This window comes from Pistacia vera, unplaced genomic scaffold (assembly GCF_008641045.1).
Source record: "Pistacia vera cultivar Batoury unplaced genomic scaffold, PisVer_v2 Contig179, whole genome shotgun sequence".
Classification (NCBI taxonomy): Eukaryota; Viridiplantae; Streptophyta; class Magnoliopsida; order Sapindales; family Anacardiaceae; genus Pistacia; species Pistacia vera.
Window position 1 is genome coordinate 541,021 of NW_022195887.1, and position 115,945 is coordinate 656,965.

General features: G+C 37.7%; 18 protein-coding genes, 2 non-coding genes and 3 pseudogenes across 25 annotated transcripts; 8 read left to right on the top strand and 15 right to left on the bottom strand.

Annotated features, from left to right (window-relative positions):
• Positions 1–2,301: 2,301 nt before the first annotated feature.
• Positions 2,302–3,797, bottom strand: LOC116126319 (exopolygalacturonase-like). The gene is made up of 4 exons (XM_031412014.1): positions 3,678–3,797; positions 3,252–3,563; positions 2,634–3,149; positions 2,302–2,535 (listed from the first exon to the last, which is right to left on the bottom strand). The coding sequence occupies exons 1-4, from the start codon at positions 3,795–3,797 to the stop codon at positions 2,302–2,304; spliced, it is 1,182 nt and encodes a 393-aa protein (XP_031267874.1).
• A 622-nt stretch (positions 3,798–4,419) lies between these two features.
• Positions 4,420–5,206, bottom strand: LOC116126357 (threonine--tRNA ligase, chloroplastic/mitochondrial 2-like). The gene is made up of 2 exons (XM_031412052.1): positions 4,974–5,206; positions 4,420–4,830 (listed from the first exon to the last, which is right to left on the bottom strand). Exons 1-2 carry the CDS (start codon positions 5,178–5,180, stop codon positions 4,570–4,572), a joined length of 468 nt encoding a protein of 155 aa, XP_031267912.1. The 5' UTR covers positions 5,181–5,206; the 3' UTR covers positions 4,420–4,569.
• Positions 5,207–6,043: 837 nt separating this feature from the next.
• On the bottom strand, positions 6,044–9,789 carry LOC116126358 (threonine--tRNA ligase, chloroplastic/mitochondrial 2-like). Its single transcript, XM_031412054.1, has 8 exons — positions 9,473–9,789; positions 9,071–9,217; positions 8,794–8,941; positions 8,178–8,431; positions 7,663–8,040; positions 7,071–7,379; positions 6,598–6,798; positions 6,044–6,454 (listed from the first exon to the last, which is right to left on the bottom strand). The coding sequence occupies exons 1-8, from the start codon at positions 9,770–9,772 to the stop codon at positions 6,194–6,196; spliced, it is 1,998 nt and encodes a 665-aa protein (XP_031267914.1). The 5' UTR covers positions 9,773–9,789; the 3' UTR covers positions 6,044–6,193.
• Positions 9,790–10,467: 678 nt separating this feature from the next.
• Positions 10,468–15,059, top strand: LOC116126405 (annotated as a pseudogene).
• A 3,085-nt stretch (positions 15,060–18,144) lies between these two features.
• Positions 18,145–20,035, bottom strand: LOC116126379 (cytochrome b561 and DOMON domain-containing protein At5g35735-like). Its single transcript, XM_031412085.1, is given in 4 exon segments — positions 18,145–18,488; positions 18,490–18,642; positions 18,883–19,137; positions 19,259–20,035. Coding segments are annotated over 4 exon segments (1,206 nt in total). The 5' UTR covers positions 19,886–20,035; the 3' UTR covers positions 18,145–18,317.
• Positions 20,036–22,876: 2,841 nt separating this feature from the next.
• On the bottom strand, positions 22,877–26,556 carry LOC116126320 (annotated as a pseudogene).
• A 1,268-nt stretch (positions 26,557–27,824) lies between these two features.
• On the top strand, positions 27,825–34,782 carry LOC116126321 (annotated as a pseudogene).
• On the bottom strand, positions 28,026–31,565 carry LOC116126385 (N-acetyltransferase 9-like protein). 4 transcript variants are annotated; one of them, XR_004127472.1, is made up of 7 exons: positions 31,295–31,565; positions 31,056–31,127; positions 30,474–30,561; positions 29,974–30,106; positions 29,847–29,885; positions 28,976–29,192; positions 28,026–28,373 (listed from the first exon to the last, which is right to left on the bottom strand). XR_004127472.1 is itself a non-coding variant. In XM_031412091.1 (7 exons), exons 1-6 carry the CDS (start codon positions 31,467–31,469, stop codon positions 29,112–29,114), a joined length of 588 nt encoding a protein of 195 aa, XP_031267951.1. In that variant the 5' UTR covers positions 31,470–31,565; the 3' UTR covers positions 28,026–28,373; positions 29,081–29,111. The 4 variants fall into 4 exon arrangements, 2 of the variants coding, with proteins under 2 accessions (XP_031267951.1, XP_031267950.1); XM_031412091.1 differs by having other exon boundaries at positions 29,081–29,192; XR_004127471.1 differs by having other exon boundaries at positions 28,368–28,616.
• Positions 34,783–35,053: 271 nt separating the features above from the next.
• On the bottom strand, positions 35,054–35,134 carry TRNAL-CAG. The gene has a single exon. It is a non-coding gene; the product is annotated as a tRNA-Leu (tRNA).
• Positions 35,135–36,717: 1,583 nt separating this feature from the next.
• Positions 36,718–38,200, top strand: LOC116126395 (cytochrome b561 and DOMON domain-containing protein At2g04850). The gene has a single exon (XM_031412099.1). The coding sequence runs from the start codon at positions 36,820–36,822 to the stop codon at positions 38,020–38,022; it is 1,203 nt and encodes a 400-aa protein (XP_031267959.1). The 5' UTR covers positions 36,718–36,819; the 3' UTR covers positions 38,023–38,200.
• Positions 38,201–38,296: 96 nt separating this feature from the next.
• On the bottom strand, positions 38,297–38,377 carry TRNAL-CAG. The gene has a single exon. It is a non-coding gene; the product is annotated as a tRNA-Leu (tRNA).
• A 1,292-nt stretch (positions 38,378–39,669) lies between these two features.
• On the bottom strand, positions 39,670–45,278 carry LOC116126296 (heterogeneous nuclear ribonucleoprotein 1). Its single transcript, XM_031411992.1, has 5 exons — positions 44,983–45,278; positions 44,728–44,845; positions 44,271–44,497; positions 42,722–43,922; positions 39,670–40,256 (listed from the first exon to the last, which is right to left on the bottom strand). Exons 3-5 carry the CDS (start codon positions 44,490–44,492, stop codon positions 40,243–40,245), a joined length of 1,437 nt encoding a protein of 478 aa, XP_031267852.1. The 5' UTR covers positions 44,493–44,497; positions 44,728–44,845; positions 44,983–45,278; the 3' UTR covers positions 39,670–40,242.
• A 3,370-nt stretch (positions 45,279–48,648) lies between these two features.
• On the top strand, positions 48,649–50,407 carry LOC116126297 (thymidine kinase-like). The gene is made up of 4 exons (XM_031411993.1): positions 48,649–48,884; positions 48,978–49,122; positions 49,667–49,788; positions 49,952–50,407. The coding sequence occupies exons 1-4, from the start codon at positions 48,724–48,726 to the stop codon at positions 50,235–50,237; spliced, it is 714 nt and encodes a 237-aa protein (XP_031267853.1). The 5' UTR covers positions 48,649–48,723; the 3' UTR covers positions 50,238–50,407.
• Positions 50,408–70,520: 20,113 nt separating this feature from the next.
• Positions 70,521–72,170, top strand: LOC116126298 (thymidine kinase-like). Its single transcript, XM_031411994.1, has 4 exons — positions 70,521–70,700; positions 70,794–70,938; positions 71,481–71,602; positions 71,766–72,170. Exons 1-4 carry the CDS (start codon positions 70,540–70,542, stop codon positions 72,049–72,051), a joined length of 714 nt encoding a protein of 237 aa, XP_031267854.1. The 5' UTR covers positions 70,521–70,539; the 3' UTR covers positions 72,052–72,170.
• Positions 72,171–74,075: 1,905 nt separating this feature from the next.
• LOC116126294 (protein MAIN-LIKE 2) lies at positions 74,076–77,615 on the top strand. Of its 2 annotated transcripts, XM_031411990.1 has the most exons (6): positions 74,076–74,226; positions 74,546–74,659; positions 74,754–75,398; positions 75,499–75,666; positions 75,752–76,141; positions 76,228–77,615. In XM_031411990.1, exons 2-6 carry the CDS (start codon positions 74,564–74,566, stop codon positions 77,164–77,166), a joined length of 2,238 nt encoding a protein of 745 aa, XP_031267850.1. In that variant the 5' UTR covers positions 74,076–74,226; positions 74,546–74,563; the 3' UTR covers positions 77,167–77,615. The 2 variants fall into 2 exon arrangements, with proteins under 2 accessions (XP_031267850.1, XP_031267851.1); XM_031411991.1 differs by lacking the exon at positions 74,076–74,226 and having other exon boundaries at positions 74,739–75,398.
• Positions 77,616–78,077: 462 nt separating this feature from the next.
• LOC116126299 (BTB/POZ domain-containing protein At5g48130) lies at positions 78,078–80,909 on the bottom strand. Its single transcript, XM_031411996.1, has 4 exons — positions 80,596–80,909; positions 80,429–80,498; positions 79,171–80,325; positions 78,078–78,943 (listed from the first exon to the last, which is right to left on the bottom strand). Exons 1-4 carry the CDS (start codon positions 80,691–80,693, stop codon positions 78,233–78,235), a joined length of 2,034 nt encoding a protein of 677 aa, XP_031267856.1. The 5' UTR covers positions 80,694–80,909; the 3' UTR covers positions 78,078–78,232.
• A 965-nt stretch (positions 80,910–81,874) lies between these two features.
• Positions 81,875–84,917, bottom strand: LOC116126300 (probable serine/threonine-protein kinase WNK11). The gene is made up of 3 exons (XM_031411997.1): positions 84,780–84,917; positions 83,435–83,938; positions 81,875–82,844 (listed from the first exon to the last, which is right to left on the bottom strand). Exons 2-3 carry the CDS (start codon positions 83,936–83,938, stop codon positions 82,452–82,454), a joined length of 897 nt encoding a protein of 298 aa, XP_031267857.1. The 5' UTR covers positions 84,780–84,917; the 3' UTR covers positions 81,875–82,451.
• Positions 84,918–86,596: 1,679 nt separating this feature from the next.
• LOC116126377 (splicing factor ESS-2 homolog) lies at positions 86,597–88,506 on the bottom strand. The gene has a single exon (XM_031412083.1). It carries the CDS (start codon positions 88,394–88,396, stop codon positions 86,867–86,869), a length of 1,530 nt encoding a protein of 509 aa, XP_031267943.1. The 5' UTR covers positions 88,397–88,506; the 3' UTR covers positions 86,597–86,866.
• A 279-nt stretch (positions 88,507–88,785) lies between these two features.
• Positions 88,786–92,327, top strand: LOC116126361 (WRKY transcription factor 1). 2 transcript variants are annotated; one of them, XM_031412059.1, is made up of 5 exons: positions 88,786–89,093; positions 90,139–90,824; positions 90,905–91,070; positions 91,159–91,314; positions 91,519–92,327. In XM_031412059.1, exons 2-5 carry the CDS (start codon positions 90,248–90,250, stop codon positions 92,129–92,131), a joined length of 1,512 nt encoding a protein of 503 aa, XP_031267919.1. In that variant the 5' UTR covers positions 88,786–89,093; positions 90,139–90,247; the 3' UTR covers positions 92,132–92,327. The 2 variants fall into 2 exon arrangements, with proteins under 2 accessions (XP_031267919.1, XP_031267920.1); XM_031412060.1 differs by having other exon boundaries at positions 88,786–89,057.
• A 442-nt stretch (positions 92,328–92,769) lies between these two features.
• Positions 92,770–96,546, bottom strand: LOC116126362 (scarecrow-like transcription factor PAT1). Its single transcript, XM_031412061.1, has 3 exons — positions 96,251–96,546; positions 96,043–96,120; positions 92,770–94,647 (listed from the first exon to the last, which is right to left on the bottom strand). Exon 3 carries the CDS (start codon positions 94,511–94,513, stop codon positions 92,912–92,914), a length of 1,602 nt encoding a protein of 533 aa, XP_031267921.1. The 5' UTR covers positions 94,514–94,647; positions 96,043–96,120; positions 96,251–96,546; the 3' UTR covers positions 92,770–92,911.
• A 4,372-nt stretch (positions 96,547–100,918) lies between these two features.
• On the top strand, positions 100,919–103,335 carry LOC116126286 (transmembrane protein 256 homolog). The gene is made up of 5 exons (XM_031411979.1): positions 100,919–101,051; positions 101,137–101,207; positions 101,313–101,393; positions 101,893–101,936; positions 102,990–103,335. The coding sequence occupies exons 1-5, from the start codon at positions 101,012–101,014 to the stop codon at positions 103,087–103,089; spliced, it is 336 nt and encodes a 111-aa protein (XP_031267839.1). The 5' UTR covers positions 100,919–101,011; the 3' UTR covers positions 103,090–103,335.
• A 142-nt stretch (positions 103,336–103,477) lies between these two features.
• Positions 103,478–104,974, bottom strand: LOC116126285 (glucan endo-1,3-beta-glucosidase 4-like). Its single transcript, XM_031411978.1, has 3 exons — positions 104,889–104,974; positions 104,454–104,705; positions 103,478–103,675 (listed from the first exon to the last, which is right to left on the bottom strand). The coding sequence occupies exons 1-3, from the start codon at positions 104,953–104,955 to the stop codon at positions 103,635–103,637; spliced, it is 360 nt and encodes a 119-aa protein (XP_031267838.1). The 5' UTR covers positions 104,956–104,974; the 3' UTR covers positions 103,478–103,634.
• Positions 104,975–105,530: 556 nt separating this feature from the next.
• On the bottom strand, positions 105,531–114,708 carry LOC116126284 (histidine kinase 2). The gene is made up of 14 exons (XM_031411977.1): positions 113,516–114,708; positions 112,704–112,973; positions 111,794–112,255; positions 111,244–111,519; positions 110,852–111,021; positions 110,508–110,720; positions 110,229–110,415; positions 109,953–110,004; positions 109,635–109,864; positions 109,417–109,515; positions 108,131–108,795; positions 107,170–107,673; positions 106,649–107,058; positions 105,531–106,230 (listed from the first exon to the last, which is right to left on the bottom strand). Exons 1-13 carry the CDS (start codon positions 113,900–113,902, stop codon positions 106,818–106,820), a joined length of 3,756 nt encoding a protein of 1,251 aa, XP_031267837.1. The 5' UTR covers positions 113,903–114,708; the 3' UTR covers positions 105,531–106,230; positions 106,649–106,817.
• Positions 114,709–115,945: the final 1,237 nt, after the last annotated feature.

Genomic DNA, 115,945 nt, shown 5'->3' on the forward strand with positions numbered 1-115,945 from the left:
AAAGGAGATACAATCACACCTGTTCCGATTGTTGAATCGCAAACCTGAGTTTAGTTGATGGCCAATGTGTATTCCATCTGTATTTGGGCTATCGGCTGGCGCAGTTATCCTTAGGCGGTTGAAATCTACATTATTGCAGCCTACGACGGCCATTGAAATTGTTTAGCGTTTATAGAAATATATCTTCGATAGTCCCGTCGGTAATGAAGTTGAACTTTACACTCTATTCGAATTTTAAGACAAAAAAAAAAAAAAAAAAAACATAGATTAGTACCATATTGATATGATCATAATCATTAATTAAAAACATTTCCTTACAGTGCAAGCCTAATTAATAAACTTACCATGGGAAGCTTCTCCAAGCCACCACCTTTACATTTTTCCCAAACTTTGGCTCCTTCGCCATCAAAAGTTCCACCACCAAATAGTTTAAACCGTGTTTTATTAAACTGAATCCAGAATCATCTTTGTTTGATCTTCTGTGGGCTTTAAGGTGCTTTAAATTCAACCTCAATAGAAGCTTTGCACGGACCTTCGAGAAGCACTTTTCGCTCTGTAGATCCTGTGGAATCAATACTCTGCTTGGAGTAGGTGATTGACACGCTTGTTCCATGCCTTAGTCAGAGCCTAATTAAGAAATACATGAAATCAAAGTTAAGTAAAATTAATTTTAACGACAATATAATTGCAGCAGACATGAGGCTTAATTATTACCTCAGTGATACAGCCACCGTTCTTTCCACCAATTACTTATATCAACAATTGCACCCTATGAGCTTTAGCTGTTGATACCAACGATAACAAAAGTAAATGATAAAATGGCTATATTTATCAATTTCCCATCTCTTGAATTTGGTTTTGTGTTTCTTGTAATAATTGTTTGAATGAAATAGAAAGCTTAACCCCGTTTATAGTAGAGGGAAGAGTGAAGAAAGATGATGGCCAATAATTCATGAGCCAACCGTTGTAATTTTATGCTACGTTTGAAGAATGTAATGGTTATATTATTTACTATTATTAGCTTTTCCATTTTAACAAACTCAATCAGCTTGGAAACTAAAGTAAGGCGACTTTAACAGTTGTTTTGTGGATATTAATTAAATCCTCTTTTAATTATTGTTTGATTATGTACATCTAATTATTAATAAGGTATTGATGACAAAGACAATTTGATAAAAGCAAAGCATTTATTTTATATTAAACTAGAGTTTATAATAGTATATGCATGTTCAACATTTAAGCAATTACAGATACATACAACAATTAAAAACAAATCTCCTAAATCAGAATTTTCATAATCATTATAGGCACGAATTGTTTGAAAAGTTATATTTACAGTTGCAAGTATTAAGCATGCCTTATCCTCCGGATCTTGACCTGCAACACCAAATAATAATAATTTATTAAGTATAGTGTAATTATCATGGCAGGAGTAAAAAACTTTTCCAACCCAAGGTTTGCCTTAATGACACTTTTCTACCCAAAAGTTTAAAATACCGGTTTCCCACCCAATGTTATATTTTGTTAATACCCAAAATATACTTCACTTTTTCAACCAAGTTCGGCGAGTTACCAGAGACAGGTAAGAGGGTTTTGTTGAGTGAAGGTCATGGATTGAATATGTGGTGATCGATTGAATATTAGCCTTCAGAATCAGTCAAAAATAAGCTAAAAACACGAAACTCTAAATACGGTGACCAACATCGACGAGAAATCAAGTGTCAAATAAGAAGGTTTAACTTTGGGTAGGAAAGTGGTATTTTAAACTTTTGGTATTGTCCTGGAAACCTTGTGTTGAAAGTCGTTTACTCTCATGGCATGCTCATTTAATTCCTGTAAAGAGAGTTATAGCGTTTGAAAGTAATTTTATTGATAGTAATTAGCTCATATATTAGAATCATACCTAAAGGATGAGAATTTTGTCTTAATGCATCACGATTATTCATATTTTTTATGGATGAAAAATGATGATATGGTACCAAATACCAATTGTTGAGAATTCGGATTTCTGAGTGATTTATTATCCAAAATGTATACATTAATACAAAAGGAAAAGATGAACCACCGTACGTTCGCACAATAATCAGTTATACGATAATTTATCTAACAACAATTTGTAAATTTATTCATGAGTAGCAGCTGAATTCACTGCAGATTCTGAACACAACAAAGGCCAATGGAAATATACAACATTTCATCACCGCTCTCATGCATGCATGCATGCAAATGCAAGCATGAGGGGATGCTCATGTAATTAGCTATTGATATATCTTAAATTTATTGGTCCATCTATCAGCATCTTTAAGTAGTCCTGGTACACACAGGTGGAAACTGTTTCCCAGAAATTGTAGGCTTCACGTTAGCACATTCTGATGTTGCTGCGCCGTTCCCGTTGTAAGTCAAGTTAACGTCACAAATGTCCACCTTCTGACATGGTAAACCTCTGCTGCAAACAAACTTCACCGCAAGCTCAGTCGCGGAAGTGCCCCTAATGTTCTTGAAGCTAACATCACTAATCCTAATACGCGATGGAACCTAAACAAGGAAGAAATCATGCAACTCTATGATTAATAGACTTTCAAAATTTAGCGTAAAACACGAGTTTAATTTGTATATATATATATATGTAGTACCTTAGTTTGACATTGACCATAAGGGCAGTATTCTTGATCAATTAAAATAGGATTGCTAACATTGTTCATGATGATATCCTCAAAATGCATATTGGAGGCAACGCCACTAGGAGAAGCTGGCCATGTCTTAACCCTGACGCCATTCATTGTGTTTGTGAGAGTGCAATTTCTCACTGTTACACCTACAACAGGTTGCTCGTTGCGGTATTTGCCGAGGCTACCAATACTAATGCCATGGCCAGGTCCACAGGTAACCTTTTCAACGTTTACTTGTTGGCTGCCATCGCCAAGAGAGACACAATCATCCCCGGTTTGAATGTTTGTGTCGGTTATATTGATCCCACTTGATCGACCTATGTGAATTCCATCAGTGTTTAAGCTGTTTTCTGGTGCAGTTATGGTAATATGTTGAAGAGTCAAGTTCTTGCAGCCCAAGATGTTCATGTGAAAGAGCTTGCTATTAAGCGAAGTTATATCTTGAATCTTCGAATTGGTAACTTTAGTGATTCGTAAATTCTGTTGTAAAATCAAAATCCTAGTATTAGGCGGCCTTATCATAAGAAAGAAAAACCTGATATGTCATGAATTTAATATATAATTACATAACAGAGAACTTACTGCGGGTAGAGAATTGCATTTTCCAGTTTTGGCACAATTATTAGAGGCCCAAGCAGCTGATCCTTGACCGTCAAAAGTTCCACCTCCGAGGACTGTCAAGCCATCAATGTCAAGGAAAGCAAGCCAACCATCCTGAGACTTCATCTTGTTCATGACTGTTGGGGCCTTGAGAGTTCCTTGAAGCTGAAAAGTTACAGGGGCCTTGCAGGGTCCCTGGAACATTAATTGAGCAACCATGTATTCTCCTTTCGGAATCACCAGAGTGCTTGGTGTCATGCACGAGCATGCCGCTTTCCAGGCACTTGCAAAAGCCTAATTAAACATAAACAAAATCTTTTAAAACGAAACAGAAACTTTGCATATGTCCTTTAACATGAACTTCATCATGAATCCTTGACATAACTCGAATAATATTGCGTGTTATACCTTGCAATCGTCTGATTTTCCGTCGGCCTTTGCTCCGAATTTCTTGACATCAAAAATTGTTCCCTGCACTTCTGTGAGTAAGGATAACCAGAACACAAGGCATGCAGCTCCTGCATTCATTTTGAAGTACATTTTTTTTTTTTTTTTTTTTAAATTTCTTTAGCTTTAATTATCTTTAAGTTTAAGACACGATTAATGTCCAAATGGGCTTCATTGATTTATAGTGTGAAAAGAGAGATTAACACCACAAATATTGACCTAATTTTTAGGTGGGTCTTGGTAACATGTTTGAGCTGAGGCCCCTAAAACTTTGGTGAGTAATTCAGGTTCTCTGGAGTACATTAAATCAAACATTGTGGGGTTAATAGTGATTTGCCTTACGTATCTGGTCATTGGGCATTTTTAGCTCAGGCATTCACAGTCTCACATGTATCATAGCTAATATTTTGTCACTGATAAGTAAACATAAATGACAATGAATTATATAACTCTAAAATTCATGTTACATTTAAATAAATGCTGCATTACATAATATTATGTCAAGACAAAAATCCCCTTGCATCATCCTAACAAATAGAGCAGAAGAAGTCTCTCACAATTACCAAAATATTTGAGACAAAGCCATAGACACAGAATTCTTCTATTGTTTCAAAATATTAATCTTGCAAGAAAGAATTCAGAACGTGAATATAAGAATTCATAGCATCATTTCTAATTTTCAAACCCAACAAAGAACAGGTTATGATGTTTCTAAGATGGACATTATCTGAAGAAATACAAGTGCTCAAGTACAAACATTTACAAATCCAAAAATTTTCCGCCTGTCGTAAATTTTATGAATTCAAATCCTCATAGAAAACCAATAGCACGTTGAATTCCAAGACCAGGAGTTTTACACTGAAGTTCTGTTTTCTATGGCATACTTGATTCTGCTGATAAAATCATCAATTTTCATTGTCCCAAGCTCCCCACCAAACCGAGATCTAACTGTAATAGTTTGGGTATCGACTTCCTTGGGTCCCACAACGGCCATCAATGGGATTTTCTGCTTCTCTGCATTTCTAATGAGCTTAGGCAGGCGCTCACCATGGAAAATTTCAGCTCGAATACCATTACTTTTCAGTTTTCTGGTCACCTCATTGCAGTATTCAACCTGTATAAAGATGTAGTTAGTTATTCGATGTGAAGATCAATAATCTCAAGTCTTAACAAATTTGTTGATATATTTTCAATGCTATATATTCATATCAAAGGCAATAAAGATGATAATAGAACTACAGAAGTAACCATGAATACCTGTGTGTCTGTAACAGGTAAAACTCGAGCTTGGATTGGAGAAAGCCACAACGGAAAATCCCCAGCATAATGCTCTATGAGAACTCCAAAAAAACGCTCCAAGGATCCAAGCACTGCTCTGTGGATCATGATGGGACGCTTCTTTTCAGAGTACGAGTCAACATAAGTAATGTCAAAACGCTCTGGTAAATTAAAGTCAACCTGCATATATTAAGTGAAAAAGAAACGGAAAGAAAAGACATTATCAGTCAATTGAACAGTCACTTTTGCAATAATAAGTGAAATCAAATAATGTTATTTTCATATNGAATAATATTGCGTGTTATACCTTGCAATCGTCTGATTTTCCGTCGGCCTTTGCTCCGAATTTCTTGACATCAAAAATTGTTCCCTGCACTTCTGTGAGTAAGGATAACCAGAACACAAGGCATGCAGCTCCTGCATTCATTTTGAAGTACATTTTTTTTTTTTTTTTTTTTAAATTTCTTTAGCTTTAATTATCTTTAAGTTTAAGACACGATTAATGTCCAAATGGGCTTCATTGATTTATAGTGTGAAAAGAGAGATTAACACCACAAATATTGACCTAATTTTTAGGTGGGTCTTGGTAACATGTTTGAGCTGAGGCCCCTAAAACTTTGGTGAGTAATTCAGGTTCTCTGGAGTACATTAAATCAAACATTGTGGGGTTAATAGTGATTTGCCTTACGTATCTGGTCATTGGGCATTTTTAGCTCAGGCATTCACAGTCTCACATGTATCATAGCTAATATTTTGTCACTGATAAGTAAACATAAATGACAATGAATTATATAACTCTAAAATTCATGTTACATTTAAATAAATGCTGCATTACATAATATTATGTCAAGACAAAAATCCCCTTGCATCATCCTAACAAATAGAGCAGAAGAAGTCTCTCACAATTACCAAAATATTTGAGACAAAGCCATAGACACAGAATTCTTCTATTGTTTCAAAATATTAATCTTGCAAGAAAGAATTCAGAACGTGAATATAAGAATTCATAGCATCATTTCTAATTTTCAAACCCAACAAAGAACAGGTTATGATGTTTCTAAGATGGACATTATCTGAAGAAATACAAGTGCTCAAGTACAAACATTTACAAATCCAAAAATTTTCCGCCTGTCGTAAATTTTATGAATTCAAATCCTCATAGAAAACCAATAGCACGTTGAATTCCAAGACCAGGAGTTTTACACTGAAGTTCTGTTTTCTATGGCATACTTGATTCTGCTGATAAAATCATCAATTTTCATTGTCCCAAGCTCCCCACCAAACCGAGATCTAACTGTAATAGTTTGGGTATCGACTTCCTTGGGTCCCACAACGGCCATCAATGGGATTTTCTGCTTCTCTGCATTTCTAATGAGCTTAGGCAGGCGCTCACCATGGAAAATTTCAGCTCGAATACCATTACTTTTCAGTTTTCTGGTCACCTCATTGCAGTATTCAACCTGTATAAAGATGTAATTAGTTATTTGATGTGAAGATCAATAATCTCAAGTCTTAACAAATTTGTTGAAATATTTTCAATGCTATATATTCATATCAAAGGCAATAAAGATGATAATAGAACTACAGAAGTAACCATGAATACCTGTGTATCTGTAACAGGTAAAACTCGAGCTTGGATTGGAGAAAGCCACAACGGAAAATCCCCAGCATAATGCTCTATGAGAACTCCAAAAAAACGCTCCAAGGATCCAAGCACTGCTCTGTGGATCATGATGGGACGCTTCTTTTCAGAGTACGAGTCAACATAAGTAATGTCAAAACGCTCTGGTAAATTAAAGTCAACCTGCATATATTAAGTGAAAAAGAAACGGAAAGAAAAGACATTATCAGTCAATTGAACAGTCACTTTTGCAATAATAAGTGAAATCAAATAATGTTATTTTCATAAGAAATTTTCCAGAAGAGAAGGGTAGTGTGTGTCAGAAAAAGAAAGAGTGGGGAGTAAGGAGAATAGAAAGTAAGGTATTATGCAGACATTACAACTGACGACTCTAACTTATGCTGTGCTAACCCATATTGAAACTTTGGATAGATATCAAATTCATTAATTCTTGCCTGTATGGTTGAGCATTGCCATTTCCTTCCAAGAGCATCCTCAATTTTAAGATCAATCTTTGGACCGTAAAAGGCACCACCACCACCATCAATTTGGTAACTCCACCCCTTATCATCCAAAGCATCTCTGAGGGCAGTTGTTGCCTTTTCCCAAATATCATCACCCCCCACAGCATTCTCAGGTCTAGTTGAAAGATTCACTTCATACTTGTTGAAACCAAATCGCAGCAATATCTCTTCTGTAAGATCTAAAACACCCCTAATTTCATCCTTAATTTGATCTTCTAAACAAAATATATGTGCATCATCCTGCAAAAGCAAAAGGAGTAAATTTTATTAATCTATGCTTAATCTAAAAAGACACAGTGAATATTTGATATATTGAAACATAAGAAAGCAAGATATGGTCCTGCTTGTTGCATAACAAGTTCCAAAAGATTATTCACTTCCAAGTATACAGTTTTAGTCCCTAGATATAATTAGTTCCACTTTGTTAACACAAATTGTCACAGAAAATTCAGTCTGACAACAACACCGAGCCAGAAACAGACAGTTTCAGAAAAAGATTAACCTGAGAGATTTACAAGTTTACCTGGGTGAAACCTCTAACACGGAAAAGGCCATGTAAGCTCCCAGACAACTCATATCTATATACTGTTCCCAGCTCAGCAACCCTGATTGGAAAATTACGGTAGGACTGAAGCTTTCTCTGGTAAACCAAAATATGATAGGGACAATTCATTGGTCGAAGTTGATAAAGTTCATCTTCAATGTTCATCTGATCATACATATTCTCTCTGTAGAAGTCTAGATGACCACTAATCTTCCACAGGTCTGCCTTTGCCACATGGGGAGTATAGAGCAGATCATAACCATGTTCTATATGTGTTTTCTTCCAAAAATCTTCTATGATGTGTCGAACGATGGAACCCTTTGGATGCCAAAAAACTAAACCTCCACCAGCTTCATCCTGCATGATTTCCTCATTGTTAATATGTAGCAATACTACCAAAGTATTGGGATACACATAAAACTGAAAAAAAAAAAAAAAATTGAGTTATCAATTGCTATTACAAAATAGCTCGCATCAGTTTCGCAAGAGAGAACCTGTACAGAGAACAGATCAAGATCTTGGCCAATGAGTCTATGATCACGGCGTTTAGCTTCCTCTTTAAAGTGAAGGTATGCTTTCAATTGTTCTTCACTCTCCCAAGCTGTTCCATATATCCTCTGGAGCATTGGTTTCTTTTCATCTCCTCTCCAGTATGCTCCCGCAACAGACTCAAGTTCAACAGCTTTCTTGTTAATTTGACCAGTAGTTTCAACATGAGGGCCGGCACAAAGGTCCCACCATTCATCACCTTAGGAAAAAGAACAAAATTAAAATATATGAGCACTAAATTTTCCATAAATTTGAATATCAACTGCACGCTACTCCACTTTGTAATCTAGATAATGCACAAGCAAGCCCTATTTAAAACCCATCACACAGGGAAAGCTAATGAGCCTTGTATATAGCAGGCAACATAAGTAAGACGACATGAAATTACAAAAGAGTTAAGAACTCAGCAAAGATGACACTTGAACTTGTCCTACATAAACCACACTTCCTCATGCTAGAATAGACAGTGTAGGGTACACAGAAGAAATTTTGAAAATGTGGAACCAAAGAACGGCTGCTTTCAACAACACAAAAGAATAGTAAAAAACAACTGAGAAGTACCAATATGGTAGATAGTGATAGGATCCTCTTTGATACTCTCCAAAATTTCCATCTTGTACGGTTCATTAATAGCCAATATCCTTCTTTGAGCTTCATCACGGGTAATTTCTTCTCTTACAAGCGGTAAGTTTCGACCAATGATGCGATCCTACAGATGATGTAAGAAATAAATTCTGTACCCTGAAATCATAGGCCAATGAATATTTTCCAATCTCATGACCTTCCCCCGCAACAACAATTACAATAACATTAGCACTCAAGGACCAAGTGTACTCACCATCTCTTTCTTAATCCTCTTCAGGTCTTTATCAGTCAAAGGCTCCATATCAAAATCATAATAGAACCCATTCTCTATCCACGGTCCTATGGTCACTTTTGCTTCTGGATAGAGCTTTTGAACAGCCATAGCCATCACATGTGCACACTGAAAGAATAACATAAAATTACTTACTCAACAAATCTGCATGCTTTGAGTATGAAAATGAAAACTTGTACAAAAAATTTATTCATTTCACACCATAAAAAAAATGAGAAATATATGACATGATGCGAACATCCACTTAAGACTTTCTCGATCACTCAAAAGTTATGAAAAACATATAATCAGAGGATAATTAATTTTTATCAGGAACCAAATGAAAGAAATTAAAAAGAAATAAACAAAGGTGAATTATGTTACCGTGTGACGAATTCTCAAGAGGAGCTGAGAGGACTCATTAGTGGGAAGGACGACTTTTTCAGACTCAACTTGGTTCTGGGTGAGCTCAACGTTGTCGTTTTGAGTAAGTGCGGGAGTGTCCACTGCAGAAGCTGAAGTGGCAGAGACCAACCCATATCTCTGCCTGAGTTGGGTTGGGAGTGAAACGAATCGTTTTAAAGGCAAGTGAAGAAAGAGTGAGGATGGTGAAGTGGGTTTGGAGAGGAAGAGAGAAGAAGAGATGAAAGAAGCCATAGCCATTTTGTGAACAATGAACATCATGGCTCCTCTCTTCTCTCTGCGTCTAAATCGAGATTTGTCCTGTGTTTTGTGTGGTGGAGGTTTTTGTTTCATTGGATTTGGGCCTTCCATTTTTATGGGCTAACCCCTATGGCCCAATCCAATAACTATGTCTCCACTCTATTTGCTAATTCCTAATCCAAGTTTAATTAAACCGCAATAATAGTTCTCCAACTGTCATCACTCATCAACAAATTTTTTTCAACCTTATCACGCTCGTCTTATGCTGTCACACCCGTACGTTTCTTGATTAAGTCAACGTGTTCGAATCAGAGAAGCAGTGCACACGACACATCAAACGCGAGTGGCTGAGCAACCCGGCCTAGTAACTGAATATCGCCCGATCATGCCAACAAGGCTGACGGCCCAAAACTGAAAATCTTGCATGAGCGCGTGCATACTACGCGAAATAAGTACATACCAAGGAAACATTTTTTTGTAACGTTATTTCATTGTTGTGCATGTAACGTAACTGCATTATTTCTCTCATCTTCATCCTCTCTTCTAAAACCCTAACCTGCTTTCAATCTTTGAAAGCTTGAATTAGAAGAAAAAGAAAAAGAAAGAAGAGAAGAGATGAAGAAGAGAAAATTAAAAAAAATATAGGTTTATAGATATAGAATTTTATATATGTTTATATAGACAGAAAATGAGGTTTGTAATTATTAAAGAAGAAGATGAAATTAGGGTTATTCAAATCGAAGCCAAAGACACCGGCTGAGCTGGTGAAACAGACTCGTGAGCTTCTCATATAAGCTCACAAAAAACCAGAGACGAGTGAGCGTGAGCGCCAAGAAAAGGTTATTTCATCTCTTTCTAATTTTTTTTTTTTATTATTATTATTATTCTGATCAGATGATTAAAAAATAGATGATCAGAATTTTGGTTTAAATAAAAATTTGATTGGTTTTGGATCCAAATGTAAGCATTTTCACAAAATGAGTCCTATTTTCGTAATGTTTATGTAAAATATTGTCCAATTTGTATCCGAAATTTTTTAATTTTATGTCTTTATTAACGTTTTCGGATTGCAAACAAAACTGCGAGAAGTTGTGATTTAGCCTTTTTTTAATATTTTTTTTTTTTTATATATACAAATTTAGAACAGAAGATAATGGAAATCGTTTTTGTAGGTATTAATTTTCAATTAATGTTGGTGATTGATTAATGAATGTATGAGAAACTCATTTTGTTAAATTTTGTCTATACCATCTTAATTTGTAACCTGAAATCTTGAAATAAAAGTGTTTATCCCAATAATGACAAAAACAAAGCTTACCTTTTTCTAAAGCTCTATGTATAATTGCATATTTGCAATCACTTGATCTGTATAAATAATTTACATTACGTATCATAAACAAATTGAATTGCGAATTTACTATCAGTTTCTTTTACTGTAGATGTTTGAGCTTTGTAAATTAATCCTGGAGATCAGGATAGTTCTTTACGGCAATGATCAATCAAAGCCAAGTGCCGATCAGGGCCGGCTTAAGGTCACCTGCCTGCCCCAAAAAAATGGGGACCCAAATTTTTTATAAACTTTTTTTTTTTTTTTTTTTGAATATCTTACAAAAATGAAAATGGTTTATAATTTTTTATCTAAGCCAAGGGGCCCCCAAAAAAAATCTAAAAAAGTCCAAATTTATTATAAACTTTTTACATATATTCCCACCCAAAGTTTAACAAAATAGCAAGTTTGTACCTCTAGTTTTATATATTCTTGTTTATACCTCTAAATTAACACATTGTTAAAAGAGAAGACTAAAATAGTCATTTACATATTTCAAATTACTCACCCCCAATTAAATCCCAAAATTTGACATTCACATAAATCATCTTCAGCCCTCTTCTGCCGCTAGTGGTTTGGAGTTGATTTTGGTCAATTTTGGTTCCGGTCGATTTTCTCACCAAAATTGACTGAAATAATCATTTTATCATTTCCCAACCTTGATGGCCCTCGATTTGACTAATTTTTTATGAATCTCGGAACCCAACTCCACCACACGACAACCATTTTCAACCTTTTTGGCATGTACCGACATTGTTGGCCTTCCCCGACACCACCATCTTCCTCCCCTCAGCCCTCTCACCAAAACCCCTATCATACCTTATCTGTTTACTCTACCAATCGCCGGCCATCAATACCTTTTGGGCCGTGACTTCTCAAGTTTTTTTCTTATCAATCTTGGCATTGGAAATCACCCATTTCACCACTCATCACTTCTCCAACATCTCTACTCTCCAAAACCCCCCACCAACCTAACCTTGTTAGCCTACTGATTGTTGTCTACCTCTCCTAGTGATTTTTTATCTCAAAAGACCAAAAAAAAAAAAAATGAAATAATTTTTTTAATATATGCTTATATTATTAGAGGGCCCCAAAGTAACTCCTGCCTAGGGTCACAAATGTTCTAGAGACGGCCCTGGTGCCGATGCTTGTGAACACTTGACCGGGAGTTCTTCAGAGGGGACACATTCCGTCTTCTAATTGTATGTCTTCCAAAATTAGGCACGGGGGTAAGCATTAAACCAACTTCAATTATAATCCCCAAATTAGGATTTGTTATGCCTCAAAAGTCAAGTCTATGTTAGCACAATTAATGTCTCTTTGTACCAGCTGCCAAGCCCATATCTCCAAAGATATTCTCACCAACTTTATCTCATTTCAAAGAGATGAATGGACGAGAGCCTTCCATGTGTCAAGGCAGTTTGCAAAAGCTCTCATGGCATTGAGTGCAAATGTGAATAAATGGGCACTCCTCTTCCCGAAGGAAGGAAGGTTGGGCTGAGATTTAGCTTCAATTCTTTCTCTCTATAAAAACACTGTATTTCTTCATCTTTGTATGCCTTACGGGCAAATTCATAGAAGTATGGAGAGATCAAATAAAATAACAGTGGATGTAGGAGTCGCTTGTTGCTTCCGAACCACTATAAAAACCTCATCTTGCCAATCTTTTATTCATTTTTCTGTAAAATATATAATCTCAGCTCCATATTCAAATCCCATGTATCCATCACGTGTATCTCCTGAGTTAGCTCAACGTTTCCCACGTGCGAGGCGTTGGCGTCCAAAATCAAGCGCCAACAGGATTAATTTTTTGCTATCTCTATATATACACCACATCATTTATCTTGTAGTTTGATATGTCAATTTCGGTGAGCATTTTTGCTTGCAGGCGCGAATTGATGCCACTCATGTGGTGGCAAATTTGCAGAGGCAAAGGGTTGACTCAAAGTATATTGCCGCAAATTATTTGGAGAACAACTTTGATCTTATAGATATTTTGATTCTGGGGTAAGCTTTTTCTTTTAACATAGTGAATGAATATTGTAATATTTTTCATGTTGCATAAAATTTTCAGATGGCTGAGTTAAAGTTGGCTTTTTCAGTTATGACGATGGTGATATTGCTCTGACTTATGGTGCAATTGCAAGGGAGTGCATTCGTCATCAGAGTGTAGCAAAGTGAGCAAAATGATTGAGTTTTTAAATGATTTTTCTTCAACTGTTGATGAAATTTCTTCGAACCAAAAAATGAATCTTTCACCAATCCAATTTGTACACAAAAAGGAAATAGGAATTTAAATATCACAGGATGGGGATGTTATTTAAAGGTTTATACAGCAATTAAGTTGACTAAAGCTTCCTTATGTCTGCCATTAGCTCAAAGCTAGTGTAACGGAAGGCTTGCTCGCAAGAAACTTTATAATCAGGGGTGAAATGGCTAGTTTGGTTTTCTTCTTTCTGCCTTGAAAGATCTCGCCCAACTCACATATTGAGTAGGTCCCCCTCCATTAAAGAATTGGATACCAGAAATGGTATTTGATATTCATAGTGAAGTTGCCCCTGTTCAGTTTTAAAGGATAAAGCTAATTACAGTGAACTGTTCCTTATTTTTTTCTGTTTCTTAAATCCTCTGTCCTCTTCATTTCAAACGCTTTCTGTCCAAACTCTTGCAAGTTCATGTTTATGCTCTTTTGCTGAGCTACCGAAGATTAAATGAAGGCTGGATAGATATTGATCTGTGGAGTTTGGCTTTGCCATATAAGCTGAATTTTCCACTGCAATCCTTATATCGTCTATAACTTTGAATTTGGTGAATTTTGCTGTTAATGACTTTGCATGATTTGTCAGGTACGTGCTGGAATCACCGCACGTGAAGAAGTTCTTCAATTACCTACAAATTCCAAATTTCAATGTAGCTTCTGATGCTCAAGCAACTTTTAAAGTGAGTGGCACTGACTGAAATCATTTTTTATAACATTCTTTCTCTAAGTTGATTAATTCTTATGATCGCCTTAATTGGTTTTAATCGCTATTAGGAAACCATTAAATTGTGCTTAGATTAAGTTTCTATCCTTTCTTTAAGCTGCAAGTATCATAATCAATTCTGACAAATAATAAACATTTACCCAGGAGCTTTTGACGAGGCATAAATCTACTGTAGCTGAGTTTCTTTCTGTAAATTACGATTGGGTAAGAGTAAGACTCAATATTTGTATCTATTTGTTTGGTCTGTGGTGGTTACATCACCAGTTTTTTCAAGAATACAATTCAAAATTGCTGGAATCTCCTAGTTACATCACCAGACGGCACGCTCTCAAGGTATACTTGGCCCATATAGATCATGAACAAATAAATAAAAAAACCCTCTTAGTATCATTTCACTTACAATTTACCCTATGTCAGTTGCTGGGAGACATGTTGCTAGATCGCTCAAATTCTGCTGTTATGGTACGTTATTTTAGCTCATTACAAAACATGAGGATCAGTATGAATCTTCTTAGGGTATTCTCTCTCCCTATCTATCTATCAATTTATCTTTAATGTATATGCATATGTTCATCGGTTTAAACCATGTGCAGGATTCTAACAAAAACATACAATCCGAAAGCTTTCATGTGTTCAAGGTAAATGCAATTGTAAAACGGAGCCTTGGCGGTTGTACTTATTCATTTGTTAGAATTTTAACAAGTCCATTCCATTACTGTTGATAGTTGTTTGTTGCAAATCAAAACAAACCTCATGAGATCCTCAGCATCCTCATCTCAAATAGGAGCAAATTTCTTCGAATCTTTGGTGACTTCAAGACTGATAAAGGTAGATTACATTCGTTTACTTTCATAAACCTTATACCATGAAACTAAATTAATATTGGTTTGTGATGACAGTGAATGAAGAATTTGAAGCAGACAAATCTCTAGTTATGAGAGAGATTGCTAGTTTGGAATTAGGCGACCAGCGTTCACACACAGACTCGGATGATTAATTGTGAGACTCAAACAGTTAGGGCTGGTTAACGAACCGAGCCGCTCGCGAGTCGGCTCGGCTCGGTCTTGGCTCGTTAACGGCTCGACCCGGATGGATTCGAGCTGGCTCGGCTCGGTTCGTAAGAGAGAACGAGCCAAATTTGAGCCTGTATCTGCTCGACTCGTTAGGCGCCTGGCTTGAATAAGTAGGGGATTTTTGGGGGTTTTCTGAAACATGGGGGATTAACCAAAAATTTTCAAAACAAAAAATTTTAAAAAATAAAAAAGACCCCAACGATTTTAAAATCCCTAAAAATGTCGACTCCGACTCTTTGCCGTAAAACCAAACCAAACCCAAAAATTTCATATCAGCCGCCGCAGGATAGTCCTCCCACATCTTGGCTTTTCCAGCGTTCGGTGCCTAATTGGCTGGTGGGTCGAGTTGATTATGCTCCCTCTTCATGATGGAAATAAAAACAAAACGAAAATGAAGATTTCTACTTAGGTTGTTCTGAGAGTGAAGAAAAAAAATCTGGGCATTGGGGGGCGTGCTAGTTTTGAGTGAATGGAGATGAAAGAAAAGCTAAAAGTGAAGAAAGAGTGGATTTGAGTTGAGATGAAGAGGCTCGTGATGGGGACGCAAGCTTCAATGAGAGAGAGAGAGAGAGAGAGAGAGAGAGAGAGAAAGAGAGAGAGGGGACTGGATTTTGAGAAATGAGAACAACTACTACTCAGTTCAGCCGGAACAGATAAAGATGCAAAAATTATCATAAATGATTTTTTGTTTATTTTTTTATTTATTTTTGGTTCAAGGCTACAAAATCAGACCTTCCAAAATCCAAATTCGTTTACTGCTCTACTTTTTGTGGTAATTTACTTTTCTTTTTAATTACTTTAATTTGATTTCTTTCCAATTTCCATAGATTACTTTCACTATTTGTCTCCCTGATTATGTTGATGTGATTTCTGCCTTCTTTTTTTTTCTCATTTTTTATATAATTTTATTTTATCAGTATGCTGTATGTGTGTCTGTGACCTGTCCAATCACTGAATATGCATTTAATTCTTCAGTCCTTTAAAGAATAAATGGGACGTAAAAAATTGGAATCTGCACTCAATTTTTTTCTAAAAAAATTGCTCTTTTTCGAGCTGGCTCGCGAGCCGGGTAGAAATCCCCTCTATCCTTCACGAACCGAGTCGAGTCAGAAAATCATAAAATCATAAGCTTGACTCGAACTCGATTATCCTTCCCCCTTTCACGAGCCGAGCTCGTTAAACCAGAGACTCGGCTCGTGAACAGCCCTAGACTCAAACTTCACAGATTTTGTATTTTTGTTTCGTAATTTGTATACAAATACTTCAATGTATATGTCTATAATCTTTAGCATCTAGCTTTTGTTATATCCATCACTCAATTTTAGGAGACCATATAATTATATCTATATAAAGTTTTTTTTATTAATCATAGATTGACAAACATAACATTTTTGTTACTGCATTACATTTTTTAACATACATAGATATATAAATTATCGTACGTTGTCTTTTTAATCGTGAAAAATTTTGGTTGTATGATAAGAGTTTCGAAGAAATTATTTGTTTTGTATATTTGTAAGTAAATACTAGATTAAAAGTTACTCGATAGGAATCTCTTTTACAAGTATTTCGTACAAAATTTCATAAAGTAATTTCTTAAGTGATTAAGGTTGAATTGAATAGTTATTAGAATAAAATTATATGGATTGAAGAGAAGTAAAGGATATATTTAAGATGGGCTCAATTAAAATTAAGCTAAGCTTCCACCCAACCTTGATAATAGGGCCCTAAAACATTAGCCCAAAATCCTTCAGATGTTATACCTAGTTTTTTAAACAAACACAAATCCTGTATTGGCTTTTGGCTGCATACTGTTACTACCTTACTGGTCAACGTTTTTTTTTTTTTTTTTTTTGGCATTTTGACTGATTCTAGAAGGGATTGCATAATGGAGTAATACCGAGTCAAAATTCCAATAAGTTTAGGTTAATGTAGGTGCCACCCCAACTCAAATTCAGGTTTTAGGGTCATCAGAACTGAAGCGAAGCAAGTCTAGCTCAAATAAATAATCCTGGGAAATAAATGGAGGGGAAAAGATAATTCAGAAAGAAAATACAATGGAATCTATCTGTGTATATGGTAAAAAATTACAACCTAGCTGAACAAGTAGCACTTTCCTCACAAATCACAACTAAGAGTAACATAACAAAAAAGAATAAGCTCTCGGATTAAATGTAAATCATCCAAAATATCCTCACAGATGGTGTAAAGTAATAATGGACTGTAAGAATAATATGATGGTAGGTTACAAGAGAAAAAGCACAGATAGTACTGATTCTGCTATACATAAAAACTACACCTCCTGTCGTGTCTAGGCACCATGCTGAGGTCCATGGCCATTCACTCCATTTGTTCCATTCATGCTGTGATGGTTCTTATCTGAATTCTTCTGTTTCCTCCTTATAACTATTACCCAAGTTATGGCTTCCAATATCACAGCAACTGCACCCAAGAATATCAGGATACCTATATATATCTTCTTCCACTTCTTGGCTGGGTCCAAGATGTCAAGACCCTCAAAGATGTTATAGATGCTCAAAATAATCACTGTGTACCCAACACAGNGCTAAGCTTCCACCCAACCTTGATAATAGGGCCCTAAAACATTAGCCCAAAATCCTTCAGATGTTATATCTAGTTTTTTAAACAAACACAAATCCTGTATTGGCTTTTGGCTGCATACTGTTACTACCTTACTGGTCAACGTTTTTTTTTTTTTTTTTTTTGGCATTTTGACTGATTCTAGAAGGGATTGCATAATGGAGTAATACCGAGTCAAAATTCCAATAAGTTTAGGTTAATGTAGGTGCCACCCCAACTCAAATTCAGGTTTTAGGGTCATCAGAACTGAAGCGAAGCAAGTCTAGCTCAAATAAATAATCCTGGGAAATAAATGGAGGGGAAAAGATAATTCAGAAAGAAAATACAATGGAATCTATCTGTGTATATGGTAAAAAATTACAACCTAGCTGAACAAGTAGCACTCCTCTCACAAATCACAACTAAGAGTAACATAACAAAAAAGAATAAGCTCTCGGATTAAATGTAAATCATCCAAAATATCCTCACAGATGGTGTAAAGTAATAATGGACTGTAAGAATAATATGATGGTAGGTTACAAGAGAAAAAGCACAGATAGTACTGATTCTGCTATACATAAAAACTACACCTCCTGTCGTGTCTAGGCACCATGCTGAGGTCCATGGCCATTCACTCCATTTGTTCCATTCATGCTGTGATGGTTCTTATCTGAATTCTTCTGTTTCCTCCTTATAACTATTACCCAAGTTATGGCTTCCAATATCACAGCAACTGCACCCAAGAATATCAGGATACCTATATATATATATCTTCTTCCACTTCTTGGCTGGGTCCAAGATGTCAAGACCCTCAAAGATGTTATAGATGCTCAAAATAATCACTGTGTACCCAACACAGTGATGGTAGATGTTCCAGTATAGTCTGTATTTGTGATCAGGCTTTGGCCTCAAAAGCAATGCAAACATCTGCATATCAATCACCCAAATCAAAATCTCTAATTAGATTACTATGCACATGAGTTAACATCTGCAAGTTCACTAGTCTTCTATAGCAAAAACGTGACATAGCCCGAGAAACAGAGTTGGTTAAAAATATAAATTAATTCAAGTTTGGGAATAATTATGGTTGTGCTTTGTCAGTGTATAAACGGTCAGTTCAAATGCAGGTAACAATTAAGTTAAGATTGGAGAGAAAAGAGTAATTACCTGAAGTGTTCCAAGGGCAAAGAGGGTTATGCCAATGTTCCTGTGTGTATCATATTGAATGCCAGGGTTATCGTTACCAAGCTTGAGACCAGTTGCCCACCCAGCAACACCCACAATATAGGCCGAAGCTTGGCAGGCAATATGAAGGTAAAACCATGCCGGATTTGCAGTCTTGAACACTTTAAGGTACCTAGCCATCATGGCCCCGATTGGCATAAGAGTTCCCCAACTCACAGCGTTTAGTACTCCATGAATCTGAAAAAATTAATTCACTAACCTTTAATATTCTCTCTTATTAATCATCATCTTCAAATAATTAGATACTGCTCTAAATTATAATTATGACATGAAAAAATAAATTCATTCAATCACTTACATTCCTCTTTCTCATTCTGGAGTTGATACTGCCTGCACCGGTTGCAGTCTCACCAGTCCTGAAATTAATAGTCGCTACTGATCTCATATTATCTCCACTTGTAACATGCGCAGAAGGGCTATCTCCATTCATTGGACCTACTTGCCAGAGCTGGTTGGTTGATAACAATTCACTAGTAAGTTGCAGTTTGGCAAAAATAATCATCACACCACTCTCCAAATTAGCTGAAAGGTTTGATACTCCAAAGCTCAAATTAGCCTCTTGCAACGATGGCATCGATTCGGAAGCACCGATTGGTGCGGTGTAAGCACGAATGCCAGTGGAAGTTTGCAACGCCACAAGGCACTGAGAACCTCCCATTCCTTGTCCAGAAGGGTTCAGGGCCCAAGCTACCCATTGTGATGAGGTGGTTCCAGCGTGACGAAATGCAATATCAACTGTATTAGCTGCAGAATCATAATTCCAGTGGAGAAATGAATTCAATACAGGAAGATCTAAGCACGTGCTAAATTGTTGATTGCTTGAGAAACTATAGCTACTGCACGTCTGGCCATAGGATGAAACAAAAACAGCAAACAAAACAAAAGAGAACAAGGCAGATTTTAAAGATTTATCCATACTGATCATTTATATATCAAGTTCTAAAAGAATTCCGAGATGCCAATATATAGATCAAAGCACCTTAAGGAAAACAAGTTTTCAGTATCTGGGTATCTCTCCCAGAAAGTACTGAAATTGTAAAATGAAGGTTGGAGTTGGAGTTCAGATTCAAAGAACTTAAATTTATAGAACTATGAATAATGGCAGAAGGAGTCATAAGACAAAAAAGTGGGACAGGGATTTGAAGACTTTTCTAAAGAGTTTGGTTTTGTTGACGAATTCTGATGAAAATTTATTAGTATAATTAAAATATATATTAATTGTTGCGGAAGCATGCAAGAAAGTCTAGATGCGTAATATTTTTCGCAGTTTCGAAATTTCTTAGTTTTGAAAAGTTGGGTTTGGTGTCTGCATGTTCAACCACTCCACTCGGTTCACATTTGATTTTGATTTGCTTTTGGTGTAGGCTGCAACTTTCCGGGAATGAAGAGAATAGTTTATTCCAACTCCAAGCCCTGGCCTACACGCCATAAGAATAACAAGTCTTTGTTATTTGTAAGTCAAGCTATATTTTTAAAAAAAAAAAATTACTCCCAATGACACCGCCGTTAAATGTGATTTGCTCTGTTAACATGTATTTTTATTTATTTAATCTCCTCACATCACTCGATTATATCAATGTTCAATTACACATTTATTATTATATGTGTAATTGTACGATTCGGTCAATAAATCTTTACTCTTTTTTCTATTTTTAATCTTAAGGATTTACATTGACCCGATATTTATGTAGACCACGGCAGGCTGCATTATTTTTTCTGGGAAAGTTTCAAGGTGATGCCAGATGGGGATTCTCTGTTTGATGAGGTTATTAAAAATCATGGAATGGGTACCATTATCTCTGACCAAGTTGAATAGTTTGCTAACGTCAAAAAGTACTACAATAAGGAAACGTACAAGAACATGTCCTTTGTTTAAAAGGACTGTGAAAGAAAATAAAAAATGTTTAGAGTATGTTGCCTCAACCAGGTCAATATATTATAGGCCACATCGCACAATTAAATCAAGCTTCTTCTTTTCTTAAATAATTTTTTTTTTTTTTTTTTTTTTTTTTTAACGTGGAAGGTCCTTTATGTACACACATGAAAGATGGCTTCCTTAATTTGACCAGCTTTGCAATTTGAACCATTACAGTAGTACCCAGTCAAGCATACTAATAGTAAACGAATCGAGATTTTAATGGAGGACCACCAATTAACTTTAGGAATCATTTTACAAATAATATTAAACCTAAATTCATCCATAATTATATTTTTAAAATGCTCCAATGACCCGGCTACCAGCCATTGTTTGTTTCTATTATCTTTTTTCCTTTTTTTTTTTTTTCTTTTTTCTTTTTTTTATGATCAAAGATGTTTGAGTCAATAACTCAACCAATCTCTTGAGATTCTAAAATTAAAGATCGAATAAACATTTAATTATCACTCCTATTAATAATCAAGGTAGATCCAACACAAAAAGTTCTACTCATTTTTCCAAATCCTAAAGTAAAACATTATCATCTAATACTTGGGTTGATATGTATGAACTTTACTGGTTTCCTCTGTTGCAAGTCAGAACTAGCACACAAATAATTGCAGGCTCTACTGAGTACCGACGAATTCTTTCCCCGTTGTTAATTGTTGGGATGTCTGTGACTCAATTTCCCATTTCTTCCCATGTGAAATTATATATCTTTAAGAAAATTATTTGATAAATAATACAATTATAAATAAGAATAGAATTTAAGAGTCCTAATAAGAATTAAAGTATAATTCTTATTAGAAAAAGAATATCTCATATACTACCTATAAATATAAGGGTAAGAACGAATTCAAAGTTACGAGAGAATGTGAAAACACATAATAGTTGATGTATGAGTTATTAAACACCATGGGAATAGTATCTTAGAAACTAGGATTGTTTCCACTCTAAGTAATGGGTTGAGCGTGGTTAAAAACTAAGACATTTCGGCTTTGTTTTATGTACCAAGTTTATAGTGTTTTGTACTCTTGTATATCGTGTTCATGAAACTATAATAGATTTCTCTCATCCGTAAATGTAGGCGACGGGTTAGCCGAACCACGTAAATATTGTGTCTCTTTATGTGGTATGATTTATTCCTATGTTATTCATCCCTAATGTATATTTTCCGCTATCCGATCTCCTAACAAGTGGTATCAGAGCTCCAAGTTATGATCTAGGAGATGAATTCTTTTGAGATGGTGGATGCATGTAGGAGACGAACTACAACAAATTTACGTTGTAGGTGGAGTAGTTCTCAAATCTTGGCGGGAAAATTTGGTATGGTTACTGTGCGACCTGGATGCTAGCAGAATTTGACATGCTTACTCCATGACATGGATGTTGTGATGGTGGAGTGTTCTCTTCATCATGTTCATCGTTGTAAGAGAATGAGAGAATGTGAGAACATATGATATTTGATTAAGGGTTATTAAACACCGTGGGAAGAGTGTCTTGGAAGCTAAGATTATTTCCACTCTAATATTGGGTTGAGCGTGGTTAGAAACTATGATGTTTATGTTATGTTTTATATACCGAGTTTATGGTGTTTTTACTCTTATAGATCGTATTCATAAAACTATAATAGATTTCTCTTATCCGTAGATGTAGGCGGTTTACATCGAATCACGTAAATATCGTGTCTCTTTGTGTAGTATGACTTATTCCTATGTTATTCATCTCAAATATATATTTTCCGCTACGCGATCTCTTAACATTAATGTGTATCTATATCTCTAAATTCCTCAGCATTTTGTTCGACGTCGGATGAACGTATACTGTGTTAATGAAGTAATTAATTACATGTCGACGTTTGAGTTTATAACAAGTTTTTTTCTTTTTTAGTAATATTTTTTGAACATTTATTATAGAAAATGTAACTTGTCATGCGCATTAAACTTCTCATAGCTCTTAACTGAAAACAGAGAGAAAGATTGAAAAAGAAAAACAGTCTGAATCCATGTATACAGTGAAAAAATATTACACTGTATGATCAATGTTAATGGCACTCTTCTCACAATGACAACGGTGAAACTCTTAACATTACAAAAGAATAGTAAGCTCTCAGTCTATATAAATAATCTAGAACGCCCTCAATACAGGTGTAATGAATTGCAAAAATAATATGGTGGGGATTAATTGCTAGAGTAAAGCTAGCACAAAAATCGTAAATAATACTACGATACTTATAAACTACACCTCCTGCTCTGTCCTCACACAATAACCATTAGCTCCATTGGCTCCATTAGCCCCCTTCACTCCGTTTGCATTGTGAGAGTTCTTCTGATTGTTCTTCCTTTTCCTCTGTATCACTATGTACCAAGTTATGGCTTCTAAAAATGCTGCAGTGACGCCCAAAACCACAAGAATGGCAAGATAGAGGTTCCACCATTTTCTCTCCGGGTCCAAAATGCTTAAGCCACTCAAAACATTATAGATGCTCATGCCAATCACAGCATACCCAATGGAATGGTGGTAGATGTTCCAGTAAAATCTGTATTTATGATCAGGCTTTGGCCTCAGAAGCAATGCAAATTCTGCACATCAAGTAAGCAAATGCGTATATAAGAAGACTATATAAACAGAAGCATATATATCTTCAACCAAAATTCAAGAGGGAAATCAAATAGAATTACTACCTGAAGTGTTGCAAGGGCGAAAAGGGCTATGCCAATATTTCTGTGTATTTGATTGTCATTGATAATATTTTCGTTGCCGAGCTTGATACCAGTTGCCCACCCAGCAACACCAACAATATAAACCGAAGCCTGGCAGACAATATGAAGGTAAAACCATGCTGGATTTGCAGACTTGAACACCTTAAGTTACCTTGCCATCATAGCCCCCATTGGCATAAGAGTCCCCCAACTCACAGCATTTAGTACTCCATGAACCTGAAAAAGCAAATGAATTCTATCAACTTTGAAATCCCATCTAGAATTCTGTTTACCATGATGTAAATTTTTTGAAAAATCACTCACATTCCTCTTCCCTTGTCTGGCATCGAAATTAACACTGGTAGATATAGTCTGTCCAGTTGTAAAATCAATGGTAGCTGTTGATCTCATATTATCTCCAGTGGTTACATGAACACCAGGACTATTCCCATTCATGGGACCCACTTGCCAAAGTTGATTAGTCAATAACAAATAACTAGTAAGCTGCAGTTTGGCAAAAATAATCATCTCGTCACCTTCCAATGTAGCTGTAAGGTTGGATACTCCGAACCTCAAACTAGCCTCTTGCAATGACGGCGTGCTTTCGTCAGCACCAATTGGTGCCGAACTCCACTGGAAGTTTGCAATGCCACCAGGCATTGAGACCCTCCCATTCGGTGTCCTGAAGGGTTGAGAGCCCAAGCCTCCCATTGGGATGAGGTGGTTCCAGTGCGACGGACTGCAAGATGAACAGTGTTAGTTGATGAATCATAAGTCCAGTGGAGGAAAGAAGTCAACACAGGAAGATCATTGCATGTGGAATAGCGTTGATTGTTTGTGAAAGTATACGTGTCGCAAGTCTGAGCATAGGATGATGAAACAAAAAGAGCAGCCAAAACAAAAGAGAACAAGACAAAGGCTACAAATTTATCAATGTTTAAATTGGATTTATTTATTAGAAGAAGAGATAATTTGGGATTGTGCGTACTATTTACATATATGTGTAGGATTTTCATTGTATTTTGAATATTTGGTCGTGGAGGAAGCATAAAAGAAACTAAGAAAGTCCATGTGGGTGTGCTTTAGTATAGTTTACTAATTCCCTGGGTTAAGTCCATATGTGCAACTCACACGCTTTTATGTCTACCAAATATGGTCGACAAGCCTTTAGAAAAAATGAGGGTACATAAAAATTTAACAAAGAATAGATAATTACAAAATAACAAAGAATCTATTCAGCTGGTTGAATTGGTAACTTCACTGCATGGTTACCTAATTGTATGACCGTGTCGCATTATTTATGACCAAGTTGAAATATGAGAAGAAGCAGAAGAAGGACAGAAATGTGTATTGTAATTTTGTGTGTGTTTTGACGTCAGGAAAACAAAAGAAGCATCCACCGGGCGTGTCAAAGTGAAATACTAATTATTTATTATTTTGGTTTCATATTCATGTTTCAATTGCAATTGGACAGTGTGGGAAAAAGATGGCCAATTTTGCATACGACACCGAAACAGATTTGTGGGCCATCCATTTGCCGTGTCTGTTCAGTTAGGTCAACTACATGTCTTTTCAACACCCTCCTCCGGGGCAAAGTTCCCATTCCATAACAAGGAGACAATTACAAGAACAACGGTCCAAAAGACTTTTTTCTTTTTAAACGCATAAGATTCAAAAATCTTGAATCATAATATGTTTTTTTTTTTTTTCTTTTATAGTCTATGGTCTATACCTGAATGATTTATAATGTGAAACATTATATTTATGATAATAAATAGAATTATTATTTAAAACATTAAATTTGCTGCAGATTAAGAGTCGTATGTAAATCCAATTTTGGAGTATTATAATATGATTCTTGATTTGCGTATTTAATAAAACATTATTGTATGGTATACTCAGGTCAAACTAATTTTATTTTGCCAGCATTGAAATTTCTATACTGGCAGATTTATCATCAAGTAATAATGATGTAAAGCCTACATAACGTATCCCTAAAGTTAACAGGTTTACCATCTGGCGATACATTAGAGATTACTGCTAAAACAAATAGAGTTAATTAGCTCTTTTGATTTAAATTTATCTGAATCTGTAAACATCTTGTTGAACCTCTTTTTATTTTATTAATGTTCTTATATTTATTTAAATAAAAATTCATATCACCATCTTCTTTTGATCTTGAGAAAGCAGGTGTGTTTATGTATAAATAATATAATTATAATTGACATGGGTTCCAGCCTAAACCAAGAATATATATCTGTTATACTTAAACTACTCCAATAGTCTATTGTGTTCATATATCTTTACCCACTTGCTTTGTGTCCCTCAAATCTGTGTTTGATTAGGATCAGCTCCACCTAAGGAAATGAATATAAAAGCAAGAAATGAAGTCATGATATCATCATGTCAATGTAGAACTGGTCTGATTTCATCTTATTCAGGATTTGACTCACTGTAGCTGAAGGGAATCCGTTATGTCATTAAGATTTTGAATTATGTCAGGAATGCATAATCAATGCAAAAAAAAAACTCATCTATGGACAAGAAATAATCATCTGCTTTGATTTCTTATTAAATATTAATAGACTCCGGTTATTATTGTAAATGAATGGCTTTGCTCTTGTTTCATGACCCTTTTACACAGTGCTTTCCCATGCTTATTTACAAATGAAGTCCAAGTGACCAAAACTGATAAAGGGCAGAGATTACTTAGATTAGAATGTCTGAAACTGAAAGTATGTTGACAACTTGAAGATTATCACTTGATATCTGCCTTTTTAAGTTCCAAATATTATTAGTTGAGCAATATCAACTAAATTCTCACTAACCCACCTGATAACCCCTTTTATGGTTTTGCCAACCTCCGTTGGGCTAAATGATAGTTGCCAAAGTCCACTTTAGTAAAGTTTTCATTTTGAAAATGGAGGAGGTCTTATTTATGAAACCAAATCTCAGGACATGTGAATAAAATTTACCCATATCTGCAAATTTACCTCCTCCCTGTCAGTTTAGACGAACAACCAGTTGTCCATATGTTCAAATCTGAATTTCTTTCGTGACCAGCAAGGTGAATAATGAAAAGCAGTCTTTGTAGACTTCTATCTATTTATTGTCCACACCAACCATGAAAACTTTATAAAACATTCCCTGGAATTCTTCACCAGTCACTGTCACACCGCATGTAAGATTCAATTACACCTACCTAATCTTTCCAAGTCAACTCATCTATTATCATCTTCTTGAAAGTGAAAACATTTATTTTGACTTGTTCTTTTCATATGCTAGAGTATTGGAAACGCACAACTCTTCAGAATATGCCACCTACATGTCTGTATTCTCCAGTTTTTTCTACCCTTTTACACATATGCCTAATTTGTGTCATTGTGTGGCCTAAAATAATTAATCCTGTTATGTCATTTGAAGACCTTGTGTAACGCCTTAATCCCAAATTTTGTTTTAGGTGAGCTAAGACGCGCTAAATCATGTCATTCATTTAACTAAATTGCAACAGAAGAAAACTACCAGTCTGAGAAGTATAAGGATATTCGTAGCTAATCTAGAAGGTTTCTATTTCTTCTTTTTCTGGGTTCAACTCTTATTGTTTCTTTAAAAGTAGTATCATCATTCAGAATAGCCTGGAATAGTTGAACGACAGCCTTCATATTCTTTAAGTATCTCCACAATTTCTTCTTTAATGAAGACAAGACAAGTAAACTAAAAGTTTTCCCCATATTTGTGTGAAGAAATGTTAGAAGTTTTCTTTTCTTTGGGATGCATATAATGTTTTAGTTTCTTTAAATTGGTGACTTTGATGTAGAAATTAGAATTGTTCTAGGTTGGAATTTAAACTTTAACTAGCAGGTGAGAAGCTGAAAGTCTGAAACAAGAAAACCATCATGCAGAAAAGGAGAAATATTTCCTGACTAATGTAACCTCGATTTCTTTAGACAACTCCATGATCGTAGAAACAATATTGTTAGATGCACAAACAAATCTTACAAATATTTGTGTACAAACAGATATGACACAAAATGAATGAAATAATGAATACAAAAAATCAAGCTCATCATATTCACTCTTCCACTCATATTCTGGCACATCAGTTTGTACACAAATCTTTGTAAGATTTGTTTTTACATTTAACATTACTCAAAATCTGAAGAAACACTTGTATTAAAACAGTCAACAACTCTTGACTGATTAAATGTCTCAACCATCACTTGTGTATAAAAAGCTCTGTACCTCTAACAATTCCAGACACTTCCCCAGACTCAGATTTCATACAATCAAACTACAAATTGTTCACTTCATGCAACTCTATACCTTTTAGCACCCTTTCTCCCCGTAAATATCTCAGCATTACAAAATCAGTAAACTCCCTGTTTACTGAAATTACTCTTAATATAAGGAAATGGAAATAAGCCCTAGGTTCACCTTTGCAATCCGCATTATCCAATCTTTATTCCTCATTTCTTCAGCTCAAACCTGCAAAAACTATACCTTTCCAAGTAACCAAGTTTTCAGCTCTTGCAGTGACCTTCCGGTGCTGCAGGCCTACCTCCACTGGAATTACATTCCATCCACCAAGAGTGCTCATATTGCATACAGAGCCAGCCAATCTTCAACAAGATGGATTGCATGGGCAATCAACCCAACTGGGTCCGGCATGGCTGGATCGCAGGCTATAGTTGCTTTTAGACATGCCAATGGGAGTATGGCTGTTTACCCAACACCAATAGACAGTTACAACCCTTCAATGCAACCTGGAACTCTCAGCTTTCCAGTTTCCAACATTTCTGCAATATATGCCGACAATGAGACGACTATCTTTGCTGTTATAGGCCCATTAGCTAATGGAACCACTTTTAATCATGTGTGGCAAGAGGGGCCAGTTTCAAACACCAACCCTGCTATACATTCAACTACAGGACCAAATGTTCAATCAATGGCAAAACTGGATTTTCTGTCATAGAAGTGAAGACTGGGAGGAAGAAACTTTACAGGCGTATCACGTGTGGCTTCCTGCTCAAGATTGCCTCCTGTGTTACACTAGTTAACTATGTCCGAGAAGTCTTTACATTCATAAATAAGTTTAGTTGTTGCTATCATTATTATTATATTTATCATAGTAGAAAACTTCATATGGTCCCCAGCAAACCCAGCAGATTTTGAAACAGCTAGTAATACCTTGTATTACAAAGTTTTTCCAAATACTAAAGATATCTACCCTCGTCTCCATAGCCAAGGGAAAAATAAGTATAGGCATGCCTTGTCCAAAGAAAAGAAAATGCATGAGAGAAAAATTGGGAAAAAATAATTAAGCGCCAGACTATTTTTTCTTCATGGGCTATTCAATCAACTTGTGAATTATATTCCTTAAAATGAAGGGCTATCTTACCAGCTGAAAGACTAAAACAGAGGATTTAAAAGGGACAGTGTCAAGTCTAAACATCCTCAGCTTATCATCATAAACGCAGAGCAACTTTGGAGGAGATTCTTTTACCCGTATAGTAAATCCAATAGGTCCTACAGGGTTATGTATGTCGAACCACGTGACCAATCGACTGTTGAAGCTCCTCCAGCTTTGGCTTGGTCACCGGCAACTCCAACGTCATCTATCAAAAATGTTCCAGAAAAGTTATATTAACTAGAAATTTAAATAAATATGCAACAGAAATATGAGCTACCCAACACTGAGATAAAGGATTTCCTTCAATATGAAAATATTTTTTTCTTGTATAGTTAGGAGACATAAGATAAGGCACATCATACGGAAAAAATTAACCTAGCAGTTCATCCAAATCCATGCATATATAAGGTTTTCCTCACAAGTTAGCATGAATAAAAAAGAAAAAACTAAAAAAAAAAAATTAAAGATCTAATCATCCAGATTAGAATATTTGATAGGCTTAAACATTTAACAGTTGTTTATTATAGAAATTATTTGCCAGTTATCCACAGCCTGTAGTGTTTTCACTCTTAGTCTCTCCTTGGCTGGGGCTTGTACAACATAATAAATTTGATTGACAGTAAAATATTTGATAACATCATCAGATTAAAGCAATTCAATATTTCAATGTACAGTCAGATTTCAGAAGACTTGATAAACATGATCTATAAGATGAAACCTACGAAAATCAACTTTTGGTTTACAGCATATGTAATCAAGAAGTAAAGAATGCCCATCATTCAAATGTGCTTATAATATCCTTTTACTCTTGATGATGTTAATTAAATATTTTAATAGCCAGATGACAATATGCTCACACCTCTTTGAAGATTTCACTGTAGGAAATGTCCTCAAAGCCCTACACCAACCATCAAAAGACTTTAGTCAATAATACCTTAATATACAGATAGAAAGAGAATGCGATACACACAGATAGACAGACAGACCAGTTTCCGGAACAAACTTAGAGATGGTCCATTTGATTTTCCAATCTTAGCACGGAAGATATTGATACCATAATTCTCAACTGCATGGGACATCATCATCAAGACAGATTCCTTTGCAAGTCCTTTACCACGACTAAGCTAGCAAGAACAAAATGAAATGAAATACTATTGAAAAAGAATATCAAACGATAGTACATGTCATGTCCAAAGCTATTCATTAAAGGAATTAAAGGAAATAGTCATTTAACAAAGAATCGATTACAATCACAATATATTATTACATGGAGCTCAATAATGAGTATATTTCATTGACCCATGGATGGATTAACAGAATATACTTAAGATGCCACCATCCATCAACTCATGTAGAGTAAATTCAAATCTTCCATGATCACATGGCTTTTCATTAAAAAGACAGAGAATTTTATTGGCAATGTTTCAAAAACCTTAAATTTTTTATTAAACTGTTCACTATATAAAAGATTTAAAAAAAAAAATACCTTTTGAGTTCAGCTATCATTATCTCCACCTCCGCCAATTGAGGATTATCCAAGTCATTCATGTAAATATTCACATCACCAACCATGGCTGGACAAGAGCACACAATTACTAACTAATGGACAGCAAACACGGTGTACAACATGTATAAACAATGTTTAAAGCAGTCCAGTGTTTTCTATACAAGTCAAACATGCAAATATCGGCTAAAACCCCCAATATAATGATCATAACTTTGAATGCATCAAAACTCAAACAAGCAATGAATTTCTTAAACCTCTAGCAGAAGAGTTGCATCGGAGAACTGAAAAATTTTCAGTTCCAATTGCTGGACATATAGCGGGTGAAAGGGGAAAAATAACTTTTTGTAACTATCTGAGACCCAAAAATATACTCATAAATTCGAAAACAATATTGAAAAATTATGAACTCCTGAATTCGAAATTACAGAGAAACGCAAGCTAGCGATTTCAAAACACATAAAATTGTAAATTGTTTTGAGTCTTTCAATCCCACCTGAATTTTTAAATTGAACAAACTGAGGAAAATAAATAAAACAAAAAAAAAAATTAGCTTTATCTTACCTTCCACATAGGGATCTCCATGAACAAACTTTCCCTCTACCAAATCCTTATCCAAAAGAATGAAAGTTTTCTCTGCAAACAAAAATCCATCATCAAAACTATGAAAACAAAAGATACCCAGTTCACTAAACGTGATCTAAGGACAAAAAATTAACAAATAACAAAGAAAGGTGAAAACTTTTCAATAATAATAAAAGCAAAAGCAATGATATCCAGATGTAAGTGCGTAGAGAGAGAACTGTGGGGGTCTTGGGTCCAGGAGAGGTGCATTTGATACTCTTGGTCAAGGGTTAGAGGCTCGGACGCCGTGGCTTCAAGAAGAACTGGGTCCTCCATCCACTGGTGGTACTTTGGTACGTGTTCTTTCATGTAAGGTACAAGTATCACCTTGTCTCCTTCCAAACTCACAGCCATTTTGCTTCTGATCTTCTCTATGAACAACGATCCATAGAAGACAAGTAGCTGCCCACTGAAGCAAATTAGAAAAATTAAACGACACTGTCGTTTCAAAAAAGGAGTTACGGAATTAATTTTTTTTTTTTTTTTTAATTAGAATATATTACGAGCGTAATATTGTAAACAGGAATTATTTTTTTTTTTTTTTTTTTTAATTAGAATATATTACGAGCGTAATATTGTAAACAGGAATTATGGAATTTACGGGGCCATATCTTTTATTTTATTTTATAACAGTTAATTATACATTATAGCATATAAAGTCAATATATTACATTTATAATATTTTAATATTATATATTGTTGATTTCCTTTCGTTTTCTTACTATGTAAATTTGTGAACTTGATCAAAACGATCAACCTCCTCATCCGTCTATTATCTTATTCTAATGGAGATTTGTATATTGCAAAACAGTAAACGACATGTTCCCACCCAAAGATTAGTGAACTTTCTAGTTTCTACCCTTAGTTTCATTTATTCTACATTTTCATACTTAAATTTACAGAAAATCATTTGAATTGCATTAAATCTTAAATAAAAATAAAAATTTCAACATAACCCTTTACATCTCAAATTTCTCTCACAAACACCCCTCATCACTCCCCTCCCTCGCAACTACTAGAAAAATCCAGATCTGGCAGGATTTTGACGCCGTTTGACATCACCGTCACCACCAGTAGCTTCCCGCACTCATCCCCAACAAAACACATCTATCCACCAACCTCGTCCGCCTTCATTTTGGTCGGATCTAGGCCTTTTCTCCCCGATTTTCCCTTCCCTGGCGGTTGCCGGAAAAATCAAGAACTAGCCGGATTCTGGCTTCGTTTGACATCACCGCAACCACCACTAACTTCCCCCACTCATCCCCGACAAAACCTATCCATACCCCAGCCTCGTTCACCTCCATTTTGGCCAAATCTGAGCCTTTTATCCGCAATTTTCCTCTCCCTCGTGACTGCTAGAAAAATCCAGATCTAGCCGGATTCCGACGCCGTTTGACATCACCATCACTGCCTCTAGCTTCCCCCACTCATCCCTGACAAAACCCATCCATCCCCTAGCCTCATTCACCTCCAATTTGGCTAGATCTGAGCCTTTTTTCCCGATTTTCCCCTCTCTTGTGTCTGCCAGAAAAATCCAAATCTATTTGGGTTAAAAGGTAATTTATTGGTAAGGGCAGCTTGGTAATAAAATTCTTCATATTGGATCAGAACCCAAAAATCATTAATAGTGTTAATTTAAGAGTGGATATTTGGAATAAATGAAAGCAGGGATGAGAACTGCGATTTTCACTAATCTTTAGGTGGAAACATGTCGTTTACTCATTGCAAAATGATTAAAGTTGGACACTTATCAATTCTATAGTTGGTGAATGTGGGATAAATAGTTTGTCTCTAAGATGTTAATAGCATCAAGATATGAACTATCTTTAGGTGTCGAATGGTTCAGTAAAACTCTTAAATGTATTACTGAAAAGTTTTGAGTTCGGTCCCTTTCGGGTGCTAATGGGGTAGCTACCGGAGCTGTTATCGGTCATAGTTCTAGGATTCTAAGATTAATTGAGTGCATGTAAGCTAGTCCAAACCATCTCGTCATGAAAAAAAAAAATATGGACTTCGTTTCTTGTATCATCAAAATTGAACTTGTAAATGATTGCCTGTAGGGCATGGGAATGGGCATCGATTACTTTTGAAAGTTTAGAAATAAGCCTAACCCTCCCCACATTACAAATGATCAAGAAAATCACTTTTGCAACTTTGCTTCAAAGCCACGCCCACGCCAACACCACCACAATTCTGATTCCCACTCAAACAATAATCTTCCATTTTCTAATACAAAAACAACAACAAAATGATGTGATTAGAATATATATACTCCATCTACTATCCACTATGCAGCCACTCCACATCTCACCAAACCAACCAGTATTCTCTGTCTTACCTTCAAAGCAAAGCACAACACAAATTTCTCTACTATGTCCAACAACCATCTGACTCATCATCATCCTCATTTCTTATTATCAAACACATGATGTTAACAAAAGCTTGTTTATCTCTTTAGCTATTCCCTTCCTCTCTTCTTCTTCCACCACCATGCTTCTCCTCTTCCTATTCTTTCTTTTCTCCTCCCATCTACACACTGCCTTCCCGCACATTGCACCACCACCACTGCCACAAAACCTTCAAAAATGCATGAACTTCCGACCCAGCAAGCATCAATTGCATGGACCTTCCAGGCCCACAATGCAACATTAGACCTTTGTTTCTTTGGCACCTTTATTTCACCCTCAGGTTGGGTGGGATGGGGCGTAAACCCGAGTTCAGCTGAAATGACTGGTACCCTGCTCTATTAGCCTTTCCTGACCCTAACTCTGGCCAGTTAGTTTTACTTCCTTACATTTTAGACCCTACTGTTAGCTACAAAAATCCCCTCTTCTTTCTAGACCTCTTGACATCACCTCATATCTTCCTCGCCACTCTTTATGGGCAAAATGGCAACATTCACAATGGTGCCACAATTCAAATTTTTGCTACCCTAAAACTTGTACCCAACAAAAACAAAATACACATGTATGGAACCGTGGCCTCTATGTTCAAGGCTACTCTCCAACTATCCACCCCACACCTTCCATATCTTTCATCTATGCAACTATTGATATAAAGTCTGGCTCCACAGCTATCCAACACAGCAATGTTAAAACATTGAGAACTGTGCATGGGATCATAAACGCAATTTCGTGGGGTGTTTTGCTTCCTGTTGGAGCAGTCACAGCAAGGTACTTGCGCCACATACAAGCACTGGGGCCTTCTTGGTTTTATGCTCATCAGGGATCCAACTTGGTGCATTTTTTCTGGGGACAGTTGGGTTTGCCATTGGAATAGGCTGGGAGAATTGTCACCAGAGTGATGTATGGGCTTCATCGCAAACTTGGGTTTGCAGCATTTTGCATGGGGGCTTTACAGACACTTGCACTTCTGTTTAGGCCCAAGACTACAAACAAATTTAGGAAGTATTGGAAATCGTATCACCATTTTGTTGTTATGCTGTGTTGTGCTAGGAGTTGTGAATGTTTTCCAAGGATTTGAAGTGATGGGAGAAGGCAGTTCTTATGCTAAGTTGGCTTATTGTTTGTGTTTATCTTCATTGATTGGTGTTTGTATAGCTTTAGAGGTGAACTCTTGGATCATTTTTTTAGAAAAGCTAAGGAAGATAAGCTAAGAAGAGAAATTAATTGGTGGGTCTGATAAAGGAAGTGGAATCCACAGCTAGTGGGGGGAATTTTGAGTCTATGCTGTAACAATTTTGCGTCAAATTTTTAAGGCTAACATCACAATTCCCTAGTGTGATGTTTTAAGTAACCTGTTTCATTTTTCTGATTTCTGTTTCTTAAAAAATTTACATATTTGTATTTGTTGTTTAAGTGGAATGTTATATTGTTATGTAACATATGTACATGCTTCAATTTTGTACAAAATGAAAAAAAAAAAAAAAAAAAAGCAATAGCGGGAAATAAATTTTAAAAGTCAAAAGTACGTTTTTCTGTCAAGAATGGGATTCGAACCCATGCCCTTTCGGACCAGTACCTGAAACTGGCGCCTTAGACCAACTCGGCCATCTTGACGTTATTTGATAAAGGCTGAACAAAAGGTTTATTAATATATATTCTATAGGGGAGCCAATTTTATACACGGCTACAATTTTGATAAAGTATAAGATATCTCTTGATGTTAAAATGATCAACAGGCAATGGGGAGTATATTAATTGAAAAAAAACCGAATGTTAATGTTGGCTTAAAAATTCTGAATCTCTTAGATAACAAGCTCATGTAACGGTGAGAATTAAACATCCATAACAAGCTATTCAAAAGAATTAATAAAGGGTAAAAAAGGTTCAAACTCATGGAACTACTTTTTTGGATGAATAATGTGCTTTTGTGTAGCGTTGAATATATATTTACACAGGCTGTAAAGGTTGAAGTTGACTGATAACAGCCTTATGGAGAGGTTTCAAAATCTTGTCAAAACTTTTGTGGTATTTGATATTCCAGTTTCTTCCCACTACTCAAACTCAATCCCCATCAGGATTATGAATGAATATTTTAACATAAAGTGCTGCAAATGAGTATAACAAACAAAATGGTCTCACTTTAAGGTGTCTCTATCATCTACATAATCGAGGATTCTTTAACCAATTCCTTAATGCCATACTTCAACACATGCATGCCTACGCATGGTTTTCCCAATCAGGCCCTAGTTTGGAGTGGAGAGAAACAAATCCACACTAGACCCTGAAAAAGAGAGAGATCTCATCCCATTGCACAGCCTAAGTGGTGGGAGTCATTGTCACTTACCCATATTAGCTTGTAAATTACAAAGCAAGTCCTGACATAGTAAACTCAAAACTTCTAAACTAGGTAAACAGCTTAGATTTACAACAAATTCAATATTTCTACATAAAAATGATTATTTCGACAGATTCAAACTGATTATATTGATTAACAACCACATACTTGATGGAAAACTTAAATGAGACTTGAAAGCCTAGATGCCAATTAATGGGATCCTTACATGTAACAGACAGAATTCAAATGCTGATAGAAGAATAAATTACATAATAATTGTCCATAGCAGATATGATTCAGCAAATAGTCGTGTATGGAGATTATACTGCAAAGTGAAATCCATAGCCTGCTGGGTTCCACTCGGTTTACCAAACAGATTGTTATATAGAACCTAATAGTAAACTTTGTTAAACACAATTTAAAGAATACTAAAGTCCATCGCAACTTTCAATCTGAAACTACTTCAAGCATTATTAGATCCAGAATCAATTCAAAGAGTATTTCACAACAAATGAATTTTCAACTTGTTGCATAAAATATTTCAATTGAAAAAGTTCCTACATTACAAATGATCAAGAAAATCACTTTTGCAACTTTGCTTCAAAGCCACGCCCACGCCAACACCACCACAATTCTGATTCCCCACTCAAACAATAATCTTCCATTTTCTAATACAAAAACAACAACAAAATGATGTGATTAAGAATATATAATACTCCATCTACTGTCACTATGCAGATAGACAATATGCTCATATAAACCCACATCTCCACATCTCACCAAACCAACATACAGTATTCTCTGCTTACCTTCAAAGCAAAGCACAACACAAATTTCTCTACATATGTCCAACAACCATCATGACTCATCATCATCCTCATTTCTTATTATCAAACACATAGATGTTAACAAAAGCTTGTTTATCTCTTTAGCTATTCCCTTCCTCTCTTCTTCTTCCACCACCATGCTTCTCCTCTTCCTATTCTTTCTTTTCTCCTCCCATCTACACACTGCCTTCCCGGCACATTGCACCACCACCACTGCCACAAAAACCTTTCAAAAATGCATGATACTTCCGACCCAGCAAGCATCAATTGCATGGACCTTCCATGCCCACAATGCAACATTAGACCTTTGTTTCTTTGGCACCTTTATTTCACCCTCAGGTTGGGTTGGATGGGGCGTAAACCCGAGTTCAGCTGAAATGACTGGTACCCGTGCTCTAGTAGCCTTTCCTGACCCTAACTCTGGCCAGTTAGTTTTACTTCCTTACATTTTAGACCCTACTGTTAAGCTACAAAAATCCCCTCTTCTTTCTAGACCTCTTGACATCAACCTCATATCTTCCTCGGCCACTCTTTATGGAGGCAAAATGGCAACTATTCACAATGGTGCCACAATTCAAATTTTTGCTACCCTAAAACTTGTACCCAACAAAACAAAAATACACTATGTATGGAACCGTGGCCTCTATGTTCAAGGCTACTCTCCAACTATCCACCCCACAACTTCCAATGATCTTTCATCTATTGCAACTATTGATATAAAGTCTGGCTCCACAGCTATCCAACACAGCAATGTTAAAACATTGAGAACTGTGCATGGGATCATAAACGCAATTTCGTGGGGTGTTTTGCTTCCTGTTGGAGCAGTCACAGCAAGGTACTTGCGCCACATACAAGCACTGGGGCCTTCTTGGTTTTATGCTCATTCAGGGATCCAACTTGGTGCATTTTTTCTAGGGACAGTTGGGTTTGCCATTGGAATCAGGCTGGGAGAATTGTCACCAGGAGTGATGTATGGGCTGCATCGCAAACTTGGGTTTGCAGCATTTTGCATGGGGGCTTTACAGACACTTGCACTTCTGTTTAGGCCCAAGACTACAAACAAATTTAGGAAGTATTGGAAATCGTATCACCATTTTGTTGGGTATGCTTGTGTTGTGCTAGGAGTTGTGAATGTTTTCCAAGGATTTGAAGTGATGGGAGAAGGCAGGTCTTATGCTAAGTTGGCTTATTGTTTGTGTTTATCTTCATTGATTGGTGTTTGTATAGCTTTAGAGGTGAACTCTTGGATCATTTTTTGTAGAAAAGCTAAGGAAGATAAGCTAAGAAGAGAAGGATTAATTGGTGGGTCTGACGATAAAGGAAGTGGAATCCATAGCTGAGTGGGGGGAATTTTGAAGTCTATGCTGTAACAATTTTGCGTCAAATTTTTAAGGCTAACATCACAATTCCCTAGTGTGATGTTTTAAGTAACCTGTTTCATTTTTCTGATTTCTGATTTCTTAAAAGAAATTTACATATTTGTATTTGTTGTTTAAGTGGAATGTTATATTGTTATGTAACATATGTATCATGCTTCAATTTTGTACAAAATGAAAAATAAAAAATAAAAATGCAATAGAGGGAAATAAATTTTAAAAGAAAAGCATATTTTTCTGTCAAGAATGGGATTCGAACCCATGCCCTTTCGGACCAGTACCTGAAACTGGCGCCTTAGACCAACTCGGCCATCTTGACGTTATTTGATAAAGGCTGAACAAAAGGTTTATTAATATATATTCTATAGGGGAGCCAATTTTATACACGGCTACAATTTTGATAAAGTATAAGATATCTCTTGATGTTAAAATGATCAACAGGCAATGGGGAGTATATTAATTGAAAAAAAACCGAATGTTAATGTTGGCTTAAAAATTCTGAATCTCTTAGATAACAAGCTCATGTAACGGTGAGAATTAAACATCCATAACAAGCTATTCAAAAGAATTAATAAAGGGTAAAAAAGGTTCAAACTCATGGAACAACTTTTTTGGATGAATAATGTGCTTTTGTGTAGCGTTGAATATATATTTACACAGGCTGTAAAGGTTGAAGTTGACTGATAACAGCCTTATGGAGAGGTTTCAAAATCTTGTCAAAACTTTTGTGGTATTTGATATTCCAGTTTCTTCCCACTACTCAAACTCAATCCCCATCAGGATTATGAATGAATATTTTAACATAAAGTGCTGCAAATGAGTATAACAAACAAAATGGTCTCACTTTAAGGTGTCTCTATCATCTACATAATCGAGGATTCTTTAACCAATTCCTTAATGCCATACTTCAACACATGCATGCCTACGCATGGTTTTCCCAATCAGGCCCTAGTTTGGAGTGGAGAGAAACAAATCCACACTAGACCCTGAAAAAGAGAGAGATCTCATCCCATTGCACAGCCTAAGTGGTGGGAGTCATTGTCACTTACCCATATTAGCTTGTAAATTACAAAGCAAGTTCTGAAATAGTAAACTCAAAACTCCTAAACTAGGTAAACAGCTTAGATTTACAGCAAATTCAATATTTCTACATAAAAATGATTATTTCGACAGACTCAAACTGATTATATTGATTAACGACCACATACTTGATGGAAAACTTAAATGAGACTTGAAAGCCTAGATGCCGATTAATGGGATCCTTACATGTAACAGACAGAATTCAAATGCTGATAGAAGAATAAATTACATAATAATTGTCCATAGCAGATATGATTCAGCAAATAGTCGTGTATGGAGATTATACTGCAAAGTGAAATCCATAGCCTGCTGGGTTCCACTCGGTTTACCAAACAGATTGTTATATAGAACCTAATAGTAAACTTTGTTAAACACAATTTAAAGAATACTAAAGTCCATCGCAACTTTCAATCTGATACTACTTCAAGCATTATTAGATCCAGAATCAATTCAAAGAGTATTTCACAACAAATGAATTTTCAACTTGTTGCATAAAATATTTCAATTGAAAAAGAATAAAAATATGGGAAATTATTCAGATGGACCCTAGATGGGTATCCCTTTAATGTTTCACACTAGTCAATCAACAAGAACCTCAGGTACAATCTACTGAGAAACAAACCCAAATAATGGGACAATGTAAAAAAAAAAAAAAAGCATATCTGACAAAAATCCACAACTTTGCCAGAGCCAATACAGAGCATAAGAATCTAAGGAAAAAAAAAAAAAAAAATAGTCTATATCGTTACGTATTGCTGCCTCACCGGAGATGCATAATACATTTCTGACTATATGCCGCAATCTGATTTTACATCTCACTCAAATACCAAAAACTAAAAACCTAAAATGGTAACTCAATGCTCAAGCCTTAACACAAAATCCCTTGTAACTTCTATAATTCAAAACTCAAGCCTTAACACAAAATCCCTTGTAACTTCTATCTCTAAATTTAATTCTTCAAAACAGACACACCAGTTAGCTCTAGATGACCAATTTTCTTCTAACTGAAACATATTAACGAAGAGGATGTGGGAAATTCACAATTCACCTGCTTCACAGCAATATCTTTCACCTATAGTGTCGTGATGACCAAATTGTTCCTCCCTAGGTAGCAATTCCTGTAGCAAGGATAAAAACAAAAGTCAGCATCAGAACTAGATCCACAATTAGCTGAATTAACTGCCAAGTTTGAGAAACATAAAATATAAGTAATTTGCAACCACAAGTAACAAAAATAACGGCTACAAATAGCACAAGCAAGAGCATTTCAAATCAATAGGGAAAAACATAACTAGCAAAGAAAATCACTGAAATACTAATAAACTAAGCTTCCACTCATTGTAAAGCACAGTAACTCATTTATGCCATCAGCTGATTTTCAAAATTACATTGAGGAAACAACTTCACCTAAATCATAAAGAATTTGCACTTTTGCACACCAAAACGAGGACATTGAGCAAATGGTGATTTACTAAGCCAACTCATAAAAACTCTAAAGAAACCTGAGAATTATCTGAAAGACCATTAAACAAGCCATGAAGAAAATCCTACAAGAATCAGCTCTCAAAAGATTTTAGAAATGTAATTTTGCATAAGAGACTAATAGGCTAGACAAGAGAAGGTTATCCATTTCTTCAGACGCAGACGCTGCCCATTTCTTCATATTGAATTGATAAATAACTTACATTCTGCAATTTCCTTATGAGGTTGAAGTCCTTCCCAGTCTTAGTAAAAAAACAATAGGAAAGCAACAATTTTGGTAAAACCATAATTACAGACATAATTGCATTTAAGTATTTTTTATTTTGTTTAATATTCTCCCAAATTCTTAATGGCAGGGAAGGGGTCTTGACCGAATATCTATTAGACTTAAGATTTCCATGCATTAACCAATCTCCACATCACTAGAATTATTCTACCTGCCACACCTTCAAGTATAGGGAAACTCCTTCTCAAAGTTCATAGGCAAGACTAAGACCAAAGACCCAAACAATTCTATGACATTGTCACAAACTTAGAGAATCCCAGGATAGCAAAGACTTGCAAACCGGGTTGTAATGGATCTTTCCTTGACAGAATTGTAAGTTTTCATAAACATTAAACTCGAGAAAATAAAGACTGCACCAACTCCACTGTCTCAAAAAGAATATAAAAAACCAGGTCACATTTTAAAGGCATATGCTCATACACAAATCCATAGGCAAAATCTTATCCGCATAGCTACTAAAGAAAGAACATCAGCCCCTAGTTCTTCACAATTTAATTTCAAATCAAACATCTTTCTTCCCCTATGCACCTTATTTCTTAAATGTTCATGAAACCAGCCATGCCTACAGTAACTAGCAGATTTTAGAGTGAACTAGAAATATCACACTTAGGTTGGATACACCAATGGAGTTCAAGGAACAAGTTGTTTTCCAGGAAAAGAGACATCACATCATCAAATTCAAGGAAATATCCAGGGTCAGGGCACCATGAAGTGCCTGCATGAGAGAAAGAGTGCATTGGTTATGCATGGATACATACTATGTCTTCTTTGTTGAGCATCCAAAATTCAACCACACTTGCCACACATTCATACTGGCGTATAACTAAATAGGTCAAAAACTAAGACACAAACCAACCAAATAGACAATAATAGTAATTCCACATTTCTGCTTACTTGTGATAATACAACCACACAAGATCACTTTTATTACCTTTGCTTTCAAAATCATTTAACCTAGCAAATTCATTCCTGACTTGTATCTCATAAACGATACTAAACATATTACATATAAACAATCATCTTTCAGTTGATAAATCTGTTGTATAGTCATAGCAAGTGAAGTTTTCAATTTTAATTCAGAATAATTCATTTATAAAAGAAGAAGAAGAAGAAGAAGAAGACAGAGCATGCTTCACATCTCTATCAATCAAATTAAGTCTGTAGTAGAAAACAGGATATATGTTAACAACTCCAAGATTGAGGTTTGGAGAAGCATAGCTTCTTAAGTTTTTAACAATTTTTTTTTTTTTTAAATGACCAAAAAGCACATATTCATTGCATCAAGAATACAGTATACAATATCATTGATTCACTTAACATTTTAGCAGTACAAACAATGAGCTTCACAAATGGGATCCATTCTTATTGACATATATTACTGGAGCATCATCAACTAAACTAGACACTTGAAATTGCACTTATAGAAAATGATACAAAAAAAATTGCATAGAGACAACCACCTTCAGCAAGTGCAGAAACTTTCAATTATAACCAAATGATGCTGGCTATGGTAGCTCCTATATGAAATGGATACTAAGTTTCATACAAAAGAAGGTTTTCTTCTAATAATACTATGATTTTCCTTCGGTGGAAAGGAAACAAAAAGGGCATAAAAGACTAAAGCTAAATTTGCCATCTTTATTGAAGTTCTCGCAGACTCCAGCATAATTTTCTCATAGAAACATTATTAATAACCATACTGGTTCTATAACTAAAATAAATCTACCAAAAATTCTCTATGTTTAAAATTCAATGATGCACTAAAAGGAAGTGAAGCAAGCAGATAAATGAAGATAATGAACAAGACGCTCTTACCTCTATTTGACTGTCTCTTATTAACACTATAAGCACCAACAAAACCCGGAGAATTTTTAGCAGAAACATCAGAAGTAGCACCACCAAACCCATAAGCAAATGAACCAGAACCATCTCGCTCAGATGAAGATGATCTCCATGTTGGATCTCCATAAACTGAACCACCACCGTAAAGGTCCGCCAAGACTGTATCATAGCCACCATTTGATGATGCATATGATGATGTTTGGGCCAAAGTAGTTCCAGCATTTCTTGCATATCCTCCTGTCCCCAGCCCAAAATTGCTATCACCACCTCCATACCCAAAATTCACATTACTGTTAGAAACGTTATTCCCTCCACCTTGAGCAGAAATTGCTGAAGAGCCCCAATTGACTCCACTATTGCCAAAGCTACTTCCTCCAATACTTCCACTTCCAGATCCCACATATGCATTGGAACTTGGAGAATTTGTGTTATAATTAAGGGCCCCATTCCCCCACAAATTTCTTGTCACTGAACTGAAAAAAGAGGAATTTCCTCCATTGCCTCCTTCATATCCAAGGGGACTAGCAAACCTATTTGTATTTCCAATATAATATGGGCTCAAACCCCTTCCATAACTGATATTACTATTAAAATTTCCACTAGCTCCAAAACTTGGGCTCAAGCCTGGCTCAAAATTCATACCCATTCCATAACCAGAACCAAATGGAGGAAACCCACTTCGTCCACCAGCAACTGGACTGAATCTACCATCCATCCTAAGTCCATAGCCCCCAACTGTACTAGGAGTATATCCCTGAGTGTAGCCATTAAACAAGCCATTAACCCGAGTCAGACCATAGTGATATCCACCTAGTGGGCTGCGAGTGGGACCAGGTGATAATTCTTTAGGAACTGCTCGCTTAACCTCAACCATTTTACCATTCAATTCATGAAAAGTCTTATGCAACACCTTGTCCACTGCCTCCTCTGAATCATACGTGATGAATCCAAAGCCTCTCGGCCTCTGAGTGTTGTGATCATACATCACCACAACATCAGTAATAGTCCCAAACTGATCAAAGTACTTCTTAAAGTCGTTCTCTGTAACTGTGGATGCTAAACCTCCAACAAAAATCTTTCTTGTGCGACCTGGACCAGGAGAACCATGAACGCTGCTACTGTTTCTACTCAACATGTTCTGGTCATCCCTAGGAACAGCCTTTTTTGCCTCAACCTGAGGACAAATAACTCAGATGAAAACCAAATCCAATAACAAAAGATCTACAAACTCTGCACTCAACTTAGGAGTGTAAGATCATAAATGAATAAGTTATGAAAAAACTGGCATCATTAGTAAATAGATAAATAAATGCATGAGAAGAGAAGGCATGATTTTTACTCTTGGCTCAATTTGAAATTAGTTGAACACACAGAGCCAGAATTAAACGAATTCCTGCAATTACAATATCGGTTTATAATTCCTATAATCCAATTCTATATGATACAAAAAAACAGAGGAAAAACAAAACCAATGATGATGGCATAACAAAAAATCTGAAGGTACTTAGGATTAAAAACTTACCATCCTTCCATCAATGTTGTGCTTTTCCTGTATGACAATCTCAGCAACAGCTGGGTCAGCAAAAACAACAAAACCGAATCCACGAGCACGCCCTGTGTTCCGATCCTTCATAATCACTGCCTCGATCACCTCCCCATAATTACCAAAATACTCCTTGAGGCGCTCCTCATTGGTGTCCCAAGATATTCCACCAACAAATAGCTTGCCATTATCTGATTGCATTTTTTCTACATAATGAAATTAACAACACACGTCAATAAATAATTAACAAATGCAAATTACACTAACAGTGACTTCATCCCAGAAGAAAATTTATTTATAGAAGAAAAGACATATTCCAACACTGGATCCAATCGGTAATACACAATTCCATGACCCAACAATCTTCAGTACAAGGAATTAGAGCAGATAAGATATAATGCTGATGTATAATCAATCAAAGCAACAAAAGCAATACCTTACAACGTGAAACGCAATTAATATAAATTCAGTTACAAAACAAATATCTTCTGATTCAATTTATAATCAACAGATCCTTCGTCGATCAATCAACAAACCCGAAATTAAGCATCAACCTGAAAGTACAACAATAAACAAAAAATTAAAAAGAAAAAATTATATATCCAGCAAACAAACTCATCTATAGAAATTAAAAAAAAAAACACAATTTAATAAAGATCGAAATCCAAATCAAGATGTAGATAAAACCCACCAATCAAAGCAGACCCAGATGCCCAAATCTGTGAAAAAACTAAGATCTGATGAGAGGAGGCATGCCCATCCTCCTCTATGCAACCAGAGAAGCTCTCTTATCTATTACTATTAATTGAATTGTGTTAAATTTTGGTTGTGATTTAGAGAAATGCAAATTCATTCACCAAACAATCTTCAATACAAATACATATAAATATCCAAATTGATGTTTGGTTTTTCTAGAGAGAGAAAAGGGACATGTGATAGAGAGAAGAAAAAGAAGGAGAGAAGGCTGAGAGGAGTCTTGTGTGAGGAATATATAGAGAGACACATTTTGTTTATTTACACATTTTGTAATATCACCATTAAAATTCAAACATTCAGAAAATTCACACAGATTTTTATTTATTTTTATTTTATTTGATTATATATAAACAATCCATACAGATAACTGTTACATCAATTCTACAGCATCACCTTAATATCATCTTTATGATAATTTATAATATGCTCATTTAGTGTCTTCAAAGATAATTAATTTCTTATATATCTATTATCAGAGTTGATTTTTTCATATTCAATATACTTCTTAATATAATCATCAAAACGTATGTCTAATGTGTCAAACACTTGTGTATACTTCATAGTGTCAAGAATTATAATAAAAGTCCATATATTTGGCATTTATGTGATGAATTGAAAGAAATTATCATAATCTTAAAACACATATTATATAAACATGTATCATATGAATTTTGCTCCGTTTGCGACGTAATAAACTTAAAATATTTTTATGTGGCCACCATTTGGTTGGTTGATAGTAAAAAAACAAATGAAAATTTCATAAATTTTTAAGTTCAACTCTCTCTAGGCATTAATAGAAGTGGTCATCGACAGTTCCAGAATCTTGAGAGATTAGTTGAGGTACGTGCAAATTAACCCAAACACCTTCGATGATATTAAAAAAAAAAAATGCATGTTTATGTGTCCAAAGAGTGACCATATATTTATTTATGAAATTGGAGCTTAAGATAATGTAGTATTAAAATACCCTCTTAAAGTTAAAAATGGAAATATATTTGTTATGCAACGAAGAAGAAAGTTTTGTTCAAATTTGCTTATATAATTACCAAGAAAATAAATAGAACAAATAATAGACATATAAAACTTTGTATTGAATGTGAATTATAATCACCAATTAGTTTCCACCAATTTGTTTTTAGCTTTTTATTCAACTCCATTAATTGGGTTTACTTTTTATAAGTTGACTGTGAATTTAGATGTAAGTTAGTAGCAATATTTATAATTATTTATTTATTTTTACATTTTTAAGCATTCAATTCATCAACCACAAATTCTGGTAAGGTAAAGCCTATTTATGATAGGGTTAAAAAAGGAGCTTAATATTGTAAACAATGGCTAAAGCTTAATCCTTCCTACCCCATAAAAACCATTTTCCTTTCAACAATTTAATGTTTTGATGTTTATATATAATCCAATCCAAACTCACTTTGTTCTATCATTAAACCACCAAATATTTTACTGTTACAGGTAATTAATTAACACATTCTGCTCCATTCTGAACATATGGTATGTTTAAACAATATTGCATTGTTCGATTGAATAGTGACCTTTTCCCAAAATGTGGCATCCCCGCACACATGTCATAGGCTATTAGGCTTTATTTAACAGTCAAAATAATTTATATTTATATAATAGAACAATGCCACTCCTATATAATTTAATTCACAAAAATGTGAAAAAAAAAAAAGAAAAATAATATAAAATTCTAAATTGAAAATGATACTTGCAAAATTGAGCTAAAATTAAATGATATTAAATTTCTTTTTTGAATAGAATCTTGAGTTAAACTTAATTCCAAGGCCAAAAAATCAATTTCATGCTACCAAACACAACCTAAGACTAGGGGAATATAGGCCGAACGACTTCCACCTACCCAAAGTTTGGCATAAAGACAGATTGATACCCAAAAGGTTTGAAAATGATAAATAAATACTTTATGTCATCTTCTGTTAGGGATTTCTGTCTGCTAAAAGATAGTATAGTAATTTCATCTACAATCACAAAATTTTTAAATTTTAATCTTTTTCTCCGTATCCATTTTCACCCCAAGCCTGTTTGCACAACCCTTTTGCATCATCGATCGATTTTTTTGATCGGATTTAACATTTTTCTACAAAGTTCTATGATAAACAGTGGCACTGGCCCTTGCTGGCGCGCTTTGGGAATGGAGATCGATGGGTATTTTAGTATTTTTATCATTTTTGTCTTTTAGTAGATGAAAATTTCTAATAAAATATGACGAAAAGTGAGTGTTTGTCATTTTTAAACCTTTCAAGTATCACTTTGTCTATATAATAAACTTTGAGTATGTGTAGGTCGTTCCTGGGGAATATATTACCAGACTGGTTCGTGCCTCCCACGAAAGCTACTTTGGTCGTTTCACTAGCTAGCTGTCCTCACATTTTCTAATATGTCACTCTACCCATAATGCCCTGCCACAACCACAATGCAAACCTACTTGCCCAAAGGGGTTGATGCAAGGTTATTATAGACATTTAACTTCATTATCCAGTGGCTTGGGTTAGTGGGTTACATGGTAGGCCTCCAGCCTGCCACTAGTTGGGATGGTGATGGTATAGAAGATAGAAGAAGAAAGGAGCAAAATGTGATCACATGTAAGACAGTACATCAAATTATGTAAAGTTAAATGCTTTATGTTCTCTTGATTCTCATCACCCAATCATGTGATTGCTTCAAGTTTACTTCTAGGTTTAAATTTTTTAATCAGATGGCATATATCAATTGATGAATGTCTACGCACTACGGGAACTTTGACATGAGATTCAGAGAAACATTAGTTGAGTTGTCTAATAAACTAATACATATCTTATTGGGATTCATGTGAGTATAATTGTAAGAGTTAAAATTTTAATATTCTTTTTAACAAATAGTGGTGTTACACTTACAATCTAATGTCACAAACTTCTCTAACAACCCCTAACGTGATAGTTCGTAGTTGATAAGATCGTAAATGTCGGGATAGTTCGCAATTGATTAGCTCACAAATGTGTTATATCTTCTTGTTATGGATCTCGTTTACTCAATTGCAAACTGTCATGTCGAGATTGTGAAATAAAGTTTGTAAAAATAAGTTATGAGCCAATATTTATTGTTTATTAAATGTGATTTCAATTCATTATGGAAAATCTTTGAATGTGATCCATGATATATGAGCTTATTGTTAATGTAACAATCAACTCATCTCATAGGTAAAATGTATTGTCATATTAACTGAATTTCTAATTTATAAGTTTCGAATAGTATAAATTAGAACACAAAATAATAAGTCAAAATCATGTGACTAGCATTAATTATTTAAAAAAAAAAAAAAAAGATAATAATGATAATTTCCCTAATTTGAAGACACAAAAGATCTTAAATACTAATAAAATAAATTATCTTAAATCCAGTGGGCTAGTAATGTAATAAGCCCAACTCACTTACACCCACCTGCCTCTTTCTCTCTCTCACTTTCCCCCAATCAAATCAATTTTACTTCCCTCCAAAATTTTAAACCGCTCCACTCCCCGCGCTTTTAAAAAAAAAAAAAAAAAAAAAAAAAACTTTTCAAATCCTATTTATTTCAAACTCCACCATTTCATTCTCCTCACTTCTCTCCAATTCACAACCCTAATTCTGTAACTCCGTTCCCTATATTAAGCAACAACCAGCACACATGGCTTCTTTTAAGCCTTCAATTCCGGTGGTGAACCCCATAGACGGAGCCAAGTATCATCATCGCGCTTCCGGTGAGGTGCACGTCATCATAGGTCCTATGTTTGCAGGGAAGACCACCGCCCTTCTCCGTCGGATCAGATCCGAAGGCAACAACGGCAGGTAATTTTAATTTTGAGATGCTGTTATTATTTAATTAGTGAAAGTATTTGAAAAAAAGGATAATTTTAAATTTTGTTATTTCATTGAGTTTAGGAACGTTGCTATGATAAAATCAAGTAAGGATACAAGATATGCCGTTGACTCTGTGGTGACTCACGATGGGATCAAGTTTCCGTGCTGGGCATTGTCAGATCTCACGTCGTTTCGACAGAAACTTGGAGATGATGCTTATGAGAAGGTAATTTAATTTAATTAATCTATATTATGATGATAATTTTCTGATTCTGATATTTTATAATTCTTTACATGGGAGTTGGGGTTTTTATTACTTAGTACTTATAGTGTCTTAACATTTAATTAATTACTTGATGAGGGTAACTGATGCTGGTGGATCATGGTTGATTTGATGCTTAGTTATGGTTTGATGGGTCATAATTTTTTTTTGCGTATTTTTTTAAACTAAGAGACCTATATGTAATTAAGTTAAATCTTACGGGAAGTTGAAGGCTCTACCGGTCTACCTTTGGAAAAAAGTGTATTGCTAGTGCTATTAAAATTAAAGGATTGTTTACGGAAAATTTTAGAATCGTGTATCTTTTGAATTAAGAGATTTGTTTATGATTAAGTTAAATCTCATGGGAAGTTCAAGGCTACACATTTTGAAAATATTTGTTGTGTTTTAAATTTGTAATCTATTGTGAGTACTACTGAAGGTGATTTTTTAAGTTTTGATGCATATGGTGGATGCTTTTCTTGTCTTCTAATTGCTGGTATGTGGGCAGCTTGATGTGATTGGTATTGATGAAGCTCAATTTTTTGAAGACCTTTATGATTTCTGCTGCAAGGCTGCTGATCATGATGGAAAAACTATAATTGTTGCTGGCCTTGATGGTGATTATTTGAGGTATAATTTAATACTCATTAGGTGCATTTTTTCTAAATGTAATTTTATCATTTTATTCTAAGCCACCCTGTTTATCATGCTATGCATGAAAGTGCTTATTTTGAGAGAAATCTGGCATAGACCATAATATGTTTTTGATGGAAACCCAAACTTTCATTGGCAGAAGGAGCTTTGGTCCAGTTCTGGATGTGGTACCCCTTGCTGATACTGTGACCAAGTTGACAGCTCGCTGTGAACTCTGCGGGAAACGGGCCTTCTTTACCTTTCGAAAGACGATGGCAAAACAGACTGAACTTATTGCGGGAGCAGATGTGTACATGCCTGTCTGCCGCCAGCATTATGTCAATGGGCAACTAGTGATTGAAGCTGCAAATGCAAGCAGTGTACTGGAATGTCGTAAGGTTCAGAGTGAATCTCTTCTTGAGGTTGAGGCAGCTGTAGCTATCTAAATGATATTTATGGCTTAGTTACAGTTTACTAATTACTATGTTATCATCTGCAGTTTGTACTTGTCCAACATGCTCAAGTTGGACATTCCATGGCGTCTTTGACTTTGAAAGTCAAAATGTACTTCTTATTATGTATATAGAATTAAATTTCTTCCAAAGCCTTGGTAATAGTAATACAAATGGTTTTTTTAATGAATAAAATTAAAAGAATATTAAGGCAACTTGCTTTATTTTAAGTTAACATTTAATTTTATGTTGCAAAGCTTTCATCACTCCAGTCTTGGTCCTTGGGGTGTTTATTTATAGTACTATAAAAAGGATTATTAGATTATTGAAGATGTTTCATTTCATAAATACACTTTTAAGTAGTTGTAGTAGTAAATTAGTAATGTTTTATACAAAAACAGAGAAAACAGAAATGGTATAGATATCTGTTATGCCTAAAAAATATAAGGGTTGATGTAAGGTTCAATCAGCATGCAAAAGTCAGATTATGGGAACGCTCGTAGCCTGCTTTTGTCAGAATAATGGGTGCGCGCCAGTCAAGAGCTGTGATGATCTCACGTGTTTAATCCCTGCTCTAAATTGCGCAAATCATTATAGAAGGTGGGCAATGTGACATAAAGAAGGATTTTGCACGGATAATCTCACCAACCCACAGATTTAGTGATGATTGCCTCGATCCATTCCTTTATAAATTGAGAGCCCCTCTCTCATTGAAGGGGATTCGCATATTTTACATTTGATTAGCTACTCTCTCTCTCTCTCTCTAGAATTTTCAGCATTTGATACCTTGTATTACCATTGTAAAGTCAGTCAGCTAAAGCGACCTGACCCTTATCATCGATATAAGCATCAGTGGACGTAGGACTTGTTACCTCAGCATCCGAACCACTTTAAAAATTGTCCCCATTGCATTTACTATCATTTTTTCTTTACATTCACGTGTGCCTTTTGGGCCAGCTCAACATTTCACATGTGTATTTCGTTGGTGTAAAAATCACGCATCAACAGTTTGGTGCTAGAAGGAGGGCCTGATTTAGTATTCATCCTTCATCAGGAGAATCTCTAACTTACCGATCCTACAACAGCAAATGGCTCGCCAACCAGAACCTGAGCAACCAACCAGGGCGCCGAGGGGCTCCCCCAGGTCCAGGGGTACACTTCTTCCAAAAAACCTTCAGCCCCGCAAAATGTTGCAGGGGATATCCCGTCAAGTTCACAGCTTGACCCCGCCATCAGAAGCTACCTGGAGAGGTTTGACAACACTCTTCAGAAGGTCAGCCGAAGGTTGGACCGTTTGGACCAAGGCGTACCATCCAAGTCAGCTACGGCGGTGCAACTGCCAAAAACGCCTGCAAGTCACGCGAAAGCGCGGCAAAGGGAAATAGCCCGTGCCGTGAGCACTGCAACGCGTAGACGAAAGGGTAAGAAGTGGCAAAAAACAAGCCCACGGGCTCCAAAGGGCCAGCAAACATTGACTGCGTCCTAAACTAAATACCAGTCTCATTGAGACTCGGTGAAAAGACGCAGCCCGAGCTGTCCCATGTCACCTCTCAAGTACACACCCATAAAGTGCTGGACGGGGCGATTCTTATCACCACCAGCAAAACAATCCTGATCGTCACCATGCGAGAGGGTCCCACACTTTGCGAGGCGGTTCCTACCACCGCGAAGGTCGTGAAAATACCCCGCACCTTTCGTCGCCATCACACGCCTCTAGCCAGCGTGTGTCGAGAGTGGCCGGAATCGCCGGTTGAGTCGAAGAGGAACCCGACCTTCGGACTTTCCTCAATCGCAATCGCGAGGGTCGAACTCGCATGGGTGAAAGCAATCCCCAAACGGCTCTATTGCCGCAAATTAAGGAGTTGTAGTGAGCTCTAGACAGACTAAGAGCTCAGCAAAATGAACAAGGGCAGGTCGCATCTGCATCCCCTTTCTCTCTCGAAGTGTTAGCTGCTCCACTCCCACCAGGATTCAGGATGCCCGACATGCGGGCGTTTGATGGAAACTCCGATCTATAGGATCATTTATATGAATTTAACGACCTGATGGAGCTTCATCAGGTCTCAGATCTAGCAAAATGTCGTTGTTTGACAGTGACTTTGACCTTTCATGCCAAACGGTGGTTCAGGTCATTCCCAGCGGGATCGATCAGTTCGTGGCCTCAAATGAGCGCGACGTTCTTAAGGCATTTTCAAGCAAATCGAAAGTTCTCGATGCCTTTGAGCTACCTCAGCAATATAAGGCAAGAAAGGGATGAATCCCTCCAGTCCTACATTGACCGTTTCCACAGAGAACTCAACAAGGTGACTCATACTACCGAAGAGTCTGTTCGGACTCTCATCATAGCCGGAGTTCGTCCACAAACCGACCTGTGGAAAGAATTACAGGCTGAGGACGATGTTTCCCTCACAAGATTCTATAACCTTGCGGAGAAGTACCTCCGGATAGAAAATTCATTAGCGGCACTCCGCCGTCGCAACCCCGGCGCTTCAGGCAGTATGCCTGGTCGGGGGGATAGTAGAAGAGCTGATCGCAGAGGGGACGCTGACGATCAGCGAAAAGGGAAGAAACCTCTTTACGAGCCCATAAAGTCTTATGCTCCCGTCCATCGTCGCGATCGCGACATAAACCAATATACTCTACTGAACGCATCTGTATCAGCTATTCTTGGTAAATCTGATGAAGCCAGCCTGCTCAGAGAGCCCGAGCCCATGAAAACTCCCGCGACAGCTAGAAATAATAAAAAATACTGTCGCTTTCATCGAGACAATGGGCATCACACAGATGAGTATCGAGCTCTAAAACAAGCAATCGAAGAGCTCATTAAGAAGGGGCATTTTAAGGAGTATATTGATGACTCCGCTCTCGCGCAAGAGAAAAGTCAAAAGGAGCAAGAAAGAAGCGTCGTGATCGCAAAGGGTATAGTAGTGTTAACATAATCTTTGGAGGGCCACACCTCGCGAGGAACACGCGAAGTGCCCAAGAAAGATATGCTCGCGAGGCTCATCACGACCCAATCAGGGTGATGAACACGTCGCAGTGACCACAAAAGGTTCGCAAGGAGGAGCCGATCGCCTTCTCCGAAAAGGATGCAGCTCATTTGCATCATCCTCACGACGACGCTCTAGTGATCACGCCCCTTATAGGGCACCATAAAGTCCGCAGAATGCTAGTGGACAACGGAAGCGTTATGAACATCCTGTTCCAGGACGCTTTCGAAAGAATGAACCTAGACGAGGCCGACCTGAAGCCCGCCTCGATCCCTCTTTATGGTTTTACAGGGGACCACCTGATCCCCAAGGGAACGATCCAACTCCTAGTCACACTGGGTGACTATGACGAAGTGACTAAGGTCACTGAATTCTTGGTCGTGGACTACCCATCTGCCTTCAATGGGATCCTGGGGCGACCTCTGTTGAGAAACTTCAAGGTAGTCACTTCTATATACCATCTGAAGATGAAGTTCCCCACCCCGACGGGGATAGGGAAAGTTAGCGGATCTCAAAGCGCATCTCACGACTGTTACATAAAAGCAGTGCAGATGGCGTGCAGAGGGAAGGGCATCTCGCGTGGTATTCCCCGACAGGTTATGGCGATCAGCCGGATCGAGCCACAGCCTGACCCAGCAGAGGATAGTATGGATCCTCGAATTCAGGAAAGCCCTTCTAGTGGGCCAGTTGGGGATTTGTCCGAAGTGTCGATCGACCCGAAGGAGCCGAGCCGAGCCGAGCCGAGTGTTAAGGATTGGGAGTAGTCTCAACCCCCAGCTCGCCACCGAACTAATCAGCTTCCTGAAAGAAAATATCGATGTGTTCGCCTGGTCGTACGCAAATATGGTCGAGATCAGTCCGGATATCATTTGCCATGCGTTAAACATCGACAGCGAAGCCAAGCCAGTTCGCCAAAAAAGAAGAGCAATGGATCCGGAGCGATATGCCGCCTTAAAATTAGAGGTGGATAACCTCTTCCGAAACGGGTCCATCCGAGAGGCACTCTACCCGACCTAGGTTGCCAACCCGGTTCTAGTAAAGAAGCCCAATGGCAAGTAACGAACCTGTGTCGACTTCAGCGACCTCAACAAGACATGTCCTAAAGACAGCTTACCCCTGCCAAGAATTGACCAGCTCATGGATGCCACCTCGGGGCACGAAATGCTAAGTTTTATGGATGCGTACTCGGGATATAATCAAATTCTGATGTACGGGCCAGACGAAGAGCATACATCTTTTATTATAGATCAGGGGCTATATTGCTACAAAGTTATACCCTTCGGCCTCAAGAATGCTGGCGCGACCTACCAGCGATTGGTTAATCGGATGTTCTCCAATCAGATCGGCAAGTCAATGGAGGTCTATGTAGATGACATGCTGGTCAAATCCTATGTTGCTGCAGATCATATAACGCATCTCGTTGAGATGTTTGATATCCTCCGACTGTACAGAATGAATCTGAATCCTCTCAAGTGTTCGTTCGGAGTATCGTCAGGTAAATTCCTAGGATACATGGTTAACCAACGGGGAATAGAAATCAACCCCGAGAAAATTCAAGCTCTGCTCGATATGGAAAGCTCGACCAGCAAAATACAAGTCATGAGTCTTAATGGGCGAATAGCAGCACTAAGTCGCTTCATATCGAGGCTAACAGATCGCTGCTTACCGTTCTTCAATGTTCTGAAGGCCAATAAGAAGTTCGAGTGGACTCTCGAGTGCGAACAAGCATTCCAAACTATAAAAGAACACATCGGGAAACCACCTCTCCTGTCCAAGCCTCTTTCCAAGAGATCCTACTCCTGTATCTATCCGTCTCTCAGTTTGCGGTCAGTGTAGCCCTAGTTCGGGAAAAGGAAGAGGAAAAGATCCAATGGCAAGTGTACTATGCGAGCAAGCGTCTGACGAATGCCGAGATACGGTATCCAAAAATGGAGCGATTAGCTTATGCCCTGCTGATCGCTTCCAGAAAGCTGCAACCTTACTTCCATGCCCATACTATCCATGTGATGACTAATTACTTCCTCAGGTAGGTCCTCCAGAAGCCAGAGGCATCGGGTAAATTACTTAAATGGGCCATAAAATTGAGTCAGTTCAATCTGAAGTACAAGCCAAGATCGACTATCAAAGGCAGGCTGTTGCTGACTTCATTTCAGAATTCTCCTATCTTCCAAGTGAGTTAGAGCAACAGCCTAGCGAAACCATCCAAGAAACTACTCAGAATCTGTCGACCTGGAACCTCTACGTCGATGGATCATCAAACAGAAAGAGGGTCGGTGCAGGTCTTCTCCTTTTGAGCCCCGAAGGGGCTCGCGTTCACGACATTCTTCGGTTCGGATTTAAGGCAACCAACAATGAGGTCGAGTATGGAGCTCTGCTCACTGGATTGCGGTTAGCCAGAGAAATGGGGGCAACCACGATCAGTGTCCACAGCGACACCATGTTGGTTGTTAACCAAATTTTAGGGAAATACCAAGCCGAGGAAGAAAACATGATCCGTTATCTGAAAGAAGCTAAGGCCGCATTCGAGCCGTTCAAGCACTTCGCGATTACTCAGATTCCCAGAGATGGCAACTCTGTGGCGGACGCCCTAGCAAGAATAGCCTCATCGTTGGACTCAGAAGCGCCGGATAGCATTCCTGTTCGATTCATCGAGGCCCTAAGTATTAGCCTGATCGAACAGGCCGTGAATGTGACAGAATCAAATTCCTGGATGACTCTCATTTTCCAATACCTCAAGGATGGGATCTTGCCTAATGACAAGGTTGAGGCAAGGGTTCTGCGAACAAGATCTGCTCGTTACACCCTCATCGGGGACCAGCTGTACATGCGAGGATTTAGTGCCTCTCTCATTCGATGTGTAACCAGCGAAGAAGCAGAATACATCATGAGGGAAATACATGAAGGGATCTGCGATAATCACACCGCTGCGCGATCTCTTGCAAACAAGGTTGTTCGTTAGGGTACTATTGGCCCCGAATCTAAGATGGCGCCTACAACTTTGTCAAGAGGTGTGATAAGTGTCAGCGGTTCGCGAACATACCACGAGCTCCCTCCCACGAACTGATAACCATGACTAGCCCGTGGCCTTTTTCCACGTGGGGGATCGATCTCATCGGTCTCATGCCTGTTGGTAAAGGGGGAGTCAAATATATCGTGGTCGCGGTAGATTACTTCACCAAATGGGTGGAAGCCGAACCGCTAGCCGTGATCACGACTAGAAAGTTTAAAGACTTCGTTTTCAAGAATATTGTGTGCCGCTACAGAATTCCTTATACCCTCATCTCGGATAATGGGAAACAGTTCGACAAAGAGGAATTCAAGCAGTTTTACGATGAGCTGGGCATCCATAAAAAATTCGCCTCAATCACAAGGCCACAAGCAAATGGCCAAGTTGAAGTTGTCAACAAAACCATCAAGAACACTCTAAAGGCCAAACTTGGCGTAGCCAAAGGGAATTGGGCTGACAACCTCCCCGAAGTCTTATGAGCATACAGAACAACTCCAAAAACCTTCACCTCAGAAACACCTTTTTTGCTAGCATACGGATGCGAAGCGATGATCCCTGTAGAGGTAGGAACTGGTTCACTTCGGAGAGACTTGTACAATGGGGCCGACAATGAAGTACTTATGAGAGCAAGCCTAGACCTTGTTGAAGAACATCGCAGCAAGGCTTCGCTAAGGATAATAGCCTACCAGCAACGCGCGAAGAGGTTCTTCGATCCAAAGGTCAGGCAAAGAGACTTCCAGGTCGACGACCTTATGTTAAAGGAAGTTCTTCTCGGTACCAGGGAACCAAGTGCGGGAGTGTTAGGACCGAACTGGGAAGGTCCATACCGCATCGGCAAAGTGATAAGACCGGGGACTTATCATCTCAAAAGGCTGAACGGTTCCAAAGTACCCCGAGCTTGGAATGCTGAGCACCTTCGACCATACTATCAGTAATTCCGAACTCAGTTTTCCTTGTAAATTAATTTCTGATTTTTGTAAATCATTTCCTTGTAAAGTGTTATTTTGTGCGCTTGTAACAATCTTCGCATGTAATATTGTTCGTGTAAATGTGCTATCCTGTTCACATAAACTTGTCCCAATATTGTAAACAATGCAAACTCATGTATAATAAAGCGAACAGAAATTGTAAAAGCAAAAATGTATTTCATTAATGAGGAGAGTACAGTAGGCAAAATGGCACAACTATATGCCCTAATCTGGCTCCTAGAGGATCGACCTCATCGTCCTAGGGCTGGTTGGCTAGGGGTCGGAGGCATGTCCTGAACCTCCTGTCTGATCGGATGCTCGGACGGTCGCCGCTTCGTCATTCTCCTGTGCCATGGACATGAGGGTATCCTGCCAGTCCTCCGGAAGGTTGGACATATCAAGTCATGGATTCTTCGGTCGCAAGGCATAGATAGACTCGATCGCCCAATCGGCAGACTTCTCCTCGACCTCTATTGCCTGATTCTGCATCTCTTCAGTCAGGGAAGCAACTTTTCCCTGACTTGCCTGAAGTTCAGCCTCGAGAGCTTGCCTTTGCTTCTCGGAGGCATCCTTCTCTTGTTCTGTTCTCAAAGCCCGCAGACAGGTCGCTTTGAGCTCCTGGTCCTTCTCTCCGACCTCCTTGGAGAGCCTGGCTATGGTCCTTTGAAGCTCTTTTGCTTTCTCTGCATGCCACTCGAGCTCCGCTTTTTGGAAGTCCACCGTTCGAAGAGCCGCGTCTCTTTCATTCAGGTACCGGTTCGCAGACTTAGAAAACAGGTTTCTCTCTGTTTCGACGGCTTCCAGGCTTTGCTTGAGCGTTGCGTTCTCTTCCTTCAGAGCGACCTCCCCCTTTGCGGCTCCCAGTCGAACCTTCTCCAAGGACATGCACATGGAAAGCAGGACCTGCAAACAAAGAAAGAGTCAGCTAATCAAAAGGAGCTAAGGGTCGTCCTTGCAGAGGACAGTTCGTTCACCTTGCTTAAATGTTAAACTGATGTGGACATTAGGTCCACGTCGCTGGAATCTGCGAACTGCTCAAATGACTCCGAGAGTCTGCATTCCAGTAAGGTGTAGACTATCGGCTGCAGATACTCCGACAGGTTCCCCAGCGAGTCCAGCATAGGAGTATCCTTCTTCGCGCCTTCAGTAGTGGTCGTGTCTTCCATCGGTTCCTTACCCGACCTCTTTACGTCCGGCCACGACCTCTTGGGTTGATCGCCCTCAGATTCGGTCTCTGACTCTTCTACCTGAATATGCCTCCTCTTCTTTTACTGAGCCGTTGTCTTTAGCCTCGGGCGAGCAGGCGACGGTTGGGAGGCCTTCGTGGTTTGGATTGGTGTGTCCTCTGATGGTTGGGGCTGAGAAGTTCCACCAAGTCACGCCGATGGGCCCGATGCTGCACCTTCAACTAGGGGAACAGTTAGAACAGCAACAGTCGCCTTGGCTTTTCTTGACCGAGGAAAATTGAGCGGCCTTCGTCACGGCTGCTTTGACTCCTTGGGAGGCATGGTTGCTGCATGCAAAGCATCGTTAGCAAAGTATTTCATCTCACGACCAGAGAAGGACCAGTTAACAAGACTTACTCAATGGGGGCTCAAAAGATGCGCTTGCGTTGAAGAAACCATATTTTCGCAGATTCACGGTCGTCATGAGCTTCTTCGCGTCGCGATAGTCCTCTAGCAGGAAGCTGAAATTCTAGATCCTATTCGGATCGAAGAGCAGCCCTAAGTCAATAGTCTTGTTAACTGTCAGAAAGGAATCAAGTCGTTAGAAAGAAAACACATTTCGAATTTAATGAATTCGTCAACCAAAAAAAAAAACAAAAAAAAAAGAAAGAAAAAGAGGCCTACTCGGTTCCGGGAAGCGGCAATGGCCGTCATAGTGAAAGAAGAAAAACTTCGTTTCATAGGCCCTCGCGTTGCTAAGGTAACTGTGTATCCCCTCGGCGATGGTAGGTCGCCTGGACAAGTAATGAGAATCCTTGTCCTTGCTCTTTTTCAAGAAATATGAACAGCCGAGCTCCACCACGGTCAGCTCGCCCAACCCGTTCTCACGACATGCGATGTATATTGCAACGGCAATAACACACGTGTTTGGAGTCAGCTGCATCGGAGCAATCCCAAAGTGATCCAGAAACGACCTGATGAAATGGTGGAAGGGGATCAGTCCCCCACCCTTGATGATCTCCTCGGAGATCGCGACCAGACCACTTAACGGGTAGCGCGATAAGTGTGCCACGTCGAAGAAAACGTCCACCTCGATACCATACTGTTTTATTACCCTCTCGAGCTCATCCCAGGTAAGTACCAAGAAGACCTCGGGAGGGATACTCGGAGCACCCTACGAGGACGAACCGGTTCCCTGTTTGGATCTGGTTGTTGAGGGGTCCATTCTGCCAATCTGCAAAAGCGACAAGCAGGAGAGTCATTTAGCTGTCGTATGCTATTTCGTACGATGACGTGGAGGGAAACAAACACCATAAATCCCAAAGAAAACCCTAACAGCATGATTCGAGCCGCCGTACATTGCTCGAACCCGACATGAGCGTCTCGTCTTCGATGGGTTACCGGAGGATTGACGCCATTTAACCATGGAAAATAAGAAAACAAAAAACAGAGAAAGGTTCTTACCTCTTGGAGTACGAAGATGGCTTCTGCTTCGAATATGGGAAAGACGCCGATTTGGAAGACAAAGGTTTCAAGCTCGTGAAAATCTCTTACTCTCTGTGAAAAAGACTCTAGTGACATTGCCTGAAAAAGATTAGTGGGAAAGAGTGAGCGTCACGATTAAAGAAAGTCAAATCTTCATCGTTTCTGTTGAGAAACTCAAATGACGACACTCTCTTTCTCAGAGCATTAATTGCGCCTCAATCTGCATTTAATGCTCTGATGAGGGGCGTCGAATCAGCATGCCGCGCATTTAATGTTCTGATGAAGTGGTACTGTGTCTGCATACAACGCATTTAAAGCGCCTGGCTGACACTTATCATGCGTAGGACACATCTGTCAGCATAGGGACTGCTTCATTAAATGCACCCATATCAAAAGCATAACAGGTAACGCCTGACGAAATCAGGTCGCTCATCCTCTGCGAACAATGACAATGCGAGGACGTGTTTGCAAAAAGTGCTACTCCGACCTCCTTTCAATAGGTCGGGATCACCAGAATTTCCAGAAATCATCCAATCGCGGTGTGACATAGTTTCCAAGGTTCGATCCTCAAACCTTAAAAACTAGGGGACTTCTTTTATGCCTAAAAAATATAAGGGTCGACGTAAGGTTCAGTCAGCATGCAAAAGTCAGATCATGAGAACGCCCGCAGCCTGCTTCTGTCAGAATAATGGGCGTGCGCCAGGCCAGCCAAGAGCTGTGATGATCCCACGTGTCCAATCTCTGCTCTAAATCGCGCAAATCACTATAGAAGATGGGCAATGTGACATAAAGAAGGATTTTGCACGGATAATCTCACCAACCCACAGATTTAGTGATGATTGCCTCGATCCATTCCTTTATAAATTGAGAGACTAGAATTGTTGCTGCCTTGATGGTGATTATTTGAGGTATAATTTAATACTCATTAGGTGCATTTTTTCTAAATGTAATTTTATCATTTTATTCTAGCCACCCTGTTTATCATGCTATGCATGAAGTGCTTATTTTGAGAGAAATCTGGCATGACCATAAAGTTTTTGATGGAAACCCAAACTTTCATTGGCAGAAGGAGCTTTGGTCCAGTTCTGGATGTGGTACCCTTGCTGATACTGTGACCAAGTTGCGCTCGCTGTGAACTCTGCGGGAAACGGGCCTTCTTTACCTTTCGAAAGACGATGGCAAAACAGACTGAACTTATTGCGGGAGCAATGTGTACATGCCTGTCTGCCGCCAGCATTATGTCAATGGGCAACTAGTGATTGAAGCTGCAAATGCAAGCAGTGTACTGGAATGTCGTAAGGTTCAGGTGAATCTCTTCTTGAGGTTGAGGCAGCTGTAGCTATCTAAATGATATTTATGGCTTAGTTACAGTTTACTAATTACTATGTTATCATCTGCAGTTTGTACTTCCAACATGCTCAAGTTGGACATTCCATGGCGTCTTTGACTTTGAAAGTCAAAATGTACTCTTATTATGTATATAGAATTAAATTTCTTCCAAAGCCTTGGTAATAGTAATACAAATGGTTTTTTTAATGAATAAAATTAAAGAATATTAAGCACTTGCTTTATTTTAAGTTAACATTTAATTTTATGTTGCAAAGCTTTCATCACCCAGTCTTGTCCTTGGGGGTTTATTTTAGTACTTAAAAGTTATTAGATTATTGAAGATGTTTCATTTCATAATACACTTTTAGTAGTTTAGTAGTAAATTAGTAATGTTTTATACAAAACAAAGAAACAGAAATGGTATAGATATCTGTATGCCTAAAAATATAAGGGTTGATGTAAGTTCAATCAGCATGCAAAAGTCAATTATGGAACGCTCGTAGCCTGCTTTTGTCGAATATGGGTGCGCGCCAGTCAAGCTGTGATGATCTCACGTGTTAAAATCCCTGCTCTAAATTGCGCAAATCATTATAGAAGGTGGCAATGTGACATAAGAAGGATTTTGCACGGATAATCTCACCACCCACAGATTTAGTGATGATTGCCTCGATCCATTCCTTTATAATTGGAGCCCCTCTCTCATGAAGGGATTCGCATATTTTACATTTGATTAGCTACTCTCTCTCTCTCTCTCTCGAATTTCAGCATTTGATACCTTGTATTACCATTGTAAAGTCAGTCAGTAACGCACCTGACCCTTATCATCGATATACATCATGGACGTAGGACTTGTTACTCCGCATCCGAACCACTTTAAAAATTGTCCCCATTGCATTTACTATCATTTTTTCTTTACATTCACGTGTGCCTTTTGGGCCAGCTCAACTTTCACATGTGTATTTCGTTGGTGTAAAAATCACGCATCAACAGTTTGGTGCTAGAAGGAGGGCCTGATTTAGTATTCATCCTTCATCAGGAGAACCTAACTTACCGATCCTACAACAGCAAAGGGCTCGCCAACCAGAACCTGAGCAACCAACCAGGGCCCGAGGGCTCCCCCAGGTCCAGGGGTACACTTCTTCCAAAAACCCTCAGCCCCGCAAAATGTTGCAGGGGATATCCCGTCGTTCACAGCTTGACCCCGCCATCAGAAGCTACCTGGAGAGGTTTGACAACACTCTTCAGAAGGTCAGCCGAAGGTTGGACCGTTTGGACCAAGGCGTACCATCCAAGTCAGCTACGGCGGTGCAACTGCCAAAAACGCCTGCAAGTCACGCGAAAGCGCGGCAAAGGGAAATAGCCCTGCCGTAGCACTGCAACGCGTAGACGAAAGGGTAAGAATTGGCAAAAAACAAGCCCACGGCTCCAAAGGGCCAGCAAACATTGACTGCGTCCTAAACTAAATACCAGTCTCATTGAGACTCGGTGAAAAGACGCAGCCCGAGCTGTCCCATGTCCCCTCTCAAGTACACACCCATAAAGTGCTGGACGGGGCGATTCTTATCACCACCAGCAAACAATCCTGATCGTCACCATGCGAGAGGGTCCCACACTTTGCGAGGCGGTTCCTACCACCGCGAAGGTCGTGAAAAACCCCGCACCTTTCGTCGCCATCACACGCCTCTAGCCAGCGTGTGTCGAGAGTGGCCGGAATCGCCGTTGTAGTCGAAGAGGAACCCGACCTTCGGACTTTCCTCATCGCAATCGCGAGGGTCGAACTCGCATGGGTGAAGCAATCCCCAAACGGCTCTATTGCCGCAAATTAAGGAGTTGTATGACTCTAGACAGACTAAGAGCTCAGCAATGAACAAGGGCAGGTCGCATCTGCATCCCCTTTCTCTCTCGAAGTGTTAGCTGCTCCACTCCCACCAGGATTCAGATCCCGACATGCGGCGTTTGATGGAAACTCCGATCTTAGGATCTTTATATGAATTTAACGACCTGATGGAGCTTCATCAGGTCTCAGATCTAGCAAAATGTCGTTGTTTGACAGTGACTTTGACCTTTCATGCCAAACGGTGGTTCAGGTCATTCCCAGCGGGATATCAGTTCGTGGCCTCAAATGAGCGCGACTTTCTTAAGCATTTCAAGCAAATCGAAAGTTCTCGATGCCTTTGAGCTACCTCAGCAATATAAGGCAAGAAGGGATGAATCCCTCCAGTCCTACATTCCCGTTTCCACAGAGAACTCAACAAGGTGACTCATACTACCGAAGAGTCTGTTCGGACTCTCTTCATAGCCGGAGTTCGTCACAAACCGACCTGTGGAAAGAATTACAGGCTGAGGACGATGTTTCCCTCACAGATTCTATAACCTTGCGGAGAAGTACCTCCGGAAGAAAATTCATTAGCGGCATTCCGCCGTCGCAACCCGGCGCTTCAGGCAGTATGCCTGGTCGGGGATAGTAGAAGAGCTGATCGCAGAGGGACGCTGACGATCAGCGAAAAGGGAGAAAACCTCTTTACGAGCCCATAAAGTCTTATGCTCCCTCCATCGTCGCGATCGCGACATAAACCAATATACTCTACTGAACGCATCTGTATCAGCTATTCTTGTATAATCTGATGAAGCCAGCCTGCTCAGAGAGCCCGGCCCATGAAAACTCCCGCGACAGCTAGAAATAATAAAAAATACTGTCGCTTTCATCGAGACAATGGGCATCCACAGATGAGTATCGAGCTCTAAAACAAGCAATCAGAGCTCATTAAGAGGGCATTTTAAGGAGTATATTGATGACTCCGCTCTCGCGCAAGAGAAAATTCAAAAGGGCAAGAAGAAAGCGTCGTGATCGCAAAGGTATAGTAGTGTTAACATAATCTTTGGAGGGCCACACCTCGCGAGGAACACGCGAAGTGCCCAAGAAAGATATGTCTCGCAGGCTCATCACGACCCAATCAGGTGATGAACACTCGCAGTGACCACAAAGGTTCCAAGGAGGAGCCGATCGCCTTCTCCGAAAAGGATGCAGCTCATTTGCATCATCCTCACGACGACGCTCTAGTGATCACGCCCCTTATAGGGCACCATAAAGTCCGCAGAATGCTAGTGGACAACGGAGCGTTATAACATCCTGTTCCAGGACGCTTTCGAAAGAATGAACCTAGACGAGGCCGCCCTGAAGCCCGCCTCGATCCCTTTTATGGTTTTACAGGGGACCACCTGATCCCCAAGGGAACGATCCAACTCCTAGTCACACTGGGTGACTATGACGAAGTGACTAAGGTCACTGAATTCTTGGTCGTGGACTACCCATCTGCCTTCAATGGGATCCGGGGGCGACCCTGTTGAGAAACTTCAAGGTAGTCACTTCTATATACCATCTGAAGATGAATTCCCCACCCCGACGGGATAGGAAAGTTAGCGATCTCAAAGCGCATCTCACGACTGTTACATAAAGCAGTGCAGATGGCGTGCAGAGGGAAGGCATCTCGCGTGGTATTCCCCGACAGGTTATGGCGATCAGCCGGATCGAGCCACAGCCTGACCCAGCAGAGGATAGTATGGATCCTCGAATTCAGGAAAGCCCTTCTAGTGGGCCAGTTGGGGATTTGTCCGAAGTGTCGATCGACCCGAAGGAGCCGAGCCGAGCCGAGCCGAGTGTTAAGGATTGGGAGTAGTCTCAACCCCCAGCTCGCACCCGAACTAATCAGCTTCCTGAAAGAAATATCGATGTGTTCCCTGGTCGTACGCAAATATGGTCGAGATCGTCCGGATATCATTTGCCATGCGTTAAACATCGACAGCGAAGCCAAGCCGTTGCCAAAAAAGAAGAGCAATGGATCCGGAGCGAATGCCGCCTTAAAATTAAGGTGGATAACCTCTTCCGAAACGGGTCCATCCGAGAGGCACTCTACCCGACCTAGGTTGCCAACCCGTTCTAGTAAAGAAGCCCATAGGCAAGTAACGAACCTGTTCGACTTCAGCGACCTCAACAAGACATGTCCTAAAGACAGCTTACCCCTGCCAAAATTGACCAGCTCATGGATGCCACCTCGGGGCACGAATGCTAAGTTTTATGGATGGTACTCGGGATATAATCAAATTCTGATGTACGGGCCAGACGAAGAGCATACATCTTTATTATAGATCAGGGGCTATATTGCTACAAAGTTATACCCTTCGGCCTCAAGAATGCTGCGCGACCTACCAGCGATTGGTTAATCGGATGTTCTCCAATCAGATCGGCAAGTCAATGGAGTGTCATGTAATGACATGCTGTTCAAATCCTATGTGCTGCAGATCATATAACGCATCTCGTTGAGATGTTTGATATCCTCCGACTGTACAGAATGAATCTGAATCCTCTCAAGTGTTCGTTCGAGGTATCGTCAGTAATTCCTAGGATACATGTTAACCAACGGGGAATAGAAATCAACCCCGGAAAATTCAAGCTCTGCTCTATTGGAAAGCTCGACCAGCAAAATACAAGTCATGAGTCTTAATGGGCGAATAGCAGCACTAAGTCGCTTCATATCGAGGCTAACAGATCGCTGCTTACCGTTCTTCAATGTTCTGAAGGCCAAAAGAGTTCGAGTGAACTCTCGAGTGCGAACAAGCATTCCAACTATAAAGAACACATCGGGAAACCACCTCTCCTGTCCAAGCCTCTTTCCAAGAGATCCTACCTGTATCTATCCGTCTCTCAGTTTGCGGTCAGTGTACCCTAGTTCGGGAAAGGAAGAGAAAAGATCCATGGCAAGTGACTATGCGAGCAAGCGTCTGACGAATGCCGAGATACGGTATCCAAAAATGGAGCGATTAGCTTATGCCCTGCGATCGCTTCCAGAAAGCTGCAACCTTACTTCCATGCCCATACTATCCATGTGATGACTAATTACTTCCTCAGGTAGGCCTCCAGAAGCCAGAGGCATCGGGTAAATTACTTAAATGGGCCATAAAATTGAGTCATTTCAATCTGAAGTACAAGCCAAGATCGACTATCAAAGGCGGGCTGTTGCTGACTTCATTCAGAATTCTCCTATCTTCCAAGTGAGTTAGAGCAAACGCCTAGCGAAACCATCCAAGAAACTACTCGAATCTGTCGACCTGGAACCTCTACGTCGATGGATCATCAAACAGAAGAGGGTCGTGCAGGTCTTCTCCTTTTGAGCCCCGAAGGGGCTCGCGTTCACGACATTCTTCGGTTCGGATTTAAGGCAACCACATGAGGTCGAGTATGGAGTCTGCTCACTGGATTGCGGTTAGCCAAGAAATGGGGCAACCACGATCAGTGTCCACACGACACCACTGTTGGTTGTTAACCAAATTTTAGGGAAATACCAAGCCGAGGAAGAAACATGATCCGTTATCTGAAAAGCTAAGGCCGCATTCGAGCCGTTCAAGCACTTCGCGATTACTCAGATTCCCAGAGATGGCAACTCTGTGGCGGACGCCCTAGCAAGAATAGCCTCATCGTTGGACTCAGAAGCGCCGGATACATTCCTGTTCGATTCATCGAGGCCCTAAGTATTAGCCTGATCGAACAGGCCGTGAATGTGACAGAATCAAATTCCTGGGACCTCATTTTCCAATACCTCAAGGATGGGATCTTGCCTAATGACAAGGTTGAGGCAAGGGTTCTGCGAACAAGATCTGCTCGTTACACACCCTCATCGGGAACCAGCTGTACATGCGAGGATTTAGTGCCTCTCTCATTCGATGTGTAACCAGCGAAGAAGCAGAATCACTCATGAGGAAATACATGAAGGGATCTGCGATAATCACACCGCTGCGCGATCTCTTGCAAACAAGGTTGTTCGTTAGGGTACTATTGGCCCCGAATCTAAGATGGCGCCTACAACTTTGTCAAGAGGTGTGATAGTGTCAGCGGTTCGCAACATACCACGAGCTCCCTCCCACGAACTGATAACCATGACTAGCCCGTGGCCTTTTCCCACGTGGGGGATCGTCTCATCGTCTCAGCCTGTTGGTAAAGGGGAGTCAAATATATCGTGGTCGCGGTAGATTACTTCACCAAATGGTGGAGCCGAACCGCTAGCCGTGATCACGACTAGAAAGTTTAAAGACTTCGTTTTCAAGAATATGTGTGTGCCGCTACAGATCCTTATACCCTCATCTCGGATAATGGAAAACGTTCGCACAGAGGAATTCAAGCAGTTTTACGATGAGCTGGCACCATAAAAAATTCGCCTCAATCACAAGGCCACAAGCAAATGGCCAAGTTGAAGTTGTCAACAAAACCATCAAGAACACTCTAAAGGCCAACTTGGCGTAGCCAAAGGGAATTGGGCTGACAACCTCCCCGAAGTCTTATAGCATACAGAACACTCCAAAAACCTTCACCTCAGAAACACCTTTTTTGCTAGCATACGGATGCGACGATGATCCCTGTAGAGGTAGGAACGGTTCACTTCGGAGAGACTGTACAATGGGGCCGACAATGAAGTACTTATGAGAGCAAGCCAGACCTTGTTGAAGAACATCGCGCAAGGCTTCGCTAAGGATAATAGCCTACCAGCAACGCGCGAAGAGGTTCTTCGATCCAAAGGTCAGGCAAAGAGACTTCCAGGTCCGACCTTATGTTAAAGGAAGTTCTTCTCGGTACCAGGGAACCAAGTGCGGGAGTGTTAGGACCGAACTGGAAGGTCCATACCGCATCGGCAAAGTGATAAGACCGGGGACTTATCATCTCAAAGGCTGAACGGTTCCAAAGTACCCCGAGCTTGGAATGCTGAGCACCTTCGACCATACTATCAGTAATTCCGAACTCAGTTTTCCTTGTAAATTAATTTCTGATTTTTGTAAATCATTTCCTTTGTAAAGTGTTATTTTGTGCGCTTGTAACAATCTTCGCATGTAATATTGTTCGTGTAAATGTGCTATCCTGTTCACATAAACTTGTCCCAAATTGTAAACAATGCAACTCATGTATAATAAAGCGACAGAATTTGTAAAGCAAAAATTTATTTCATTAATGAGGAGAGTACATAGGCAAATGGCACAACATATGCCCTAATCTGGCTCCTAGAGGATCGACCTCATCGTCCAGGGCTGGTTGGCTAGGGGTCGGAGGCATGTCCTGAACCTCCTGTCGGATCGGATGCTCGACGGTCGCCGCTTCGTCATTCTCCTGTGCCATGGACATGAGGGTATCCTGCCAGTCCTCCGGAAGGTTGGACAATCAGTCATGGATTCTTCGGTCGCAAGGCATAGATAGACTCGATCGCCCAACGGCAGACTTCTCCTCGACCTCTATGCCTGATTCTGCATCTCTTCAGTCAGGGAAGCAACTTTTCCCTGACTTGCCTGAAGTTCAGCCTCGAGAGCTTGCCTTGCTTCTCGGAGGCATCCTTCTCTTGTTCTGTTCTCAAAGCCGCAGACAGGTCCTTTGAGCTCCTGGTCCTTCTCTCCGACCTCCTTGGAGAGCCTGGCTATGGTCCTTTGAAGCTCTTTTGCTTTCTCTGCATCCACTCGAGCTCCGCTTTTTGGAAGTCCACCGTTCGAAGAGCCGCTTCTCTTTCATTCAGGTACCGGTTCGCAGACTTAAAACAGGTTTCTCTCTGTTTCGACGGCTTCCAGGCTTTGCTTAGGCGTTGCGTTTCTCTTCCTTCAGAGCGACCTCCCCCTTTGCGGCTCCCAGTCGAACCTTCTCCGGACATGCACATGGAAAGCAGGACCTGCAAACAAAGAAAGAGTCAGCTAATCAAAAGGAGCTAAGGGTCGTCCTTGCAGAGGACAGTTCGTTCACCTTGCTTAAATGTTAAACTGATGTGGACATTAGGTCCACGTCGCTGGAATCTGCGAACTGCTCAAATGACTCCGAAGTCTGCATTCCAGTAAGGTGTAGACTATCGGCTCAGATACTCCGACAGGTTCCCCAGCGATCCATCCATCAAAAGTGAGTGTTTATCATTTACAAACCTTTTATGTATCACTTTGCCTATACAATAAACTTTGGGTATACGAAAGTCGTTCCCCCAGGAATATATTACCAGACTGGTTCGTGCCTCCCACGAAAGCTACTTTGGTCGTTTCACTAGCTAGCTGTCCTCACATTTTCTAATATGTCACTCTACCCATAATGCCCTGCCACAACCACAATGCAAACCTACTTGCCCAAAGGGGTTGATGCAAGGTTATTATAGACATTTAACTTCATTATCTAGTGGCTTGGGTTAGTGGGTTACATGGTAGGCCTCCAGCCTGCCACTAGTTGGGATGGTGATGGTATAGAAGATAGAAGAAGAAAGGAGTAAAATGTGATCACATGTAAGACACTACATCAAATTATGTATAGTCAAATGCTTTATGTTCTCTTGATTCTCGTCACCCAATCATGTGATTGCTTCAAGTTTACTTCTAGGTTTAAATGTTTTAATCGGATGGCATATATCAATTGATGAATGTCTGCGCACGGGAACTTTGACATGAGATTCATAGAAACATTAGTTGAGTTGTCTAAGACATATCTTATTGGGATTCATGTGAGTATAATTGTAAGAGTTAAAATTTTAATATCCTTTTAACAAAGGGTAATATTACACTTACAATCTAATATCATAAAGAGTAATATTATACTTACAATATAATATCACAAACTTCTCTAATAACTCTTAATGTGATAGTTCGCAATTGATAAGTTCATAAATATTGAGGTAGCTTGCAATTGATCAGCTCACAAATATTTTATGTCTTCTTGCTATGGGTCTCGTTTACTCAATTGCAAACTATCATGTCGGGATTGTGAAAGAAAGTTTGTAAAAATAGGTTATGAGCCAATATTTATTCTTTATTAAATGTGATTTCAATTAATTAAAGAAAATCTTTGAATGTGGTCCATGATATATGAACTTATTGTTAATGTAACAATCAACTCATCTCATAGGTCAAATGTATTGTCATATTAATTAAATTTCTAATTTATAAGTTTCGAATAGTATAAATTAGAACACACAAAATCATGTGACTAGCATTAATTATTTAAAAAAAAAAAGAGAATAAATTTCCCTAATTTGAAGACACAAAAGATCTTAAATACTAATAAAATAAATTATCTTAAATCCAGTGGGCTAGTAATGTAACAAGCCCAACTCACTTACACCCACCTGCCTCTTTCTCTCTCTCACTTTCCCCCAATCAACTCAATTTTACTTCCCTCCAAAAATTTAAACCGCTCCACTCCCCGCGCTTTTAAAAAAAAAAAAAAAAAAAAAAAAAACTTTTCAAATCCTATTTATTTCAAACTCCACCATTTCATTCTCCTCACTTCTCTCCAATTCACAACCCTAATTCTGTAACTCCGCTCCCTATATTAAGCAACAACCAGCACACATGGCTTCTTTTAAGCCTTCAATTCCGGTGGTGAACCCCATGGACGGAGCCAAGTATCATCATCGCGCTTCCGGTGAGGTGCACGTCATCATAGGTCCTATGTTTGCAGGGAAGACCACCGCCCTTCTCCGTCGGATCAGATCCGAAGGCAACAACGGCAGGTAATTTTAATTTTGAGATGCTGTTATTATTTAATTAGTGAAAGTATTTGAAAAAAAGGATAATTTTAAATTTTGTTATTTGATTGAGTTTAGGAACGTTGCTATGATAAAATCAAGTAAGGATAAAAGATATGCGGTTGACTCTGTGGTGACTCACGATGGGATCAAGTTTCCGTGCTGGGCATTGTCAGATCTCACGTCGTTTCGACAGAAACTTGGAGATGATGCTTATGAGAAGGTAATTTAATTTAATTAATCTATATTGTGATGATAATTTTCTGATTCTGATATTTTATAATTCTTTACATGGGAGTTGGGGTTTTTATTACTTAGTACTTATAGTGTCTTAACATTTAATTAATTACTTGATGAGGGTAACTGATGCTGGTGGATCATGGTTGATTTGATGCTTAGTTATGGTTTGATGGGTCATAATTTTTTTTTGCGTATTTTTTTAAACTAAGAGACCTATATGTAATTAAGTTAAATCTTACGGGAAGTTGAAGGCTCTACCGGTCTACCTTTGGAAAAAAGTGTATTGCTAGTGCTATTAAAATTAAAGGATTGTTTACGGAAAATTTTAGAATCGTGTATCTTTTGAATTAAGAGATTTGTTTATGATTAAGTTAAATATCATGGGAAGTTCAAGGCTACATATTTTGAAAATATTTGTTGTGTTTTAAATTTGTAATCTATTGTGAATACTACTGAAGGTGATTTTTTAAGTTTTGATGCATATGATGGATGCTTTTCGTCTTCTAATTGCTGGTATGTGGGCAGCTTGATGTGATTGGTATTGATGAAGCTCAATTTTTTGAAGACCTTTATGATTTCTGCTGCAACGCTGCTGATCATGATGGAAAAACTATAATTGTTGCTGGCCTTGATGGTGATTATTTGAGGTATAATTTAATACTCATTAGGTGCATTTTTTCTAAATGTAATTTTATCATTTTATTCTAAGCCACCCTGTTTATCATGCTATGCATGAAAGTGCTTATTTTGAGAGAAATCTGGCATAGACCATAATATGTTTTTGATGGAAACCCAAACTTTCATTGGCAGAAGGAGCTTTGGTTCAGTTCTCGATGTGGTACCCCTTGCTGATACTGTGACCAAGTTGACAGCTCGCTGTGAACTCTGCGGGAAACGGGCCTTCTTTACCTTTCGAAAGACGATGGCAAAACAGACTGAACTTATTGCGGGAGCAGATGTGTACATGCCTGTCTGCCGCCAGCATTATGTCAATGGGCAACTAGTGATTGAAGCTGCAAATGCAAGCAGTGTACTGGAATGTCGTAAGGTTCAGAGTGAATCTCGTCTTGAGGTTGAGGCAGCTGTAGCTATCTAAATGATATTTATGGCTTAGTTACAGTTTACTAATTACTATGTTATCATCTGCAGTTTGTACTTGTCCAACATGCTCAAGTTGGACATTCCATGGCGTCTTTGACTTTGAAAGTCAAAATGTACTTCTTATCATGTATATAGAATTAAATTTCTTCCAAAGCCTTGGTAATAGACTATAGTAATACAAATGGTTTTTTTAATGAATAAAATTAAAAGATTATTAAAGCAACTTGCTTTATTTTAAGTTAACATTTAATTTTATGTTGCAAAGCTTTTATCACTCCAGTCTTGCTCCTTGGGGTGTTTATTTATAGTACTATAAAAAGGATTATTAGATTATTGAAGATGTTTCATTTCATAAATACACTTTTACGTAGTTGTAGTAGTAAATTAGTAATGTTTTATACAAAAACAGAGAAAACAGAAATGGTATAGATATCAATTGTGTTTTGACATTGGGTAATAAAACTATTGAGATTATCATTTTAATTTTATTCTTATTTAATATAATAAATTTTTAACTAGTCAAAATGTCAACTAGTATGACAAACAATAATGTTACGTACAATGTTTTAATAACCAACCAAAGACAAAACTCGTCAAAATGGTCGGGTCTTGGGTTAATCGGTTTGACCGACAGGTCAAACTGATAATGTCATCATGCTGTAAATACAATCCAACATCATCCAAACAAAACTGCAATGTTTCGTCAATGCAAAACTACAAGCAAAAACTTCAGTTTGCAAAATATAAAAATTAAATCTTGGGAGATTAAGTAAGTAAAACAACCCAAAACCAAATACATAATTTTTTTAAACAATTCAAATTATGTCACATAATTTTTCTTGATAGGTTGCTCGTGAACCCAAAAGTATGAAATTTTCTTTGTTTTTAAATTATTATAGTCAATCTCTTAGCATGCATTTCCTCTTTACCAAGTTTTCATCACAAATCATTCCAATAATTTGCAATTTACCAAGTTTTCAAGAAACCCAAAATTTAGATGAATGCGTAAATGATAAATTTATAAAATAAATAAATCATACTCAGTTCCCTTTTCCCTCAAAATCAGAAACTATTCACGCAAAAAAAAAAAAACGCACACCACTCCTCTGGTTTCTGGATAGACCCAAATGCGGCTATGGCCACAACAAACCCACCGCAAAAGTTGCACTTGCTGTGGTGAAAATGGAGAGAGCCGCTAAACCCAGACGAAGAAATGGAGCAAGTGGCGGGTTTAAGAGAAGAAAAAAAGGTTAAGGGGTGCTTGGTGGAGAGTGAATGAGAAAAGAAAAGAGAGTAGTGGTGGGCTTGGTTGTGGTGGTGAAGAGAAAGGATTTATGGAAGAGCGGCAAAAATTTGAGAACTTGAACTTTAATTCCACCCAAAGTGGCGAAGAAGAACTGAAGATCGTTACCCTATTGACGGCGACTGCCGAAAATGCATTAAAAATGCGTTGATGACGACTGCCGAAAATGCAGAAATGAAGAAATGGTGAAGATGAAATGAAGAATGAAGCTGGAATGAAGATGAAATGAAGAAAATGCAAGTGGAAGAGAGAAAATGTCGAATGAAAACTGAAAAGGAGAAATTAGTTACAAATTAGGATGGGGTTAAGAGTAACCCGGTTTTGGTTTCAAAGCGGTTGGACAGGAGGTTCGCTACAGTTACTATGGTCCAACCATGGGTCAATTTGGGTGAATCATTAATCCCAGTTTTTTGCTTAACCCGGCCCGGCTCAATGGCCAGTTTCCGGTCGAACCGGTTAAACCGGCCGGGCCGGGCCAGGTTTTAAAACATTGGTTACATATGAAAAAAAAAAATTAGAGGAATAGAAGTTTTCAGGCCCATTCAGGCTTTGGATTGCTTACAATTAGCCTAGTAAAGTGATTATAATAGTTTGGGCCGACATGGTACACGCGAAAGCCCCGGCAAATATCTGCCACGTGTGTGAGGGAGTTAACACAAAAAGATTGCTTTTATTTTTTTTATTTTTTTATTTTTCAGCTACAATACATAGAACGCCAAAACTCATCGTTTACCATTATCCTAACGACGCCTTCTTCGTCGTTTTGAGGGTTTTCAGATTCAGCTCTTTCTCCACTTCACCGTAAGGTAGGAACGCGCGATTTCGGTGCTTCTCCGTCGTCGTTTTGTTTAAATCCTTCTAATTCAGGTTAGTTTACTTTATTCTTCCTTCTCATCCTCCTCTTCCCTCTTCTCCGTCGTCGTTTCATCCTAAAATTCACTCTGATATTTCATATTTTTACCTCCCTCGTAAAACAAACACTACGCATGCAACATGTATGAAATTTCCATTCATTTCTTTCATTTTCCTCCACTTTCTCGGCAACCAAACGGACAGTTCTCATGACTAAACATAACCTAGGGTTTTGAAATATCTAATTTTTAATCTCAAATACTTCATTTGCTTGAGTTGAGTTGAGCTACTTTGTTTAACTAAACATGATCTCACCGGCTTGCATTTTCCTCAGCTTTGATAATCACCGTTAATGGACACTTCACCAACAACCAATCCTGGACCGCTTGATCCTTGTGTACTTTATGACCAAGATAAACATGTCTCCTCTGCGGTTTGGGACGGCCAGGTGAATTTTCAATTATTAATTTGTTCCTCAATCATGTATAAATTGAATTATAGATGTTTTTTAATATTGTTTTTATAAGAATAATAATGTGTAGGAGCGTGGTGCACTTAGATGTCATGAACATACTTCAAAGTTAGGAGAATGGAGGTTGATGCCGAGACAGATTGAGTTAGTAGAAAAAGCTGGATTTGGTTACTTAAGAAAGATTCCTGCAATTAGTTTAGATAATCCGTTGATATCTGCATTAGTTGAGAGATGGAGGCGAGAGACGAATACATTTCATTTCATTGTTGGAGAGATGACAGTGACTCTTCAAGATGTTGCGTTAATGTTAGGCTTGGCAATTGATGGGAAGCCTGTGATTGGGGTAACGCACACTACTTGTACTTCAGTTTGTCTTAAGTATTTAGGGAAAGTTCCGGATTCAAATTATGCGAGTGGTGGAATGGTGAAGTTGAGTTGGTTGAAGGAGTATTTTTCTATTTGTCCTGAGGATGCATCGACTGAAGAAGTGGAAAGACATACAAGAGCTTATTTGTTGTACCTTGTGGGAAGTACGATATTTTCTACTACCACAGGGAATAAGGTGCCTGTGATGTATCTTCCGTTGTTTGAGGATTTTGAGGATGCGGGAACATATGCCTGGGGTGCAGCAACATTGGCATTCTTGTATAGAGCACTTGGGAACGCCTCTGTTAAATCTCAAAGTACTATATGCGGTTGTTTGACACTACTACAGGTGATTATTCATGTTTACCTTGATTGGTTAAGCATTGATGAATTTCTATGTTTACTACATTCTATTTAATGCTGATGATGATAGGTTATGTTTTTTGTAGTGTTGGAGCTATTATCATCTGAATATAGGCCGCCCAAAGCTTAATAGGGATCCCATCCATGATCATTTCCCATTTGTATTGAGGTGGAAGGGAAAACAAAGTGGCCCAACAACTAATCGTGATGTAGTTTTTTACCGTAAAGCATTAGACTCCCTGAAACCATCTGATGTAAGCTTTAATATTTGTGTAGAATTTATAGCCTGATTTGTTGTTTACAAAACTATTATTCAGTTGGTATTTACTTGACATATAGGTGGAGTGGCTTCCTTACAAATATATGGACAGCACAGTAATACCAGAAAATATCAAAAATACTCTGATTTTGGGGAGATCTAGAACTATGTTGATATGCTTTGATAAGGCAGAAAGACACCTTCCTGATCGCTGTCTAAGGCAATATGGCATGCTTCAAGCAATCCCGGAAGATGTGCCGCGATGGGTTAGAAAGAGTCGTGGGGTTGATGGTGGGGTGGATTTGTCGGGGAAAATGGATTCAGAACTTAGTGAATGGTCAGACCGTAGACTTCATGTTGTGGATGATGACGAGAATGCAGATGAAAATGAGTACATGCAGTGGTACTTGAGAATTACTCGAAAAGTTGTGGGGAGACCTATCTCTCTCTCATCTGAGTTTCAGAGAACGGTAAGGCTAACTTTAACCAGCTAAGTGACATTTTCTAGCTATTGCAAATACATGTGACATATATTTATCATTTCCTACTGCAACAGATATCTGGTTTAAGGGATATTGCGTACTTAGCAGATACGTTCTCAACAAAGGGGTTGGATGCTCAACAATATGATTCCATTTCTAGGATAAGGTGTATCGCACAAGACTGTTTGCGGGACCAAGTTGGAAGTCAAGTTGTTGTATCAGTCACCCCAGATACTGAACTTGGGAAACGGTCAAGGGGGAAAGAAAGAGTAAGAAGGAAGAATTCTGGAAAAAAGAAACGGGATAATGAGCCCATGGAAGGTCTTGCAGCTAGTGAGGATGAATCTCAATTTTGTGGAGGTATTGTTGAGGTTGATCAACTTCACTTACCTCAGGCCGGTGTTGATGTTCATCACTTACAGCTCACCCACGCAGTTCGTGGGAGTGAAGCACAGATGTGTTTTGATGATGCAGTTGAAAAGGTTGATGACACAGAGCTCTGTGATGCAGCTAATGAGGTCGATGATTCTCAACTTTATGATGCAGCTAATGTTGTCAATGGCTCTCAGCTCTATGATGCAACTGCTGAGGTCATTGATTCTCAGTTCACTCATCATGTTAGCGTGGCTGATCCTCAAACTGCCAAAGTGTCAGAAGAGGTTGTTATGCACTCATCTGAGCTTTATGATACATCTAATGATGTTAATGACTCAAAAAATTGTGATGCAAGTGACGAGGTCAAGGACTCACAAATATCTAATGCTACTGGTGAGATTGGGGGGACACAAATTCCTGATGGTACTGGTGAGGTCAACGGCTTGCAAACTTGTGATAAAACTGCCGAGGTCAATGACTCACAAATATGTGATACAACCGTCGAACTCAGTGACCCACAGCTTGCTGGTGAGACTGATACTTATACTGCCAAGATGGTAGAAGAGGTTGTTCCACAGTCATCTCTTGGAACTGTTGAGGATGTTGCAAAGCAGGGTGATAACAGCATCATGACCTAAAATGAAAGGCATTATCATGCCCTTTAAAAAGTTTCACAACTAATCAAATGCGTTCACATTGCCTGCTAAGGTTGATTATTAGAAATCCGATCATTATAACAGAAGACTAACATCATCAGTCTTTATAAACGCGGTAGTGGCAATCGAAGAAGATTCTTGAAAAAGAATCTGCGTTTGCCGTTTGAAGGTTTCAAGGCTGGTCTATTTTTGTAAAATCTTGTCTAGCTTATTGATATAGCTTGCCCTAGTTTAGAGGCAACTGAAAGTAGATTATTTATGTGTTCTACTCTAGAGATATTTAGAAGGGAACGAGTAATTCTTCAATTACTGCCATGTTAATGTTCGTCTTATAGAATTGTGTATACACATATTTTGTGGTGTTAATTGAAAGTTGTGTTAGCATTAGGACATGCAGGAAGTAGATTGGATATCATAATTCTGTTCATGTATTTTTCTTCTGTAGACTCTGATATTCTTCTAAGCCTGCATCGAGCAGATGATTCAATATGGCTGTCTCTGTCTGTCTCACATTCAACTTTCTGGATTGTTAAAGAGTATTTTTTTGATGTATATCTACAAAAAGGGGTAAACAAAGGTATTTGAGATTGAGGGCATTTTAGTATTTTACTTGACTGTTTTAATTTAATACATGAAGTGATACATTTGGTGGAATGAGATAAGGATTTGAGACAGCAAATCGACGTCTTTTAGGGTTAGCATAAATTAATTAATGAAAGACCTTTCTAAAGATGTTGAAATTATATTAATCATATATGGTATAAATCCCATTTACTCTGAAGGTAAGTAATGTGGATTGAATGGTCATTAATGCCACCAGAAGCTTGTCTCGGATACTTCCGGTAGCTCATGTAATGGTTTTATTATGATGAGCGCTGCTAGGCATAAGTTCAGATTTTTTATGCACAAATTTTAAGGAAGCAGATTTTTCTTTATAAATGCAGAAATTTTACTCAACTTGAAAGAGCAATTGATTATATTGTCTTTGTGATTTTTCCCAAAACCATTCTGCCTGGTTTGAGTACATTTCAGTTTCACGCCTATTTATTCAGCTAGATTGATTTGATTTGGACCATACACCAGATGCACCTGGCTTTCTCTTTGGTTTTCTGCTTCCAAACAAAGTGATCCGACGAAAAACCCTCAGTAGCCTACTAGCATATTTTCTCTGTGAAGAAAAATTCACAGATCCAATGCAACCCGTTACTTGCCCAAGGGGGTGGTTCCTCTTCTTGCTCAATGATCGACTTTCTAGACCGGAGAATTTTGCATTCTGTGGTTTGGATGGAATTGTTTCTGCTTTCTTTGAAATGTTCTGCAATTGAAGGCTCCTCTTTAAGGACATAAGTTCTTGTTCAAGGTTTTGAATTCTGAAGCTTGTAGACTCATAATCCTTTCTTGAGAATTCACAAGTATGCATTGCAATATCTTTTGTTAGCAGGAAGCTCAAAGGTCTGCTGCCTGGCTCTGCTCCATCTGTAAATGGGCTTTCTACCTGATCTTGGGTTTTGGAGTTCGGACATCTTGTACTTGGTAAGCTCCCGGAGAAGTCTCCATAATGCATGTACCTAAACGAGTCTGAGCAATCCTTGAAAGCCTGATGTGTGTTTAGCTGTTGAACAAAAAGAGCCTGGACGATTAAACGAAGAGGCATCATATCATTTTGAACCGCTTCAATGCATGCCTCTTGTGATAGCTTTTGGCAATTGAGGTATCTGCATACAAAACCCTTCTCTTCTTGTGATATATGCTTGTGACCCTGAAGAACATCATAAAAAACAATTATGTCAAAGGTCAGTTTTAAACTGCTCTAAAACAAGAAATAGTTGACTTACACTTGAGTTTTTAGTCAAATTAATCAGATTTATTTATGATTTAACCTAAAATTGGTCAGTTTTTGACAGATGGTTGCATTTGTTTTTAGAATTGGCCCAATTTGAACTATATCTTGCAACTTTTGAGTTATGATGAAGTCTAATAACTTACCTGTAGAAAGATGTTCATTGCCCTGTAGAGTTGATCATGGCTGTGTCTCCAGGATACTGGAACTGTTTCAACAAGTTCCATGAATCTTTTAAGCCCCATTTTTGGGTCTGAAGTTATGTGGCAGAGGTATGTATCCCATAATTCTGCGACAATTGAGTTGCTTGCTGAAGGTGTATGATGTGTCTCCATGTTAAATGAGACATATGTTGAAAATATGCTCTCCATTATAGCCAACTCCTTGCTGCAAGAAATTGACTCTGTCCCAGTTTCTGGAAGGAGAAAATCCTCCACTTGGGCAAAGTGCAAAAGAAAGGCGATCTGTTCTTGCAACTTTACCCTGCTGTCACTTCTCAAATCAATTTCTAGGGATCTAGAAAGCAATGCAAAGTAGAATCCGACGGGAATCGTTCTGCTAGCCTTCTCTCCTGAAGGAAGTAAATCTAGAATACCTTGTAACATTTCTGAACCTTTGCTTTTTGTGGTGTTGTCCCCAATTTTCTCATTTGAATTCTCCCAGAATTGGCGGGTCTTCTTGGAGAGCACCCATTTGTTTGCATAGAAAACAATGATGGGATTCACAAACTTTTCTTTCATTCCCTGCCTTGTCAAGGATCCTATTACCCTTCTGAAGAATCCAAATGGAAGAGCTATGAGATCTTTGATCCACAGGTCCTGGCTCACAATTGCCTTCAAGCTTTCACAGCACCAGGCTTGACTGACCAAAGCCTCCAATGTAACAACTGGTTTCTCCCGTCTCCTTTCTGGGTCAAGAATCTCCATGCAGGCCATAAAGGCCAAGGACTCGATGCAGCGGCTTACAATTAAGAGCTCTTCAGCCCAGGGAAGTAATGTTTGGCATCTTTGAAGAACAATAAGAGTATCATCCCAACTTTGTAGAACCACTTGGTTTAAATATAGATCGAAGCGCTCACAGAGATTACCAGAGCAGTGTTCTTCTGTCATTTCAAGAAATTCTGCCGCACATCTCAGTGCTGCTACATTAAAAGGGTCAATCAATGTGGATGAACCATAGATGAATAATGCAATCATCTCAAAAGTCTCTGGCCCTCCAGGAAAATCTTGAGGTAACTCATGCTCGTTTGTTTCATTCGGTGATCTTTTCTTGAAGTATCCGCTCTTTGAGAATAATGGGTACTGCAAAGTTGCAAAGAAACAGGATTAAACTCTCGATAACTAAATAAAAGTAATTTACAAGAGTCTAAGTTCTTTCTCTCTTTGCTATAGAAATTCATCTTACCTTGTGCAGGTTGAAAGTTCTGTTGCCAACTCGAACTCGTATAGAAACAGGCAAACCAGTCTCTTGGCTCCTGAGACAAAGATTCAATAAACATTATTTAGAAAAATTCAAAGTTATGCTAAGAAACAAAAAATATACAAGCCAGAACCATGAAACAATAATCTTACCATGAAACTATCTTAATCTTCAGCAGAGCGCTGATGTTAGGTGAAGAGAAGGGACTTGAGGCCACTGATGAATTATCTTTTGAGCTAACAGCTTCCATTACGAAAGCTCATGAAAGTATTCAAAAAAGAAGAAATTACTCAGAGAGAAACACTAGAAATTAATCACAGTTGATTATGCTGCAAGTATAGACATTGCTTCTCATTTGGTTTCCCTCTTTAAACGAGAGTAAATGCTTGGAACTTATCCCAATAAGTGAAATAAAGAGAGTAATATTGGTGTATTAGAGATTCTAGAATCCAGAAAACCAAAGCAGAATGAAAGAGAGAAAAAAGAGGTAGTTTAATCAGTTTGTCTACATAACACACGTGCATCAAGTTTATATTTTCTAGTCAAAGTCAAATGCACACGAGTGTTGTACCCAAAATCCAACTTTCAAGCCTTCGAAAACGTTCCTCGAGTCCTGAGAAGTTGAATTCTTGGGCTACTACTACTACTCGGGCATTGGATTCCATAACATGAACGTCTGATGAGCTGAACTTAGTTGAACACATAAGATTGTGACACTCACATCTTGATGGTTTTTAATTATTAATTAATTACTAAATTTTCATTATGGACCAATCGTAAATTTGATCATGGGGTTGCAATGGTGTAAAAGAACATAGCGTGTGGTAGAAGAGTTGTACATAGAGAAATGGGACTTTGGGGAATGAGAAATTGAAAAATATAAATAGAAAAAAGGGAAAGTTGGAGATGAAGTGCGGATGAAGGCTGCTAACACCCAGAACGGCACGGCTTCTGAAAATTGGGGTTTGCTTTGAATGGAGAGGTTTTTGCTTGCTTTCTACCAACACACTGCAATCCCTAAATTTACTTTTAGCTTATTTTGACAAACTCCACTCTCAATTATAATATACTTGTGGAGAAGTGTACGTGTTACTGGTAAGACGAGACAAACAAAAAAAGAAGCAAATTTAGTGATACCCATTTATAATATAAAATCTAAAATAATAATATGTTTAAAGCAATAACAACATCAGATAATGCTCTTGTTCACATATACAAAATAATGACTTATGAATTTACCTATGTATTAATGTGACTGTTCTAATTTTTTACTTTGACCGATGAAAGAGTTGTATTAAGTATATGATTTCTTGTTCAAAAGGTATAACTTATGACGAAAAATTTATAGTATCTTGTCAGTCTGTCTAATTGTAACCTATTATTATATACACATGTACATACGTACACGTGAATGTATGTAAACTTTAGTAATTTTTTTTTTTTTTTTTTTGGTTACAATCGCTGGTGGGTGGGTTTTTTAATCTTCATTAATTTACACACTATGGGAATTCGCGTGTACATATGAACTACAGCTTATATGCTTACAACTCAAGCAATACATTCCTTTACAGCTGCAGAGATATGTTTATTTATTCATTTTCCAACATCAAACACTACTAATGCTTGGATTTGAAGTAAATGTAAACCCATTGAATTTCTTCCTATGATGCCTCCTCTTCACAATTGCAAAACATACGTTTAATAGCAAAGACAAGTTGAGAGGAACGAAATACCGTTTCCATAAGCAGAAAGTGATTTACATTTTAACCCAATATCATGACTGCATATCAACAACAGACAATACTACCATATCAACAACAGTAAACAGAGACAATAATACTACCAATCTACTATTGCTGCACATACTATATGCCAATGATAGAAAGTTAAGTAGGCCAGAAACATACACTTGAAACCTGCTGCCTAAACGTAGTATAGGTTTAGGAAAGAAAGCTGCTTGCTAGTTTTAGTCTTTACTCTTTAAGAATATGTTCACTTGAAAGAGTAATCAAGTAGTTGGCTTGGTCTCATCATCATCATCAATCAGCTCAGAGAAGAAGGGGTCCTTCAGTAGTTCCGAGGCTGATGGTCTGGCTCTCGGCTTCGCAATACACTTCTCTATGAATGCCTTCACTTCTGGATCTTTCACCTTGTTCAGCGCCTGGGGCTTACCTCCAGATGTCACCTTTTTGTATATCTTGGCAATGCTGTCACATTCGCTGTAAGGTATCTCCATTGTCACCATCTCAAGCAGGCACAGGCCGAAAGAGTAGATGTCCACCATCTCAGTGTAATCTTCCTCGTACAGTTCAGGTGCCATGTACTCTGGTGTCCCTATGATTGAATGCGCCACATGGCTCCTCCCCACTATTGCAGCAAGGCCCAGATCGCCAATTTTCACCTGTACAGATAAGTCATAATATTTCAGGTTCACCAAATCATAGAAGGTTAGTAAAGAGCATATCAAAAGACTTCAAATGGTCAGGATGCAAGGTTTGGTATAAGTTAGGGAGAATCAGATCCTGGAATGGGATCAAAAAACAACCCATAATGGTTAGTGGTGCAACACATTTACCATATTTCTAATACCATAGTACTGCTTCTGAGACAAAATTGCATACCAGCTTTGTTTTCCCATGTTTTGGTCAACAGTCATCCAATCATAATACCTTACTCCCGCACCCAACACTGTCAGTACATTTATATCTGGATCTGTTATTACTTATCAAATGCTATATTATACACTTCTAATCTATTAAGTGAAGCCTAAGCTACAAACCGTAGAAACAATTTCATCTAACCAATTATCTAATGACTCATGAAGTTGACTAATGGTCATACTGTTATTGTGGCCGTACAGAAATCACACTAAACTCCAGGAACACAAGAAAAACCATGGCTGTCTGAATAAGACCTATGAACTTGAAAGTAAACAAATAATCTTCAATGCTCATAAAAATAAGGATGTACTTATATTAATAGAAAGATTACCTGACCAACATTCCCATTGATGAAGATGTTACTGCAATTGAGATCGCGGTGAATAATGCATGGTTCATGTGTATGGAGATACTCCAATCCTTCAAGTAACTGCTTTGACCACTTCTTCAAGGCCTTAATTGATACATGGCGATGCTTCTTCCTGTAAGTTCTCAGGTTTCCTGATGTGCACACCTCAGTGATAAAATTCAATGTGTTATGCTCATCATCCAACCAAACACTGTAACAAACAATGATATACTTGTTCTTCAATGTTCTCAGTAACTGAACTTCTGAGTGAAGCCGATTGATGAACACTGGATCTTCACTAAAATGACTCAACCGCACCTGATTCCAGGCCACCTCTATACCTTCCTCCTGATCAAATGCCCTATAAACCTTCTTCACAGCACCAGAACCAAGAAGATCACTGTACCGCCCAAACCGACCAGTAGGATCAACCTCCACAAATGGCTCTCCATCTTTATCAGACATACTCATATCTGCAGCTGGCATCTTCAAGATGAAAAAATTAAATGCTAACAGAAAAACAAAAACTCAATACTTCAAAAGTCTTTAACACAAAATTAACATCTCAAGAAGTCCACAAAACACCGAATCTGAGCTTTGACGCAGCAAATTCACATATTTCTTATTGAAAAAAATTGAAAAATGTTAACATCTTTCATATTAAACAAAAATATCATCAATTTGACTGAATGTTTTCACAACAAAAATCAAGTGATATATTCTATTAGAATAAAAGATCTAGAAATACGAGTCAAATTATATAAAAGCTCTTATCATATTAGAGCTCAAACTATCATACTTTAGTTTTAATTCGAAGATCTTCACAGGAAGGAACGCGATTCTGGAAATAGCACAAGAAACCGCAAAAAAGGTGGATAAAATGAAGCGTGTTTTGATTTTCAAAACATCAGCACAACTAAGTGTGTGTTTTGAAGAAGCGTTGTCGTGTTAATTTTATGTTACTAAAGCTAAATTGCTTTTTGAGATCCAAAAAATCACGTAAATACAATTGTGGAAAAGCACTTCATAGATGTTTATAAAAAAGCACTTTCGAAGGCATTGTAAGTCGAATCAACTCGAATCACACCACAAGATAGCTTGTGATGATCAGAGACAATTGCACATCATTAACATTTACGGAATAAATTCTCAATCAAACAAATTAAAAGCAATTTAAATTCCGAGAATATACAACAATTGAAGAAAAAATTAGCATAAAGGAATCAGCATAAACTATTTCAACTATCGAATTCATCTACCAAATGAGTAATCCGTAGCGTAGCCAAAGTTAATTTCTTATTCAACTTGATATAGTTCGAAGAAGTACCTTAAAATTGCGAAACCACGAAACGAAAGGGAGCGTTTTACTCCTTGTTGTTCGTAAGAGGTTTTGGAGTTGAAATTGAGTTTGTTTGGATAATTCAGAGCGAAAAGTCTGTTTTGAGAAGAAATGAACACGAGAGGAGTAGACGGGGGTATTTATAGGTGCCGCGAAATGAGATTCTGTTTGTTAAAACGGTACCGTTGTTATCGGCTATGAATTCAGCACGTGGATCATATGAGAATACAATACAGCGTGACATTAGCCGCGTCAAATCCTCCATTATGATTGGAAGCATGTGTAGTGTGTACGACTGCGCCTGCTCGCCAATCAGTAGCTTTCAGGTAGCTGATTTTTTTTTTTGGCCTTTCTTCTTTAAGGGTGATGTCATAATTAATTTTAATTAAATATAATCAGATAGTTTTTGTATTACTAAAATAATAAACCATATGTGTTTTTATTTGTTCTTGAAATTGTAGCCTCCATAAAGGACGATTTGTAAACAGTAGAATGTAAGGTAAAAGAATAGTATTAATATAAACAAATTATAGTGAAATTATTTCCAAAAACATATTTTCATTATGCAGTATCGATAGTATATAATACAATGCACTTAGAATAAAATTCTGGAATGCCGCTAAACATGAAAATCTGGGCAGTTAAAGTAGAGATCTGATCAGTACGATGCCCGTGTGATTGTTAAATTGAAGGCACACTCGTGATATAAAGTGTCTCCAAACAAGGAACCAAGCTTTTACAGTACAGAAAACTCTTGGGATACCCGTGCCTGACTCAGAGTTGGGATCACTTAGAAATGTAATGTCTTCACGGATGAAGATGCATCAGATGATCAGAACCTGGCTAAGATTGTCAATGTGTGCCTGGCAAGATACATTACCTCTAGCCTTTACCTGAGAAGTTAGAAGGAAAGACTAAATAAGAGTAAAAGTGCAAAACCAAAGAGAAATAAAGAAAGAAAAGGGGAATATTTATACCAAAAACTTTTCGCATGATTTCCTTCACTTGAGGGTTCAGAAAAGTCTTGAGTTCAGTCTAGCTAGATTTCAGAGATGTAAAAAGGTCTCAAAAGTGATGGGCAAAGGTTTCTGTTGCCATGAATCAAAGTGAGAGCCAGAATATCCTACCTGTGACTACAACCTGACTAGAATACAACTGCCATCTTGATCTAGATTCTAGACTACTACTCATCAACTTAGCTAAAATATAAGATGTTAGCTGTTAAACCTGTCATATACAAATGTAGCACCAAAAATAACCCCATGCCCAGTTTATGATTAAGCGTCCAATTCATAATTTTCTAGGACGAGAAACTTCAAATCCCTTAACCTTCAAATTCATATTTTTCTACTTTTAAGTAGAACGCTCAAAAGTTCTACACCCAAAATGTTTCTTATAACCTCGTAAAGCTCTAATAGGTTGGACAGCGCAAGCACAGTAAAGCTAAACAACTTGGGTGGAGTCCAAGCACTTACAAGCACAATAAAAAATAAAAAAATAAAACTAATCCAATTCAGTAGCGCAGAAGAGTATGCCCTCAAACTAACAGATAGTGCAAACGAGTACCTTACAATTGTTAATCAAACCAAAAAAACAGGATTCAAATTCGGCATGGTTGTTAAAGATTTAGCAACCAGTAAAAAAGATCCTTACAATAGATGCAATTTCCTTGTATTCTAACATTCTTAGCAGGCAACAAATTTGTTCTCATATGAATTGGTGCAAAATGGGCAAAAAACTCTACAAGTAGGGACTCAGCCAACAAAATATCCTATATATTGTGCCTTCTTTTCAGAAGAAGAAGATAGAAGGAAAGAATAAAAATATCCAGTTACAAGTATCATGAAACAACACACTAACAACAGAGAATTAGCATTTTTTTTTTTTTTACAGGAAACAAAGAACTAGCATTTGGAAACCTGGAAATAAGATTTGGTTATGATACATATGATGTTTGGAATGATACACTCATCCATTCACGTAAAAAAAAAAAGGGATTATTACTCCAGAAATTACATTTAATATTGCTTAAACTCAAGCAATTATCATAACAGCACCAACAAGTGAAAACCATATTACCAGGGAGGATTGGAACCCTCCCTTACAGAAGGTGACCGGGAACTCATGCTCTCATCTCTACCAAGTCTTGACACACTCCTTCCACCTTTAGGGGTACCCAACATAGGGCTTGAACCTCGGTAGCTGGCACGAAGGGCACCGTCAACAGAAGATGAAGACTTGGCAATTGCTTTCCTCATGAACTTCCGGGCGGCAGGAGAGAGCATCTTGGCACTCGGACTCGCACTTCCCCCTCTATATGGAGATGACAACGGTGGCTTATGTAACATCTTTGACCTCTCCCTCAACTTTCTTGAAGCTTCCCTTGACAACTCGTGGGCCTTCACATCTCTTGAAGGTGCACTAGGAATCTTAAAATGAGGCCCTTCACCACTACCACCAATATCAATAGGAGTGTCCTCATCATCCAACCTCAATGGTGTCCCTTCAATCTCACCCCATGTAATGAATGGGGATTCATCAACCCCTGGAGCTGGTGACGGCGTCCTGACAAAACTATATCCATTCTCTGCTTTCTTTGCCGATTCCACATAGAACCTATTTGGTGTCTTCCTCATATCCTCTAAATCATACTTCTTCGTCTTATCCCCATCTCTATCATACACAGGCCCAGGAGTAGTCCCAGAAACAGGAGTATAAAGCACTTCAACTGTACCATCATCTTTTGGCCTAGAATCCATAATTTTACCATGAAAACGAGTATTTGTTTTATTAATTTCCTTAGTTAAACCCTTCAATCTCACAGCCCGTTCTTCCTCAGTCAATGGGGCCTCACCTCGGTCAGATGGATGGTACATCAACAAATTCTTGGCCGTATACTTCCACCCTTCTAAAGTACTTGGTGGTTGATCTGACGTACCATATCCATCTGTAATTCGATCCCGCTTAACATCCTCAATCAAATTATTATCCGCCTTCTCACCTTCTAATAAAAAATCATATCTATCTTTTCTCTTCCTATTAACTTTCCCTAAAAGTTTCGAAAAACTATCATTATCTTCACTCGTATACCTTCTCAAAAAATCATCTAACTTTAACGACACATCAACCTCACAATTATCATCCCTAGACTCTCCCTCACCGGATAATTCCTCCCCAATTTTCGGAGTTCTAACATTAACATTAAATTCGTCAAAAGGAGTAAAATTTCGCATAAAAGTAGAACCAGGTGTTTGTGTTCGTGATTCAGATTTTGCCTCGGAGCTTAGACTAATTACCCCTTTATTGCGACGTTCTATGATCTTCAACTGGGCGTCTCGTATCTGGATCGGGTCACCGGTTCTGGTCGCCTGTAGCCATTCGTACCGGTCACGAAGCTTAGATAAATCGGGGAAGTAGTCGCGCTCAATGATACTCTCGATCGCCGTGACATACGTGTCTTCATCAAGTACTTTGGGTCGTTTACCTGGTGGAACTTTCGGAGTAGCTGAAGAGGAATTGCTGACGCTTTGTAGATTACTTTCAGAATATGAAGATGGCGATGGTGACGAGATGTCGCGCGGAGAGTGGCCGGGAGAAAGTAGCATCGTTTCGCTGTTGTGAAATTTAGGATAGGGTTAGGGTTTGTCGTTCAGAGTTCAGCCAAGAAATTGATATGGGTTGTTGAGAATTTTTTGGACACGGACAGAAACAAAAACTCGCTATTAACTGCTTAGCACAATATCATGCGCTGTCGTTTCGCTTCCTTTGAGTCGGTGTGAATCGTGTGATTGAATATTCGTAAAAGAATTGGAGTTTGCAGCGGTGTCGCTATGTTTAAGTGTGTGTTATTTCATTTGTTGTCCTTTTATTTTGGGCCCTTGCAAGCGGCCCATAAATCCTTTTCTAACACAAATGATCAGGTCATTGAGCCCAATAACGGTCCGAAGGGAAACCCACGGCTCATATTTAAGGAGAATAAACGAAAATGATCGAATCTAGTCCTTAAGGAAACCATAGATTCCTTTACTGTTCCTCCCCACAGCAAATTATTTCCTGTCGTTTCTCTTCTTCTTCAAGTACGTTTATGGATTAGCCTTTGTAACTTCAAATCCTCTCTTCCCCTCACTACAATTAACTAAATAAAAACAAGTCCTTTACGTTGACTCGCCGCTCGAATCTCAAGCCGGCGAGATCTGCGGCTGAGATCGAGTCAATTAGTCAACGCTTATACGTGTAATTGGAGCACATGATCATAATTTTGCTAGGGTTGTGCTGTTATCTTTCAACTCGAAACTAAAGCTGGTACTTGAATATATATATATATATATATTGGATGAATTTTAGCTGTTTTTTTTATTATGCCTAATTGAATTATATGATTACTGGTGTTAATTTTTTTAATTTTACTCTTTTTCGATGATATTTATGCAGAATTTGAGCTTTTAGTTGGCTTAGGCTCTGTTTGGTTGTTGAGAAAGTGCGAGTAAATTATAGAATTCACAAAGTTTGACTTTTTGATTCACACTATTTTTGACAATTGAACGTTGTATTGAATTTTTACTTTATGTCATGTTGTTGTTATGATAATTGAAGATTTAACCTTTGTAATGATGTCGAGTCTGAATTGGACATTGTTTGTTTTGCGTTCTGGAATTGTTTTTATACTTGGATTTTCTAGCATGGGGTAAGAGCTTTGAAATTGGAGTTGAGTTTAATAGTTGCTGTCAATATCTATCTTTTTGAAAATCAGGAAAGAATGGATTCCATTCCCTTAAATACTTTCATGTGCTGCGTTTTTACGCAAAAGTGCTCTCTAGGAAACGCTTCCAAAGACATGACAAGTAATTGATTTAATTGGTAGACATTTGAAAACTGGAGTAAGGCAAAAGGCATTTCAGAAGCTTAATTTGATGGACAAATCTAGTATATTATATCTGAGCATTGTGTCTCGTGATGATATTATTGGCCATGATAAATTAAGTTTTACTACATATATTACTCTTTACAGCTGCTTTATTATAATCTTGTTTGATGTATTATTGATCTATTAATAAATTCTTGTCAAGTTTATCCTGGGCTGACCCAGAACAGGAATTCAAATGTTTTATTCCAGAGTGACAATTATCATTATTATTATTATTTGGCTAAAATGTACCTTTTTAATTGTATGAGCCATAAATGAGTATAGTAGTAGGTTGACTTTGCTTCACTGGTTTGTGTTAGAAGTAATCTTAAGCATTGTGTTCATAGTAAGTCCTGGCTCAAATTTGAGTAGCTGGTTTTAGTAAGAATGAACAATGATCTGAATGGATCTTTTTCTTTTTGTTTCTGCCTTTTTCTTTAACAGGTTTGAATCTGCAGACTTGGTCTTTATGCTTTTCCAGTGTGAATTCACAAGCAACACCTTGGGTCTATCTGAATAGTTTTCTTACTGACATACAAATCCACAAGTTGCCATGGTTTCCCCAGGAGAGGGTGTACTGCATGAAGTAGCCTCTGAAAAATCGCCGCATGGACAGATCTCTGACAGTGGAAATCATGCATTGCAACAGATCCCTTTGAGTGGAACTAATGCATTGCAATCTGTTCAGGAGGGTAGCAGTCCCTCAGTGACACCAAAGAAAGAATCACTGAATTCTAGTACCAGTCATTTACTGCAATCAGATCAAGAAGGAAGCGTTTCTGAGAAAGCATCAGAGACTACTGAGATCCTCCATGCATCACAATCTGGTGTGGAAGGGAATACTCCTTCTATAATACGTGAGAAAGTGTCAGAGGATGGATATAATTGGCGAAAGTATGGGCAAAAATTTGTTAGAGCAAATGAATTCATTCGAAGCTATTACAAATGTACATATCCTAAGTGCCAAGTTAAAAAGCAATTGGATTGTACCCATGATGGGAAGATTACAGACACTATTTACTTTGGTCAGCATGATCATCCAAAGGTTCCAAACCTTCCACAAGCTGTGGGACTTGTTGTGACAATTGTTGAAGAGAGACCAGATGATTCTTCTTCAAATGTTGCCAAAGGTAAGAAACACTCTTAATTATTAATGCCTAATTTAGTCTTTTGTTAAATTCTTGATTATTTTATTACCTCATATTTGAAGACAAGTCATCTGAAGCACATGGCCAAAGACCTCATCGGATTGAGCCTGCAGATAATCCTTGTCGTTCAGTGGTTGCAGTAAGTGATGATTTGAAAAATACACTTTTGCAATCAAACAGGACTAAAGATGAAGTTGATAATGATGATAGACCGGGATCAAAGCGCCGGTATGTTAGTTCTCTAGCTATTTAAATATCTTTTGTCCTTGTGGATCCTTGAGCTGATTTTTTATTATGATTCAAAAATTATTAACAGGAAAAAGGACAATCTTGATACTAGTCCAATTCCAGTGGATAAACCAATTGGTGACCAACGTGTTGTTCAAACTTTTAGTGATGTTGATATTTTGAATGATGGGTTCCGCTGGCGTAAATATGGACAGAAACTAGTGAAAGGCAATCCAAATCCAAGGTAATACTTTATTTTTAATGTGTATATGTAGCGACAATCACTTCTATGTAATTCACTGACGTTGCATGGAGGCAGCAATTGATGCATATGACTTGATGCTTTCTGCCAAAATCTACCTTCACATTAGTGTCTGGTACCCCAGATAATATCATTTAGTTGAGTTTTACCCTTACCCTCTCTTCTCTCTACTGTCATGTTATGTAGGAATTACTACAGGTGCTCAAGTTCTGGATGCCCGGTGAAGAAACATGTAGAAAGGGCATCTCACAATCCAAAAATGGTTATCACAACTTATGAGGGACAGCATAACCATGATGCCCCGCCGTCAAGGACTGTTACTCATAACATAGTAGGCCCAAATGTTCAAGCAACAACTTGTGATAGCGAGTCTCAGACAAAATTAGAAAAAAATGATGCTGTCTGCCCAGATAGGGTTGTCGATTCTAGTTTAGATCAGAGCAAGTCGAATGAGCAACTAAATGTTGAGTCAAGAACAAAATCTGAAGTAACTGCTGATGGTGGCTTGGAGATGGTTGATGGATCTAAATTGGGTCCTGAAATCAAGTCAGATAAGCAAGAGAATTGCGAGTCGGAAGTCATTGGAGAAAGTCATGTTGGGCATGAAGTCAATCATGTTAGTTCACATCACGGAGGTTCATTGTCAAATGACCGAGTAGATGATGAGTCGGAGGCTAAATCAGAACAAATTGGCACTGCTTCCCATGATACGGTTGTTCATGTAACTCCATGCCCTGAGAATAAATTTAGTGAGAAGGAACAAACACCAAAACCAGAACCAGAGCTTGTTAGAAGCTGAACCCAAGTCGGCGGTTCAATTAATAATGTACCCAAATGGTGATTTTAATTAACATAGATTATTACACTATTCGAGATATGTAAGATTGGGTGAATACCATTAAGTGTGTAAAACTATTGTAATGAGTAAGATAAATACAAAATATCAAGATGTAGATTTTCGTAATATCAAGATGTAGATTTCCTTATTGTTAGAAGTATTTAATGTATAAATATTTTAATTAATCTTAGTTGCTAGCTAAAAGCAGTATTGTGATCATTTTCTTTTCCTTTGATGTCTTAATTCCATCATCTTGTACGGTAAGCCACCATTCTAATCTTGCAATACCTTATATCAAATTAAATCAGGTTCACATAATGGTGAAATTCGATAATATCATTGGAATGGATGAAGATTTAATTGTTAGATGGCAACGTAGTGGCAAAAGATTTGATGTGCTGGGAAAATAGCTAATTGATAATGTGAATCGAAACCAACTTTAAAGCATTTCTTCATTAATAATGCTACGATTACTAAAGATTGTATTCCTAAACCGAGATTCAACCTTAGAAAACCCAATGACTTGATTAACAACAACTACGCATCCTTGATCATCTGTGCTAGGATAACCATTACACCAATGATTCCAAAGCATTAAATGGTCTGAAAGAAAATGGCTAACTTTGATAATATGTAGAGAGTACAGAGCTAAGACACTTTTTTTATAGGAAAGCCATTAGCTACAAGAGCAGACCAGAAAAACCTCAGCTTAAGCCCTGGTCATCAAATGGTTTTTAGTTTTCACTTCCATGCGCTAGATGCAATTAAATCTCTATTCATCCAACCAAGAAACAGAGTCCCATCTTTCTCTTGAAGCCTATATCTATCACAGTAGTTCTCTAGCAGTGTCTTAATTGTGGAGTTAACCACAGAGCTTAAAGGATATGGGCGAAACCCTGCCATTGTGAACCGCAGTCTCCACTTCCCAAGAAGTTCATGACGCTCTACTCTCTCAGGTCCTTCACATGCTATTATGTTAACAACATCCCTTGCTAGACAATGCTGTTCAACATTAATGCGCTCCTTCTGATCCCTTGAGAGGGTCACATCAATTGATTCAAACATAGCTGTATAATAGTCCAGTGCTTCAAGGAACCGTGGGTAGAATGCAGCAGTATTTGTGTTAGATTCCTGCTCAACAAGGGTGACCACCTTCGGGGATAGCTTCTTAACTAGCATCAGTAGCCGGTCCCGATAATTCTCAGTTGTCACACTCTCATCGGGCATGTGGTGCAGCATGAATGCAAAATTCACAGCCACAGCCTCCCCTGGTCGAACCCCAAGATGCTCTAGCTCAACATCATAACCAGAGACGTCTGCAGCATGGAACTCAAATGGCACCTTAAATTCCTTGGCAAGCCTAGAGAGCCTGTTTCCCACTATATTCAGTCCTCCTCCACGTGCATAAGCTGATGTATTATCATCAATACCTGTAATACGTATGTGGGGTGGTCCACCCGGCCTAGCTGCAAATGCCTGGATAAGAGTGAACCATTGACTCCCCTGAGCTATTTGAAAGTCAATGATATGAACTCGATCTTCATCCTTCATAGCTTCTGCAATGGCTCCATTAGCAGACATGTATCCAAATTTGAAGTAGGGGCAAACCTCATATAGGATGAGCATGTAGGAAAAAAGATCAGCGCTTGCTGGTTCCTTGCATCTCAAAGCTTTGTAAATTGAACTCCCTGTGGAGTTCAGCCGGGCAACAAGCCCCTCCAACATATATGCTCCCAGCCTCTGGATTGGCTCACCAGAAACTGACACCATTTTACGTAATTCATGCATCAACCAGGGTGCCATCAACAAGTCATTATCTGATACAGCTTTTGCACAGGCAATAAGGACCTGTTTCAAGTCCCCTCGAGAGATAGCCCCCAGTATTTGTCTCCCACTGTCCATCTCCGGTGAGTCCATGTAGGTGCCATTTTGAAAGGTACTATCGATGCTGTCACTATCTGGTCCCAACATTACAGTTTCCAGTTCTCTCAGCTTCTGCATGAAATCACTTGCATCATTTGTTATGCATGATCCACTCATAGGAGAGCCATAGGTATTGTCAGGGGAATGGTGCAGATCGAGGGGGCATGACTGAGACTCTGGCTGTGACATTGGGCTTCCATTGGATGAGAAAGTGACAATTGATGGGGAGTTATATATAGGGTAACTACTATTGCCTGAAGATGATTCCAGAGTGCAGTACTGTTCATAAGAATTCTGAACGGAGAAGAGGGTTCCTTTGCTGCCGTCACCATATCGAAGGTGGTGGTCTATAGTTTGGAACTGGGGCAAGTAGTATGGCTCAACCTCTTGAATTGGTTGGTAGTATGATCTGCTGGACATGCTTTGATTTCCGTGCTGCTCTGATGCGTGTATTTAAAAACCAGTCTACCTGGCCCTTTAATTACAATGAAACAGCATCTAATCCTTTGTATAAGTTCTGAAAAATTTCAGCATCACACCACAACCAACAAAGTCTGCAAAAAGAGCTTTTATATCAATGCAATTAGACAGTGAAGATTGGAGGAGTGAATGAAAATCGCAGTTCACAAGCTTTATGGCAGCATTTTATACATGAGCATGAAACTGAAATCTCGCATAATTGATTAAATTTGAGTTTATCATTAATTAGAGACAAGGTATTAAATGTTTTGTTGGTGGTCCATTCTCCATATCAGACTAATCCAGAAAGTAGTCAGAAAACATTATTGTAAGCCACCTGGTCTGCGTACATGCCATATAATTGGATAAAACTACTTCTTATTCAGCAGTAAGATCTCTCTCAACCCTTTTCAGGAAGTAGTTGCATTTCAAAAGGGGAAAAGTTCTTTGAAAATAAAACCAGAAATAGAACTTAGACATAATTAATTACTGGTAAGAGGAAAAGTAAAGACCCATAAGAAAACAAACAGTTCTATAAATGTCTCGCATATGGCACTGCTTTTGCAGTCTTGAAGTTTAAAATAGCAAATCAAACATTTCCTCTTCTGTAACTGTATAGCAAAGCATACGGATCTGAAACCTAGTGAAACAGAGAGAAATACAGGATCCTTGCATTCACAGCTCAACTAGATTGTAATTCCTTAAATATCTTCTCTATCACTTCACACTCCCTCTTCTCAATTTGCCTAAATATATCATTAAATTATCCTTAAATTATCTCATCCTCTAAAAATCAAAGTATATTCTCGTCACAATATGCAAATGATTACACACATACACACACAGAAGTTTGTATATGTAGAAAATTTTCGACTTTAATCAAAGTAAATTGGCACTGTCTTCTCTTCTGTTATTCACCATAGGTTGCTAGAGGTTGACAAGCGATGTGTGACCAAATTGAATAAATCTACCTTCCTGATACGTCACATTATTTTAGTTCTAACAGCCAGAAAGGGAGAAAACTCATAATAGCTACGCAATTTGAAACAGAAACCGGGCAAATCAAAAGCCTAATTCCAGCCTATTTCTTGATGATTCTTGCCCCATTGAGATTCAACAAGTAACGTCTAATTCATGAGGAACAATTTTAACAAGCAATTAGAAAAAGGAGAAAGATAGGGCGTGGGATGAAGAAGGTGATTATCAAAACTCATAGAAAGGCCATAGCTGTTTCACCAAACCAGCAATAATCTCCAAAAGTAGAAAAATCCCAGTTCACAAACACAACAGTTAACAAACAAACAAAAAACTGTAACCATTTGATTTCTCGTATTGAACATCACATATCAACTTCAAGCAAAACGAGGAACACTGACATTGCAAATGAAAGCCAGTGGCCATTTCAAGCCAAAACTCAATCTTCTCTAGTTGACATCATAAGGTATACAACTCATAAACCAACCAACAAAAAGATTTAAGAAAAAAAAAACCTTTCAGTGATTCATCGTCATCCCACTTGCAGTAAAACTCTGTCATCTGTGGAAACTGAAACTTGAGCTCATACTTCGCTGTGAAAGTAACAGATTATCACACCAACAGTTTGAAGAAAAAGCAAAGAATTTAAGAAGAAAGACAACAAGAAGAGTAAAGAATAATATCTGTTTCGACATCAAGCCATTTATTAGTTATTACACATACCCGCTTTGTTTTAAGGAATCTCCATATTGGTAGTTCACTTGAAGAAACTAAAAAGCCAGTTGAGTAAGAAAGAGAGAAGGAAAACAAGACACGCATAGAAAGTGATCTCTATTCTCTTAAGCTTACATATGCAAGTGTTATAAAAATTACTGGTTCAGCAAAAACCCTGTAATTACGTTGAAACTACACTGCTGCCACTCAAACAAGCCGTCAACACAATTCATCTTCAACCTTAAATTTATCAATTTTTATTCATTCTTTATATTGTGTTGTTTTCATTCACTTAATTGAGATTTATTTTAACACTCAATTAGTTAAATCAATTAATTGACCCTTTGGGAGTATACAACTAACAACTACTAGTGTAATACTAGTAGATTGGCACTTTTTATTATTTCTCACCAATAATACATGCTAATGGTGGACCGAAGTTTGCTTGTTAATTAGAGGGAAAAGTTTGAGTTGGCTTGAAGCTGAAGGGACGTTTATTATATTAGTGGAAGAGACACGAACAATCTAAAATAACCTTGGCTACTTGGCTTGATAATAAAAGGAGGTTTCGTCACTTTCTTGAATTTTTTGGTTTAAACCTTGAGCTAACCTACTTTAATAACATTATAGCTTACTTGATCATTTAGATTTTTAAGATGTTCAATAGATCCACAGGATTAGTTGAGATATGCACAAATGAGCTCAAACGTCCCTGAATAAAATAAAAAATAACTAAACACGCTCAACCAAAAAAAGTTTAGAAAATAACAAAAATACCCACATTCACCCACATTTGCTAGATTCCTACAACCACCGCTAGAAGATAGTCGAAATCTGACGTAATGGCACACTACCGGTTGAATCTGGCTGATAGTGCACAAATCCAGCATTTTTCAACCAGATCCACCATGGCTCTGATCGGAACCGTCAATGACGGTCAAGATATGGCCGTCGTTGACGACCATATTTGGCCATCAACGACAAGATCTGGTCGTAGATCTGGCATTTTTTGGCCGAAAAATGTTATATCAACACACGATCGGCCAGACTAGCAATTCGTACGCCATTACGACAGATTTCGACCACCTTTCAGCGATGGTGACTGGAATCTAACAAATATGGGTGGGTGAAGTATTTTTGTCAATTTTTAAACTTTTTATTATAAGAGATGTTTAGCTAAATTAATAAATATAAGAGATATTTTTGTTAATTTTTAAGTCCTACGTGTAATAATAACTCAACTTAATTTTTTCAAAAATCCACTTAAAATAATAAACAAACAGAACCATAATAATGTCATACATCTTTTGCAGGGTACAAAGATCAATGCTCACTAATTAACAATTAATTGATGATTAAATTATTGCACATAATCTTACTAGTGTCACCCCACATGGGAATTCCATTATATAAGAACAGCCATAACCGCACGCATGCAGTACACGAGAATCGATATCATAATTGTTAACAATCTAAAATTTTCACTTAATTGTGATCATAAACCGCTTTAATTTGAACAAAGTAACACGAAATGAAAGGGGTAATGTTGGGAAAGAAAACAAAGAAGTGGGGTGGGAACCACATGATTGAATCAGAGCCGTAGAAAGACACTAACGTTACAACTTAAAAAAGGCATATAAATGACGTAGGAAGTAGTGCCTTCCACTTCAGCTAACATGCACCACTTTTTTATATTATTTTAATTGTAAGTTGAGTTTCAACCCCTCTTTGTCTTTAGAATCTAATCTAAATCTTATTCTTTCAACTCTTTTATCGTCATCTTAATTATATATTATTAATCATGTTTATCGAGGAGATTATTATTATAATCATAATCATATTCCTCTTTTGGTTACAACTGATCTTCACACTATATGAGTTGAGATTATTACATTACATTGGATTGATAGAAACCTTAAACAAATGAAGAGCATTAATATGTTTCCTAACAAGTCACACGATGTCTACCCAAAATTGGTATATGACCATATTTATAAACTTAAAAAATATTGAAAGTGTGTGTGACTCTACCTCCATTTATAATAAGATACAGGCATCCTTTAGGGGATGATGAAGACCTCCTAGTTGTTCTCTTCCCAAACATGCTTTGGAATCAAATTCAATCTCAAAAAATAAAAAAATAAATGGAATCTTGTTTCTTCTTTGTGTCCTTCAAAGTGAGTGTACCAAATGGCCCACACACTTATCTTCAATAGCCCTTTTCCCATACCCGAATTTGGCATATTGTGCTTGTCGCTATACTTAAATGGGCCTTCTTTAACTTGATGTAACTTTAAGCCAAATATATAAGATTGAATCAAATGAAATCGCCACCATCATCTAATCTAACTCTTTTTTGCTTTTGTTTATCAATTGCGACAACTTAAAAAGTCACAATCACAACAACAAAATTAAACTAGTACAAAAAGTGTAGTGTGCCAAGGGAAGAGAACCGACAACCTCTCAATCATACTAAAAAGAGAATAATCAAGATGGAGTGCAAGAAAGAACATTAATTTAATTCTCTCGTGCTTAGCATCAATTCTTTATAGGATTCTATAAGGATATATGCTTAATCTACTCCTAACATGTAAGCCCCTCATGCAAATTTTACTTTTATCCTTTTAACGACTTATATTAACCGACTAATAACATAACTAATCTCTTTGTTTGAATGCTATGAACACTGCATGTCAAATGTAGATATCATAAACTTTATGAAGGTAAATAAATTGACTAATAAAGATTGGCTCATAACTCAATCTTACAAATTTTCTTTTACAACTTTGATATGACAGCTTATAATTGGGAAGACGGAACGTATTATTGGATAGACAAGACCCATTATAAGCTGATTAATTGTGAATTATTATGTTGAAATTGTGAAAAAAAACCTGTAAGATTAAATTGTAAGTTATGCACTCCAAACTAAGAAATGAGAGGGTTGAATTGGCAAATTATATCAAGAGGGAATGAAAGTAGTCAAGGCTGGGTGTTGTCCCCTAACCAAAGCCCCGAAAAAGGTGAGGTATGTAATTGGACCCATAAATTAATTGGCGCATGGAATTTACATCAATTCCAGGTACCAAATTTTCAAAGATTTACAAACTTCTATGAACCAGAATGGACAGAACAGCAAAGCTGTAATGAGAGTTGTTGACTTTACCTACACATTTCATTGTCCTAGTAGCCGACCATGTTTGGGCTTTGGGAAGATTGTCTCTGTTAACTTTCTGCCTTTGCATCTACAGGTTTTGTCTTAATATTCACAATGTAGTAAGTTGTAACCTTCAACTGGGTCCTAACTACCCATTCTCATTTGCATTTTGGGTCTCATATGACTTTTGGTCTCAAATGGGTCCCCTCTGTAACACCTGTATCTTCTTCTCTTCGTCTAAATCGAGACAACGTTAGGAAATTCATTCCTTCAATCACGTTAGCTTTTCAAATCATTTCCGAGTGAGCCGGGTGTGCCGCGTCAAATCATTAGTATATTTCTCTAGTAAAAATTTACCGCACATGTATTTTCTTTTAAAAATTATTAATCACAATTGTATGTTCTTATTATTATCAATGTGAAAAAGGAAAAATAAATATCTATAATTGTCAAAATGGGAAATTTTCTTAGCTATGTTATTGATATTTCTTGGAAGGCAGAGTAATGGTGGGTGGGTAGAGTACTAGTATAATGGTTTAATCATTAATGGGCACGCTTATATACAGAATATCATGTTAGCATGCCTGCTTTGAACTGACATGTCTCTCTGTCACTTGAGACTATTAAAGTTTCCAGGAATATAATACGTTCTTTGGACGCTCCACAAGAATATTTATCTAATTAATACAATGATGGACTAAATATTCTGGGTTGTATATTTCTAGGACCATACCATTAAAGAAGATAAAGGGGAAGTCCTTAAGTTGACTGAGAACATAAAGCATTACGTTAAGCCTTTGATTAACCTGTAATCCATGTATATTTTAAGTCAATGATGAGACTTAATGTGATTGGTTGAACGTGGAATTGGTCTTTCTAAGAAAAATGAAACCCTCTCATCGCCCACCTGGTCTTAGTTTCAACTTTCTTTATAAACTAATAAAAGATCATACTTTCTTTTTTAGAGGGCTAGACATAGATACCAAGAAAATTAACAGATTTCATGACCATGGAACATGGATGCCACCTCACGCGGAATAAGAGTTTGGTTAACTATAGAATTTGAATTCTATTTTGTTCTATTCGAGTCATCGGAATTATTTTCTTAGCTTTTTTCCTGCTAGAAAACAGTTCACTTTACAAAAATGTAAAACAAATCAAAATGATTTAGACATAAAATGCATATGAATCTAATGTTAAACTCATCTACCATTCACAAATACAACGTTTATATGTACTAAACATTATGTTATGCGTCAGAAAGATTCACGGCACACTTTGAATGTGATTTCAACATCCTAAACAATGATCTCTCTCTCGTGCATATTTGGTTACTGCTTCACACCCATATAAATAGCTGGGCCAATTTTTTCTCTTCTAAACACACGTTAAGAAACTTTTCCATTCATAAGCCTCTTTATATTAAAACCCAATGGTATATTCCAAGAGAGTGTGACTTGTGGGCTGAGGCCTTTCTGACCCATAATTGCTTTTCAAGGCTCACCCCTAAAAAATTTAACATCATTTTTAGACGAATTGATAAATATCTCATTTATAACGTAGTTTGTCAAAGACTGAAACTGGGGAAATACAGAGAGCAAAGAAGAAGAATAATGGATCCTAAACTCTGGCACAAAATCGCTGCTGTATCAGGTATTAATATTAGTTTATTTCATGTTTTTCACATTTTTATGGATTGATTTGGTAATACCCAGATTGTGATTTTGTGTGAAAACAGGTGTAGCAGCACTTGGGTTAGGCACATATGGTGCTCATGTCTTCAAGCCCAAAAACCCCACTTACAAAGAGGTATTTTTTCTCCATTTCAGTTCGTTTCTAGTATTTTCATCCTATTTATTTTATGCTTGAACTCAATTTGATGTATTTGTCTGTTGCAATTTATTACAAATGTAGGTTTGGCAAACAGCTTCTCTATATCATTTGGTTCACACTGCTGCTATTCTTGCTGCACCTATCACCAAACATCCTAACATTGTAAGTGTTTACATTAACCAAACAATGCTTTGAATTTATGTGTCGTGTCCCTTGAATAAATTGAAGTTGATGATAAGTGACATGTCAGTACCAATTTGGTGTCATATCAGTTGATATACAAAACTTGGCCAACGTCTTGTTGAGAGTAGTATTATCTGTATTCTAAGTATTTGGTAGCATAATTTTCTTCATGAATTTGATTAGACTCATGAAGCTTACTAAAAGTAATTTGGTGGTTGTATGATGCAAATTATTTTTTAGGGAGAGTCTCCTATAACTGTTTAGTGAAAGTTATTGAGAAAGCATGAATAGTCTAAAGTGAGATCAAGATACCTAATTACCTATGCCAAGTCTAGCTTCTTTGATTACAGTTGTATAACTTTTTAAGTAATGCGTGCTGATTATCTTTGAAAATTTATGACAAAATGGAGAAATTATTAGTTTTTGGCAATAACACCAACAGAAGTATCTTTGACTTTTGGCTTGTCTTTTGTGCCAGTTTGGAGGCCTTTTGACTACTGGTATTATCGCATTCTCTGGGACGTAAGTGATCAATGCTTTTTATGTTCACATATTTGGTAGATTATATTGGATTTATTTGAAATTTATACTTCATTGATGCTTCGTTTGAATGCAAAACTTTGTTGAAAGTGAGCTTAGGTGCTTTGAAATTTACATTTGTATAGGTTTTATTCATTTATTAATTTACTCTCCATGTTTGTTTAGCATGCAAAAGATATTCAAATGTGTTGGATAATATATAGCTGAATTTTGTAATATAATAAGTATGAGAGACTGATGGCTGATGAAGTGTCCGAATATAATTAGGTTGAAGTGATAAGTGGTTAAATTTCAATTAGTTTTGTTACATACTGATACATTATGAGTCTAATTGGTTATACATCAGACTGCACACCATCATTGGCTACTATATGTTTATGTCTAAGAGTTTTAAAGGGTTTTCATATATATTTTACCTAGCTATATTTCGAATAAAGGAATGAGTTATTTATTATATTTGATTAATTTGCATAATTCTGATGTCTTATTTTATTATTTATCTATTAAAATTGTCGATGAAATGTGGTAGTGATGTTATACTCAGTGCTTAGTTGCCATGGGACTCTTATCTCCTCTTCTACAAGGCATACTTGAAAGAGGGTGAGGACGAAGTTCTCTCAGTATATTATGGAGAAGCAGATGGCAAGGACACATTGAGTAGAACTTGTCTAGGTTATTTTTAGTGATCATTCGGATTGGATATCGAGGTTATCGGTCTAGCGTATTCCTCTCTCTCTCTCTCTCTCTCTCTTAGACAAGAAACACCAAACAATCTGCATTGATGATAAAGAAAAGATAGTTCTGAATGCAGTTAGAACCTATTTTTCCATTTTGATCCTTTTCTATGATAAATCATCTTTTCTTGTTTCTCAGTCATAATTCCTCATCTGAAGGTACGGTACTGTAATTACAGAAATGGTTGCCTGACACTCTGACACTCTACTTTTAGCAAACAATCTTGCCTCTCCTTTGTTTATGCTTCATTTGTATGATTGAATTCCGGAAAGTTGAAAAAAGTTTTCTCGAATTATTTAGGTGCTATACTGTGGCTTTACTGGAGGACAGGAAGTACTCTACGCTTGCACCTTTTGGTGGCTTTGCATTTATTGCTGCTTGGGCAAGCTTGCTTTTCTAAGGATTTGCATAACTTGTGTTACTGCACTATATCTTCATTGTCTATGCATCGGAATAAAACATTTTGCTGAAGGAATCTCTTCTCGTATATGCCAAGCCTAGGCTTGGTTTATAATTAAAAATGTAAATTTCAATACACATTTGTGTTAACAGCGCCATCATGTGTAACTTAATGCCCTGCCGTTGTATGCAGATCTTGGAATCTTATTGTGTAATTTCATTTTTAATTTATCTGTAATCCCAATAAGTTCTCAGTCTCACTCTGAACATAAACATGAACTGAATTTAATTCAATACTTTGTGTTTAAAGTCGAAGAAGAAATTTATGCATTTAAATTGTGCAATATGTGCTCTCGTGCCTAGAGTAGTTTTGAGGAAGCGCGAGAACTTTGTTTAATATAACAAAAACTGAAAGAAAGAAGCAAAGCAAAACCGACTTCTCCTTGTTGACTCGAAGTGAGCCAAAAAATCATCTCAACCTCATTTTAATCTGATACAACAGTGAAACTAAAACAAACTTCACTGCTCTTCCCATTCCCATTTCAGTCATTGCCAGGGTGTGAACTCATAGTGGCAAGAGTTATAACCTGCATCCAAAAATTTAGAAAAAAGCTCGTTATCGAAGGAACAATAGATTACATGATTGGGAAAATTGTAAAATTAAAACTGAGCAGACAAGATTAGTGGCTCCCACATGGGTTGACGTCTCTGATTTGTTTTGTACCTTATTTTAATTGTTTTAAAACCTGGATTGGAGGACAACCCGTTTTGCTGTCCGGGTCAACCGCTCCAACTGATTGGACCGATGACATCAGCGACAATTTTATTTTTAAAAAATTAACCCCTCAAGTTTTAATATATTACAAAAATTTCCCTAAAAAAATTCATTAGTCCCTAAATTTTTTATTTATTTTAAAATGCCCCAAAAAAATTACCAATTAATCCTTAAACTTTTGACATATCTCAAAAACACCCTTATAAAATTCAATTAACCCTTATAATTTTGAAATATTACAAAAACTCCCTTAAGGCCTGAACCGGACCAGAGAAGCTGCCGGGTCCCGGTCTGGCCGGTCCAGTTTTTAAAACAGAGCTTATTTTTATGCGTGATGAAAGGAAGCTTACCCATCACTTCTGTACCAGACAGTTGAAAAAGAAAATAATAAACAAAAATGTTCTTAGCCAATCTCACGTGCCCTATACTCTTTGCACATGGAAATGGTGTGGACTAATTCTCTTATTTTGCTTGATGAAGATGAGAAATTCAATGTTTATGATCTCTGGTTAAATAAAATAATAAGAAGAAGAAGATCACTTCAGAACAAAGAAATATAAGCTAATAAAATAATATAATTAAGTGCTTACTGGGATCAAGCTCTGTAATCAAGCCAGCTCCTTTGAAGTAGCAAGATCCACCTTTGTTCTTGTACTTCTGAAAGTAGTTGTTGAAGGCATAGGAAGCGTGATCTTTAGTGGTGTTGGGATAAAAACAAGGCTGATTGGGTTGAATGTTAGTACAATTTGCGCCACCAGCCCCACAAGCCCAATCCATGGCCTCTAGCAATTCACTATCCGGAGTCTGCTCATCTGCAATGCACCATTGTTCATCCTGCCCATCTAACATATGTATATATGTGTGCACATAACATAAAATCAATTAGGAATGCAAAACCAGTATAGAACAAGAATGGAACTCACTCTCATTGATATATATTCAGATCCTAAGTTTGCTATGTATGAAAAACAACTGAGTTACGTAATTGAAAGAAAGAATTTATGATCGGGAATTGGTTAAATTACCTGATTTTGGAGAAATTAGAAGCATAAAAAGCAGAGCAAGCATCAGCCTCAGTAAAATAGTTGGCATGGAGAGAGAGAGAGAGAGAGAGAGAGAGGAGAGAATTGGGAATGGCTGAACAATCTATCCAATGAGCCACAAACAGTTTAATATGGATGGTGTTAAAAATATTTAAAACTAAGGTAACATTAAAGTTGTTTTTGGCATAATAAAATAAGGTCTGGTGTGCAGTTACCAATGTTGAACCCACTTCGGGAATGGGCTTCAGCCTTCATGTTGAACACTTCGGATTCGGAAAATCTCATTGACCATGATGAAAAGACCAAACGTTTAAAAACTGTTAAAATAAACTCTTGAATGGTAAAATGGTCCTTCAAATTTAACCTTCTTTCTAAAATTCTATTAATAAAAGCAACCATCGATAAAAAACAAAAAGAAGAAAAACAGAAATTTCCGGTGACCGCCAGAGGAGAATGATGGCCGGTAAATCCTGGCTTGGGCGACATCGCCTTCTAAAAGTCCAATTTTTGGAAAAATTTCCACTCCATCTAGCTGGTCTCCATGTTATGATATTATAAATTAAGTTCTTCAACTTTTAGATTGCATCTCCTTGGAGCAGTAAGATATTTAAGTAAGAGACATGCTTATGAGCAACTAATTTATTTACTCTACCCACATTTATGTTACAATGATACTAGAAATATGAAAGAATACAACAAAGACACGGGGTTCTAAACAAACTGGACTTTCTTTTCAGTTTACATACAATCAACAGTAACAGATTTACCCTCTCCATCAACATACCAATACTGCAATCCCGGTGAAAATGCCTTCTTTCAGCAAAGATACAAGGTTTTTCCCTAAATACTCTTGAGCTCCACTGCATTAATTTCCAATACTTGTTGTTTTGTTCTCTCCCTCAAAGTGAAGCAGACTTGAATGAAATGATACAATGCCCAGAAAACCCACTTTTGGCTCTGATAAAATGAATAATTCAAACTTTCACCCACTCTTATTTGCATGTACGTATCTCACGCAACTCCTGAGATGAAAAGATGATTATTCATCTCATCAGAACTTAAAAGATGGATATTTTAGCATCATAATCTTTCAGTCTTTTCCTACTTACTTCAAGGAAGATTCAACAAAATGTCAGTTGAAAAGCAATAGAAGACATTAATTAGTTCAATAATTTAGATATCTACAAAAAAAAAAGACCACCATTTTGCGTTATTGATCTCAGCAAGTGATCATATGATGTCGTGAGGATACGACACCATGCATTTGACTACTCTCCCCCCAGTATTTACGCATGTACTGTCACAACTCACAAGCACAACATTCCTGGAAACAAAAAACCATTCAGATCAGATTTACAATTAACATAGTGTTCTTAATTATAATTTTCCATTGTATATCCTTAATTAAATATAAAATTACTCATCATTTCTGTCAAGTACAGAATTTCATGAAACAATGAGGAATGGTTTTAAGATTGACCAAAAAAGGGCAGAAGTTTATCTAATTTGCAAAATTACTGAGAACATAAGCTTTAATCTTTTTTAAGATTTAAAGGGAAAGCAAATAAATGATATTTAATGAAAGAAAATAAAAATATGTTTTCCCAGGTGAAAAATGGAGTGTGACTAATAAAAGAATTGTGTAAATGAAAATAACATTGAAATGAGGCAGGCATGGCAGAGCCAATGCCGATGTGCATTTGTATTAAAAAAAAAAAAAAAAAAAGTTGCAAAAAGCTTACCATAATTGGAAAGGCATTAATGATGAGGTACGAATTGGCCTGTATACCACCTGATAACAGTCAGGCTTGATGATATTTGAACCAAAGCACTTTGGGTGTCAATCCAGATATATAGAAGACCAACAATTGTCAGAAGTTAAATAACCACTGCCATTTCAATCTGACCTTGTCAACCAGACTCAAAGAATTGTGACAATGCAAAATAAAGTTGCTCTTCTTCAAAAGGCTTCGACACATAACCATCCATCCCACAGTTCATACACTTCTCATTTGTGGCCTGAATGACATCAGCTGTCATTGCCAATATTGGTACATGCCAGAGTGTCCTTATCTCACTTGATGATTCACTAGAAGCAACCTCATCATTAACCTTATTCTCTATGCAGCGAATCTGTCGGGTAGCTTCAAACCTGCACAATTTTAGATCATAAGTTTTTATTAGTCCTGAGTAAAATTGGTAGTACAGTGGCTGAGTTATAACATAGAACTGAACTAGATATAAAAAGAAAAAGATTAATTACCCATCCATTTCTGGCATTTGCAGATCCATGAAACAAGCATCAAAGTCATGGGGTGGTTTAAGCATCTGTAAAGCAGTGCTACCACTTTCAACACAAGTAACTATTGCTCCATATTTACTTAGGGCACCTTCTGCCACTCTTCTGTTAACCTTATTGTCATCCACCACCAGTATTCGTTTCCCTTTTAGTAAATTCCCAGGATTAATGTTTTTCTTTCTATTTACTTCCCACTTCTTGTTGCTTCCAAGAGCTTCTTGCAACCAGCCAAACAAGGCACTCAACCTAAGAGGCTTCATCCGCAAATCTATAACACCATCCAATTTCAGCTCATTGAGTTCTGCAGGATTAATGTAGGTAGCCAAGAGAAAAATCCTTTGAAATTCTACTCTGGAGTTCAGGCCTCCTTTTTGCCTTTGCTGTTTGAGCAACTGATGAAATGCAAGACCAGTTTCCTTGTTCCAAACATCTTTGTCAACAAGAACTATAGCCAACTGTGCCAACATACTGGAGCAAAACAAAGGGGCAAGCATAAGCACAGAGTCGCAAATATGGTACATCACAACAGTAGTTTTCACTATAATTAAATTATTGAAAAGAAAAAAGAGATTGATGTGTACAAACTACCATATGAATAGCCATCAAAAGCATTTGAAAATTCAGTTCCAAACACATAGTAATCATGACAACATCATTTTCCATGTTCATCTTGGTCACTTAATATCATAACAAGGTATAGGTTTTCATCCATGTTGGACGTGCTAAACTAACCCATCCTCTAGTTTTCTCAATCCAATGCATTATTTGGTTTTTTTCCTTAAGAGTGTAGAGATAGAAATGCAATTTAAGAAAAAAAAAGGCAATTTCTTAGCCAAACCCTTGTATTGGTTTACAGTTAGTGTATACATTTTCAAGATATTATGAAAAATCATCCTTACAAATATTCTCGCAAAGTGGAATGTACCTGGGGCTGCAAGTATCAGATATAAAAGTGCATGCTGATTGGATACTGTCAGTAATATCCACAGCAATTCCCAACCTCTGAAGATGATATCTGGTGACCTCTGCACGAATGCTTCTGTCATCAATTACCAATGCTCTTAATCCTTGGAAGTCTCTAATAGCTGGATCATAGTGCTGCCACTTATCCAGTGGACCTGCTTCCCCTTTTCTAAAAGCTACAGTAAATGAAAAAGTACTGCCAGTATTAGGTGCACTTACAAACCCAATCTCCCCACCCATGAGCTCCACCAGACATCGGCTGATACTTAATCCAATTCCAGTACCACCATATGTTCGTGAAGTGGAACTGTCAGCCTGCATAAAAGGAGTGAAAATACGGCTTTGGGCATCAAGAGGAATTCCAACACCTGTATCCTCTACACTCACTAGTAATTTAACAATTTCAGGCTGCTCCATAGTATCTTTGTTGTTTAACATCTTAAAGTTTTTCCAGCTATTCCATCTATTAACCACAGGAAACCCACTCAATGATCTGCACTCCTTGTTTGACTCGTCTTCATCTGATCTTAAACTTTGTTGCAGTACTTTGTCCTGAACATCAGGTTTGCTACTCACTTCATCAGCTAGATGCAATGAGACAAATATATGCCCCTTGTCACGTATGAACTGCAAACCAAGTGAAAACAAAAATTTATCCAACCAAACTTATATAACACAACAATGTGGATTTGATGGAATTCATCATTTTATTTAGGGCGGATCCTTCTTTTGAGAGCAGGTATATACTTTCTATTGAGCTGCTCCCTTTGCTTTCATTTCATAATTATTAAATAAACTTAATTTAGTAAACATATATTTATTATAAATAAGTATAAATAAAATTTTAATAAAATAAATAAACATTTAATCAATTTTTATTTAAATTAGTTTGACAACAAAATTTGAATTTATAAATGTCACACGTAATCCCTTCAATACACTAATGCACCAAATAATAACCCAATTCCCAAGTTACCAAACGCACCCAAAGCACATTCCACAGGTCAAAAATTAAATAAAAGATGAAGCCAAAATACATCAAGGTTCTCCAAATTGTTTCCAGTTTCCCAAAGGTTCAATAAAGGTTTAGAAGTAAGTATTAGGAATACATTAAATAACAATTAGCAAACCAAAACCCACACACAATCAGTGAGGTTTAGGTTTGTGCAATTGGGTTGATTCTTGAAATTAATAGAGTTCTATTCGTTTCATTACAAGACAAATGACAAAAGAAGAAATATAACTCACCTTAATTGAGTTTCCAACAAGATTTGTAATTATTTGGCGGAACCGACCAGGATCACCAATGACAACTTCAGGAACCTGATCGGAGACATATACAGCAAACTTCTCTCACATGAAACAACACCAATAACCAAGTTTATGTAAGAAAGGTGGTAATGAAAAGACCCACTGAAGAAGAGGAATAAGACAATGAAAATAATAAAGGGACAATTTGGTATTACCTCAATTCCTTTCTCACTACATTTTCCCGAGAAAAGCGATAGTATGTTATCAAGAACTAAATGCACATAAAATGGTACAGATTCTGGCTCAAGTTTGCCCGATTCTATCTTTGCTTGATCAAGAACATCGTTTATCAATGTGATAAGATCTTTCCCACTAGCCAGAGCAGTCTCAGCAAATTCCATTTGTTCGGCATCAAGATCTGTGTGCATCAGCATTTGCAGCATACCTAGAAATGATCATAATAAGCAATGTGTCAATTACTCTTGCCAAGTTTCTAGAATACCAATAATATAACAGAAATACTATTTAGTTACCTAAGACACCATTCATCGGAGTCCTGATCTCGTGGGAAACAGTTGCTAGAAACTAAAGAAGGGAGAAAGCTTCAGTGATTAGAGTAACAGAACTACATTGTTCTAAGAAACGAGGAGAAAAGTAAAACCAAAGTTGAAAATCTCTTGGGGGAACCCCTGAAAGTGATTCATTCTTCAATGAGGTAAAGCATAAAACTATTCAGATGGGAATATCTCTGACTGTTAATAACAGCAGAGAGCTCCTCATCAATGGGACAAGGCTACAAGGGTATGCACCTGGGATTTTGCCACATCTGCAGCCTCAGCACGAGCTTTGAGCTCCATCATCTCAAGATAGTCCTTCTCCACTTGTGTAATTCGACTGATGGCCGCATTGAAAATATGACTAACAAGGCAAGTGATTATTAAGAGCCCAACTGAAGCATTTATTGCTGTCCAAGGTAAAGGAGCCTTATGCATATACCTGCAACAATAAAATATAACTTGCACCTGAGCAATTATATGATTCCACAACTTTCTGCTGACGGTGTAACTACAGTTTTTGCAAGAACTAACCTGCAGTGTATCTCATGCCTCCTCATGGGATCTCCAAAATCAAGGCTGCTAATATGTGGTAGACCAATACCACAGATGTCAGTACCATACATACGGATGTAAGCAGATGCATTAGTCGTGTCATATACATTCACAATAATATCTTCTGTGCTGGCAAGTTGGTTCAGAAGCTTCTCCACTAATGATGGAACATCATAGGATGCACCAAGATACCTTTTGAGGAAGTAATCACAGTATTAAAATGTATTTATTTCTTTGGAATAAAAAATAGAATAGTTTGTAACAATAAAATAACTTTTCCAGGCCATATTAGGGAAATCAAGAATATTCATGAGGAGACATACCCAACAGTAGCTTCAATATGTTGTTTTGGTGTAGCATCCGGGGGTAGCTCAGTCTTATAGACAGCAAATGTGAGTACAACACCAAGGTGATTGGACTTCAATAGCTTAAAGGGCGATGTCAGTACTCCCTTTCCAGATGCCCTTGCTCGCAAAATATTCTCACGATCTTCCTACATAACATATAATGGCTCTATTAGTTTGGCAGAAAAGGTTTATTAGATGATAGATGCTCATAAAAGCAGTCTGTTATTGAACATAAGCATTTTAGGGAAACTTGTGTTTTGAAAATGCATTTCTAGTACAGCTAGAGCAAACAAGAAGAATAAAAGTTACCTAGTGAAAAGAAACTGATAAGGAAAATAAGCAAGCACCCAAAGCTAAACGAAGCACACCTTTCCAGACATCATGTCAATAGAGACAATGTGAGATACAGTTTGTTGAGCAAACACTACAGGTGCATATTCATCTTGAACAGGTGCAGGATCCAAATTTTCCGGTACACAATCCTGTACTAGGGTCTGGTCCTCAGTTTCCATTTTCTTTATAGTCCATCCATGCTGCTTCTCAAATTGTTCCCTATCTGAGTGAAGAACTTTTAAAGCATAAGCTACACCACTGGTAAGTGGTCTTTCAAAAGCTGTTTTCTCAGTAAATATACCAAATGTTGCCTGCATAATAAAAGCGTCAATTTCAAGATCAGTATAACTTTTGAACACAAACTATTGCAGAAAAAGAGACCAGATACTATTTGTTCCTTCTTGTACACTTGTGAATCCTCAACAACTTTGCATACATAACTATGAGTAATTCTCTTGTGAGGTTGCACAACATCTCATATTCAACTTATTAACTTGGACATAGGTTTAGACAGCACTAAATAAAATTCCATAAAATTAAAATCTGAAAGAAAACAGAGGAGAATCAGGTAGAAGAGAAGATTACCTGATCCATTGCAGATGGATGTTTTCTATGGTGAAAGGTGGATACTAGAATAGCCAGAGCATGAACATGATTCATGCTCACATTGAACTGATCCTGCAGCATCCGTGCTCGCTCATCACACATGCTGGCTAGTGTCTCTTTCCTCTTCACCACCATCTTTGTATACAAGTGATAAAACGTGAAGAAGGACATTGAAATACCAAACAAGAAAAATAATAGTAGGAACTTCCTCCTCCACTTTCGAGCACGTTTAGGAGGCTGCTGATGTTGCTGCCTGTGTTGTTGCTGTGACTGAGCCAGCATATGCATCTCAGTCCCTCTCAATTCCAAATATAAACCAAAAATGATGCAGCTTAATATCATTCCAGCAAGGACCCACCAATATTCTTTGACCAAATAAAAATAGGAAATCTTAAAATACTCTCTTGCATGGTGTCTCCATGCACTTATTTGCAATAGGTTCTGCCAAAAACGAAACAACCAACACATTAATTATCCTATGGCATCAAGCATTGAAGACTATTAACATTTTCCTTACTATTTAGCACAGTTAACAAATATTTTCAGTAGGAAAATGTTGACAGGAATGTTTTAACTCTATTTGATTTACCTAAGAGAGTTTTTAGACAAAGGAAACAAATTTCAATATCTTCTTGTTTATTGCACAAGGAAATGATTAATAAAGCTGAACTGATTAATATAATTATGCAGTCAGAAGAAAAGATTCCTGACAAACCCATTTAAATGCCTAGTACAGATACTATCAGACTATAGCACTCATAAGTGAAATTCACAACCCAAGAATTAAAAGCATACTTATCCCATAATTTGGCAACTTGTATTTTGGGAGGTATAAGCATAAAAAGAAATTAAAAAAGAAAAATCAACAGTTTTAAGATGTTGGTTCTACCTTTCTAAAATTCTGCCAACTAGGTGAAATTGGTGAAATGTTGGGTTTTGAAACTAAAGATACATCTGCTAGAACCGATCGGTCAAGCTTCCAGGGAGCCTTTACATCTTTAACCGGGCACTGGTCCTTGCGCTCTACATTTTCAGCAACCAATTTATTCCGCTTTTGTAACTCCTGCTTTTCTGAGCACGGTACCTTCAAAGCACAGGCAATGCTTTTGCTTAATGGCATTCCAGTTCCAGGTTCTTTGGTACATTCCAGGGATGATATCTGTGAAACAAAGTCACACGAGAATATAAAGCATTCAAATGAGGAAGAAAAAGAAAAAAGTTGAAAAAAATATACGTATACATAGCATTATTTATTCCATGCTGCCCTCTGAATTTTATACAAATAAATCTAGCATCTTTTGATTTCAGCAAAGTGTTGTTATCATTAACAACAATCAAGTGACTTTAATAAGAAGATTACTAAGATCATTTGGGGAGAATAAGGTGTAATAAAAAATCAACCAAAATTCACACCCAATTGCACGCTAAGCACTAAGCAGAGTCAAGTAGTTTTGACTCAAACTCATGAGGACATGGACTGAAATTCTGTAAATGAAATTAGGCACAGAAGAAACTCCGTAAAATTGTGCATCTTCAGCTACTTCTTAAACCAAAACGAGAAATTTTTAAAACACAAACGGTCGTTTGTCTACAGCCACTACTTGGAGCTACAAACAAGTAGACCAAACAATTAAAACCAAGAAGAGTGACATTCCAGAGCTAGTGTAAAGATATATGAAGTTGAAGAAATATAAGAAGCACCTGATCTGATGCAGAGAACAAATTAGCCAAAGCATGGAGCTGGTTGTTGCTGACATTAAAGTGCTGGAGAAAGATTTTAGCTTTCTTTTCAAAAGAATCTGGAGTTTTCTTATTCCTCCACAAAGCCCCAGTTTCAAGCCTTGAGAGAAACCAAATGCTGAGAATAGTAACAAAACCTAGAAGTAAGAGAAAGAGAAGATTTTTCCCCCATCGTTTGACACAATTAAGCCCATGAAAAGCCTCCTTCGTCTTCTTCAGCTTGGAACTAGCTGGCACTACGCCATTAGAGCCACCAAATTTACAAGTCATAGACATCATCAAGAAAATCCACCTCACGAAAAGCCCTGAGAGCTTGACAAAAACCCCAGCTCCAGCATAACAACTCATGAAAACAAAACCCTCCTATCACAGCCCCAAGATGACAATTCAACTAAATAAATTAAATTTTGCCAAAAGGCGAGCAATTCTTCACCAACCAGGCTTTACCAAACTCAAATGAAAAAAGGGAAAAAATTTCACTGCTTTATAAAAGAAAACGACTGGGAAAACAACAAACTAGAAAGCGAAAACTGCATGAAACACAGTTCATATCTCAACAAACAGCCAGCGTCTGAGTATGCACCATTCAAGAGAAAAAAAGAAACAATGTGGTCCAGCCTCTTTGGTCTCTTCACACTTTATGGATCAATACTAAGTTTCTTTCTCCCTACCCAACAGCTCTTTTGAAGCTCTCAAAAAGGACCCATAATGATGCCAAACCACAAGAAAGCAGAAGCTGAACCAAAACAAAACACAGTTGTGATACTGGCAACAACTTATTGACTATCAGGGAATCATTAATGAAGTAAGAAAAAAAATTGGTTCTTTCCTATAACTAGTATTACTTTAACTTTACTAAGTCTGTACAACTACAGTAGCATCAAGATAGAAACTTTTTGAAATGAAAACCCATCAAACTAATAACTTGAATCAAAACACAACTGGAATCAATGATCAGACTTGGACAAAAAGAGGTCTCCATATAAGTTTCTCTCTCTTGTCTTTTGAGTTTGGTGTACAGCTGCAGCATTTGAAATTGAGGTTTTTGGGTACATTATTGCCTCATCATCGAACCGGGTATGGCTTAAGCAAAAGGCAAAAGCAAACAAACCCCAAAATGAAGATCAGTCTAAAATAAATAATTTAACCCATTGGTTACTGTATTATTTTTAAATTAGAATTCCCTTTTGTTGTTCTGAATCACTTTTGCTTTTGAAAGAGACTGCACCATTCGGCGTTTAAAGACGGGGCTGCAGTGCAGGTATACGGACAGTGGAAACTAGAGAGACAAAACCTTCTTCTTTAAAGAGAAAAAGGGGCAAAAGTGGAATTAAGAAAAAAAGGCAGCAGTTGAGGTTGAGGAGAGTGTTTATATATAATTTTTGAATTAAAAAAAAGGCATATTTAAAATGAATAAATCGGGGAGATTTGGTAGTGGCTAACGTGAGCTTGGTGTTTAAGATTCGAGTATTGATGGCTCATGATGTGGGCATGAATGAAAATATATGTCGGCTTTATACCTTACCCACCAAACCATTTTTTATTTTAATTAATCCAAGATAGAGATATGAACCGTTGATCTAATTCATCATTACTTTGACCATTTTCATTTATTTAATCTATTCTCCCAGAATAATTAATTGAAGTTGAACAAATGTCATTCATATTTTTTGTTAAGAGTTAATTGAACAAAATGTTGAAGCATATGGATTTTACAGTTTTAAAAAAAAAAAATAAAAAAAAATAAAAAATTAGATAAAATAAAAATTAAAATAAAAAATCAAAAAAATAAAAAATATAAAAAATATAATATAAAATAAAAAAAAAAAAAAAAAACCAATAAAATTAATCATTAGTGGAACTAATTATTATTGTTTTCCTAGTAAAATAAACATGGAATGACATGACTGGTTAAAGAAATGTTCATATCAACATATAATTGGATTTTGATACAATAAATGTAAACTTATGCAACTTGAATTCTAACCGTTCAATTTGATAACATTTTATGTTTAATCATTGGTTAATTAAGTTGTCACTACCACCTAACAAAGAGCATAAATTGATGTGTATCTGTTGTTACCTAAAATTCGTTGCACACATTACACAAATTAAGGGTCAAGAAAATAATGAGTGGGTGATTGAAAACGTTTTGTCTAGGATACCTTAATATATATATATATATGCTTTTATCTTAATCCATTTTCCACCACTTTAATAATATCTAATTGGAAGCTTTAATTCTACTACTTGTAAGTACATGTGAGAAGTAGTGCCACATTATATCTATCATATGGTGGCCAGGGCAAGGCCATATTAGTTATTTACGGTTTAGGGTTCAATAATTACAAAATCCACCACTATCAACACATTTCTTTTTACCATTTTTTT

Excerpts from the sequence above, each read along its gene's own strand:
- LOC116126319 (XM_031412014.1), bottom strand. The coding sequence starts at position 3,797 with ATGAATGCAGGAGCTGCATGCCTTGTGTTCTGGTTATCCTTACTCACA. Across the intron at positions 3,564-3,677 it reads GAAAATCAGACGATTGCAAG|GCTTTTGCAAGTGCCTGGAA; the intron begins GTATAACACGCA and ends ATGTTTAATTAG. Across the intron at positions 3,150-3,251 it reads AATGCAATTCTCTACCCGCA|AATTTACGAATCACTAAAGT; the intron begins GTAAGTTCTCTG and ends ATTTTACAACAG.
- LOC116126357 (XM_031412052.1), bottom strand. The coding sequence starts at position 5,180 with ATGCAGGTTGACTTTAATTTACCAGAGCGTTTTGACATTACTTATGTT. Across the intron at positions 4,831-4,973 it reads TACCTGTTACAGACACACAG|GTTGAATACTGCAATGAGGT; the intron begins GTATTCATGGTT and ends ATCTTTATACAG.
- LOC116126358 (XM_031412054.1), bottom strand. The coding sequence starts at position 9,772 with ATGATGTTCATTGTTCACAAAATGGCTATGGCTTCTTTCATCTCTTCT. Across the intron at positions 8,432-8,793 it reads TATCACTATCTACCATATTG|GTGATGAATGGTGGGACCTT; the intron begins GTACTTCTCAGT and ends CTTTTTCCTAAG. Across the intron at positions 6,455-6,597 it reads TACCTGTTACAGATACACAG|GTTGAATACTGCAATGAGGT; the intron begins GTATTCATGGTT and ends ATCTTTATACAG.
- LOC116126385 (XM_031412091.1), bottom strand. The coding sequence starts at position 31,469 with ATGGCTGTGAGTTTGGAAGGAGACAAGGTGATACTTGTACCTTACATG. Across the intron at positions 30,107-30,473 it reads ATGATAGCTGAACTCAAAAG|TCGTGGTAAAGGACTTGCAA; the intron begins GTATTTTTTTTT and ends TTGCTAGCTTAG. Across the intron at positions 29,193-29,846 it reads ACAGTGAAATCTTCAAAGAG|ATGACGTTGGAGTTGCCGGT; the intron begins GTGTGAGCATAT and ends CATTTTTGATAG.
- LOC116126395 (XM_031412099.1), top strand. The coding sequence starts at position 36,820 with ATGCTTCTCCTCTTCCTATTCTTTCTTTTCTCCTCCCATCTACACACT.
- LOC116126296 (XM_031411992.1), bottom strand. The coding sequence starts at position 44,492 with ATGCAATCAGATAATGGCAAGCTATTTGTTGGTGGAATATCTTGGGAC. Across the intron at positions 43,923-44,270 it reads ACAACATTGATGGAAGGATG|GTTGAGGCAAAAAAGGCTGT; the intron begins GTAAGTTTTTAA and ends ATTTGTCCTCAG.
- LOC116126297 (XM_031411993.1), top strand. The coding sequence starts at position 48,724 with ATGGCTTCTTTTAAGCCTTCAATTCCGGTGGTGAACCCCATAGACGGA. Across the intron at positions 49,123-49,666 it reads GAGATGATGCTTATGAGAAG|CTTGATGTGATTGGTATTGA; the intron begins GTAATTTAATTT and ends GTATGTGGGCAG. Across the intron at positions 49,789-49,951 it reads CTTGATGGTGATTATTTGAG|AAGGAGCTTTGGTCCAGTTC; the intron begins GTATAATTTAAT and ends TTTCATTGGCAG.
- LOC116126298 (XM_031411994.1), top strand. The coding sequence starts at position 70,540 with ATGGCTTCTTTTAAGCCTTCAATTCCGGTGGTGAACCCCATGGACGGA. Across the intron at positions 70,939-71,480 it reads GAGATGATGCTTATGAGAAG|CTTGATGTGATTGGTATTGA; the intron begins GTAATTTAATTT and ends GTATGTGGGCAG. Across the intron at positions 71,603-71,765 it reads CTTGATGGTGATTATTTGAG|AAGGAGCTTTGGTTCAGTTC; the intron begins GTATAATTTAAT and ends TTTCATTGGCAG.
- LOC116126294 (XM_031411990.1), top strand. The coding sequence starts at position 74,564 with ATGGACACTTCACCAACAACCAATCCTGGACCGCTTGATCCTTGTGTA. Across the intron at positions 75,667-75,751 it reads ACTCCCTGAAACCATCTGAT|GTGGAGTGGCTTCCTTACAA; the intron begins GTAAGCTTTAAT and ends CTTGACATATAG. Across the intron at positions 76,142-76,227 it reads CATCTGAGTTTCAGAGAACG|ATATCTGGTTTAAGGGATAT; the intron begins GTAAGGCTAACT and ends CTACTGCAACAG.
- LOC116126299 (XM_031411996.1), bottom strand. The coding sequence starts at position 80,693 with ATGGAAGCTGTTAGCTCAAAAGATAATTCATCAGTGGCCTCAAGTCCC. Across the intron at positions 80,499-80,595 it reads AAGATTAAGATAGTTTCATG|GAGCCAAGAGACTGGTTTGC; the intron begins GTAAGATTATTG and ends TCTTTGTCTCAG. Across the intron at positions 78,944-79,170 it reads CAATGAACATCTTTCTACAG|GGTCACAAGCATATATCACA; the intron begins GTAAGTTATTAG and ends GATGTTCTTCAG.
- LOC116126300 (XM_031411997.1), bottom strand. The coding sequence starts at position 83,938 with ATGCCAGCTGCAGATATGAGTATGTCTGATAAAGATGGAGAGCCATTT. Across the intron at positions 82,845-83,434 it reads TCAATGGGAATGTTGGTCAG|GTGAAAATTGGCGATCTGGG; the intron begins GTAATCTTTCTA and ends TTATCTGTACAG.
- LOC116126377 (XM_031412083.1), bottom strand. The coding sequence starts at position 88,396 with ATGCTACTTTCTCCCGGCCACTCTCCGCGCGACATCTCGTCACCATCG.
- LOC116126361 (XM_031412059.1), top strand. The coding sequence starts at position 90,248 with ATGGTTTCCCCAGGAGAGGGTGTACTGCATGAAGTAGCCTCTGAAAAA. Across the intron at positions 91,071-91,158 it reads AGACCGGGATCAAAGCGCCG|GAAAAAGGACAATCTTGATA; the intron begins GTATGTTAGTTC and ends AATTATTAACAG. Across the intron at positions 91,315-91,518 it reads AAAGGCAATCCAAATCCAAG|GAATTACTACAGGTGCTCAA; the intron begins GTAATACTTTAT and ends CATGTTATGTAG.
- LOC116126362 (XM_031412061.1), bottom strand. The coding sequence starts at position 94,513 with ATGTCCAGCAGATCATACTACCAACCAATTCAAGAGGTTGAGCCATAC.
- LOC116126286 (XM_031411979.1), top strand. The coding sequence starts at position 101,012 with ATGGATCCTAAACTCTGGCACAAAATCGCTGCTGTATCAG. Across the intron at positions 101,208-101,312 it reads AAAACCCCACTTACAAAGAG|GTTTGGCAAACAGCTTCTCT; the intron begins GTATTTTTTCTC and ends TTACAAATGTAG. Across the intron at positions 101,937-102,989 it reads ATTATCGCATTCTCTGGGAC|GTGCTATACTGTGGCTTTAC; the intron begins GTAAGTGATCAA and ends CGAATTATTTAG.
- LOC116126285 (XM_031411978.1), bottom strand. The coding sequence starts at position 104,955 with ATGCCAACTATTTTACTGAGGCTGATGCTTGCTCTGCTTTTTATGCTT. Across the intron at positions 104,706-104,888 it reads TCTAATTTCTCCAAAATCAG|ATGGGCAGGATGAACAATGG; the intron begins GTAATTTAACCA and ends TACATATGTTAG. Across the intron at positions 103,676-104,453 it reads GATTACAGAGCTTGATCCCA|GTTATAACTCTTGCCACTAT; the intron begins GTAAGCACTTAA and ends TTTTGGATGCAG.
- LOC116126284 (XM_031411977.1), bottom strand. The coding sequence starts at position 113,902 with ATGAGTTGTTATGCTGGAGCTGGGGTTTTTGTCAAGCTCTCAGGGCTT. Across the intron at positions 111,520-111,793 it reads ATCCATCTGCAATGGATCAG|GCAACATTTGGTATATTTAC; the intron begins GTAATCTTCTCT and ends TTTATTATGCAG. Across the intron at positions 109,516-109,634 it reads GTAGTGAGAAAGGAATTGAG|TTTGCTGTATATGTCTCCGA; the intron begins GTAATACCAAAT and ends ATGTGAGAGAAG.